Source organism: Canis lupus, chromosome 1 (genome assembly GCF_003254725.2).
Source record: "Canis lupus dingo isolate Sandy chromosome 1, ASM325472v2, whole genome shotgun sequence".
Classification (NCBI taxonomy): domain Eukaryota; kingdom Metazoa; phylum Chordata; class Mammalia; order Carnivora; family Canidae; genus Canis; species Canis lupus.
The window spans coordinates 68,821,658-68,965,836 of record NC_064243.1 but is presented as its reverse complement, the minus strand read 5'-3'; the positions used below and the strand labels follow the sequence as shown (position 1 = coordinate 68,965,836).

At 47.8% G+C, this 144,179-nt stretch overlaps 1 protein-coding gene and 1 long non-coding RNA gene across 3 annotated transcripts; both read right to left on the bottom strand.

The window, feature by feature from the left end:
- Positions 1 to 60,291: 60,291 nt before the first annotated feature.
- LOC125755243 (uncharacterized) lies at positions 60,292 to 61,241 on the bottom strand. Its single transcript, XR_007411148.1, has 2 exons — positions 61,132 to 61,241; positions 60,292 to 60,576 (listed from the first exon to the last, which is right to left on the bottom strand). It is a non-coding gene; the product is annotated as an uncharacterized LOC125755243 (long non-coding RNA).
- Positions 61,242 to 75,487: 14,246 nt separating this feature from the next.
- Positions 75,488 to 134,377, bottom strand: TMEM200A (transmembrane protein 200A). Of its 2 annotated transcripts, none has more exons than XM_025423015.3 (2): positions 134,258 to 134,377; positions 75,488 to 78,719 (listed from the first exon to the last, which is right to left on the bottom strand). In XM_025423015.3, the coding sequence occupies exon 2, from the start codon at positions 78,701 to 78,703 to the stop codon at positions 77,228 to 77,230; it is 1,476 nt and encodes a 491-aa protein (XP_025278800.1). In that variant the 5' UTR covers positions 78,704 to 78,719; positions 134,258 to 134,377; the 3' UTR covers positions 75,488 to 77,227. The 2 variants fall into 2 exon arrangements, with proteins under 2 accessions (XP_025278800.1, XP_025278801.1); XM_025423016.3 differs by having other exon boundaries at positions 75,488 to 78,714; positions 134,258 to 134,343.
- Between the last annotated feature and the right edge of the window lie 9,802 nt (positions 134,378 to 144,179).

Below are 144,179 nucleotides of genomic sequence, written 5' to 3'. Positions count from 1 at the left end.
TTGACGCATATTAATGGGGCCCGGACAGCGGTGGTGACGCTTCTAGGAAGTCACTCGTGTAAACATTAGCATCTGCAACTCTGAAAGTGCTCTACCGGGTGTAGGGGATGGATCCAGCAGCCGTCTCAGGCTAGGGTGAGGCCACTGTGTCCACGGTGCCGAGCTGCAGAGGGGCCTAGTCACAGTGAATTGGAATTGGATGGTAGTGCGGGGTCCGGCAGTGCCCCATCTGGGCGGCCCCCCACGGGGGTCCTGTGCTCTGTCCTCGATATGCTGGCTTCCTCAGGGCCAGGCCTGAGGACCAGGCCCTGCTTGGCCCTATCGGCCCCTACACGTGGCCTCTTCTTAAATCTGCATCATCTAGTGCCGTGGCCAACAGCTCTGGACATCGATCGGCCTTTGTCATGATGGGTGCTCTGCTTATTCACGGTAAAAGCACACGTGTGAAGTCGTGTCCTCATGTTTCCCAAGTCACCATGTGGATGATCACCCAGATGTGTGCAACCTTTCATTCTTACCGTTAAAATCCGCAGGGATACATTGGATGTATAGCCAATAATTGAGTTGCTAATACAATAATTATTTTATATCTTCTCTACTTTTAATCAATCCCAAAGCTTCTATCTCACCCTTGTATCATAGTCGTGCAAAACAAGGGCCGTACCCCGCGTGGTTAGCTCAGATTGTCAAGGTAGTGGTCAGAGAATCATGGCGGGGCCGCTTGGGGAGGGCTGCGCTCCTGGTTCCTGGGTAACCGCAAGCTCCCGTCGGTCTGGGGAGAGCCCCAGCTGGCAGATTGTATCTTTCCGGGGCCGTTGGCAAGTCCCATCTTAACGGGCAGATTGTTGCTGAGCATGTTCGGATGCTGCGAACTGAAGCATAAGTGACGGGAAACAGGCGCTTCATCACACAGGCACACGGTCGTCATAATGAACAGCCTGGACTTGAAGGCCAGGGGGTACCTGACGTTCTGAAAATTGTCCTCAGGACACTGATTTCAACCCCATGGATTTTCCTTCCTATTGTGAGTCATAGATGCTCAAAAAGTCCACTGGAGAAAATACTAAGAAGGTAAAGGAAGCCCAGGGAGCATGAGGCGACAGCGGCCGTCCAGGCTCCTTTACCACGAAGGCCACACGACTCACGTTGGGTGGGCTGACCTCTCGGACGGACGGACCGATGGACGGAGGCCCAGCGGTGCACCTGCCCGGCAGCCACCAACAGGACAGCCAAGTGGGGCGCCACGTGGCTCACACGTCCCTTGCACGTGGCGGAGGAAGGCCGAGCGGCACCCAGGCCTTCCTCTGAGAGCCCTGTCCAGGTCCCCGCATCCAGGACTGCGGGCTGGCAGTTCGGCAGAGCTTCTTGGGGTTGGCCCCTCGCAGATGGTGAGAGCCGGGCTGGCCAGGGAGCCACGGCCGTGGCGGGAGGCCCGGAAGCAGGCGGGTGCACCTGCTGGAGGCGGCCCAGCAAGGAGCCCGCTCAGCGCTCTCAGCCTCCCTCCTGGCTGAGGACGTGGGACTAGGCCAGCGGGCCCAGGCTCTGCTGCAGGGCAGCATGAGCAGACATTGGGGACATTCCTGGCAGGTGTGCGGATGTGGGCCACCAGCCCTCCCCTCCCTCCGGCTCCAGGCCCTTGGGTCCACGCAGGTGGCTGCTCTGAGCCGCTCCCCAGCCCCGCTGAATGAGGGATCGCACTCGTGGGCCGGGGCGGCAGTCCCAGCTGTTTTATGGTATCGATCTCTGGGGACACACTGCAGCTAATCGCTAAGATGGGACGGCGCTTTCATGTCTCACTGAATCCAAACACCCCGTGAAACAAATAAACAAGCCCCATTTTACAGATGGGAAGAGAGCTGTGGCTTATCCCCAAATCACGCGGCTTATAAATGATGCATTTGAGAGGCACACTTGGCCTCGCTGACGGCAAATCCTGGTTTGTTTAGCTGTGACTTACTGTTCAACGTTTAAGTGGTTTTTTGAACTACTTTTCTTTTTCTTTTTAAAAATATTTATTTATTCATGAGAGACACAGAGAGAGAGAGGGAGAGGCAGAGACACAGGCAGAGGGAGAAGCAGGCTCCATGCGGGGAGCCCGACGTGGGACTCGAACCCAGGACCCAGGGATCACGCCCTGGGCTGAAGGCGGCCCTAAACCCATGAGCCACTCAGGCATCCCCTGAACTACTTTTCAAATGATCTTCTTTTGAACAGATAAATCAATGTTTTACTATCACAGTAATAAAAACAAGTAAGATCTTTTTCCTATTTTTTTAAACTTTCTTTCAGATTGGAAAGTGGGGTGCACTAACACTCAGATTTTCCAAACTGAACCAAATGAGCTATTTTGTTTTAAACAGCTTTTCTATAATTTTACCAACTGTAAGATATAGCAAATTTCCAAAAATAAATATTTTTGCATTCCGTTGAGATTTCTCTCTAAATATAAAAGAGTGAGGTAAAAGGATAAGGTGACACAAAGAGCATGGGGCGCCTGGAGTGCTCATTCAGTTAAGGGTCTGGCTCTTGATTTTGGCTCAGCTCATGATCTCAGGGTCCTGGGATCCAGTCCCTCGTTGGGCTCCCTGCTCAGCGGGGACTCTGCTTGAGGACTCTCTCTTTCCCTCTCCCTCCACCCTTCCCCCTGTGCCCCCCCCTCTCTTTCTGAAATAAATAAATAAATCTTTTCTAAAAAAAGAAAAATGAATCGCTATCCATCTGTCAAGCATCTACCATATGCAACAAACCATGTGTGAAGGTTATATATCCTATTGCTAGTCCTTATCAGAATCCTGTAAGGCACGTTTTACTGACCTCATTTTACAGATGAGAAAACTAAAGTTCTGAGAGTGAACCAAGGAGAGCAGGGGTCCATGCTCCTCTTTTTACACTGTAATGAGCGTGAATTTAGATGAGGAAATATAACCTGGAATACTTGGAAACAGCGAGCACGAGGATGCTAGAAGTCAATGGGGAATGAGTCCCCTTCTCATGTAGGCCCCTTTCTAGCTGAGAGACAGCTGCTTTTTTCTGATGATAGGAGAAGAGGGGGGACACATTATTGGAGAACCGAGACCCAATTCTGGCAGGAAGATATGATCCTGTTCACCAGATAGACCTCAAAGCAATTAATTTCCACTTGAACAAGCATATGAAGTTAGGAGCCCCAGCAGCCAGCCGGGGAAAGTGTTTCTCCCCCCTCCTATGATACAAGAAAAATAGACAAGCCACCTGCAATATGCACATATCGGACATCTTTAAAGAAGAACAGGATAGTGAAATACAATAAATATTTAAAGATATAATTCAAGAGAATTTTCCTGAAATAAGATTTTTTAAAAACTTGTATATTAAAATGCTAAGTAGACAAAGTTGACCCAGTTCAGTCAACACAAAAGTACCTCTTAGTAAAGTAATTAGACTCTAAAGTGACAATAACTAGGGCACCTGGTGACTCAGTCTGTTAGGCACTGGACTCTTGATTTTGGCTCAGGTCATAATCTCAGGGTCCTGCGATCGAGCCCCACACTGGGAGTCTCCTTGTCCCTCTTCCTTCCCCTCTGACCCTGACTCCACTTGCACGTAGCCTCTCTCTCTCTCTCTTTAATCAATCAATCAATCAATCAATCAATCAAATCTTTAAAAAAAATAAAGTAACAACATGTACTGCAACCAGTCTTTGGTCAACCTTTGGTGAACCAGGTGAAGAACACCATCTTCTTTTTTTTTAAGGGTCATTTATTTATTTTAGTGAGGGCTAGGGGAGAGAATCTTGAAGCAGACTCCCTTCTGACCACGCAGCCCACTCAAGGCTCAATCTCATGACCCACGAGATCATGGGCAGCCTGAGCTGAGACCAAGAGGTCATCGCTTAACTGACTGTGCCACCCAGAAACCCCAAGACCATCTTTTCTTAAGAAGAAAAAGGAAATCAGCTGGCTTCCCCACAGCTACATTTAGTGTCAGAGGATAATAGAGCCATTTCTACAAAGTGTTCATCAAGGATTTTATCTTCTTTTTTTTTTTAAGATTTTATTTATTCATGAGATACATAGAGAGAGGGAGAGAAAGACAGAGGGAGAAGCAGGCTCCATGCTGGGAGCCTGACGTGGGACTCGATCCCAGGTCTCCAGGATCACACCCTGGGCCAAAGGCAGACGATCAACCGCTGAGCCACCCAGGGATCCCAGGATTTTATCTTTGAATGAAATGTCCTTCCAGTGTGAAGGTTACATAAAAATAGTTTTTTTAATGCCAGGGCTCAGGGATTATTGTTCCCATGAATGCTTTGTAAGGAATCTGCTTGGAAGAAATATCAACTAACCAAGAAATGCCTGGGAAAACCATAGTGAAATGTTTGGCAGTGAACGTTGAAAATATTCAACTGCAATACTTGGTTCAAGCAAATGTGAGAATCGGGGTCTCAGAACAGAATGTCAATATTATTTACAACGTAGAAATAAGATGAAGGGAAAGAGCAAAAGAAGAAGGCAGGTGAACAAAGTCTTATAGCAGGGATTCAAAGGTTATCTTTTTTTGAAACTTTATTTGGCAATGACTTCAAATTTATAAAAAGTTGCAAAAATAAAAATAGTGCAAAGTACACCTTTACGTAGATTTACCAGCTGTAAGTAAACATTTTACCCCACTTGCGTTATCATTAGTTCTCCTTTCCTGCACACATACACACACACACACACACACACACACACACACACACTCATTCCACAGTGGCCCTTTATCCTTAAATAAGTAAATGTATATTTTCTAAGAATAGGGATATTGTCTTGCATTACAGTACGGTTACCAACTACATAAACCTATATCGATGCAATTTATTACCTAATCTATCATCTATATCCAGGCTTTGTCAGCGAACCTAGGAAGATCATTACAGCATATTTTCCCCTCTAAAACAAGATGTGGGGCAGCCCCGGTGGCTCAGCGATTTGGTGCTGCCTTCAGCCCAGGGCGTGATCCTGGAGTCCCAGGATCGAGTCCCACGCCAGGCTCCCTGCATGGAGCCTGCTTGTCCTTTTGCCTGTGTCTGTGCCTCTCTCTCTCTCTCTCTCTCTCTATGTCATGAATGGATAAATAAAATCTTTAAAAAAAATAAAAATAAAACAAGATGTGGTGAAGGGTCAGGTTTTACAATTAACTGTCAGGCTCTTTAGGTTCCTTTAATCTGTAATATTCCACTGCCTTTGTCTTCTGTGACATTGACATTTTTGAAGAATGCAGCCACCCCCCCCACCATCACCCTTTCTTTCTTCTTTTTCTTTTTTTAGCAGAGCGTTCTTCACTTGTGTTTGCCTGATGTTTCTTCACCCTTGGATCTAGGCTATGCATTTCCAGCCAGAATGCTACCAAGGCAATGTTGTGTTTTCAGGACATCAGATCTGGAGGTGTGTGAAGCTCATCTGGCCCTCACATGTGACGGTAATTTTGATCATCTGGTCAAAATGTTCATTTTCTCCTCTTAAAATTCCTCTTTAAGAAGAAGTCCAATGGAACAATCCACAAAAACAGGGACTGAATAGGTATCATGATGACATATAATCACTGTTTTGCTTTGTTTATCCTCCCTTGCCACAAATAAGCAGTCTGTAGAGGGGATGCTTCAGGATTATGCAAATCATCTCATCCTCACCCAAAGTGTATCTTTTAAAATCATCAAATCAAGTAATAGAAGTGTGAGCATATTCAACAGTACAAAATTAAGCATTAAGAAAGATGATATAATTGACTAACATAGAGTGGAGGAAGGGCGACGGGAGAGAAAGGAAAAAGGAACTATTGCTGACAGTAGCAGAAAGTGTATAAAGCATAAAGTTAGTACATCAAATGATCATCATTAATGAAATCACTAGAAGCAAAACATGGCTTTCAATATATCAGAACTGCTTTTTGAAATTAAATCTAAGCTAAGCACATAATGAAATACTTTGTTAGGGTTGTATAAACAAACAAAAAATGGCAAAATGAAGACAATACATAGCTATCATGCCTCTATGTAAAAAAAAAAAAAAAAAAGCCTCTTTCACCTACGAAAAGACAGATTTTCAGAGGGAGCCACAAAACAATATCTAGCTTTCTGTTTTATGTAAGGGGTACTTAAGACACGTGGGAGATATTTAAAACAGGTTGATTCAGAAAATTGAATAATTTTAGAGGACAAATATATGTGAGGAAAATGCAAACCCAATAAAACCCAATAAATCCCATATCAAGGAACAGAAGTGTGAAGTATGTAACAGTACAAAGATAAATACTGAGCAAGGTAATATCAATGACTAAAATGGGGAGAGAAGAGGAGGAATGAGAGAAGAGAGGAGAAGAAGAAATATCAGGTCACAATCCTCGTATTGGACAGACTGGAATTCAGCCCAAAGACCTGAGCCGAAGGCAGACGCTTAATGAACTGAGCCACTCGGGTGCCCCTAGATAATCTTGAAAAAAATTGGTAATTTCAAAAACAAAAAACAAAAAAACCCCAAAACAGAAATAGCATTTTTCTAGCAGAATGCAATAAAATCAAATGAATGGCGAAAGCATTAAAAAGGACCTTTCAATTTGGAAAAGAAAAATTGCACAAATTACCTAGAAGAAATGATTATGAAAACACTAGAGGTATGTCAGGCCTAAGGAATATATTTAAATAAGGGATCAGAGGAATAAGTATTGGCTTGCATATTCATATTAATACAAGTGAAGGAACAGAAAGAAAGAAATCGAGCGTCTGACTAAAAGAATTGACAAACGCGGGATCCCTGGGTGGCGCAGCGGTTTGGCGCCTGCCTTTGGCCCAGGGCGCGATCCTGGAGACCCGGGATCGAGTCCCACGTCGGGCTCCCGGTGCATGGAGCCTGCTTCTCCCTCTGCCTGTGTCTCTGCCTCTCTCTCTCTGTAACTATCATAAATAAATAAAAAAATTAAAAAAAAAAAAGAAAAGAATTGACAAACGCAAAGCAAAGCAAGCTGAGCAAACCAGAAGGAAAGGATCCTTTTTTTTTCTTTTTTTTTTTTTAAAGAAGGAAAGAATTCTTAAAAGTAAAAGCAAAAATACAGGAGTTAGAAAACAGGAAAACAGTCGGACCAGCAAGCAAATCCAAAGCTGCTCCTTTGGGGGGGAAGAAAGTAAACATTAAGTCACATAAACTGCTGGCTAAGCCAGCTAAGAAGAGAAGGAGAGCGGCCAAGGCAGTGGATAAGGCAGGTTAGGAGGCTCTTGCTGAAGCCCTTGAGCCCGCACCTATGCGGGAGCAGCAATTTCCTGACTTCCTCCCTTTCTTTTATACGAATCATTGTGTTTGGGCTTTTTTGTTTCTGCTGTGGTTATCTTTGGCAAATAGAACATTTCTAGAGAATTACCCGCTGTACCAAGGTGTCCAGACTGATTCGTGTCAGTTTGAGGAAAGCAGCCTTCCAGGTCCTCTCGGTGGTGGAGGTTCGCGCCACATTGTCCGAAAGAAGGAGGGCAGCCCCAGAGCTTCCGGAAGCATCGACCGGCTGCCCGGTGGCTCTGGTCTGACCCTGTTTCATTGCCAGGTGCAGAGGGGAAGGCACAGTGGGCCCCGCATCAGCACCAGCCTGGCCTCGGCGTCAACAGGAATCTCCAGATACTTGGGGGGTCCTCGCTCGGGAGTCGTCAGCCTCAAGAGGGATGCAGGCTCTCCCCTGCGGTAGGAGAGGACGCCTCCCAGCAGCCACCCCGAACCCCGAGAAGGTGGCTTTAGCACAGGGCTGCGCTTGGCCCGCGGCACACAACCGGCATTTGACCTCGTGCTGCTCGGGCCTCTGTGCTCCCAGGATCAGGAGAAGGGAATGTCCCTCGCCGTGGGCAAACAGGGATGCACCGTGGGTGCGTGGGGATGCACCGTGAGCACCTGGGGATACACCGTGGCGTGAGGAGATGCACTGTGGGTGCACGGGGATGCACCGTGGGCACGTGGGGATGCACCATGGGTGTGCCGGGATGCACTGTGGGTGTGCAGGAATGCACCGTGGGTGCACGGGGATACACCGAGGGCACCCAGAGATGCACTGTGATCGCACAGTGATGCACCATGGGCATGCGGGGATGCACCGTGAGCATGCGGGGATGCGCCATGGGCGTGCGGGGATGCGCCATGGGCGCATGGGGATGCACCGTGGGCACACAGGAATGCACTGTGGGTGTGCAGGGATACACCGTGGGAGCGCAGGGATGCACCGTGGACACCGGGAGATGCACCGTGGTCGTGCAGGGATGCACTGTGGGTGCGCGGGGATGCACTTTGGGTGCATGGGGATGCACTGTGAGCACCTGGGGATGCACCGTGAGCGTGCAGGGATGCACCGTGGGTGCGTGGGGATGCACCGATGCACCGTGGGTGGGCAGAGATGCACCATGGGCACGCGGGGACACTGCAGGCAGCAGCCAGCCGCGGCCGTCTAGCCAAGAGCCTCTCAGGGTCGCAGGCCACCAGGGCCCAGGGGAGCTGCCCGGCAGGAAGGGGCAGGCCCTCTGTCGTGCCAGAGAGCAATGCAGAACCCGGCAGGACCGGATCACCGGCTCCTGGCGCAGCTCCTAGCAGAAGCTGGGGAGCGGCCACGCACCCCCTTCACTGCGGGTCCCCAGGCGGAGGCCGGCAGGGCCCGGCCTGCAGGTGCTGGATGTTAAGCTGCAGTGAGGTTTCAAATCTGCTGAACGAGTGGACCTTTTGTCTGAAAATGACAGAGAAGCTATGGCTCCAGGAGGACATGTCCGTAAGGGGCAAGAAGGGGAGCCGCCCGAAGCTGGTTTGGGTGCAGTGATGGGAAAGGAAAATAAAGCAAGGTTTTGGGGAACTCACCCGAGTTCAGGCTGTTTCAGGACGTGTGAGAACTAGGATCTAGAGGCCGTTCCTGTGCTCATGGACGCCCTCGGCCTCTTGCTCCTAGAGCCTGTTGGATTCAGTCTGACGGCTTCTGGCTTGGCATGAGCTAGTCTAGATGTTAACATCTTCAGGGAAGGGACATATTAATGGGATTAACCTAAAACATGGCTCCTTATGACATTCTTTCGCCTTGAAGTAGGTGGAATCCACAATCAGCAAATCCTCCTTGACCTAATCGACAAATGTCCCCCATCACTGTTTTGTAATGTATTTAGGACGAGCCGATGCGACATCTGAGGATCTCAAGACCATATTTTCTACGTATGAAGTTTTTTTTTTTCCTTTCAAATACAGGCTGCACGTTTGTCCTAGAAAGGAACTTAAAGCATCTGTCTCTCTATCTGCCGGTCGCGTGTTCCTGTAGCAATAGCTGTGGTGACACGTGAGTCGCACAGATGTGTCCCCGCTGGGCCGTCTCACTGGTGGGGGGGATCCCAGAACTGGACCCTGATAATCCATAACCTGAGCTCCCAGCGACCACTGCCTCTGCCATTACCCCAGGTGTAATCACTGCTTCCCCTCAAGAGAGAAGCTTTGGGCCCCGAGCTCACAGGCCCCGAGCAGGAACCTCCGCCCCCTCCTTGACGAACCCGCTTCAGGAGAGCCCACGGAAGCTGCTGTCTACCTGCTGGAGCTAAAACCAACGCGGCTGAGGTTACCCGTGACTCGAGCCTTCGAGGCACAGGTGAAGTAAGGCGGCCTTCGTGCGGGTGAGACGGGGGCGGCGGCCGCAGGTGTGGGGAGTGGTCCCCCCGGCCGGTGCCTGGTGCTCCTGCTGTGGGGGGCAGGTCACAGCCTCGGTAGGAGAAGCGGGACCCCAGCACCCACTGGGTGCGACCTGGAGCAGCCTTGCTGCCACTTCCCGGGGGCGGGGATACAGATGATGGGGGAGAGGAGGGATGTGGGGGAAGGATGGGGCGGGGCAGGAGCCCCAGGAGGCCCATCAGGAAGCCAGGAAGCCGTGTTCTACAGGAGGCCGGGAGCGGAGGGGCGGGGAGCCAGTGGTGGGGACAGATGATGGGGGGAGGAGGGATGGGGGGCAGGAAGGCCCCAGTAGGTATGAAGCCATGTTCTACAGGAGGTGGGGAGCAGACCGGGGAGCTAGCAGGGTGGGGGACTACTGCTGCCCCCCGACATCCGACGCCCGGCTTCCGTGTGGCTGCAGGGACCCAGCAGGCGGCGGTGAGAAGGAAGGAGCCGGGTGCCCAGTCTCACCCCGGATTCCGCGCCCTCGGGGGTGGGATCGAGCCCCAAGCGTGGACTCTGCTTCGTCCTCTGCCTCTCCCCCGCTCATGCTCTCTCTCTCTCTCTCTAAACAGAGACACAGAGATAAATGCAATCCTTTAAATAAAAAGGCAGGTGATGGGAGCGGAGCGGTGGGCAGTGGCCCCGTGGGCACCGATGGTGAGCCGAGGGAACGGAGCTTCACAGCAGCGCCGTGGGCCTCCTCCCAGGGCCTCCTCCCCGGGCCTCCTCCCCAGGCCTCCACGCTGGGTCTCCTTGCTGGGCCTCCTCATGGGGCCTCCCCTCCTCCTCCTTGTCCTTTAGGGAGACAGGACGGGGAAGCGGCCATGCAGCCTTTGCTGGCTTCTGCCTTCCAAAGTTTGGGTCTTCGGCAGAATGGGGACCGAGTGTTAGCAAACCCTGGGATTCGTGGGTAGGAGCTGAGGAGCAGGGAGCTGGACGGAGGCACCTGCCGCCCGTGCCTGCAGGCCGATCCCAGGGTCTGCACTTCCCGGGCGAGGGGCCTGCTGGCCTGCTCCGCGGTGCAGTCCCGGGTGGCAGCACTCAGCGCAGAGGCGGTGTCGCAGGTGAGTGGGGACTCCTTGAGCTCTCCCGTCCCCCCGCGGGGCTGACCTGTAGCCCAGGGACCGAGACCCCGAAGGGACAGGCAGGCGGACAGGGACAATCCTTCAGGAGCGACGAGCCCCTGGATTCGGGTGAAGAGCTTTTGAAGCGGAGGCCGCAGGGAGGGAGCCCGGGGGACTGCGCGGGTCACGTCAGGGTCACATGTCAGGGTGCTCATGAGCGATCCATTACTGGGGGCCCAGCTAGACGGCGGGATTTTTGGGGACACCCGTCCCCGCGGCCGGCAGCCTCTGCAGCCGGGCCCAGCGGGTCAGCCCCTCACACACCCTGTGGTTGCCTCGCTCGTAGGCCCACGGGCTCAGGGTGACAACTCTCGCTGTGTCGCTCCCATGGGCAGGTGTTCTCGGACTCAGGGGCCTGCCCATAAACCCCGTGTGGGGCCAGAGAACGGAGTCAGCACGGAGGACCCGGCATAGAGAAAACCAGGGCCCGGTGACACCGTTTGGACACTGGAGTCAGACGGTACCTGAAACCGGTTCTATCCCTGGGCTCCCCAGTCCTTCGGCCTCAACATTCCTTGGGTTAACAGTCTGTTCCTGTTGGGTTTTCTGCCGCTGGTACCCTGTCGAGTCCGACCCATGCGACTCACTGTTCCCCCCAGTGATTCACTGCCCCGTGTGACCGGGGTCAGTTACTCAAGCTCTGAGGATGAAACGAGGTAACCTGTGTAGCCCCTCAATTCTTGGGGTTCTAACAAACGCTAATTCCCTATAGAGGTATCGAGAAGACACCGGCTGCTCGGCCGTCTTGGGGTTTGAGCCGAGCCCGGGGCTCTAAGCCTCATCCCTTCACTCCCGAGCTGCGTGCTAGGGCAGGCCCTTGTCCTCTCTGGGCTGCAAGTGCCTCACGACCGCGGAAGAGCCCTGGTGTCTGCCTCAGGGGTCTGTCCTGGGGACTCAAGCAGTTCATTCTTGCTCAAGGCTATGAGGTGCCCGGTACACGTTCGGGACTCACAAGCATGTTGGCTCTGGCTGCACGTGGCAGCGAGGGGCCCCTGATGTGGCCGGCGCCCTCGAGGTCATTGCTGTGCCAACTGGTGAGAAGGTCCCGATACAGTGACTGTGGCACCAGAGTCGCGGTCGGAAAGTGGCTCTGGCCACCGCTCTGCCACTTCCCTTTTTAGGAGTCGTTTCAATGATCCGGACCTCAGAGATCCAAGCTGCTATTGCTCCTCCTATTTATTTATTTATTTATTTATTTATTTATTTAAAGATTTATTTATTTATTCATGAGAGACACAGACTGAGAGAGAGGCAGAGACACAGGCAGAGGGAGAAGCAGGCTCCATGCAGGGAGCTGACGCAGGACTCGATCCTGGATCCTGGGATCATGACCGAAGCCGAAGGCAGGTGTTCAACCGTTGAGCCCCCCGGGCGTCCCTGCTCCGCCCTTTTAATATGAGTTGTCTTCTTTGGAAAATTCAACTTTTTGTTTCTAGATCCGGATCCCAAGCTCTTGACAGACGAGTTATGAAATGGGCTCATTTTATAACTACCGATAAAGCAGCAGTGGCTGAACAGGCGGATCTTCAGAACCACAGGTGGAGCGTCTCTAACCGCAGATCCCGGGGTGCAGATCCCGGGGCGCAGGCCGCAGATGCTTGTTGAGTGGCAGGCAGTGGGCCGGGAGCCGAGGTTTAAAACAATCTCCCAGCTAACATTGATTACCATGTAGGGTTGGAGACGATCGTACAAAGGGGCTTGGTGATGGTGAGCCTGAGTTCATGAATGGCTCCTTAAATTAAAAATATTAATGTAAAAAAAATAAAATTAAAAAATTAAAAAAAATAAAAATATTAACGTAAAGAGAAGCACCTCAGATAAACGTTGTTAGCAAACATGGTAGCCGAGACCCCGCTGGCTCTGGAAGGAGGCGGAGACTAGGGAGTGTAGCCCATTTATGCACGAATCCTGTATCGTCCTCATGCCTGAAGTTTCCGGGTTTCGGAGGTTTGCCCAAAGCCCTACCTTCTGTAAAACAGCTGGAGCTAGGAACCGGGTCCTGACTCCCCTTCTCCCTTCCCCGCACCAACTCGTAACAGGACGTGCACGCGACGTGCACCTGCCTCAAGAAAGAAAAGGCAAGATTTCAAGCCCAGTTTGGGGAACGCTGTTCTCAGTTCCCTGGGTGCAGCGAAGTGGCAGAGAGGAGTGTCGCCTCTGTCTCCCGCCTATATTCTTCTCTAAGCTCACGTCTGAGCTGCTAGTCTGGGGCGGGAAGGGGGCCAAGATGTCCCGAATGCGGGTTCTCTCCTCTCGGATGTAACGTCTGTGGGTACAGACACCGCGGGCCCCTGAGCCCCTTAGAAAGATCCTGCTAGAACAGCCCAGAGGACATCGCTGAAGGTTCCTCTGCTGGTTATCAGCCTTCAGAAACTGCCTTGCACTATTTTCTCTCTTTTTTTTTTTTTTAAGATTTTATCCATCTATTCATGAGAGACACAGAAAGAGAGGCAGAGACCCAGGCAGAGGGAGAAGCAGGCTCCATGCAGGGAGCCCGATGCGGGACTCGATCCCAAGACCCCGGGGTCACTCCCCGGGCCGAAGGCAGATGCTCCACTGCTGAGTCACTGGGGCGCCCCATGCCAAGTGCTATTTTTGCACCCATTTCACTCTTCCTGGGGGCAGGAAATGGGTGGATAATCACTCTTCTGATGGGTCCGTAATCACTCTTCTAAAGTCCTCAGCCCTCACCTTATTAATTCAAATACCAAATTTGTTTTCCTAACAAAAAAATTGTATGTATTTTTAAAATTTTATTATTTTTATTATTTTTTATTTCATTTTATTACTTTATTTATTAAAATTTTTTATTTTGTTTATTTAATTTTTTTATTTTTTAATATTTATTTTTAAATTGTATTTAAATTTATTTTCAAATTGCATTTTTATTTAAAAATAACTTCATAAGGTCTTTTGGGAATGTACACACAGGATTCCTACGATACTCTCACTCACCAGTCATGACTCTAATGAGCCTATATTTAAGAATCATCCTCAAGCAAACCTGTTATTACTAAAAGCCTCCTGATATCTCATACAGGCTGTCTGAAAAAGCGGTCCATCTAGACACAGTGTATTTCATCTATGTCTTTGCATTTGGTTTTAGTCGTAATTATGAAAGCCGCCATCTGATTCCATATATTGTTTTTGTTTCTGCAATAAGGAAGCCGACTTCACTCGGAGAACAGTGGCAACGTTAATAATCTCTGCGGGAAATATTAATCAGCATAATGCACATATGAATCTAAATAAAATCGTTTGGTAATTTTCAAGGATAATTTGGTTTTATGAAAGGAATCCGAGAAGATTATGTGCCCACAGGGCATTCTTGTCTTGCACAAATAAAGGACTAAATGTAACGCTTTTGATACAACATTTTATGCAGACTTTTTCTTGAAACAGTAGAGTTGTGAAAAGAAAATGGAAGGGAGAAGAGCAAAGTTAATGTCCACTTATAACGAGCTGAGCTTTCTAAAACCAATTAACCTCTTTGGAACTCAGTTTCATCAGTGTTTTTTTTTTTTTTTTTTTAATAAGGGGAGAAATGATCATGCGTATCTTAATGCCAGTGTAAGGATTAAGTGGCATAATTGATGTGAAAGTCCTTGGTAAAACTGTACAAATGTTTACGATCATAATCGCTCTGTGGAGTTTCATGAGCCATTTTGGTCTGAGGGAAGTTAAGGGATTTCTCACCTTCCTGCAACAATCATTATTATCCCAATAATGATCTGATCCATTGCACTTTTTGCAATCCCAAAGTTGGTTCATGATACTTTCTTGATTGTACCTTTAGTTTGCTCATCTGTCTGATAGGGTGCATTTTACTTTTCCTTATTTTGTAAAAGAAGAGACAAAACGCAACATTTAGTTAAGCAACAGTTTTATCTTCTCCGTTAAAGGCCAAGCCAAGCCTTAGGCCTCGCCGTCCTGTGTTCTCTTGCGGAGATCTCCCATCTGGGGAGTGAGCAGGCCTTTGCTACCATCCTCCTCCATGCGGAATTAAGAAAAAAGGCAAAGTGAAGCTGACTCTTTGCTTTCTGGATGTGCAGAAATGTCTTAGGACATAGAGTAGACTGAGGCAGGAGGACAAGCTGGCAGTGCTCGGGGCTGCTGTCGCCTGCGCCCCATGAGTCTGAGGCATCACTGGAGTGGCCAGACCCGAGAGAGCCTGAAGTCTTCACTGCGTGGAGTTATTGTGCATACTTTTCTGAAGTAGTGATATAAGGCAGGTAAAAAGGAATTTGTAGCAGTACGCGATGTTGCTTCCTCCATCTGACTTGTGTGTCACGGGGTCACCAGTAGCAGCACACGGCTATTACTCACTTTGAGGGGCCCCCGGAAGCTGAGAGTTCTCAAGTAGCTTCTACCCCTGCTCAGGCGCAGGACCAAAGAAGATTCATGGACTTTGATCTTGGCTTTGGACGCTTCAGTCATGCTGCTGCAGAGTTAAAGAAAGGCAGAGGGTTAAGGGTAATGTCGCTAGAGGAAGAAGTGAGTATCTAGGTCAGCACTGAGTCCGGAAAGAGGCCAGAAGTCCCAGTATTTCTGAGGGAAGGGTTTTATGTTAATGTCCTTGAGAGAAACAAAACCAATCAGATACAGATGAGGAGACTTATGCGGGGGTGGCTCATTGGGTACGGAGGCTGAGGGGTCTCACGATCTGCCGTCTGCAAGCTGGAGAACCAGGGAAGCCAGTGGTGTAATTCAATCCCAATCCGAAGGGCCGAGAACCAGGTGTTCTGATGGCCAAGGGCAGGAAGAGGAGAGAGGAGAGGAGGAAGAGAGAAAGAAAGGAAGAGAGGAGAAAAAGAATGTGCCCTCTGCCCGGTCTTGGGTGTGTACCTCGAAACTGAAGAAGGCAATTGGGTTTTTAACCAAGTACTATGGCCGGGAGCTTCTGAAGCACATGGTAAAATTCATCCCGGAAGCTCCCCGCCGGGGAGCACGTCAATCCTTTCTACCACGTCACGCAGATGCAGTGTTTTCCTTCCCTGGATTGCAGAAAGAATGGCCTTGTCCTTGTCACTCTTCAACGGCGCTCTATTCCGTTGGATTTTCATGTGGCACACGGTTTGTCAGCTGTGTGGAGGACAATGGCTGATACCCCAGGGAAAGGCGGTCTCGAGGACCAGCTGCATATACGGAGGAATGTATAGACCTTTAATCCACCTTAATACGGTCTTCAAAACTTTTAGGCGTTCAGAGCTGTACCGCTGTTTCGTGTCAAGACTAAGTAGCTCCCAGCCATGGGAGACATTCTTTTTCTTTCTTAAGATTTTATTTATTTATTTGAGAGAGAAAGACTGTGAGAGAGTGAGCATGAGTGGAGGTAGGGAGGGGGAAGCAGGCTCCCCGCCAAGCAGGGAGCCCAATGTGAGGCTCCATCCCAGGACCCTGGGATCATGACCTGAGCCAAAGGCAGACACCCAACCCCGACTGAGCCCCCCAGATGCTCCATGAGACAGTCTCCTTCTTAATAAGCTGTAGACAAGACTCAGTGGTTCTCTGTAGATACTTTGGCCGTAACCTTCTAGGTCTACCCTTCCTGGAGGCCCATCCAGCCCCCTTTTAGCTACCTACACACAGATGTCCTCTGTGATTCATTAGTTCCTTTTTATATAAACAGCATTCTCTCTCTCTCTCTCTCTCTTTTTTTTATCATCCTTGCTGTCCTCATGTCTCAAAATAGCAACTCTTACTAACCAAAGATAAACCCACCTTAAAGATGAGGAAACTGGATCCTAGAGTGTGACTATTACACCTGCTTCTCATTGCTCATGACTCACCGTTCAGGGCTTTCTCCACCACCCATACTGACTGTCACGAGCTTCCCATCTCATGTGAGCTCTGACACTTTTCTGAAATCTTTGCCTGTGTTAGTCATTCTCTCTAAAGAGAGAAAGAAGTCAAAATCCATGGTAAAATCAGAAGTAAAATGTGACTAGCACTACCAGATATCAAGGGATTTATTAACTACAGAAATCATGACAGCATGGTATTAAATCGGAGATAAGCAAATAAACAAATGGAGTTGGTTATGTAAGGGACAGAATCATATAAATATGGCTTAAAGCAGTGAAAGAGCCCTGGAAACAACCCTGTAAAAATTAGATTCCATTTGAACAGAATGTAAACTTGGATTCCTATCCCTCAAACAAACACATTCAAAGCGGATTTAAAGATCTTAATGTGAAAAGTGAAAAATTTATTTTTTAAATTTTTAAAATTTTTTTAAAAGTGAAAAATTTATTTTTTAATTTTTATTTTTTAAAAGTGAAAAATTTATTTTTTCTAATTTTTATTTTTTAAAAGTGAAAAATTTATTTTTTTTTTAATTTTTAAAAATTTTTTAAAAGTGAAAATTTTAAATTGACAAGTGTTGGAGAGATCTCCGTGGCCTTAGGCTGGGGAAGTTTTTTTTAAAAATATACAAACATAAAGACTAATACAAATATTAAAATTTAAAACTTCTTTATCGCAAAGATGTGACACTGCTCCAAGATAAACCATAAAAGAGCAGAAGATGTTTCCACACATTGACCCCATAAAGGTTTAGTATCAGACTATATGTTTTTTTGAAACTCTTTAAAATGAATATGAAATTACACAAGCCAATAGAAAAAGGAGCCAAATACGTGAACGACCGATTCATAATAAAAGATGGCCAATGAGCCCATGAAAAGATAACCAATGACTCTTAATAAAGTGAGGAGGTAAGCGCACATTAAAACCACAGTAAGACAACATCTCCCACCCTTCAGAGGACTGGAAGCTTTAAAGCCCGACAGTCCCAAGAGGCGGCAGGGGTGTGGAGCCCCAGGATGAGAGTCTGAACCTGGATGCGGTCTCCAAGGAGCAGTTCGACAGTGTCCAGTTCAGCAGAAGATGCACACGGCCTCCACTCAACAACGCCCTCCGCTCCTTATCCCTGAGGCTGTGCCACGAAGAGACGCTTGCACGCGCACACAGGACAGGCACCATGTGGACAGCAGCACGATTTGTATGGCTAAGGTTGGAAATATCCTATAAAAAAGACTCTTAACAGAAGATCGGGTCTTCACAGACCGCCACAGTGTGGAGCAATGAAAACCAATTAGTAAAGTGGAGGTGATTCACATAATATAACAACAAACTCTCTCACTATCACGTTGAGCCAATAAAGGATAATTTACAAAATACGGAAGACGTTATACTATCTATATGGTTTAAAATATGTACGATAATGAGATACAATGCCTCTGAGATATGCATATATGGTCATAAAGAAGTGGTAAAATCATTAAAAATGCTGAAATATGAAATATCCAAATTAAAGATTACCTGGTGGAAGACAGGTGTTGCATGAAGGGATTTCAACAATGTTGGTAGCACTTTTTTCTTTGCTATGATTTATGAATATGTTGAAATATTTCATAATAACTTCTTTAGTCGGAGGGAAGAAACGTGAGTACAAATTAACTTTTCCCAGGTACGTCGTAAGTGCCAGGTAATGAGCTGTGATCACGGGTATCATTTCATTCCACTCTCACGGCACTTTTTCGCATAAACTCACGACTCTGTTTCCATTCTGAAACATGTTCCATGTTGCCAGCATAGGAATGAAATACCCAGGTCGTGGGCAGTAGTGTTGTGGGCTCCAGTCCCACCCTCGACACTGTCTACTCTGTGGCCTTAAGCAAGTTACTTCCCCTCTCTGGGCCTGTCTCCTCGTGAATAGGGAGTCAGCCTCCATGTATACTTAAGCCTCCCCTCCCCCACCCCAGAATTGCTTTGTGAATTAAGTAATTGATGTTAATAATCATGTTCTCTCCCAGAAATATTTTATTAAAACAAACCAAAGAGGAAAGGCTCTACAGAAAATGTTCAGGTCAGGGTAGTAACTTGCAAGGACCAGATGACTGGCCTGAGTCCTAGACTGAGCGCATAATCTGATAAAATGTGCCTATTGTAAAATACGTTTAAAAAAAGACTCTTAAATACAGAGTAGAAAACCTATTCCCACTCGGATTTTCATTAAGCAGATTTGGTGGTGGCAGATTCTTTTTACCGCACTCTGGTATTGGACAGGAGAACGGCATTAATTAGCACTATCATTCAAGAGCTTGTCACGATGGTTATCCTACCAGTTTTAAAGAGAAGCGGAATTTAAAAGAGCTTAATTCACGTGACCGCGTTGCCACAACACAGGCGACCTCTAGAATGTCCTGAAAAGCAGGCATCTGTCTGCCCGGCAAGTTCTGGCTCCTGACACGGTTGTGGGGCGTCGCCGACCTCGGCTCTCGGAGACGTCCCTGAGGGACAGAGCCGCAAGGTCTCACCTGCAGAGAAAAGCCAGCATCCTGGCCACCACGGGTGGCATGGGGCAGGACAGGCCGGGCGGGCAGGCCCTGGCTCGACGGCTCTGACTCCTGGGTCTCCAGGGCTCCCGGTCTCTGCAGACGGGGCTGTCCTAGCTCATTGCCCCAGGTGGGCCTGCGACATGGGTCGGCCAGCTCTGGCCAGCGTGCTTCTCGTGCAAACACCGTCCCCGGCGGGCTCTGGGAAGGGAGCCAGGCTAGTGTCCCTGGAGCTGGCGCCGTGCACGACGGAACACACGCTCCTAGTGTCCCGTGTGCAGCCCACTCCCCGCGGCTGGGAGGGAGCCCCAGAGCAGCTCAGGAGCCGGAGCCAATACCTACCATGAATCAGCAGAGGCTCTTACAATAAACGGAGGAGCGCTCGCAACAAATGAGGTCCGTGAAAACAAACGAGAATCGGAGGAGCGACCCTCGGTACCAGCCGGAGAGCGCAGAGCCCCCGAGCCCTGACGGCGCCACCCAAGGGCGCCGGGCTCCCGCGGCGAAGGTGGCAGGTGCACAGCCCAAGCTCCGGGAAGAGGGTCTCCTCGAAACAGTGGCACGGATCTAACCACCTCTTGCAGAATCTGACGACTCAGGTAGCCCAAGCCATGTCAGCTTTGGGAGAATTTGGATAAATTTACTCAAATGAACATAATCAGCACGAAGGTGTTTACAGCGTTTCGTGTCCTACAAGCAGGGCTGCAAGGTGCACCCGGGCCACGGCCACCACGTCAGTCACATACTGACCCAGAGAGAAAACCTCAGTGCGTTTAAGGCGGAGATTCTAGAAGAATGTTCCCTGATGGACTGTGGTGACACGATCAATCGGTCAATCAGCAAAATATAAAAGGAGAAATGTAAAATATGACAGAAATATAAGAACTAACTTCTGGGGAGAAAAATTAAAAAGATAATAATTTATCTTCTAGGATCCACTAACAGGATAAAAGTCTTATAAATCGGTGTCAAGAAGTGAAAACTCAAATTCCCTCGGGGGCCGTGCGGAGAGATGAGAGGTGAAGCTTGTGAGACGGTGGAGAAGAGACACCTGGCTCTAGGATGCAAACCTTCAAGGGAAAATAAGATAAGACATGAAAGTAAGAGGGAGGGAGGGAGGACGAGGAGGGGAAGGAGGAGAGAGAGATTGAGAGAAGGAAATGTGAACCAAACAAAATGTATTTGTGGTTAATTTTTAACACCTGTTCTATTAAATATAAATGAGAATAAAAATAAGAGACATCGTTTGAAGCATCGGGGTTCAGAGCTGAGGGCTGAGAGAATCCTCGAGATGTCTTTGATACAGAAAGGTGGTTTTGTCAAGGTAGGGGGGCGGGGGGGCAGGACAGGGGCAGGATGGGGGCAGAAAGGGGGAGCAAGCTGGGGGCAGGACAGGGGGCAAGATGGGGGAAGGATGGGGGGCAGAATGGGGGCAGGAAGGGGGAGCAAGCTGGGGAGGCAGGACGGGGGCAGGATTGGGGACAAGATAAGGGGGCAGGATGGGAGCAGGATTGGGGGGCAGACTGGGGGACAGGACAGGGCCAGGAAGGGGGGGTGGCAGGATGGGGGCAGGAAGGGGGGCAAGAGGGGAGCAGGATGGGGGCAGGAAGGGGGGGCAGGACGGGGGGCAAGACAGGGGAGGCAGGATGAGAGGGGCAGAATGGGGGTAGGACAGGGGGCAAGAGGGGGGCAGGATGGGGGCAGGCCAGGGGGCAAGAGGGGAGGCAGGATGGGGCCAGGACAGGAGGCAGGCTGGGGGCAGGCTGGTGAGCAAGACAGGGGCAGGATGGGGGCAAGATGGGGGCCAGGATGGGGGCCAGGACAGGGGCAGGCTGGGGTAGGGACTCTGAGTCTCTAAGGAGTTAGGGCACCAGGTTCCCAGGACCCCAAGGGGCCGGGCTGTGGCCAGTGGGGTCCCGGACTCATAGCGAGACCTCCATCATGAGACGGTGGGGGGACCCCGGGGTGATCGCCAGCGTCTACCTTGCGGGAGGAGGACAGGGAAGTGTCCAAAGTGGGTTTTCACGTTCCTGGAGACCGCCGGGTGGTGACAGGGAGCTGGGGACCCTGTGCCCCGGGCAGAGCAGCGGCGGCCTGCATGATGAAGGGCCGTGGACTCTTCCTTTGCCTTTGTTCCCACATCATAGAGAAAGTAGCGTGATACGCTCAGCAAATGTCGCCGGACTGGTTTGGGAGAAAATAAATCCGGGGCTCCACCTGACACTGCAAATAAAGTAATTTCCCTGGAATCAGCTGCACTTAGAATAAATTCATACAAGCAGCGAAAAAAGTGGCAGAATATCACCAGCCCAGGTCAGGTGCGACTCTCCATGGACTAAAAGGAAACATGTTGATAGGATTTTCTCTGTAGACATCTGCAGCTCCTTGTGGTAAAAGATTGAGTGGGAAAGAGCAAAATATAAAACTAAGTACAGAATAAAAAAGAAGACGATTTGGAAGAGGAATCGCAAATTAACAATCAGTGTATTACGAATGCTTTTGCCCAATTAGAAGTCAGGGAAACATAAATCTCAGAAATGCCACATGGTTCATGGGCCATCGGATCAGCAGAAAGGAAACGGACGGACGGCATGAGGCCCGGCCAGGGTGTCGGGACAGTGGGCCTTCTCTTTTGTGCTTAGTGAGATTGTTAATTTGTACAGAGCGTTTTTTGGAAAGTATGTCTCTTTTTGCTATGACAATCGGGGACTTAATAAACATTTTTGTACACACGTTACTATATATTCCTGCTTTATTTCCATCAGAAATCATCCCAGAAATGGCTCGGCCGTCACGCACATTCCAATTCTAACAGATCACGCAGGACTGCTTTCTTCCACTTTGGAGCCGGTGGAAAAGCTGGGCCCGGCGCGTGGACTGCGGCTGCCCCGGCTTCTCATTTCGGCATCTCTGGACTCTGCAGCTCGAGAGGCTAGATGCCCTCCTGCATCCTGGGCCTGCAGTTCCTCCTGGGGCTGGAGTCCTGTGGGCTGCGGTGTCCAGGATGCGCTCGTGTCCCGACCTATCCCAGAGTGCGGGGCGGCTTGGAGGAGGGGAGACAGGTGCTGCTTAGGGCCGCTGGGGCCTGGACAGCAGCAGGAGCCGGGCCTCAGGGCAGGACAGGAACCTGGGGGTGGCAAACGAGGACGTGATGTCCTAGGTGCTCCTCGGGGCTACCTGCGCTGTCACAGGCCCCAGCACCTGGAAAGCATCCCCTCTGCGCCCCCCCAGAGCAGTGCCAGGCCGCAAGGATCTGTGGGCCTCCTTGTCCCTAGAAAAGACCGGGGAGTCCTCAGTCTGCTTCTAGGAAAAGCTCCCTGTAAAGGGAAAATCCAAAGGAAGGAAGGGTGTGGCCCTGAGGCCGCCGGTGACTTGGCCGAGGGCAACTGCAGGTGACGCTGACGGCTCCAGGCTGGCGGGTGAGCAGCTTTTCCGGGGGGTTCCAGGGCCGAGGAGCCCTCCCGCGCTCCCACCAGGGAGGACCCGTGTCCCAGAGGCTCCAGGCTGGGCGCCGGGCTGGCCTCTGCCCTCGGGCGCGCGGCGGATGGACGCTCTGAGCTCAGTGCAGCTCCCTGAGCGCGGGCCATGAGCAGGGAGGCAACTATTTGAGAGTCTGCTCATTTCGTTTTATGAGAAGTTTTGGTCACGTCTGTGCTAGGAAGCTGTGAAATGGGGTCACAGTAATAGCGACCTGGGAGCGATCTGAGGGCCGTATGAAAGTCATCTACCACTGCAGTCTCTGGGACGCAGTAAATGCTCAATAAACACTAGTGACTATTTGTGTTATTTGTGTTTTACTAGCCTTTTTTTTTCTGTTTATAGAAGATAGTCTTAAGAAAAATACGAAAATCTTTAAAGAAGAAAATAAAACCCTATAATCAAAGGAAATCTGATTTTCTTCTCCTGTATTTACAAATACATGGATTGGAATTATTATATAGAGTTTTATCCCATTCTCTTAATTACATAACAAGCATATTCCTATATTTATTAAAAATTATATGAAAAAAGCCTTTAATATCTGTGTGATGTAATGATATTCATGTACAATAATCTATTAGCTATTCTCCTACTGATAGATTTTGGGGTTGTTTTCACTTTTTCATCATCATCATTGTTTTTTCAAAGTGTGAACATCTCTGTGTTTTGCCTCAATCTCTTATTTCCTCAGAAAAAAAAATTCCCGTAACTAGAATTACTGAGCCAAAGATGATCATCATTTTTAAGTCTGATACATTGCTTTTTAAGACAGTTCAGCTGCTGTCAATTTTTGATTTTCACAGCCAAGTTTCGTGAGAGATTTATGCTCTCACCGGGACTCATCTGACCCTACTTTCCCATATAATGGAGAACCGATTATATTTTTCTTTCTTCTTTTCAAGCATTACATAATGGTCACTCATTTTAATTGACATTTCTTTGATTTGTAGTGAATTTGAAACCTTTTCCTAGTCATTCCTAGTTTTTATGTAATAAATTACTTATTTGTGTCCTGGACTGATTTTCTACTTGGGATTTTAGTGGTACCTTGGAATACTTTGTATATTAAGGATGGCAGCTCATATCCTAATGCAACACAGACCTTTTTCCCTTTGGTACACACTTTTTTTTTTTTTTTTTTTTTTGCCTTTTAGGTTGATGACAGTTTTTGACATCAGGTTTTTAACTTTTAGGTAGATGAATCTATTGACCTTCTCTTCATGAATGTTTTAAATGTTCTACACATTGCAAAAGCAGATAAATATTCACTTAAATTTTCTTCGTTTTATGTTTTTTCTTTTTTAAATTCAACCCTTTTAAATCTTCTGGAATGTACTGAGGGCTTTGATAGGAATAAGGATCTGATGTGATGTTTTCTTCCAAATGGCCATTTTCTCCAAGATCGTCTATTGACTAAGGCAATTGCTCCTGATTGATTGACAATGTCTTTCTTTATTTTAAAGTTTTTCTAAATATTAGGACTTGTTTCTGTTTTATTTTATTCCATGGCTGAGATGTTTTTATATCTTGGTTCTGTCACAGGGCCTCCACGCTAGCTTTCCCAGTGCTGCTTCAGAACCTTATTAGCTAAACATGCATTTTGTCATCCAAGGAAAATGTCTAATAAGGCAAAACCACATGGCATAACATCAGAAACCTCACTGCAGTTGGACAGGAATCCGTTTATCCATGCTTTTTGGACAAAGGCCTTTCATCAGCTAAAAATTCCTTTGCTTCATGTGCTTCTCTGATTATAACAGCTTTGTTAAATACCCATTACTGACTGCATAAGTATGTATCGAGCCAGGCCCTGTGCCAAAATGAAAGCACCCTGTAAATAATGAGTTTCTCTCAAACAGCAATCTAAAAATTCTTACACAGCTGTCAAGTATTTGTGATAATTTATGCATATTATTATGACTTTCCTTTTAAAGGCCTATTTTCTGATTATAAATGGATATTAATAGTTAATATTTATTAGTTTATAGACATATGTGATATATAGGGAAATGTGAAAAAATAAAATTATAACCTCAGTACTTTGAGAGAGGAAAACAACTATTGGCAATATTTTGGTATATTTTCATTTCAGGCTTTTGTATATAAGTTATATACTTTTTTTAGTTATATACATTTTAAAATAATGTTCATTTTTCTGATTATGACAGTAGGACATGTTGTCTGTAGGAAATACTTAAAGCATAAAGAAAAAAAAAATCATCCCAAAACTCATGACGCAATTTTTTTCCTGCTTTTATTAATTAGCCATTCTAGTATGTACATTCGAATATTTTTCTACATTAAGAAAAAACTATAAATATCACACTGATATGTATTATATATTTAATAATCTCTCTGCTGTTAAACATTTAAGGTCTTCAAAGTTTCTAGTTTTAAAGAATGTACAATGAATATGTTTGAACATAGTGGGTTTTCATTAGTTTCTTTCAATTCATATTATTTCCTTAGGATAATTTCTTAGAAATGGATTGCTAGTATCATCCCCCCAAAAAACATGTTTATTGCTAAATTGCTTTCCAGAAACATCATATCCTTTCCTTTCTATAAGTTCATAAAATATCATTATTATATGTTTTTTGGAATGTACATTTCTTGGGAAACAGAGACACTCACCCATCTCTGAGCTTATGTATTCTTGAAAGATTTCACTTTTATTTATTCTTTTTCAAAGATTTTTTTAACTATTCATGAGAGACAGAGAAGCAGAGACACAGGCAGAGGGAGAAGCAGGCTCCATGCAGGAGCCCGATGTGGGACTCGATCCCGGGTCCCCAGGATCATGACCTGGGCTGAAGGCAGCGCTAAACCGCTGAGCCATGCGGGCTTCCCAAGATTTTACTTTTAAGCAACCACAGTTACAAGTTCTTTTATTTCATCAGTGTCTAAAGACTTCAACTGACTAATGGTTCTAAAAATAGGAATCACCTGGGGATCTTGTTAAAATGCAGATCCTAATTCAAGAAATCTAGGGCGGAGCCAAGAGTCTGTTTCTGAAAAGCTTCCAGGGGACATGCCGGGGTGATTGGTCTCTAGGTCACAGCAAAGAACCCAGATGCCTTGTTACTTTCTTATCAAATCTGGGGCTTCACTTCCTTCCTATGTTTATCTTACCTTTGAAGTTTGAAAATTATTCTTCTTGATGGAGACCTAAGCAAAAGAGAGGGTGGGCGGGGTGGGAGGAAGAGAGTGTGCGGAGCATGCTATTTTCTAGGTTAAAATTATGCCACGTGACCCAGGATGTCTCCTGTCCATGGTCTCAACACATCTTTATATCCTTAGTATCCTAGGACCGCAGCTCGTGTTAAGATTGGATCTCACTAACCTAATGACCATTTATCCCCTTTTGTTCTCATCCTTGTTTGAGAGATTGAGAGAAGGAAATGTTGTTGTTGTTTGTTTGTTTGTTTGTTTGCCATATTTCTGAGTGTGTCCATTACTGTGAGCAGTCGCTTGGGTTTCTAAAAGCCCTCACATCCCCTTCCTCATTGTGATCATTGCACCATCAGAATTTAGCTTTATAGACCCCCCCCCCACCAAAAAAAAAACACACACACAATGTCTTGAGTTACCTTATCGTTTCACGCTATGCATGTCCTCTCGCCTTCCAGTCTGCTCTGAGTTTTTGGAAATCCACTTTTTCAAGCTCCAGCAAAACAGGATTTTTTACCCACACTTCTCCTTCTTTGGCTACTGCAACCTGTAGGATGGGATAGCCACCTTCTCCCAAATGTCGGTCTCTTCCTCAGTTCTTCCCTATTGAGATTGGTCAAAATTGAGAAGAAACCTTGTGAATATGTATGTGAAGGAGATTGCCTTGCAAAATGTAACACCCTTGAGGCTTGTACCGTATCCTTCTCAGAGTGAGTCATTCCCCCGGTTCCTTCCTTAATCTTGGACTTCTCAGCAAAGCAAGTAAAAATTATTAGTCTGCTTATAACGGAAGAGACTTTCCTAAGCCAAGTAGTTGGAATCCCTTCCTGTGCAATGTCTCACGTCCACATCAGGTCTGTGGTCTGTGTTAGGAAGGCGTACATCTTTGCTCTATCACTTCTGTTTCTAACTTCATGCATGTGTCTCTCTACCTATAAAAAAAGATGTGAATTATTTTTTCACGGACAGTGCTAAATGTCCTTGTTAACAAGTCTGTTTATTTAGAAAGTCATAAAATTCTCTTGTCATATTTATGGAATGGACGCTAGCCAATGGGTCCATATTCAGATAGACTTACACTTTACTCCGTGTTGGTGTTTCTGGTTCACTGTGTTATCCACACATAGTGCACAGACTGTGCTTAAAGACTATTCCCACTGATTTCAGAAAATTACTTCAAAGCACTGGGTCAGAAACTGCAGAGACAATCTAAGGATGGCGATGTGCAAATTGCATTATGCCACATATCAGGATTTTTGAAAAGCAGCCTAAAAAAGTGATACACAAATTAAAAAAATAAATAAAAGTTAAAAAATAAAAAAGTGACACACAAGAACGGCATTCAGATTCATGTGAAAACCCCGGCAGTCAACCTGTTTTTGGAAACTAAACCCATCTCTTTTAAAGGGTCAAGAGAAACATCGTATACTTGAATTTTTCATTCCAGATCTAAAACATTTATGTGAGATGGTAGGTTTGTGAAGAATTATAGAGTTCTATTGAATCACTTGTGCATCAATTTACTAGCAATGCTGAGATTTTATATGCATCAAGATGCTCTTGAAGTGTAAACATCATAAGTAAACTGGTCACAAAATTCCTATTGCTTCCCTCAAAAACAGCATGGATAAAGTTCTGGTCATTAAGGAGATTGAGGTGTCAACCTAAATAAACTTGCTCTGTTTGGCCCCCCACAGACTTAAAGCTGGAGGAGCACAGAATTTGCTATCTTTGCTGATTGTTGAGTATTGTCCCCTTAATCAATCTCTGGGTAAACGGTAGCTTTCATGTTGTTGCCTGAGGATGCCTGAGGGTGGACTGAGAACACAGACCAGACCAGCTGGTGACTATCTCAGAAGATTAATTCATAACATTTGTAAAATAGGAAACAAATAGTTGAGTTACAGGGGCGGGATCTGCATAGATGGATTCTAAGGTCATATCCGTAACTGAAGAGTCAGAAGGTGAAAAACATCAGTATCCCCCCAAATGTAAAGTTTACGTAATGGTTTTTAATCATGTGTGGGGACGCTTTTGCAGTGTCTAGAGACATTTCTGGTCATCCTAACTAACTTGGAGGGCAGTATTGCTCCTGGCGTGGAGCAAGCAGAGGCCAGGGATGCTGCTAAACATTGTACAGTGCACGAGACGGAATTATCTGGCCCAAAATATCGATGGTGCTGATACTGAGAGACCATGATCAACAAGGTATTTTTTCAAAGGAGCTTTATGTCTTAATTCTTGTGTTTTTATTGATTTGGTCATAGAGATAAAGCCAGTAGGAAAAAGGAGGATTATTATTATTGTTATTATTTGTTAAACTTGTTTATCATTGTAGATGATGTGGAGCCCATGTCATAGAAAAATGTGCTCTGTTTCTGGCCCTGCTTTTTTTTTTTTTTTTTTTTTTAATTGAATGGTGCTTACTTCATGCTGTGGCAAACTAATCAGGTAGAAATAAATGTATATAGAATAATAAAACATTACGAGTGCCTCAATATCACACAGGACAAAATGGAATCTGGCCATGATGTAGTGAATGTGATTAATATGGAAAATAAGCAAGATGGTTCAGGGCCCCAGGGGAACATTTGTCCTGAATTATCTGGGTTGACTGTCCCCTCTTTTTATGAGAACTGAAAAAATCGCCGAGTCTTCTCTCCATGCAAGGCAGGCATGAGCTAGATGATGCAGTGTGCCAGGGTGTAGGCAGGGGAGATAATTAGTTAGAGGTATTGTTGTTCTTGGCTAAGGATGTAACTGGAAATAAAAGAACTGAGCAGGGAAACATGACAACACTCCATGTATTACTGTGGCTGACCGATGACACTTTGCACAACTAGCAGTTCACTTCCCCCAATTCTCCTCCTGCACAATTCCTTTTAATGTGGAAGAGGGATGCAATACAGAGAGCTCAAAGGTATGTTAGCCCTTTGCTGCTGGGGTCTGACTACCTTGGATGCCTTGTTTACGTGATAAAGGATGGGCTTGTTTTCACGGCTGCTTTCTCTTTTTTTCCTTTTGAGTGTTTATCAACTTGAGTTGGTAGTAATTTATTATTTGTCTCTGGGTAGGAGAAATGAAATATTTTATTTATACTTGGCATATAGCTCTGAGTGGTTTTGATAAATATTGATTTCATACCTTACAACATTTTTAACTTGTTAAAAATGAGAGTGCCCCGGGGCACCTGGCTGGCTCAGTAGGTAGAACATGTGACTCCTGATCTTGGGGTTGCAATTTCAAGTCCCACATTGGGAGTAGAGGTTACTTAAAAAAAAAAGTAAAATCTTAAAAAAGAATGTGAGTGCCCCTAGAAAACTCAGTAACACAGAAAGTTTTAATAAATACAATGAATTAAAACATTTGGCATCTTTAGCTGGTGATGATATGATATAGTCCCTTTTTTGTAGCTATTTTTCTTCAATTCATTAAGGTCTATTTACCAACTCACGTTAAATAAAAATGCAGGTAAAAAGCAAATTCCTATGGCTGAGCGTCAGAGCAAGAGAGTAGAGTTTATACACTGAACTTATGTCCAAACTTACAGTAATGATAGATAAAATAGAAAACCAAAAATGTATGTCTAGGCTCAGAAATAAGATGGAGATCTCCGTGAAACAGGAACTGCCCAGGAACGAACACAAAAATGGGGCTGAAACCATTGGCATTTTAGAATCTGGTTCCAAAAGCCAGAAGTGGTGGCCAGGAGTTTCATTCCTGCCAGGGAAAGGGAGCCAAACTTTGCGAGATGAGGGATTGGAGAGAGGCTTGCTGTGTGAAGCCATGGGCTCGGGTATGGCTCTCTGACCCACAAAATGAGAATAAATAAATGTTTCTGAACCACCTCCTGGCTCTTCAGCTTCATGGGAAGCTGAGGACCTAGGGAAGTGGTGCAAGCAAACCATCACCTCACCACCCAAAGCTAAACCAGTCCATGTGCCGGGTCAGTGCCTGCATCTCAGTGTCCCCAATACTGCCATAGCACAGCAGTCCCCAAACATCCTTACAAGTCCTTGCCTTGGATTAGAAGCCCAAATGCTGAGTGGAAGCAATAAAAAACTTCTAAGTAGGGATGAGTGAACTCAGATTTGTGTGTGTTGAGAGGAAGGGCAACTAACTGTTAGTGAGGAGAGTTGAAGAGAAAATTGAGAAGAGTGGAAAACTGGGGAAAAGGGTAAGGGGAGGAGAGAGAGGAAATCACCAATCTTTCACTTCAAATAAGCATTTAAAAAAACATCCCAAATATGTGAAGAAATAAAATAAGGAGCACTAACAATAAAAGGAATAATCAGAATGTGAATTCACTACAAGTAGTATTAAATGCGCTTAGAATATATTTTTTTAAGTGATAAAGAATATACAACATCTGCTCTTGAATGAAATCTTTTGTTTGGGGATGATGGTAGACTCACACTCAGTTTTAGAAACGAATCAAAATCCCATGTGCCCTTCACCCGGTGTCCCCCAGTGGTGACATCTTGTAAAAATAATAATACAATATTACAATTATGATATTGCCATTGATATAGGCAAACACATAAGATTTTCACCACCTCAAGGACTCCTTTTGTTGCCCTCTTATGGCAACATCCAATTCCCTTCCAAGATCCGCGCTCCTATTCTTAACCCCTAGCAACCATTCATCTCTTCTGCATTTCTGTAGTCTATAACCGTCATTTCAAGAATGTTACATAAATGAAACTGTCCAGTATGTAACCTTTGGAAGGGACTGGTTTTTATTACTCCACATAATTCTCTGGAGATCCATCTCGGGTGCTGATTTTATGAATAGTCTGTTCTTGTTTGTTGCTAAATAGTATTCCACTGGATGGATTGGCACATTTTAACCCTTAACCTAGGAAAGGATATCTGGTGGTTTTTAGTTTGTAACTATTTCAAATAAAGCTGCTATAGACATTCATGTATATGTTTGCGTGTATACAAGAGTTTTTGTTTCTCTAGAGTAAATGCCCAGGAATACAATTCCAAATCATATGGTAATTGTTTGTTTAGTTTTTAAGAAACTACCAACAGTTTCCAGGATGGCTGTGCCATTTTATATTCCCACCAATGATGTATGAGTGATTCAGTTTCTCTACATCTTTACCCTCATTTAGTGTTGTTACTACTTTTTTTTTTTGCCATTTTGATAGGTATTTAGTGATATTGTGATTTTAATTTACTCTCATGGCTTTTTATGTTCTTATTACTGTCTGTATATCCTGTGTACTGACATCTCTGCCCATACTCCTTGCCCAATTTCTAATGAAATTGTCTGCTTTTTGATTATTGAATTTTGAAGGTCCCCTATATGCTCTAGATGGTAGTCCTTTGTCAGATATGTGTTTTGCAAAATATTCTTCCAGGGTTTAATTTGACTTTTTATCCTCCACACATGGTTTTTCATAGATGAAAAAATTTTGATTTTGATAGAGTCTTGTTTGTCATTTTCCCTTTTATGGATCATGCTTTTGGTGTTGTGAGGAAGAGGTGTGTGGCCTGCTGAGTGGTGGTAAAAAACCTTTACCCTCCGCTGGACTCCTCCAATACCACCGCAGGGGAGAGGGGTAGGAACACCTCCTTACTGCCAGGTGGCCACTGAAGTCCAGGCTTCCTACGTGGTCTCCATGGACACTGCAAGGGACAGACGTCATTACCACCCAGTGAGAATGAGCCTTATTTCCCTGATATATTGGAGGTAAAAAGAAAACAGAGGAACTCACTACATTGTTGTTCCTTGCATTTCAAGGTCTCTAGCCAATCTGCTTATTCTCTCCTTCTTCTAGAATTGTATTACCTTGCTTTTTTATATAACATCTAGGGACTTTAGTGGTGCTTAGCAGCAGGAACAGGGAAAATTGTGTCAACTCTATCTTCCTGGAAACAGAAGTCTTTAACTTCTATTTTAATATAAGAGAGTTTAAATCAAAATCATCAGGAATAAAACAAGTCCTGGTACATCTGAAAAAGAGCAGATTATAACTATTGGAAATAAAAGGATAGTCATAATCACATTTAGTTTCTTTTTAGATACAGAGAGCAGAAAGAGACATTGCTCCTACCATTATATATCACAGTAACAACATCACTAACAACAAGCTGAACGAACTGTAAGTTTATGACTTTTCTTGAAACTCTCAGAGAGCCAAGGTCACTGGGCAACTAAAAAACGATGTTGACTTCCAGCTAAAAGACAATGTTGACTTGTCAAGTGCTTTTTCTAGATCTATTGAGATGATCCTAATGTGTGACATCTTTGGTCTGCCAATATGGTAAAGTATGCTGATTTTTCAAATTTGAAATCAGCTCTGTTTTCCCAGGGTATGAATGGCTGTGAAGTATTATCCTTTCTATGTGTCACTGGATTTGATTTGCTGACAATTTGTTGAGGATTTTGTGTATATATGCATGAAGGATTCTGCTCTATAGTTTTCTTTACAATACCTTTGGTTTTGCTGTCATGGTTTTATGATCCTGCTATCATGTCTGGGCTCTTTTTTTCTTCATGTCTGGACTCTTAAAATGAGTTGAGAAGTATTGCATTCTCTTCTGTTTAATGGAGAAAATTGTATAGAATTGATATATGTTTATATCTTAAACATTGGATAAAATTTACTAATGAACAGTTAAAAAACCAAGATTTAGTAACATGTTGTCATTCAAGGAACAATTAAAGCAAATGTGTAAAAAATTTGAAAATTGAAGACTAAAAAGTGAGATAACAGCAAAAGAAAATTGGAGTATATATGTTGGTGTCTGACATATATGAAGGACAATGTATAGTCATATGCTGTGAAGAATGAAAAAGAATAAGCACAATAGAATAAGAAGCTACTATTACCATAAATAAATATGTACATAACAATAGAACCAGATACTCAGAAAAGTAATAGGTGTCAGAATGTCAGGGAGAAATAGAGTAACCACCAATTTTAGTTAGCAACTTTTTTCCTGCTCTCCTCCATCAAAGAGATACAAAGATCTGAATATATGAATAATTCGGTTACTAACAAGCTAAAAAAAAATAGCTGTATAATAGAACACTATATAATAGAACGTTGGAAACATACTAAAGTATATCCAACAAATGAACAAGTGATACTTTTTTCGAGCACTTACAGAAAATTTGGAAAATTTCTCCATGTAACTAGGCAGCAAAGGAAGGAGCAATAAATTCCAAAATAATATGGATTATTATGACATATTATGACACATAATTATGTGTTATGTTATATTATGATTATTACGACACATAATAATATGTCAGAACATCTCTGACAATAATTTAAATAAAATTAGAAAATAAGTGGATCGTTTAGAAAACTCTCAATTGTTGTCCTTATAAGATATACTACTGCTCTACAGCTCTCCTATGAAAGGAATTCATAAGGGCTATTGCAAATATCCTTAGAATTGAATGGTGATAAAAACATGTTTATCATCAACTGGGAGGCACAGATAAAGCAATATAAAAGAAATTAATTCTTTATACATATTTGTCAGGATAAATAAATTGTATAAATATGTATAAATAATTCTTTATACATATTTGTCAGGATAAATAATAGAATAATCTTTTTAAAATGACCTAAGCATTCAATTAATACAATCAGGAAAAAAGAGTAGAGCAACATCAAAGAAATAAGAAAAAAAGAAATAAGGATAGGTATAAGGGAAATAAAAAATTGAAGAGAATAATGAAAACAGTTCTTTGAAAAGATTGACTAAATCCAGAGACCTTGGGCCAGAACTTCTTACTGAAAAAAAAAAAAAAAAGTTAAAATAGATAAATTACAGAATAAGTGGAAACAACCACAGAAAAAAAAGCTTAAAATAATTTTCAAAAGTAAATTGCAGTGTGCCAAAAAACCCCTGAAAATCATCATGAAACATACATACTTACGAAGAAAAATAAATGCTAGAAATCAGCACAAAAAGGAATAGAAAAGTTGAGCAAATGAGTGTTAAAGAAACAGAAAGTGTTGTTGAAACTGACCTTTGGGCGTCAGAGCCAAAATAGAGCAGAAGACAGAGTTTGGGATAAAAAGGAACAATGGATTTATGGCTTTGCTGGATTAAGGAGTCTGCAGCAGGCAACGGCCTTCAAAACCTGCAAGCCCTCTGGGAGGAAGAGGGGGGTGCCTTACAGGGAAATACAGCAGCTAGCTGATTTTGACAGGAATTCTGTGCAGGCACCGGCCTCCTTTGTTCTGTCTTTAGGGTGGGACTGGGTCCCTGAAAAGAAAGGCTAAAAAGGGAGTAGGGGAGGTTGTGGAAGGGAGGAAAAAAAATTCCTTTAAAAATCGAGCTTCCCTGAGGCATTAGTGCAGCCATTTTGATTTTTGCTCACCTTTGTGCTTTTAAGGGGTTTCAAAGTGGCTGTTTTAACTTTAAAAATTCCATCTTAAAAAACTACAAGCTATTTTGAGATTCTACCAAATTCAAGGAATAAATAGTTAAACTGTTACTCATTTTTGTGGAAAATAGAGAAAGGGCACATTCTGGTTTGTTTCGTGATTATGGTATAACTTGATTTCAAAATCAGAGAAGGGCAACACAAGAAAAGAAACCAGGGGCTCATTTTGTTGATGAATACAGATGTACAAGTTCCAAATAAAATATCAGCCAATTGAAACAAAGTGATAGCACAATGGTATTTGTGAAATACCATAGCATGAAGAACGGGGTTTGTCACAGAAATGTAAGGATGGTTGAATATGAGTAAAGTCATCAATGTAATTCTTCCCTTTAGTCAACTAGAGAAGATATAATACGGTTTTCTTACTAAAAGTGAAAAAATTATTTCATAAAGTCCAACATCTAGTTATGATTACATCTTATCAAACTAGGAATAGAAGCCAATTTCTCCAAGTTAGGATTATGAACCAAGTGTCTATGGCAAACCTTATAGCAAATGTCACAGAATCCAAGTCAGACATCAGTTGTATGGCTCGGCATTATTTTATGAAATTACATGCTGTCTAAGGCTGCTTTCTCGCCACACAGCAATAGGGACCTACGTGGTACACATCTAAAATATTTGCTTTATCTGGCTGGCCCTTTAAAGAAAAAGTTTGATAACTGCTGATCTAGACCATAAAGAAACTTACACAAATCAGTAAAATTACGCCAAGGGCCTAACTAGAAAAATGAGCATCTGCTAAGTCACATAATAGGTACATTTCAAAGAGGCAAAAAGCAATTGTAGAGATGCTCCAATTTATCAGTAATTGAGAAAATAAATTGAAACCAGAAAAAGAAATTACTTTACACTTGTCAAATTGATAAAGCCTAAGGTCTTTTTTTCCCCCCAAAGATTTTATTAATTTGTTTGAGAGAGAGAGCACCCATGTTGGTGTGAGGCACAGAGACAGAAGGACAAGCAGACTCTGTGCAGAATGTGAAGCCTGACGCAGGTCTTGATCTCTGACTTTGAGATCATGACATGAGTCAAAATCAAGAGTTGGACGCTTGACCGACTAAGCTATCCAGGCACCTCTAAAGCCATTATTATAAACAGAATTTGAGGGGGGATTAGTTATTCTACTAATTTGATTCAGATACTAATTTGGCTAGGTTTTGCTTTATAATATACTTTGTCTAAAATTCATGTAAGAATATTAATATGGAAAGAGAAAAGCAGAAGATGACCTTTGTTGCAATTATCAATTTAAGAATTAAGGAAGCCCTGCAAAATCCAAATTCTAAGAGCACACTTCTTATCAGATTAACATAACTCCTAGTGATTTGTAAATATGTCAGAATTGATTTGCAAACCTAAATAGCTAAATGAACCTTGAGATGACAAAGTTCTACTTGAATTCATGTCAACAAAACACCAGATAAATGCTTTGGTAAAGAATCAACTTGCATGTATTTTCAGAGATGATAGTCTTTTAATTACAGACTTAACCCACCTGCTAAAACTTTTTATAAGAATGTCCTTACCCACCTCCACGTAGCCCTCCCCACCATCACCCACTCACACCATATTGCTCTACTCTGTCACAGGCAGGAAATGTTTTTATTCAATCTGAGTATGATGAAGTTGCTATTGTCCTTATGTTCTTATATAATCTTTGTGAACAGTAAGTAAATGTATAGTGCAAGGCAAAACCCTGTACTATTCATTCATGCATCATACCACATGCATTTAGCTTGTGCCAGTGTGATGCCAGATACTCAACATATAAAAATAGTTTCTGCCCTCCAAAAAATTTTGTCTAGTTAGGCAACAGTTACAGTACAGTCTGGAAGTACTCAAAGAGGAGAGTGAACAGGGCCTTACGAAAGCACAGAAGAAAAGTGTCTGGTCCAGCCAGATGTTGAGAAGGTAGAGCACCAAGGGCTTGTCCTAGACAAAGGGCTGCTTTAGTTGAGGTCCGAAGTGCGTGGGATTGTCCCTGCAACAAGGCTCTAGGAAGTAGGAAGATGAGTCGGAGATGGTGGGAGGTAAGTAAATAAATTCAATTAATGAATATTTGGCTAAATGCGTATATCACTCATGTTAACTTTTTTACGGGCGCCAGGTACTGGTTAGTACATATAGCATATGGTATCGAAAGTGACAGCAGGAGGACAAATGCCTGTCACTGGTGCAAGGCACCCAATCACCTTACACATGAAGCACCCCCACCCCACCGAAGGAGGCTCTTTCCAAACCTCAGGGAGCCCATTTCAAGTCTTAGCTGTTGTTATTCAGGATGCTTTTTCTAACCCCAAATTTCATACACAAAGGAAAAGAGAAAGGACAAGCATAACGCAGATGCCTTAGACCCTTCTGATGTGTTGAGAGTTCATTTTAACCCATATTGGAAACTTTGGGGGATCATGGACTACTTGGGCAAAGGTCATGGGTAAGTGAAAAATATCTATAAGGGGATCCCTGGGTGGCTCAGCGGTTTAGCACCTGCCTTTGGCCCAGGGTGTGATGCTGGAGTCCCGGGATTGAGTCCCACGTCGGGCTCCCTGCATGGAGCCTGCTTCTCCCTCTGCCTGTGTCTCTGCCTCTCTCTCTCTCTCTCTCTCTCTATCATAAATAAATAAATAAATCTTTAAAAAATATATCTATAATTTGGGTCCTATGAAGGTTAATTCTAACAGAAGTCTTAATCACATTTATTGAATTGGTTGGTTTTCCTTTTGGGATGGCTCTCTAATAAATGCAGATGTGCAGTCATATTGGTATTTATAAACAAATGGGGAAACGCCGAGGCTTTCATATTTCAGTGGCTGATATTCATCTTGCTTTGAACTGGTTTGACAACTCAGACAGTGAGCCATTCATCATGTCCTTCCCATCCCTTTCCTATTTCAGGAGATAGTACCTCTCCCCACCTACTTGTCCCAACCAAAAAAATGGAAGTGATTCCTGATTTTTTTTGTCTTTTCCTCCGTCCCCTATACCCTCACCCCAATGGCTCAAGCCCACAAACAGCAACATACATATTTACACATGCAGCCAATGCATGAGCGTGTGCAGGTGTTTCTATGATGAAAATAAACCTCCGTTCTAACTACTTCTTGATCAGTACCGTCTCCTCTCACGTGGGCTATTATGATAACCGTCTTCTGGTTTTACTGTTTGAATTTCTTCTCCTCCTACTCTAGCCTCCAGACTCTAGGTTGTGACTTTTAAAACTATAAATGTTCTTATCTTACTCCTTGGGCCAACTCTTTCGGGGGTTTTCTGTTGCGTTGATAGTAAAATCCAGCCATCTTACCCTGATCTAAAGGCCCTGCATAATCGGATGCCTGCTTACTTTTGCAATTGCTTTCCACTTGTTCACTATAGTCCATTGACTATGCCTCCTTTCAGCCACTTGAATTGCCAAGTGTTTCTGGCCTTAATGTATGCACTTCCCTTCGCCTGGAAAGTTCTTGCCCCTGTCTACATGGCTGGCTTCTTCTAATTATTTCTGTCTCCACCTCCATGTCACCTCCTGAGTCCTTACTGACACCTCTACCAGAGAATCTGCCCCCGCCCCCCCGCCCTGGGGCCTGCTACTCTCCATTACAAGGCCTATTGTTTCCCTCATAACCTATCACATTTTATAATTATTCATTTCTTTGTTGATATGTTAACTGATGTGATCCTCTAAAATCCACGAGGGCAGAGCTGTATTTGTTTAACTCACCCCTGCATACCATAGTAATGGACTCAGCACAAGTGTGCTGGGTGAATAAAGGGGTGAATCAGTTGATGAATGAACCTGTGTTCTTTACTTGGTGTGCACTGATAATGAAAACTATCGAACGGAAATGTCACTCAGTTAATCTATCATGCACACCTGTGTGGGCGAAAAAGGCTGCAGAGCAACAAATGTGTTGAATAAGGGAAAGTTCTCAACAACTTTAGTGCTATTCCCTAGGAGGCCTGGATTTTATTTTTAGCATTGAAATTTTAAGTAAAAAACTAAAAGCATGAAGACTTGAGCTGAAGAGAAGTAAAATGCTATGCTCTTCTTTCGATTATATAAACCAAATACTTTAATTTGGAACAAAGAGCTGAACTGGAATTGGCAGACATGTTCCAGAGAGCCTAGCTATCAAATGGATTGTCTAGAAAATTTAAAATTCTCCCTGTGGATGGTGACAGTGCCTACATCTTTTTAATTTTAGTTGTCATATTCGCTGCCTTCAGGCTTGAAAAATAATTACATCAAGATGCCTATTATTTAGGAGGGGGAGGAGAGTTGTAACACAATGGATACTAAAGAAGATATCACATATTTGAAGCTCAGGCTATGGGAACAGTGTGTAGCCAAATAAAAGCAGTGGGCTGAGCTGCAAGTTTTCAGAAGAGAAGTTGGTATGACTAGAAGTTAAACACCCATGTGGGATAATTGCTCCTTCTTGGGCCATTGAACTCCTTAATGAAACAAAAGTGATGACCCCAGGAAAAACTGCCACAACATTAAAGCTCAGAGACCTATTTAGGTTTATTACAACCTATTTGGGTTTCTGAGGAATATGCAAAGAGAAGACAAAAGAGATACTGTCAATACCAACGGCCTTCAGTTCTTCGCTCTTGAACAAAAACTTGTCTAGTTTTGGAGAATTTATGCCTAGTAATTTAAAGTGATTGGTCTCAGCTTGAGTCCTCACTCATCTTTACTGTCTTTGCTGATTTTTTAGCACTAAAACATGTCTAAGGTTTTCTGAGATGAGTGTTCTAGTTAACAATCTAGAATACAGGAAAGATGTGAAAATTAACATTTTCAAAATTCTACTTCTGGCCAAGGCTCAGCAACAAAAACAGGACTTAACCTCCTGCCATGAAAATGTAAAATTGCCAAATATACAGGCAACAGCTGTCTTCAGGCTTTAATTATATTGGTGTCAGAGACCTGTGATCTCTGAGAGAAGGAAACAAGGTGAGACATCCTGTGAGTGGGCTCTTTTCTCTTTATAACCAACGGTAAGACTATAAAAAGTAGAGAACATAGCCCAGAGGTCCCAATGAGAAATTAGGATTCAAGGAGGTCGCAGGGTCTGCTGATGGTGGAAAACAGAGCCCTGAAAGAGAGGAAATAACATAGATAAAGAGCTCAGAACTCTAAGGGAAGTCCTCTTGAGTTTTTGCCGAGCAATAGGCTGCAGATGCTTAGGAGCGAAACTCCACAGGACGAGGCAAACAATTTCCAGGGCTCACACAGGGTGGGGAAATGCTCAAGCATTTGGAGTGGAGACTCCAAAACGATCATATTAGTAACAGAAATTAACTGTTTTTGGAGTAAATGATACTATAGACCCAACCCAGGCCTTAAAGAGATCAAACTGATCCCCAAGTAACTTAACCACCTGCAAAAACAAAGCTTAGCACTAGGTCAAGAAAACATAATCCAGACACTCAGTAACATAATTCTTACTATTTTGGGTATCAAAAAAAAAAAAAAATTGTCAGACATGTCTAGAAGCCAGAAAGTGTGACCTTTGCCATAAGAAAAGTCAGTCAAAGGAATCGATGCCATACATGATGGACTTAGCAGCGACGAATATCAAGGCAAGTTGTAACCATGGTCAAGGATTTAAAGGAAACATAAACATGATGAGGAGAGATGTGCAAGACATAAAAAAGAACCAAGTGACACAATAGAAATGTACTTAACTGTACATGTAAAAATAGTGAAAATGGTAAACTTTATGTCATGTATATTTTCCTACAACAAAAAAAGAAAACCAAAATGACTTTTAAGAAACGAAACATATAGTGTCCGAGATGAAAATTTCATTGGGCAGAATTAACAGATGAATATATATTGCAAACAGCAACAACACTTGTTTTGAAGATATTGCAATAGAATCTACCCAAAATAAATTATGGGGAGAAAAAAGGAAGAGAGAGAGAAGGAAGGAAGGAAGGAAGGAAGGAAGGAAGGAAGGAAGGAAGGAAGGAAGGAAGGGAGGGAGAGAGAATATGAGAGGCAAAAGGAAACAGAAAGCATATTTAAAGAATACTGGCTAAACTGTTTTCAAATTTGGGATCCCTGGGTGGCGCAGCGGTTTGGCGCCTGCCTTTGGCCCAGGGCGCGATCCTGGAGACCCGGGATCGAATCCCACGTCGGGCTCCCGGTGCATGGAGCCTGCTTCTCCCTCTGCCTGTGTCTCTGCCTCTCTCTCTCTCTCTCTCTCTGTGACTATCATAAATAAATAAAAATTAAAAAAATTAAAAAAAAATAAACTGTTTTCAAATTTGACAAAAACTATAAACCCACAGTACAAAAAAACCTCTAATACTCCAAATTTAAAACTATCTACCTCCCAATGATAAAATCTTAAGGAGTCAAAAGAAAAGAGACACATGGTATACACAGGAACAAGAATGATTTCAGACACAATCAGGCATCACGCAAGTTAGAAGGTGATGGGCTAATATCTTTGAAATTGAACACCAATAAAAAATAAATTTATTAAAAAAATTAAAAAAAATAAAGTGCTGAAAGAAGTAAAGAAGGCCAGCTTAAATTTCTGTAGCCAGTGCAAATATCCTGCAAAAACACAGCCCTAATTTAAGACGTTTTAAATAAACAGAAGCTGATAAAATTCACTGGTCGCAGAACTTCTCTCCAATACATATTAGAGGAAGTTCTTCAGGTGAAATAGAAAATGATCCAAATGGAAACTTAGAGCTACACACAGAAATGGAGAGTGCCACGCGGGGCCTGGCTTTCCTCGCCCAGCGTGATGTCCTGGGCACTCGTTCGCGGGCTCGTATGTCAGCAGCGGCTCCTTTGCATCGCTGAGTAGTGCTCCATCGTGCGGGCCCACTACAATTGGTTTTTCCAGTTACCCTGTGTCGTAAAATCCACAATAAATTGTCATTTTTATTTTCAATGTTTTAATTATCTTTCAAAGTGATTTTTAAATGAAAAAAGAAAAAAGCTGCCTAGTATCTTCACACACAGAGTCACTATTTATGGCACTCTCCATCGTGTCTAAAAAAATTTAACTTATAGTAACGGAAATCAAAGAAGTGGTTATCTGGGGCTGAAAAGGTGAGAAGCTGGGGGAGGTTTTTTTATTTTTTATTTTTTTTCAAAATATGCATGTAAGAAATTTGCTGGTGTGTGCCTGTGAAAATATTGTATGTTGTGACTGTAGTGCTGGTTCTTGTAAATCTTGTGGGACTGTAGACTTAAAACAGGTATGCTGTACTAACATCGATTATATCTCAGCCAGCTTGTTTTTTTTTTTTTAAAGTTTAGTCTGTATAATTGTTAGGATGTCTTGGGAGTTAGTGGGCTAAGTGGTTCACTGAGGTTCGAATCAAGAAGTGCACCTGCTGTCCAATCATATGTGATTAAAAAGAGAATTTATTTATGTGCATATTTGCTTGACACTTTAATATTTGTCCATATTAGTATTATATATCTACAACACAAGCAATTAGGATATAGAGAGAATATACATGTTTAGTTAGGTTTAAGATTAGTATGGTTGGGACGCCCGGGGGGCTCAGCGGTTGAGCACCGCCCTCAGCCCAGGGCATGATCCTGGGGTCCCGGGATTGAGTCCCACGTCGGGCGCCCTGCATGAAGCCTGCTTCTCCCTCTGCCTGTGTCTCTGCTTCTCTCTCTCATGAATAAATAAAAATCTTAAAAAATATAAGATTAGTATGGTGAATAAAGACCTAAAATCGTTCAATTATGATCAATGATACACCAACTTTTTTCTCCCGTAGATAAATTACACACTCAGAGGGTTTTTTTTTTTTTTTAAATTGCTTTAAGCTGAAGCAGTGTGTCTTTTTTTTTTAAAGTTTTTATTTATTTTTTAAATGTTTATTTATTTATGATAGTCACACAGAGAGAGAGAGAGGCCGAGACACAGGCAGAGGGAGAAGCAGGCTCCATGCACCGGGAGCCCGATGTGGGATTCGATCCTGGGTCTCCAGGATCGCGCCCTGGGCCAAAGGCAGGCGCCAAACCGCTGCGCCACCCAGGGATCCCTCAGAGGGTTTTATCCATATTCAGGCTCAACTCAAACATCCTAAATTTCCTAAAACTTTTATAATTTTGTCACTCGACAGATTTCAGCAATATTACTTGGAGTTTTCAAAGCTAATCTCCATAATTGTATTTCTCTATATACAAACCGTTTTCTCTCCCACTCAGATAAATATGAAAAATCAAAGTTGCCGCATAAAAAGAAGACATTTTGGTCCACTAGATATATCAAAAAGTAGAGTGAAATGTATTTGTGTACAGTCACGTGATGGAGCTCCCACGGCAGCGGCTTTCAGGTCCTCTGGGGCCGTGTGTGGACAAAAGGAGAAGCCCTGGGAGATACGCGGGGCTGGGGTCGGGGCCACATAGTAGATGCCACCCGGGGACCAGCCTCCAGTACAGTGGCAGGTCCAGGTGCAGCTCCATACGCACTGTGACGGCTTAGTGTATGTGTTACCTTGACCCGGCCGTAGGATGCCCAAATAGCCAAACATTGCTTTTTTTTTTTTTTTTTTAGATTTAAAAAAACATACTTATTTCACAGAGAGAGCGAGTGAGCACAAGCTGGAGGAGCAGCAGGGAGAGGGAGAAGCAGGCTGCCCACTGAGCAGGCAGCCCGACCCACCGAGCCCCCCGCCCGGGCCCCTATACATTATTTTTGCCAATGTCTGTAAGCGAGTTTCTGAAGAGATTAGCTTTCGAGTGGATGGGCTGAGTGACCAGGTGGGTGGGCACCATCCACCCCACAGAGCAAGGGAGGGGAGCTTGCATTCAGTCTACTGGACGCGTTCAGGTGGGAGCCGCTGTCTCCCGCCCTCGGTGCTCTGGGTTCTCCTCCAGACTGGAGTCTGTGCCACTGGTTTTCCAGCCCGTAGCCTTCGGACTGGCTTTCCCAGGTCCTTCCAGTTGTGGGATTCCTCGACCTTGTGACTGTGAGAGCCAACTCGCTGCTACTGAATCTCATTTTCTGTGTCTCCGTATCTCTATGGACTCTGCTTTCCTGGAGACCCTGGACGAGGGCAGGTGCTGGACCCTAAGATCCACACAGGCTTAGGGCAGAGACTTTCTGGATCTACCTGCTGCTCGGAGTAGGACGTCTAGAGGGCTGCTGGGAGGTCAAGGGGGGCCTTTCAGTACCGGACACCTGAGGTCAGGCAAGCTCTGCACGAACATCTAGGACGCCCAATTTGGGAAATAGTGGCAATTCATCCCGGACATTTGCAGCCTTTTCTGGAGACATCTTGGTAGGCAGCCTCATTTTGGGGTCAGCAAGTGGTAGCCTGACTGGTCTTTCCACTTTGCAGGGAAAAAGGAAAAAAAAAAATAATAACCCCAACTGCGTGTGTGAGGAGCCATCTCTAGGCACTTTGCCTGCATCTCATCTCATCCCCACCTACTGTCCACATTTTCATAAAAGGAAATCATGCAGCTCAGCAAAACGATCGCCTGCTTTGGCACGACACTACATCATTAGAGTTAAGAATTCAACTCCCATCTGTCTCCCTCCAAAAACTGTTCTTTCTACAACTTTGCAAGGCTAAGAGGCCATTTTTGTCAGAACACCAAAAATTAAGATTTTCACCGACCGCTCATACTAATCAAATTTATAAGAGACTGATTCCTTTAGAAAGGTGTAACTTATGGGGCGCCTGGGTGGCTCAGTCAGCTAAGCATCTGCCTCTGGCTCAAGTCAGGACCTCAGGGTCCTGGGATCAGCTGAGTCGAGCCCCCCGTGGAGCCCCGCATGGAGCCGCAGGTCAGGGCCTGCATCGTGCGCAGCGGGCGGTCTGCTTCTCCCTCGGCCCCTCCCTGCCACTCGTGCGTGCTCTCTCTCAAATAAATAAAATCTAAAAAACAATAAGAAACAAAATTTATTCGTAAATATGCCTTGAGCACTAAAACGGAGAAGGAAGACTGGAGTGTGTCAGTCAGAGGGTTAGTGCATCCTCTCAGCAAATTGAAGACTGACCTGGGAAGCAAATCATATTCTGAATATTGCTTGGTGGGTGCAAATGGGAAACCCAGGGCCGACGAGCTTGAGGACGAGGCTCTGCCGTTAAGGGAGCCACAGGCGTCCTCTTCCTGAGGAGCAGGCCGCCGTCGGGGCTCGGGGCTCCGTCTGCAGCGAGCACAGCTGAGGCCACGGCACCGCCCTGGATCCTTACTGTGCACACCGCACGAGGACATTTCTCTGTTTCGATCCGGTGCGCTGGGCAGCCCGGGTGGCTCAGCGGTTTAGGGCCGCCTTCGGCCCAGGTTGTGACCCTGGGATCCCAGGATCGAGTCCCTCGTCGGGCTCCCTGCATGGAGCCTGCTTCTCCCTCTGCCTGGGTCTCTGCCTCTCTCTCTGTATCTCTCATGAATAAATGAATAAAATCTTAAAAAAAAAAAAAAAAAGAATCCTGTGCATTCATTCAGTTCATACATATCGTGCGTCTCTAAAGGCCAGACGGTTCTCGGCTCTAAGCGATACAACAGTAAATAAAAATCAAGTCCCTGCTTTTGATGGAAGGAGTGTGAAAAAATATCTACACTGTCAGAATCAAGGAAGGTAAAACACGGACTTCACTGCAGCTGGAGATCTGCAAATACGATTGCTTTTACAAATTGATCTTCTGTTACGCTCTTCTCCACCAGTTACTTCTTTCAAAGGTCCCGGGGTCACTAGCTCTATCCTTGTGTGTCACCTATGGAAGGTGAGCGAGTGGCTGGGGGACACGGTGCTTCCAGTGGAAGTGGGGCTTGGGGACGTGTCAGGGCCTGCATCTGGGAGGCTCCTGTGGCTCCTGAGTGCTGGGATCCAAGATTCCTGCCCTCCCCCCCAGGAGCCTGCAATCGCGCAGCCCCATGTCCTCGCGGCGCCACCACTGCCACCCTGGGCTCGGCTGCGCTGGGTGTGAGGCCTGCCTGGGCCAGGCCTCAGGGCCGTGGGGACTGTGGGGACGCCTCCAGGGTTCACAGCAGGTGGCCGGGCTCGCGGGGTGTGGTTACCCCTCTGCAGCCGAGGCGCTCGGTGGCCTGGACTCAGCCATATCGACTTCTCCTCTAGGATGGTGTGGCCCACACTAGCAGGAGAAAGGAGGGGCCGGTGGCTGGCGCCGAAACTCTTAGGATGACTAGGAATTCTTCTCACGATGCCACCGCCAAGGAGTCTATCCAGAGGAGGAGGGCAGCCTTCGCTCTCTGCTCCTCAGTCACCGGCAAAATAGAATCCAAGAACAAAACAAACCCCTATCTTCAATACAGTAGAAGGTTCTGGCTTCTACTCACCACTGGGCAGGTTCCAGAGTCCCAGTGGCTTCCCCCTGGAGCCCCAGCCTCCGGGGACGGCCGGCCCTGGCCCTCTGCTCCTCGCCTGCGGGAGGCAGATCCCGGGACACAGGAGGGACCGGGCGAGCCACGTAACCTCATGCATGGGGGTGGGTTGGTCTTGCTTTTCTTTCTTTCTTTCTTTCTTTCTTTCTTTCTTTCTTTCTTTCTTTCTTTCTTTCTTTCTTTCTTCTTCTTTCTTTCTTTCTTTTTTTTTGTAAATGAGGATAAAATGTACTTGATTCTATGAAAAACGACTTTCTTCACAAGCTGATTGAAAGGATCCACTGTGATAGTTACAGGAGAATAGCGTGAGACTGTAGAGCGGTGCAGATCTTGGTCGGCTGTGGGGCGGTCCTTATCCTCTCCACCTTGCATTTGCATAACTAGGGACTTCTGCGCCCCTGCCCACAAAGGGTGAGCACTGGGGACACCCCCTTTGGGAAGCAGAACGGCCAGGTTTTTGGTGGGTAGGGCACCATGCTCAGGCCTGGCGGGCCCTTTCGCTCTCAGGCATCCGACAAGGTGCATGCTCATCCTCCCCGCCCTCGCCTTAGCCTCCCACTCCTCTGTCACCGTGGGCACATCTACCTCCTCGCCCACCCCCGCATGCCTGGGCCTGTCCTGTCCGCGCCTGGGGACACGAGGCCACCCAGCCAAGCTTGCAGCTGGCTGGAATACACGAAGGCACTTGGTGTCTGCCCTACAGGTACAGCTGTCCTCGCAGCCAGTTCCCAAGACTCAGAGGGAAGAAGTTCACATTAGTCTAACCACAACTCACAGTTTGCAGATGCCTAGGAGTGAGCAGTAATGAAGGAAGCTAATGAAGGTGTGTGAGCTCATTCTGTTTGATTGGAGAAAGGAAGAGGAGTGTTTCCTCACCGGCCCACTAGACCCCTTAACCTATAGCAGGGTCTTTAACAGGGGAATCTATGCTGTCCTCGAATAGTTGTCACTTTTATTCTTTGCTGATACTAAATCTTCAAAGAGGAAAAGTTAACTTGGAAAGATGAATCTATAATCATTTTCCCTTTGACAATAAAATGAAAGAGAGAAAAAAATCTGTTTAGAGAGCTAGATGCAAAAACCTTTAACAAGAACCAGAGTCTATCTGCATCGAACTATATTTAGATGGAAAGCCAGCTGGCCGCACTCCAACTGCATCCCCATGTTTTGTTCAGAACTCAGCAAACTCTGTCCAACCAAATACACCGTGTGCGGCCAACGTTGCTTATTTAATACGGGTCTTGACTACTGGCAACAACAGTTCTAAAAATAATCACCCAGAATACATCACGGATTATCTGCAGGGCAAGAAAGGTGTTTAAAACACTTGTTAACAGACAGACTGAAAGCAGCACACGGCCCGCTATCCCTAATCCGAAGGACCGCTGTCTCGTTAGTGGTTTCGGTTCACAATGTTTGCTACAATGGTTACATGTTCCAGTAGGTTTGTACTTAATTCCAATTTAGCTAAGATGACACTGTCCTTTCCAGGACCCCCTTCTTGGAAGAGTTTCACGTTAGCGGGGCCGTTGGAGACGTTTTGCGGTATTATCACCTATGTGCTGGCTCCCCTTGTTGGGGTAGGGTAGGCAGCACTAGCCACGCGGCCCTTCCAGCTCCTGCCAGAAACTCCTTTAACTCCCCAGACGCCTGAGCCACGCGCATGCTTAGTCCCTCTAGGACACTCTGCAAACTTGGAAGCGCTGAGCCGGAGCCAGAGACTAACAGCTTCTATTCCATCTTAAGGGGTCCGGGTTGGCGTCTCACCTCTTATCGTCACATAATCTTCCCTTCTCGGTGGTCTCAAACTCTAGCAACAGATGTAAAGGCAACCACCTCACCTTGACTGTTTAACAAATTCCTACACATGTGTAAGATCAGATTTTTAAATAAATCCTAATGGTTCTGTTTCTCTGATTGAATCTTGGCTAATACACGTCTTGGTGCTGGAAGGGTTTCCCCAGAACAGAACCTGAAGGGTGGGTCCTCTACCTACCCTTAAGGTTGCACACTATCTGGAATTGACTCTCTGATATGATTAGGCTTGGAGTCATTGATGACCCTGTTCCCAGTGATAATGGCTAATGAAGCACAGCAATGAGCCTGGGCTCATGGAGTTTGCTGGTGTGATTACATTCTTTCTCACCCTGAAGCAGCTGGCCTAATACAATGGGGGAGTGGCTTTTTGAAGACTCAGTGATGGATGGCAACACCAGGGCTAGGCCAATATCCTCATTTTTTCAATAGCCTTTCCCCTCAAGCTAGGATTCACAAGTCTAGGAATCAAAGGGCTAGAAATGGGATAGCTCTTCTTATGAAAGGTCAGCTAGTAGAATTTTTGCTTTCTGTACTCATGACTTAGGACTCTGGTCATCTTAGACATTCTGGTTTCCATGTAATGATGTTTCCTCCAGAAGACCCAGCGATGATCCACAAAACTGAAAGCTGAGCTTGCTACCCACCTCGTTAGGCAACTTGTGCCAGCAAATCATCAGGCAAAGAATGGGGTTATGAAAAAAAAAAAAAGAATGGGGTTATGGTATTGGCTGAGATGCTTGACCCTGATTATGAGGGGGAATTGAAATGCTCCCACACCCTGGGAGTAGTAAGGAGGAGTATGTCTGTGATTTAAGAGCTCCCACGGGGCACCGTTTAGCACTTCCATGCTCTGTGACTAATTCAGCAGAAAGCTAACCAGCTCTATCTAGGCAGCACTGCTACAGACTCAGACCCTTCAGGGATGGTCTGAGTTACCCCGCTGAGCAAGGAACCACAGCTCTCTGAAGTGCTGGCTGAGGGCAAATGGAATTGGGTAGAGGAAAATGGTAGTTTTATCACCAACTATGCCTACATGACCAGTTACAGAAACAAAGAATGTAATAGTTTAAGCATTTCATTCTGAAATATATATATATGTAGAAATATATATATGTAGATACATATATTTCTTGATATATTCGTCTTCCTCTGTCCCATTCTTCTAGTATCTAACATAACATTAGTAGGAGCTAACTTTTTTATGTCAGTTTGTAAGTTACAGGACACCCATGGGAGAGCATGACTCATCTAGAAGACGAATGAACATCCCTTAAAGATGGGTAAATAGATTCAGTGTCTTCTTTGCTGGAGAAGGTTACCATGTGTTCAGTGTATGAGGAGATTGTTGCATTTTGCTAAACAGAAGCATGATCTTGCCTGTATTTGTACTTTAAGTATGGTTAGTATGGTTAAAGGAGGTGGATATAGATGGCAAGTTAACAAGGGGTAGAATGTAGCGGCTCTACATGGTGTCAGCCTAGCTAAATTGAGGCTACGTCTCCCAGAATTCCTTTCCCTGCATGAGTTCTAAAAGAAATGTTGTGCGAGACAAGAAGATAGAAGAGGCAACCATATTCCTTCAATTCTCAGAAAACAGGTGCAGAGACCCCAGGCGCTGTTGTGGGGTCTACAAGCTTCTCTACTGGCCTCACCTGGTTGGCCTGGGGTAACAACCGCCATGCTCCTGCTCCAGCTCTCACTATGTCCTCCTTCACCTGCTCTGACTCCTGGGCCAGGAGAATGTTTAGCTTGGTGATAAGAGAACACTTCCTCATCAGTTTGGAGACTTGAGGGTGGTGAGCTCTCATACAGGCCCCAGCATATTATGAACTCCGGTTTGTACTTCTGGGTTCCAGTTTGCCTTCTCTCTCCCCCTGGCTCATATTCCTGTTCCCTTCCCAACTGTTTGTCCTACTGGCTTCAAATTCAGCATAGATGCAAGAAGTTTTACTTAGATTGCTTATCCAGTTCTGATAATTATGCAAAGTAAAAAATATCTACATAATCACCAGGTATGTACATGTATGTGTGCATATATATGAACATACACATACAGAAATATATAAACAAAGGCAGATATGGCACACACACATAGATAAAACCACCTGCATCTAGCGTAGCACTCGACCATAGGCACTCAAAACACATATGTTGAACTGAGGCAGTAAAGTGAATAGAATTGAAAGATGCTCTGTGCGAACTTACATGATGTTTGAAGACCATACAGGTTTACCATGTCATAGTTCTGTAGGTCATTAGTCTGGTGGGTTTGGCTGATGTCTGTGCTCAAGTTTCCACAAGGCTGAAATTAAGGCACAGCCAGGCTGGGTGACGAAGGAGAATCTGGAGGTGACGAAGGAGAGCATGCTTCCAGGCTCCTTCAGGTTGTTGGTAGAATTCAGTTTTGCCTGAGGTCCCTGTTTCCTTGCTGGCTACAGCCTGGGGGTTGTCCTTAGCCTAATTCCCTGCTTCATGGCCTCTGCATCTTCAAAGCCAGCATCCGTATGTTGAATCCTTCTCATGCTTCCAATCCTCTACTTCATCTTCCCTGCCTCCAACTAGAGAAAGTTCTGTACCTATACGATTAGATGAGGCCCAGCTGGGTAGTCCAGGATACTCTCCCTATCTTGAGGTCAGCTGACTAGTAACCTTAATTATATCTGCAGAGCCCCTTCACAGCATTACCTGGATTAGTGTTTGGCTGAATAACTAGATGATGGGAATGTTGGAGGGGATATATTTGTAATTCACCCACCATAATGCTCAGTCACATGTGATCCTAATCCTTGAGTTTAAAGCACAGCATGGGGCAGTGCTCTTTCTCTCTTTCTCTCTCTCTCTCTGTGTGTCTCTCATGAATAAATAAATAAAATCTTTTTTTAAAAAATAAAGCACAGCATGGAGTCTAGAGAGGAAGATGAAGATGAGTCATGGACAGACTCCTATGCTATGCTATGGCATAGAAACCTTAATTTGCAAACAATTGAATGGGTTTTAGTAGAGAGTTCAGGTTTGTGTTTTAGTTGGACTTTGGACTGCAAAAAAGAAGGCTGGAGAGAGTTGTTAAAGGTCAAGGACAAAGGTGAGCCTGAATTGTGAGGATGATAGTAGGAATTTAAAAAAACTAATGCATTCCAGAAGTATCTAGAGAGTAAAATTGCTGAGGAGTTGGATGCTGAGAGGAAGGAATAAGGAAAAGGAGAGCTCTCAGATCATTTCCGAGCTTCTGGCTGGAGGAAGGTTACCAAGAGCATGGTGGTGGTACCGAGACATGAAACACAGGGAAGCAAGCAGGTCTTGGAGGGACTAGGAGGGGAATGAAAGCTTCCATTCTGGATCTACTGTCCATGAGATTTATGGCAGAAATACAAATCTGTGTGTATGTGTGTCAAGATTTGTGTGTGTGTGTGTGTGTGTGTGTGTGTTTAACATGGCCATGGGGTAACAGCAAAGAGGAAGGGAGTAGATCATAGTAGCTCTTAAAAACTACAGCTATTTGGGAATAAACACACAAACAAAAAGCCAATCCCCCCTAAAATTAATATGTACAAATTTCATATGGATTATTGGCTCACCCTTAATCAGTGGGTGGGTTTCAGAGACGTAGGCATGCGCATTTTCTCTGATGATAATATCAAACTCTGTTCAGGTGTGTTTGGCTTTCTGACATTCTTGAAGAATGTTTAGCTGCTTACAACTTAAATACACAGGTCGTGGAAGTCAGAGGGAAGAAGAGGAGGTTACTCGTAAATACAGAAATGGGGCCACGATCCACTCTCTACGCCATATCCACTCTACCTTCTGGACCCTCACTTTTTGCTTTTCTGCCTTCAAGGGTATTACAGAAACAAAGAAACCTAACAAGGAAATTTAGAGACAAGCAACACAGCTTGAGTCCCAGGTAGAAGAACTAGAAAATTAAAAAGCAGGTATAAAACCTTGCTGCCATGACCGTCAGAGATGTCCTCTCAAGCAGAAAGTTAATGGCAATGGTCAAACCCAACCTTTTCCAAACCAGCCGCTACCCATGTTGATAATTGAGTCTATAAAGCATGACATGTTTAACACATTTTTAGAAATTAGAATGGAAAGTGAAAGTACCTTGGTTAAAAACATAATTGGAATATGAGTTAATCGTGTTACAGGTACTGGACTTTCCTGCTGTTCTGGGCCTGGTCAAAAGCTTCAATTTTCCTGCATTTGCATCCTGCAAAATGCAATTTTGTGCTTTCTGGTAACCCAAAATCAATTACGCTATCTCAGCAAAGGAGCAATCTTATAAGAACCATCTCCTCTTAAGTATATATTTTTTTTTCAGAAAGTTAAAGATAGCACAGCTCTTTGTTATAAATGGCACACGCGGTCACACACGTGAACCATTTCAAAGGCTTCTATGTCCACAGTATCCACTTAACCTTGAACTTCACACACGGCTCGTTCTCTTAATCCTTGGAGGAATGAACTAAGCACTTCTTAGTACTTTCTCTAATCTGAATTCTTCTTTTTTGTGTGTGACTCTTGGAAAGATTTCAATTACTTCCATTAAAAGTAAGCACCGAAGAAGAGTTTTGCCTTGGACCAAAAGTAGGGAGTCATCAGCCAAATTAAACATAAAATCACAAGGTGTCTGCACAGCTTGGGAGAACAATTCATGTCATTTGCCCAGTAATTGAAGGGCCGATGACGTGCAGTGACGAGGGTCCTCAGCCGTATGTGGGCTCATTTTTTTACCAGCTCCTCATTATCACTGCCACCACTCCGGCTTCCGCCCTCATTATCTCTCACCTGGGCTCTTGAAATAACCTTCTACTGGCTTCTTCCAAATCAGTACCCTCCTGAACCTCTGCTTTCAAAATATCCCTGCAAGATTCACTTTCTTTAAGTGCTGTGCAATTATGTCACAGCTCTGCTGGGAAGCTCTAATGTACCTCGTCCCCTGTGGAGCAGGTTTACCCAAGCTCCTCAGTGGCCCCTGCACGACCCTAATTTAGAGCACTGTCCCACCTCCTCCCAGTTTTCTTTTGCTTTTTCATCACCTTTACAGTAAACATCGACTAGCCTCCACCTACTTTCCCTCCACTGAACCTCGCATCCCTTCGTTGCCTCCATGACTAGGCTGTTTCCTCACATCAATGGCCAATGATGTGGCCTCTTGACATAGGCCAATGTTCATGCCATGTTTGTCAAAAAAGTGCCACCAGTCTGGCAAAGCATCTCTCAACTATGACCTCTTTCACTATGACTTTTTTCAACCCATTTACTTCCCCTTCTTGAGCTGGATAAGACCTGTTCATGCATCTTTCATGGCACTTATCTTATACTGCTTTATATTGTAGTTATTTGTTCTTTCAAAATAATTTATCAATTTCTTTAATCTGTGTTCCCTTTGGGAGAAAAATCCAATACTCTTCATTTTAATATTTTTGGGATATCAAACGATATGAATTATCATGACTAATAAAGAAATCAAAGTAATTATAGTATTTACTGTGCTTTTAAAAACTATCGTGGCCCCAACAGAATGTCTTCATCAGTTGATAATTATAACTCAATCAGTGGATTACACTGAAAATGTATATAGAAGCTAAGCACAGTACCAGTATCCTAGGAAATGCCCCATAAAAGTTGGCTATTTTTATGAGTATAATGAGCTCCTTGAGAGTAGGATTGTCAACTGTTGGTTGCAATATTCACAACTGGCTGATCCCTTAAATGATATGATTTTTCCTTCATGGCAAATTTAAGATCGTATCGTCTAAATAATGATAATCAGTAGTAATACTCCATTCCACATGTGTTGTGACTTGGCTAATGGGGTAAAGAACAAATGAAGTGGTGGCCCAAAGGGGACAATGTAAGTTGGTGCAGTGTGGATAGCAAAGGATGGGTAAGTTGATTCTGGGTATTTCTGGACGTCACTGTGAGTTCAGAGTCAGATTATTTTCACACTGAAAGAGAGATACAAGTTACCCTGATTGGTAGTGCAGCAAGCCAGGCAAATATCCATTCCAGAACTTTAAATTGTTCAATAATAATTACCAACCTGTCATCTCAGGGCTTGAATAGAAAATCCGTCATATGATTCAAATAACTTGTTGAATCCACATTAAGAGAAAAAAAAAACATCTCTAGGTTTTTGGACTCAGTGATCATATGACTCAGTGGGGGTCATATGACAAAAGGACAAGTCGATGATGTCACACACCCATTTTAACTTAGTAAAAACTCATCTATGGTTAAATATTTATGAGCTTGAAATCACCCCAAACAGAACTTTTCTGAAGTTTTCAGTTATAATTATTAGAAAAGAGGGCTTAGAAATTGAGCCAATATCGAAAAATATCGTTTAAAAGATTAAACCCAATCACCTCTGTTAAAGAAAGAAAACTATCAGCATTTTCTCGTCAGATGACTTAGAAAGATATTGTCCAGAAAAGTATGGTTACACCCGAGTACATCGTTAAATGCCAATGAAAATTACCTCAAACGTTCCAGAAAGCATTTCATTGTACCTTAAAGTCAATTTTATTATTTGTTATTAAAAACACAAACTGTATTCTTCAAGAAATCAGGCAAACCATCCATACGTACCTTTTACATCACTGTGGACGCTACAGGGCCGTGGCTCTGGCTAAAGCGTTAGGCGCCCAAGGGAACACATTCACTTGTTTTGAATCTTATCAAAAAATTGAGTTTGTTACTCTACACCATTTGTTACTCCCTTATCTTTAAATTAAAAAGTAGCACAGCAAATAGTTTTCATTGACTTAATGGGGGCTTTGAGGCCAACCCCTAAGCCGGCTGCCAGGAATTCCGCGGGGTCGTCGGGATTCAGGCCCCGGGAGGCGGCCGAGGCCTTTGCGACACGGGAGCCTCCATCCCCTTGTCCGCTGCTACGGGAAACCTTCGCATGGACTGTGGGTGAAGTTCGGGTGGGGACACCTCGTCCGGAGGGCAGGGCCAAGGAGGCTTCCCTGGACGGCAGCTGCGAGCGGGGAGCTCCAGGATAGCGGGGCGGGCCGGGGAGGCAGCGAGGAAGCTCCGTCCAGGGGCGGCGGGAGCAGAAGAGGCTGGAAGGAAGTGGCGGGGCCAAGGAGGGACGGAGCCTCACCCTGAGCCAGTGTTACCAGGCCCGGCGCCTTCTGCACTCGGTCCCCACCCTGCCCCTGGTCACCGGCCGCAGTCCCGGCCCAGCCCAGCGAAGGCCTGCCAGGTGGGCCTGGAGAGAACCTGAGGCGCAGGTGTGCGCGCAGCAGGAGCCCGCTGGGCCCAGGCAGCAGGGAGCGCCCGCCTGCACCTCTCCTCTCAGGCCCTTGCCATCGCCCCAGCTCCCTGTTGCTGGGCCCGCCGGCCCTCGTCCTCGCCCTGGTGGCACTGGAGCCCCATCTCTGTGTCCCGGCAAGGGTCCCGCCGAAGGCTTCCTCGCCATCTCAACAAGGCTTACAGGGCTCACAGGGCTTGGGAGCCAGGTGCCGGGGAGCCGCAATGAGGCCGCAGGACGTAGGCTTCCAGGCCGGGCCAAGCCGCTCCCCCGAGGCTGCCAGTAGCAAGCTGGAACTCAGATGACCGCTGTGTCCCTGCCTGTCCCCCTGCACCCACCCGCTGGCCGGCCAGCGCCCGAGCGCCAAGTCGGGCAGGACTCTCAACTTCCCTCCTCATGTCTCATTCATTTTCTATTTGTTTCTTTTCCTCGTTCCTTCCTCTCACCCTATAAACGCTTCTTGCTCTCCGCCTCGCTTTACAATTCTCTGGACCAGTGGGAACGAGGCCACCCACTGCAGAGCGTGACAGTGTCACCCAAGGTGCCGTCTTCAATAGCTTTTAGCAGGTGGAAGAAGCAGAGGGTAAAGGAGTTGGGGAGGCGGACGGAGCGGGCAGGCAGGGGCTCCTGGGCCGCAGGAAAGATGTGGTCTCTATGAAACAAGAGCATAAAGGCCCTGAGCAGTTTAAAGACACACGGGGGTGTGGTCAGATGTGCATTTTCAAAAGATCATGTGGGCCTTTGACGAAGAAGAACGGCCCCAGTTTGAGATCTCTGGACAACAGGGGACGTGTCGGGACATGCCGGGGAAGAGAGCTCATCGGTGCCCGGGTGAAGGGGCAATGAGGAGGCCATGTCGCTGCAGGGATTGGAAATCTTGGGCAGCTCCTCCCAGCTGAGTGCTCCTCAAGCCCACAGTCCCCCACCTGGTCCACCTGCAGCGACAAGCTGCGAGCCCCACGGGCCATGGCTGGTGCGCTGGGGATATGGCTGGGGGACATCGGCTGTCACCCCAGCAGCCCTCCCGAGAGTGGTACGGGGCTCTGGGGGACAGTGCTTGCTGGCAGCACAACTTATTTTCTTTATTTTTATAAAAATTATTTATTTGAGAGACAGTGAGAGAGTGTGTGCAAGCCTATAGGTGTAGGGGTGAGGGGCAGCGGCCCCTCAAGCCGGGCTCCCTCACTGAGCAAGGAGCCCAACTCAGGGCTTGGGTCCACGACCCCAAGAGCATGACCTGAGCCGAAACCGAGAGTCACACCCATGGGCTCAACCACCCGTGCCACCCCAGGGCCCACTGGCGGCACGATCTGTATCCCCGGGGCTTACTTTAAGAGATGATGACATTAAGATGATGTTTGGAGTATGTTCTTATGGAGCTGTAAGCTGTGCCCCTGGTGCTACAGGGGTGAGTGTGATGACGCAGGGGGACCCGGAGGCCAGTAGGACCGGAGGCAGGATGGACCCGCGGAGGTTACCGAGTAGGGCAGTGGTCGCAAAACACAGAACAGGGAGGCAAGGCCCTCGTGCTGTGCCTGTGAAGCCAGGAGGGCAGGAGGTGAGGTGAGGCCAGCAGGTGTCCAGGCCTTGACCGCGATGCCAGTGGGGAAGGAAGCCAGGGTCCCAAGGCACAGGGGAGACAGTGTGGCATGGCTTCTGTTACCTGTCGCCGGGGGATGGCCTGGTCTTAGTCCATCCCGGCTTGGCTCGGGCCTTCACTGGCTTTGCTGGGCCGCGAGAGCCGCCCTGGCTGCACGGCTCCCTGCACTCTCCAGAGCTGCACCCTCCAGGGCGCCTGGACTTTGCACCCCTCCTGCTGAATCGGGCCACCTGCTTGGGGCTTGGGGTTCCTCCTGGGTCCTGGGGCGCAGCTCCTCCACGCGCGGAGGCAGGGACGTGTCTAGAAGTAAGCGGGCGTCTGGAGCGGGGCCTTTGGCTCCGTGGGCCCGTCTGGATCCACCCCAGTCACGGTCGTTGTGGTCCACGAGGCCGGGAGGGCGGCGGCTGGACAAGTGGGCACCGGGGCGCGAGCCAGGATGCTGTTCAGGAGTGACCCGTGGTGCAGGCAGCGCGTCCCTGTGTGACCCTGTGTCACCTGGCCGGGGTGACCGTGCTGCAGGGGCGGGGAGGGGCGGGTGAGTGGGAGGGGCGGGGAGGGGCTGCCCGCCAGGCCAGCGCGCGGGAAGAAGCCGGGGCATCACCTTGGGGCCAGCGGCGGGGGCAGCACCCATGGGCGCGGCTGCTGCCAGGGCAGGTGGCTCTCCGCCGGGGTGGGAAGCTCGGCGCAGTTTGAGCCTTGGAGAGAAGCCCGGCCCCTGGTACCTGGCGTTGCTGTCGCTGGAGGTCGGGGACACGCCCGGGCTTCTGGTTCAGAGGCTCTGGCTCCGCTTCCAGCCACCCCGCAGCCACACAGGTCAGGAGGCGCACGCCCTCGAGCCCCTGGTGCTGTTGGTGCTGCAGAATCACCTGCACAGCGGAGCTGCCCCTCACAGGTCCGGGACGTCGCGACAGTGCCTCGGGCTCCCGGAGACCCAGCGGCTCCTCGGGGACCCTCGGGTGTCCCCCCACCCCCGCCCTGCGCGGGTGCACGGAGGTGACCACTTCTGACCCTGCCCCTAGCCCCCGAAGGCAGCGGGCCGGGAGCCTCTGCCAACAGCACCCCTGCAGCCCAAGCCACCCACACCCACCCCCTCGCCCCCCGCCCCATCGTGGCTCAACCTCACCCGCCACACTGGGCCCTCTGTGTGGGAGCACGACGGCCTGGGGCGAAGTGCACCCCAGGGGGATGCCACCCTCCCGTGTGGTCTGTGCCCCTCCCGCGGGCACACGCGCACACGTCTCCCCGCCCCGGGCTCACCAGGGCAGCCAGCACCTGGAGGACGTCAGGTGGATACTTAGGGACCGCGTCGCCCGTGTGCTGGGCCAGGGAAGGACCCACGGTCGCACATCTGTCCCGGGAGGGGAGCCCTAACCCAGGTGTGTCCTGGTGTCTGCTTCCTGGGGCTCCTGGAACAATCGCGACCGCCTCGGCTTCTTGGGGGGGCCCAGCTCCTCCGCCCATGACCCCCTCCTCCTTGGCCTCTTCCTGACCTTGACCCCCTTGTCTCCTGGGCTGACACTGGGCTCCCCGACGATGTCTGCAGGCAGTGGTCCAGCCCGGCATCCCTCGCCGGGCACCGCAGCACACCTGCAGCTTGCTGTTCCAAGTAGGTGGGCTCCGAGGCCGGCAGTGTGGACATCTCTGGGTAAGGGTGAGAAGTGCTAGGAATCCAGGCTTCCCCGTGGGCCGAGTCACCACGCTGCAGGCCGCGGGGCCCCGGAGATACCGGTGCTGTTGGGACTCTAAACCTGCACTTGCTTTTAACCGACAAATTCAAAAGCACGTGCTCCTCCCGCGTTCCTGCTCTTTTCACCTGCTGAGTGTGTGGCCTGCGTGCTCGTGGCTGCACCTTACACGCTCCCCACGGCACCTGCTCCGGCCTCGCTGTGTCCCTGCAGCTGCGGCCTCGAGATCCTCACGTGTTCGTCCACTTTGCCCACTTGGCAGCCAGGCCAGCGAGGGCCCGGTTCCAACGCGGTTCACGTGCAACTATGTTGGGCCACAGCAATGGATGGTCACAGCCTGAGCGCATCAGGACCTTGTTTTCCCCACGCGCAGGCTCCGGCCTGTTACGGTGGCCAGGAGCTCTGAGATGCCGCCGGGCCCCGACTCCTTGGCCGCTGCCCCTTCTTTACTATAGCCTTGGCCGCACGCTGGCCTGGGCGCTCCTGCACCCCTGGGCACTGAGTCCACGGTGCCAGGGAAGGGACGCGAGCCGAACGACAGATGAGAACCCAGCCTGCTCCGGGTCCCCTCCCCCCCCCTTTTTTTTTAAGATTTTATTTATTTGAGACAGAACAAGACAAAGAGAGAGAAAAAAGAGAGAGCATGAGCAGGGCGAAGGAGAAGCAGGCGCCCCATGAGCTCACCGTGGGCGGCCCAGACCTTCCCAGGACTTCGCCTTGGGAGTCGCCCTCCAGGGACCCGGGTTCACAGGCTTCTGGGATCCAGCAGTTAATGTGCTCTCCGGAAAGGGCTTGGGGGGCCAGGGGCTCAGCTGGGAATCATCCGGCCCTTGATCTGGGCCCAGGTCAACCTCCGCGCAGAAGAGGGTCTGCTTCTCCCTCCCCCTCCACTATGCATGCTCAACCCCCCCAAAAAACATAAATCTTAAAAAAAAAAAAAAAAAGAAAGAAAGAAAAGACAAGGACATGGCTCTGAGTAGGTGCAGCACGTGGGTTCGTGGCCACAGCAGCGAGGCATGTGCCCGCCCACAGGTGGCGGAGTTGATGAGCAGACTGTCCCAGGGGCGCAGGACAGGGAGTGCAGTGCGGTGGACAGGGTGCCCAGGGGCGGGACAGGGCGCACTTGTCCCGGGGCCTTCGTGCAAGCCTGTTCCTCCCTCTGCCCCACGGCCACCTGCGCCCTCCGTCCCTGCTGTGGGGTGCACCTGTGTCCCTGCCCTTGTTGCACTTGCGTCCCTGCCCTCGTTGCACCTGCGTCCCTGCCCTCGGGTGCACCTGCGTCCCTGCCCTCAGGTGCACCTGTGCCCACCCACGCCAGCATGCACGGGATGGGGGAGAACGACGTCAACACCCCCGTCCACGGCCGTGGGAGCACGAGGCCTGAGCGCGCAGAGGCCCCGGGAGGGTGGGCAGCGCCGTGCGGGACGCGGGTGGGCAGAGAAGGCGACCATGGTGGTTCCCATGCTGTCCCCGGGCTTCTCACTGGCACGGCGCCTCGGGGGTGGACCTCAGGCCATGACAGCGGGGCCCCTGCGGCACCAGCCCTGTGCTACCTGCCATCTGCAGCTCAGGTCCCCGGGGTCCCGCGGACACATCCCCCAGGAGGCCGGGTGGTCCTTGGAGCCGTTGGCCTGCACTGGCCGCGCCAGTGCTCATGCGGGCCACCTGCTGCTTCCTTCTGCTCCACCCGCGACGCACCCGCCCACCCGAGGCACTGCGATGCTGGGCTGGATGCGGGGCTGGATGCCGGGCTGGGTGCAGGGCTGGATGCGGGGCCGATGCGGGGCTGAATGCGGGGCTGGATGTGGGGCTGGATGCAGGGCTGGATGAAGGGCCGATGCGGGGCCGGATGCGGAGCCGGATGCAGAGCTGGATGCGGGGCTGGATGTGGGGTCGATGCGGGGCTGGATGCAGGGCTGGATGCGGGGCTGGATGCGGGGCCGATGTGGGGCTGGATGCGGGGCCAATGCAGAGCTGGATGCGGGGCCGATGCAGGGCTGGATGCGGGGCTGGATGTGGGGCTGGATGCAGGGCCGATGCAGGGCTGGATGCGGGGCCAATGCGGGGCTCAATGTGGGGCTCAATGCGGGGCCGATGCGGGGCTCCTGGGCACCCACACCAGGGCCTCGCTGCCCAGGGCACTGCTGTCCCTACGCGTGCCCACTCCACCCCTCTCACCCCGCTCCCAGCCCGGGGACCGAGGGGCAGCTTGCTAGGCGGGCAGCACGTCCTGACCCGCAGCGGGGAGGCCGGGGAGCCAGCTTCGGGGCGGGATGAAGAGCCTACGTGCCCGCCTAGCACATGATTGTCTTACACGTCCCAGAGAGCAAGGGTTTTAAGATGGATTGACCCAATAGGTTGATTGGATATTTTATTTTATTTTATTTTATTTTATTTTATTTTATTTTATTTTATTTTATTATTTTATTTTAAGATTTTATATATTTATCCATGAGACACAGAGAGAGAGGCAGAGACCCAGGCCGAGGGAGAAGCAGGCTTCCTGTGGGGACCCGATGCGGGACTCGATCCCAGGACCCGGGGTCGCGCCCTGGGCTGCAGGCAGGTGCTCACCCGCTGGACCCCCCGGGCTGCCTGGTTGCCTGGATATTTTAGAAGACACGCAGGATGGAAAGTACTTGAAGACACGTGACAGGGATACAGACACTAATAATTCAAAATACCAAGAATTTGTGATTTTGCCTCAGGCCATATTTCAGAGAAAGCTTCCTTCCACATTCAAATGTACCAAGACAGAAACCCGCTCCCCTCCATTGTTCGGGAGCCTGTCTAGGAAAATCTTACATCTGGTACAATATTCATTGCTCTGAATGAAGACAGGAAATATCTGAGACCTCTCCTCATTTGCAATTCACCCTTGAATACACTTAATTTTAATGAAATTCAGAAACTTTAATTCATTGTCAGCCGGTCTCGATTGAGATCTCTGTTTTGGAGAATACATAAAGTCATATTTAATATTTATTTTCTTTTTCCTTGAAGGAATTATAGCTAGACCTCCTCAGTCTATTTGCATATAAATATGGTAATATGTTATGTATGTTTAAAATTATCATGAAAATTTGGACGCAAACACCAGGAGCTCCTTTACTCAGTAAAAACCCTTTGGGCCTTCAAGCCTGGTAACTGGGAACCAACGGACAGGATATGCTCAGGACACCCTTGTACTTGAATTGCCTGAATACAGATTAATATTAATACCTGGAAGTGATGAGCCAGTTTTCTAACATCAGCAATGAGAAATTGATGACTGAGACTGAACATTTCAGGATGACTCTGCCCTCCCAACCATTAGAGCCCAACCAGTGCTGTAATGCAAAAATAAATATTACAGTTGCCATGGAAACTGAATCACCTTGGAGATGATTAATACCAGGAGGGCTAACAGGAGAGGTTGCAATCTCATCATTTCTGGCCAAATTAATCATGATCAAACAAAGAGCAGCAAACACTTTTATAAAGGCATATGAGCCCCAAACCTTGATTTTTGTTTTTTTTTCTAGACCATTTAATAATTATTAACAAGTTACAGGGGTGGTTCAGTCCGTTGAGTGAATCAACCCTTGTGATCTCAGGGTCGTGAGATCGAGCCCCACAGCAGGCTCTGTGCTGAGTGGGAGTAGGCTGGAGGTTCTCTCCCTCCCCCCACCCCCTACCCACACTCCCCTCTGCTCTCTCTCTCTCTCTCAAATATTTTTTTTTTTTTTAAGAATTACTATCAAGTTTTGTTCTCTGTGTGTCAGGAAGTTTCCTAGTGAATCATTACATTTTCATATATGGAGCAACTTTTTACTAGCTCAGCTGTAGGGGGTGTTGAATGACTCTTCCAGCACAGGCAGGAAGGTTTCATGATGAAAGTCCTCCTCTCCAGCATTTTTTCCTATTTTTCCCCCCTTTGGCTGTGATTCTTCATCTTTTGAGAGTCTGGTGACTCTAGATTATTACAATCTTTGGGGTTTTGATTGTGGCTTTGACAAAAATTGCTTTGCTTGTGAAAGCCTTGCCAAAACATCGGCACATGATGATGTTATCAAGAAGTGTATTATTGAACAGGAAGAAATTTTATTGTTTAAATAAAAGAGTTCTTAATGGAATGTAGAGACAATAAAAAAAAATGTTACCTGGTATGGCTGGTTAGTGATTAGGCTGTTCTAGTTTCAAAAGACAATGAAATCGTTATCAACAAACAGACTGTTCCAGTCACATATTTCTCTCAGAGATTTTAGCATCAGAGGGAGAAATAAGAATAGAAATAGTTATTTTTTCTCTCTGTGTCTCTCATGAATATATAAATAAAATCTTTAAAAAAAATCAAAAGAAATAGTTATTCTTTTTTCAGGTGAAGGGGGTTACATTATAAAAATATTACTGAAAATTGTTGGTTCAAAAATGATGTTCTTGATGCCTGTAATTAGTTTATAATACTTCCTCCTAGGCAAAGTGATGTTACTATCAGTGTCTTAGTAACGTTGAATAACGTGGCTTCTGTAGCAGAAAAGCCCAGAAGTCTCAGAGGTTTAATTCAATGAAGATTATTTTTCAAAACCAGCACAAATTTAACAGCCCACTTATCATGGAAAGGGTTCACGGGTCTCACGTGCCTCCTAAGAGGACCCAATGAGAAGTACCCAATACCATCTACAAAATCCGCTTGCCAAAAAGCTTCACTAACCAAATGATCCATTTACAGGACAGATGGGGCAGAGAAACTTCTCAAATAACACCAGACGCATGTGGTCTCCTAAATCCAGAATATGGAGAATGAAAGGGGACAAATGGCCTGGTTTCTTCAATAAAGAAATCAGGAGGCTTGGGGGTGGGAGGGGAATCTAAAGATTGAAAGAAACTTAGAGATATTAACCAATTGTAATGTCTATACCTTATTTAGATCCTAATATGAAGAAACGAAGAGAAGGAAAATATGAAATGATTAGGGAAGTTTTAATACCAAGTGAATATTTGATAATATTAAAGAATTAATGTTAATTTTCTTTGCTGTGACAACAGTATCGTAATTAGGCTAAGACGAAAGAAGACTGTTGGGGATAAATGCTGAAACGTTTATCGATGAAATGGCATGTCTGGGATCTGCTCCAAAATAATTCAGCGGAAGTGGTAGTAGAGGTGAGACCTTCACCTTTTTGTTTTTTTAATGTCTCAGCAACAACTAGAAAATTTGCTCATTAGTATAATGACATGAGAAAGGAGACTTCATTGTTAAAATCAGCGGCTTTCTAAAAGCAACAAGGATGTGAGAGATGGGCTTCCACCTGTGGTATCTGCAGTGTCTGAGATAAGAGGATTTGCTCCGGTGTTTTGGGGTCGTCCCCACATGCATATAAACAGATTTAATTGAAAAGTCCTGGCGTCCCTATTATTTCCTTCTTTATCTTTCACTCTCAAGGATGGTGTGGGAGGTTTCATGCCTACATTGTTCTATATGCAGATATTGGTTCAGAGGGTTCTAGTTGCATTTGTTCATTTTTGAGTAACTGAGTCCTGACTCTAGATTAGCGACGCTAAAAGTATATAGCTGGGACCTCCAGGGGCCCCCAAGACTTGAAACAGGTCTGCAAGGTAGACTTATATTCCTGACAATAAGGTTCCTTATGCTTTTTCACTCTGATTCTCTTAGGAGTGTGCAGTGGAGTTTCCCGGAGCCTACGTGATACATGAAAACATCACTGCTCTGAAAGCTAATGGGATGTGCGTTTTAATTTTTTAAAGTTCTCAGTTTTTTTTTAAGATTTTAAAAATTTATTTATTCATGAGAGGGAGAGAGAGAGAGAGGCAGAGACACAGGCAGAGGAAGAAGCAGGCTCCATGCAGGGAGCCCGACATGGGACTCGATCCCAGGTCTCTAGGATCACACCCTGGGATGAAGGCAGTGCTAAACCGCTGAGCCACCTGGGCTGCCCAAGTTCTCAGTTTTATTTTCCAATACAGCGAGCACCTAGATACATAAAACATTAACGCAAAATCTCCTTGGAGTCTTCAATAAATTTTAAGAGGATAAAAGGTTCTTGAGCCCAAAAAGTTTGGGAACCCCTACTTTAGATTGTTAGTACATCTGTCTTGAGTAAAACCACCATGCAAGGTGTTGATGGGGTTCAGGACACACTACCCCAAAATATTGCATCGTGGCATATTGAGTATTTTAAGCTAAGGGAGACTAAGGAAACAGCAGAAGCAGGAAGGTCACTCTGATCTCCTTTCCACAGTTGCTTTTCTTCCCTGAAAACAGGGGATAAATCTCCCTGTATCAGGAGGAAGACATTCTTATCACAAGAGAAAAGGATTTAGGGCTGAGAAAGCCATATGAGCAAATCTTGTTACTTTTTCACCATTTACTACCCAGAGCCCAAACCCCTTTGTCTTGTCAATTCTTCACAAATTTATTGTTTCTTTGTCTAAAAGGTATACAGGTTTCTTACTTCGGCCACTTCTCCAGGTCTTTATTCTCTTATGAAGTTTCGTATAGACATGTAACATTTTCATACAATTTGTATTCTTTTCTCCTGTTAATCTGTCTTTGTCAGCTTCATTTTCAGACCCAATCAGGACTCTAAGAGGGTCAAGGAAAACTTTTAACTCCTCTGCAGTGTCGTAGAAGCTTATAAATTTTTGGAGAAGTAGGACTTGATCGAGCTTGCAGAACAAGCGGTTTTACTCCCACTTGCTAATAACTGTCTGCATCGTCACAAGACCTGGTAGAGACTTGCCTTCATTATAACGTCGCAGCAAGGTAAGAGAGCAGCCACGCCTATCTGTAACTATTGGCGAGCATTGTAAGCAACCAGAAAGAACTTTTTAAAAGATCTTTAAAATTTATTTATTCATGAGAGACACAGAGAGAGGCAGAGACCCAGGCAGAGGGAGAAGCAGGCTCCCTGAAGGAGCCGGATGCGGGACTCGATCCTGGGACCCGGGGTCACGCCCTGAGCCGAAGGCAGATGCTCAACCACTGAGCCCCCCCCCCCCGCAGGCACCCTACAACCAAAAAGAACTTAATGGAGATTTGTACCCCCATTGGCTTAGGTCATTTTGTACCAGTAATGAAAACCATAAAGCATATGCTCAGGAGACTTGGAGTAGATGGTTGGGAAGTTGGAAGAAGAATAAAGCCAAGAGATGAGCACATAGACTGGAAGCCAAATTCACTTAGAGAAGAGAGTAGAAGGTTTCTGAGGGGGGCGTCCAGTATGGAGGGAATGTAGAGGTTCTAGCTGTAGAGGTTCCAGGTCGTGGAAAAAGCTATGATACGGGTCTTAGGCTCCTCCATTCCCAGCAGTTCCTGTATTACAGAAACCATTACAGGAATGGTTCCCTCCCTGGCAGCTAAGCCAGCTCTAGTTTTCCCTTCTGGAGAAAGGAGTTTCCAAAAACCTGTAGAAGTATAATTTCTCCCTGCCCTACCTGCTTGCAGACAGGGATGATCTACTGGAGAACAAAGATATTTGTTCCACAGTTAGAGGAAAAAAGCTAAACATCAAAATGTAATCAATTAGGCAATTGAATTGCCGATGGACATACCCTGAAAATTCCCCGGGCTCTCCTCCGGCCTGGGTCCAGTACACCTGTTTGCCTGGTGCTCTTTCAAGGGTAGCTAAGAATATATGCCAATCTGTTTCTCAAGGTTTGAGAAGACTTTGCTCTAGCCAATGGGGCATATGTTTCTTATTTTTTAAAATAATTTTAGTTCACAGATCTGTCACTGACAAAATAAAAAGCTTAGAATGTATGCAAATGCATTCGATGACAGGTTAAATGACTTAATAATTTGTGTCTGGATCATCTGAGAAATAGTCTTTTCAAAACCATTTGCCCTTAATTTTCCTGGCCTCGTCCAGCCCCTTCATTCTCAGGCCACAGGCTCCACCTCCCGACCCCCCCACTGTGGGCAGGGGCTTCTGCGCAGGCCGGGACAGGTCAGAGAGGCGGGAAGGTGGCCCCGGCTGGAGGGGATGGTTGACGCCAGGGCAGGGTGTGAGCTCTGGCGCTGTGGAGGAGGATTTGGCCATTTGAACTTTGCAGGCTTTATTTATTTATTTATTTATTTATTTATTTATTTATTTATTTATAATACATTTATTTTTTATTGGTGTTCAATTTGCCAACATACAGAGTAACACCCAGTGGTCATCCCGTCAAGTGCCCCCTCAGTGCCCGTCACCCATTCACCCCCACCCCTTGCCCACCTCCCCTTCCACCACCCCTAGTTCGTTTCCCAGAGTTTGGAGTCTTCATGTTCTGTCTCCCTTTCTGATATTTCCTACCCATTTCTTCTCCCTTCCCTTCTATTCCCTTTCACTATTATTTATATTCCCCAAATGAACGAGAACATATAATGTTTGTCCTTCTCCAATTGACTTATTTCACTCAGCATCATACCCTCCAGTTCCTTAAAGGACAAACAATGGCTCATCTGGTGGTGTTTTCACGTCACTTAATACCATGCCTGGTACACAATGGGGTTTCAAAAAATGATTGTTGCATTGGCCATCTAAGGGTGGCATCTTGAGGGACATTTAATTTTCTAAACTATGCAGTTCCATTTTGTTGGGATGTGGAATTTTTTTTTAACAGTGACCACACTATTTCCATAACCAGTAATATCACACAAATACTTCTAAACACCTGAATAATGGTTGAAGAAAGTCCTGCAAGCAAAGGGGAAGTAATAGCTTGGGTTGTCAAATCCAAAGGAAAAACATAGACGTGGTCGAGAGACGAAAGAGACTGGGGACACTAACAGCAGGAAGAGCAAGAGAGGAGGATAGAGATGACATGGTCTGGTACGAGCCAGTGTCCGTTGTCCACAAGGGGCGGGACACAGGGGTAGGTTCAAGCCAAGCCTTGGGGAATTGGGGAGCAGAGAGGATGAGGTCAGAGTGAACCAGCGACGTCTCTCAGTGTTTGGGGCGTCTCACCCCTGCCCTGGGGCCTAGCTCCCCGGCCCGGCTTCTTAAAGTTCCCGCTAATCTGAACTTCCGGTTCCCTTCCCGTTCCTCTTCTGTTCCTCTTCTGTTCCTCTCTAACTCCAACTCCCACTCCGGGAAGGCCGGATGTCCTGCAGGCTCTACTCTCTCAGTTTCCGGGGCTTAACTCGAGCGGCAATTTCTCTCTAAAAAGACTGTCCTTGAAATAGTTCCTTGATTCATACAAATCCTTCAAAATCTAGTTCAAGCTGTTTCACTTCAGAGAGCATGACTTTCTTTTTGATATTCTCTCAGGGTGTAAAGGACAGTGCAGGACTCACCAAGGGTTCCCAACGCCACAAACGGACGTCACAGGGGTGTGCGTGCGACGCTTAAGAGTCCTTTAAAGAATCTCTTTCTTTACCTTATTTAATAATAAAATAAATAACGGCAGGATTTTTTTCTTACTTACCCTGGAAGAGTGAATGTTTGCATCTTCAGTTTCTATTTTCCCACTCTTCTGGTATCTGCTGTTAGCACATAGGCATCAAATTTCGTTACGCGCAAGTTTCTATTTCAGGGTTACATCTAGGAAATAAAGGTAATTTGCATGCTCAGGTAATGTTGGGGTTCCTGGGAGACATGGGCCTGGGGGAGACGTGCTGTACCGATCACACGGCCTTGGTAAATGAACTGAACGGGCAACTCTAAAGAAACACTGAATGAAGATGGTCATTTCGGCCTAAAATTCATGCAATTGAAGTAGTATGTAGGCCTTGGTAATTGTTCCATTGCTGAAATGAATTTTCAAGAGGGCTTGGGCCTTAAAGACTAAAGCAAGTAGATGGGACAAAAACATAATACAAAGTTAATGTTTCCAAAAGGCCACTGACCAACCATAAGTACTGAATTCTTTTTGCAGTTCAGATATAGCTTTTCTGTTTTCTATGCTTTTACAAGATATACACAGCTTTTGAAATTACTTTCTTGTTTTATTTATTTTTTTAAGATTTTATTTATTTATTCATGAGAGACAGAGAGAGAGGGAGAGAGAGAGAGGCAGAGACACCCCAGAGGGAGAAGCAGGCTTCTACAAGGATCCTGATGTGGGACTTGATCCTGGGACTCCGGGATCACACCCTGAGTCAAAGGCAGACGCTCAACAACTGAGCCACCCTGGCGCCCCTGAAATTACTTTCTTATTCTTTCTAGGATCAAATGACTAAGAGTTACCCCAGATTAATTCTTCCTTTCCCTTCCTGCAGCTGGTTGATAGCCCAGTCCATGCCTTCCACTTTTTTTTTTTAAGATTTTATTTATTAATGAGAGACACACACACACACAGAGAGAGAGAGAGAGAGAGAGAGAGAGGCAGAGACACAGGCAGAGGAAGAAGCAGGCTCCATGCAGGGAGCCCAACCTGGGACTCGATCCCAGGTCTCCAGAATCAGGCCCTGTGATGAAGGCAGCGCTAAACTGCTGAGCCACCCAGGCTGCCCTAACCTTCCACTTTTATAACCAGCCACATATGTTCTCCCTTTCTTATCGTAGAGGTTTTTGCACACCGACCCATCTGACCCGTGAGTATAGGACAATGAAATACAGTCTGTATTTTCCACCATGAACTGAAGAGTAAATTCTACCAACATCCATTAGGAGCCTGATATGTACCAACGTTTACAAGACTCTTGATGAATAGAGTCTGACGTCTATAAATAGAAATATTGAAAAGAGGGCCCGCAACAAATAAGTTAAAATCAATTCCTAAATTTCCTGGACTTTGCAGTACACACACCCGTTTCAAGACATAATACCCAAGCTGACAATAACCTCCATTCTAACCAAAAGTCAACTCTGGGTTGACTGTGGCAACAGGAGCAAGACAACAGAAATCACACACATAAAGCAAACTTAGAAATACTCAATATCACACCTTTTCAGATATCCTCCCTTTCCTTCCATTGCGAGCCCATGGCAGCCTCACCATTATGCCGCAGAGGGCCAATACCCACTTTCTAGTTCTCCTTTAGCCAGAGAACACAGCCATAAGATTATGCCAACAAAGTCAATAATGAAATATATAAATTAAAAAAAGAATTTAAAAGAGAAGAGTTTAAAGGATCTGCAGATGAAATACTATACATTTAAATACTTGATTGCAGGCCGTACTTTCGGGACCAGACTTCTTTGGTGTAAGTTTATAAACATACAGTAATTTTGCATCAATATTTCTTAGTGCACATCATTGCCAGAACTCCAGCATAAGAAAACTATGGCTTCTACTAAATTTGCTTTGTAAGCTGCTAAATATCTTGCAGGCCAATATAAAATATGGTGCAGGGTTCACATGCTAGAGTATATTTTATTTTTCACTTTGATTACTTTGTAAGACATTTTTTTTTCCTGTGAATTGGTAATGAGTATACTGAACTCTAGGGGATAACCAATCATAACCTATATTGAATATGATCCAGGTTCTAAATGCCCTTCATATTTTTGCTCATCTGTATTTTATTTGACCCTGAAACAGTAATAGACTATAATAACAAACATAAAATGCAAGAGCCTTTGAACGATAGTTCCTTAACTCTTCAATTAACTGGCTGGAAAGTTCATTTGACTTCTCAGGTTATTAACACAGTATAACTGGTGACACAAGGTAACACAGTGGAAATTGGAAGTGCTTAGAGAAAAAAACTATACCTAATGAATACAGAACATGTGAGTGTAGAAAAAAAAGTGATTTCATTTTTAAAAATAATAATCTCTGAACAGCTCTGAGCTATTGATTCGTTAGTCGACAACCTCAAATTAATGATTAATTCATGAACCCTTAGGGTGATTGACAGAAATAAGCTGGAAAATAAACACTGATAATACCTATTAAGATGTATTTTTAAATCAAGTAAGAATATTTTCTCACTGTTTCCATGATTAAAAATTATAAGCTTGGTTTTATTCCAAAACAAAGTGTAAATGGAATGCCATTTGCTATGCATGGGTTTTCAATAAGCATTAAAAACATATGGGAGTCCCTGCTCTCTATCCCTCAAATCCCACACTCTTCCTTGCCTCCCCCTTGCCTTCCTGCCTTCCTTCATGTACATGTGGTTCATTGAATATGGATGCAAATGACTCACTTTAGTTCCATAAATCTTGTTCATATTAAAGATAATATAATGGCTCAGGCAGGAAAAATGGTAGAGTTACATAGGTAATATATTAAAATGCAGGAAATCATGGGTAAGATAAATAGCAAAAATTCCCATTTCAAACTCTGTGCCTTATCTAATGTCTGTCCCAAGTATATCACCCCCTGCACACCCCACACAAACCTCTAAGATGGGATGAAAGTTTCAACACTGTATTTTCTGCCTGAAATTTTAGATACTTTTTCTTTACCAGTCCTAATGAACTCAAAATCTATCCATCAGAGTTTGAACATATATATTTTTTAAAACCCTTGAAAAGAAAAAGAACCACCTGGCTTGATTTTAATTGATGTAGATCCTGGGAGTCAACAGTTCTGGGTTCGAGTCCTGGTACTGCCACTAACGTGTGTCCCACTGGGTGTCAGCTCTAATGTCCTATTGCTTCTAAAGTCCAGACTTTTATGTTTTCATTTGCAAGTATTCAATCTTTACACCACAAATACCATGGCCTTATTATCTAGATTATAAATAATTGCACCACAAACAAAATCTCTAAATTTAATTTACAGAGTACACGTGCTCCTGGAGACACAACCCATACTATTTGGTGATGAGAAAACTAGAAAATCATTCAAAATCTCAAAGTATTAAATGGTGAATGAGTAGGGAGGAGTAAAAATAAAAGTGAATTTCTCAATAATTTCTGTAATAAAATAACTCCTGAACCAACCAGGAGTGAAAGGAAGCAGTAAGAAGAGAATATTCAAAGTGTATAGTGAAGACCTACTTGATGCATGAGAATGACAAGATCCTGTGTGTGGAGTTTCCTGTGTCCTCTTTATTATTTATTTTCTCTTTTCCTACAATCCCCATAGGAATTGACCTGCTGACATTTAAAGGTTGAGTGACCTAATTCTGTCGCTTTAATAACCCTGCTCTTGGGCAGGCCTGATTTTTAAATTCTATCTCAAGATGGCATCAATGAGTAAAAAGCACTTCAATGAAGTTGGCCTTTCCCCTCTTACGCCATCATCCTGAAAGAAACAGCAGACAGAAAGAAACCAACTTTAGTATATGTGCCGCCAAAACAAGCACAATGAGTGGGGGAAAATCAGAGAGGAAGACAAACCATGAGAGACTCCTGACTCTGGGAAATACATAAAGGGTTGCTGGAGGGGTGGGGGGTGAAGGGATGGGCTGGTGGGGCGACGGGCCCTGAGGCGGGCACGCGATGGGATGAGCACCCGGTGTTGGACTATGTGTTGGCAAATTGAATTCAAATTAAAAAAGAAAGAAAGAAACCAACTGAATTACTTCAGTTTGAATTCGGATCACAAGGGACTTAAATGAGGATCTGATCCCATATCAACGTTATTATTATTATTGATACAAGACCTGAGATGGGATTACATGTAGCATGGGAGAAGGGTAACAGAGCAATTCTTTGGAAGTAAAAGACAGGATAGTGCATGTAGGGCCACTGCTTCTTAGTGAATAATGCTTAAGATCTTTTTTTTTTTTTTTTTTTTTTAATGCTTAAGATCTTTAACAATCGAAAACACCACAGCAGTTGGATGTACATCATTGGGCAGGCCAAGATTTTCATCTTTAAAATACAGTAGGTAAGCTTTGGTAAATCGATGGATTAAAAAAAAAATTACTTCCTTTAGTCATTCATCGTGTGTTTCCATAAATTAAAAAGGGTTAAATTTGAACTGCTAAAACAAGTAACTAAAACTTTACCTTTAGTAAATTGTTAATTGCTAGTACAATATCCATTTTGATACAAACGTTGCTAAAAATGTTTCCACTTTTCTTTTAAAATTATATAAACAGAAACACTAATTTGACTCTGAAAACTTTTACAATTGATAGCTGCTCTTAAGCCCAGTTTAAGATATGCCCTTATCCAAATATGGGAATATAAATATACATATATATGAATAATAATAATAAATATATAAGAATATATATATTTTCCCCTCTTAAGATTTACACCTCTTAATCCCCTCCACCTATTTTGCCCATCCCTACATTCCCCTCCCCTCTGGAAACCACCAGTCTGTTCTCTTTATTTATGAGTCTGTTTCTGGTTTTGTTTGCTTGCTTGTTTGTTCATTGGTTTTGATTTTTTAGATTCTACATATAAATTAAATAATTTATTATTTGTCTTTTTCGGTCCAACTTATTTCACCCAGGATAATGCCATCTAGATCCACCCTTGTTCTCACAAATGGCAAGATCTCATACTCTTTCATTGCTGAGTAATATTCCATTGTGTATATATGTCACATCCCCTTTATCCATTCATCTATCGATGGACGCCTCGGTTGTTTCCATATCTTGGTGATTGTAAATAAAGCTGCAATAAACATAGAGGCACATACATCTTTTTGAATTAGTGTCCTCATTTTCCTCAGGTAAAAGCACAGAAGTAGAATTACTAGATTATATGAAACTTCCATTTTTAGCTTTCTGAGGCATTTCCATGCTGCTCTCCACTGTGGCTACATTCCCAGTGCACAAGGGTTCTCTTTTCTCCACATCCTCACCAACATTTGTTATATTTTGTCTTTTAGATACTAGCCAATCTTACAGGTGGAAGGTGCTATCACATTGTGGTTTTGATTTTGATAATTCCCTGATAATTAGTTATGTTGAGCATTTTTTCGTGTGTCTGTTGGCAATTTATTTATTATCCACCAAAGTCAATATTTGCTGCTTCAAAGAATCTCTACCTCTTTTGTCTAAATAACTTACATTATCAATGTTGATCCTACATCAACACTGGGCCACCTGCCATCACCTGGGATGGATGCATTCACCCTGCTTGTTAGTCTGCAGACAACCCGCTCGCTTGTCTGAAAAAGCTCCTTTGGTTTTGGAGAATGTATTAGCTCCCCATGGCTGCTGTAACAAAACACACAGGTTTAGTGGATTAAAATAACATATACTTAATTCACTTCTGGAGGCCAAAAGTCCAAAATCAGTTTCGTTGGGCTAAAATCAAGGTATCAGCAGGGCTGGTTCCTGCGAAGGCTCTGAGGTAAGAGTCTATTTCCCTGCCTTTTCCAGTGTCGAGAGCTTTGTTCCTGTCATTTCTTGGCCTGTGGCTCCTCTCTCCATCTTCAAAGCAAGGATCCGAGCATCTTCTATTTTCCCTCTGGTTTGAACACATCATCTCTGTAGTCAAATCTTTCTCGGCCTCCTTCTCATGAGGACACATCTGAATAATCCTGGATAATCTCCCCCAACTCAAGATCCTTCATTTAGTTGGAGTTAGACGTTCATTTTGCCATATAAGGTAGCATTCATAGGTTCCGGGGAGTGGGACATGAACATTTTTAGGAGGCCTCAATCCATCCTGCATCTGGGGGTGGGATGTGGTTGGGGTGAAGAAGGTGAGAACGCACTCAGCTGACACTGTCAGATAGTAATAGTGATGCTGAGTGTTCACCATGTGCCCCCCTAGGCACCACCCTGGATCCTCTATGAGCTCCAACCGATTAAATCTATACTAGCCTGGAGTGGGGCTGGCACTCAGTTGGTACTTGTTGGTGGTCTTGCCGCAGCAGGGGGAGAAGCCCAAAAGTGACAGAGCCGGGTGCAAATCCTGATGCTCTGGCTCCGACATCCATGAGTCAAACCACTCTGCTCTACTATGGTTCCTGCCCCTCATTATTTGAGAAGCAAACAGAGATGGTGACAAACACTGGGTCTTCATCCCAGGGCATCAAGAACCCAGAGCCTCTAGAGTTTAGGCTTTATCATTTATGTTCTTGCTCATTTCACTTCCCAGTTGAGGAATCTAAGGCTCGAAATTAAGAAATTAATAAAAATGGAGTTAAGTGAAATTGAGAGATTGATTCACTCCAGGCTAGACAGCTGGGGTAGTAAAGCCATTAGGGGGTATACTGTGGTTTCCTTACCTGCTCTAGGCTAAGAACACTCACTCAGCTGCCCCACTTCTCCAGGCACACCTCGTGTTAGAGCCAGATTTGTGTTCCCCTCCAAATTCATGAAGTCCTAACCCCCTGCACCTCAGAATGACATCATATTTGGAGATAGGCAGAACCTTTAAAAAGGTGATGAAGGTGAAATGAGGACAGGATAAAGCCCTAATCCAACAGGACTAGTGTGCTTCTAAGAAAAGAGACTCGGAGACGTGCATTCCAAGGAAAGGTTGTGTGAGGACATAGGGAAAAGATGGCCTTCTGGAGGCCATGAAGACAGGCCTCGGAGAAACCAAACATCCTGATCTTGGACTTCTTGCTTCCAGGTCTAAGAGAAAATAAATTTCTTTTGCGTAAGTCATCCAGTTTGTGGTATTTGTTATGGCAGCCCCAGCAAGCTAATACATCCCAGGTAGATCACAGGCCTTAGATCTCTTTGGCCTAGAGGCAGTTAGCCCACAGTCCAGATACCTGATGTTTCCCAAGGGAAGAAATAAGAGTTTCTAAATAATTTTCAGGATTTATTAAAGCCTAAAGGGAAATGTACAAAACACACTCCGACTAAAATTCCAAGTTTCATTGCTTTTGGGTAGAATTGTATCAAGTCAACATGGTGGCGTCCGCTGTCTCAAATTCATCTGAAGCTTTAATTAGCAACACGTGTCTGATTAATTTAAAATAAAGTTAATCATTTCATAAAGTTGGCTTGTTTGGGAAATAAAAAAAACCTCAGGCTTTTTGATGAAGAGAAGAGTGAGCAGGAATCACTGCTTTGGGCCCCAATTCCTTTCTTTGGATCCTCCAAGCCCCATGCTGTTTAATCCTCTTCAAGCTGCTACAGCTCTTTCAGGGGTGAACTGAGCAAATTACATGGCTCCAGTCCCCTGTCATATCAGGGGTGCTTAGAGTCACTGTTTTCAAACTTGGGATTATCAGTGACATTTGCTAGGTGCTATGTATCTGGTTGTTTTCCTGAAAACCAATGAAACTTTAAGTGAAAATGATCCCAAGTCAGGGTTCCCCAGAAAAACTGAACCTTTAGGAGATAGACAGATAAATAGATTGATAGGTAGACAGATATAGAGAGATTTACTATGAAGCACTCGCTCACATAATTGTGGAGGCCAGGAAATCCCACCACCTGCCATCTGCAAACTAGAGGGGCAGAGGAAAGGTGGCAGTGTCGTTCCAGTCCAAACCCGAAGGCCCAGGAACCAAGGGAGCCGATGGTATAAACCTCAGTCCAAGTCCAAAGGCCCAAGAAGCAGGAGTACTGATGTCTGGGGGCAGGGAGACAGATGTCCCAGCTCAAGCACAGGGAACAGATGTGCCCTTCCTCTGTGTTTTTGTTCTATTCAATCCCTCAACAGGTGAGATGATGTCGACCTGCACTGGTGATCAGTTGATAGATTCACATACGAATCTCTTCTGTAAATACCGTCATAAACACCTAGAAATCTGGATGTCCCTTAGTCCAGTCAAGTTGACACAGAAAATTAATCACCACACAAAGAGAACAAATATGAAAATAGCCTATTTTCAATAAGTGGAGAGACCCAGCTCTTTAATAGAAGCAAAATAAGAAAGCCACAAAACCCAATACACATTCTAGAGGATCAAGTGCCTCCAGGAGACTACATCTTGAAAGTTTGAACAACAGTACTTTAAACAGAATTGTACATTTTATTTAAAAATAATAGCAAATGTAGGCAGAACACAAATTTCTATTAAGAACAGAAGTTTATTCAATGCTTTATAGCAAAATATTGAGCTCACTCTATAACGATACACAAGCTTGGTGTTCTAACAAGTAACACTGACTCAATTCAGGGAAGCTCGGATGCCAACACAAGGTGGGATTGTGGGGAGCTACGGACAGAGATGTATTTTCCTTCTCCTTTTCCACAAGAGCTGCAATGATACCAATGCTGATGCCGCTCAGAAACATTTAGGCATTGGGAAGAATCTGTAAAATTTCCTGAGTATTCCATTAAACAGTTCTTACAATTAAATGTTACCTTAATGGAAAACATGAACATTTTCTGATGGAAACATTCATTTTCGTGTTTATTATCTTCGGTGACTGACAGCCACAATTCCAAAAATGTATTACACCCTAAGAAAGTCTTTGGGGTCTTCATAAGGCTTTCCAGCACAAGGTAAATTTCAAGTCCATTTGTCAAGGATTAAATTTTCTTGAATCACCAAGCTAGTGATACACAAAGATAAAAAGAAATGTCAAGGTTAGCTGATTATTTCCCAAAGAACAGGATCTAAAAAATGTTGAGGGGAAAGAAGGATGTGGGAATGCATGGATGCTGGATGACAAAAGAGATGGCGAGGAGGGATACTGAGCCTAGTTACTGTTAACTAACCCATAGTGTATTTTTGTGACTAGTCAACATTTTCTTCATGTATATAATTATTTCAAGATAGCATTCCTACAAACTAAATTGGCTCATTCCTTTTCCGAGTTAGTTGCAAAGAAATTCTGATTTTGAATATCTAAAGTTATAGCTAATAGCATTTTGATATTTATCCCTAAAAATACCTGGCATTCTCAGCCATGGTTCTCGAATACATGTTTGTTTTTTTTAATAAAATATCCCTAAAATAGAACTAACATTGAAAAAAGATATACCTACCCAGAGCTCAGGGAACTAGTCACAACCAACTTAATTCCTATCAATTAGCTCACATAAAGCTAAACCAATTTCACCAATTCACATTATTTCGCTCACACAGAAACTAGATCTTTTTCCTTTTAAATAATTTATCTGATTTTGTAAAAAAAAAAAATGCTTTTAAAAAAGCAATCATTTAGAAAATCCACCTATGGTTTGTACTCATGTGCATCTATAAGTTTATTTTGAGTCTTGGGCCTAAATTTGGTACTGTGGGTCCACACATTGGCACCCTGCCCTTTCCGAACCGGACACTTCATTCTATGCAGATGACCATCAACGTGAGAACTTGAAAGTAAAGAAAAGGGAGCTGTAGTTCAGATGGGAGTCTGGTGTGTTCATATCAATAAAAGAGATAATGCTTCCAAAGGAAGGGAAAACACTAAACCATGTGCGATTGTAGAAAGAACTGCAACCATGAGCAACCCAAACATAAGCAGCCATCTCCCACACAGAATTAAACAGCCAGGTCTAACCCACTACAAACCATTTGATTAATAAAAAGGCTTATAACCTATACTTTAACAAGGAAACACTGGTGAAAATAGTTTTAAAATATATAGCCTTGTAAAATGATATATTTTTGAACATTAAAACCTGGTTTCAGAAGTTCCCCGCTTCAGGTTGTTACTCAAAAACTCATCATGTTCAAAACTCAAATTATTATGCGATCTGGAAATCATGAGGAGCTTCTCCTTGTTGGTAAAGTCTTTTTTGATCGTAGCCTGGGGCACAAGCAGCCTCTCCATGGGGTCCTCTTTATTCTCTAGTCTCATGTAGCCTTTGCTGTTGCTTCGGTCCAACCGAGGCCAACTTGGGTGTTTCCGTTGCTCCGCCTGAACAGTTAGGGTAGAAGGACCCCGGTCTAAGTCTAAGGATTTTGAGTGTGACGAGAGCAAATGTAAAGATGTGTTGGACCCGAACTGTCTTCTCGCGGCCCCAGGAGACAAGAACTGTCCGGCCCCAGGTCCGAGGGCCACAGAGGACTTGTACTGGCTCGACAGCGACTCGCCAACAGAATGATTCCTCGGGAAGGCCGTGCCGACCGGCTGGAAGGGTTCCCCAGCGTTGGGTGGAGGGAGCACCAGGGAGTCCATGGACAAGTTCCTCGCCCTGCTCTTGAGGTTGTCCGCAGCCTCAGTGATGTGGTCTATACTGGGCTCGTCAATGACGCAGTTGTTAAGCTTGATCACAGGCAAGGTAAAAGCGCTGATGGACGACGACACGATTGATTTGGTTCCACACTTCTTGGGGCCACCTGTCTTGTCCTCTGTCGTCTTGGACGCAGGTGGGTAGAGGCCAAAGACGGAGACAGAGCTGTCAGAAAGCAAAGGTGGCATGAGATGCCCCAAACTCTTATTTTCATTCAGTGCAAGCTCATCCTCCTCGACGGAGCTGTCCATCCGAAAACTGCTCCTAAAGCCGGAGAAAGATGCGATGGTGTTTGCTGCTAGTCTCGAGGTGCAGGAGCTCCCATTCTGTTTAACCTCTGAGTCTCCCATCGCACCCGTGTAGAGGCCATTCATATGCTTCTGCTCCTTGACCCTCAGCGTGTGGATGTCGATGACCGTGGAATAGATGTCCCTCATGTGTATGATTTTTGTTTCTTTGTCACGGTTCTCGTGAAGAATGGCATTGGCACAGATGAAAATGAAAATGCCAATCCCCATGGTGAAAGGGCCGAGCATTTTCATCTTATCAGAATGTAAATGCTGCTCAAAGAAGCGGACCACCACGCCACCCTGGTTCCGAATGACCTGGGTCTCGTTGGTTGACAGTGTTGTCTCGGCATCGATGAAATGTTCTTTTTGGGGCCAGTATCCAAGGACTGCCATTGCAATTCCTACAATGGAGATGAGCACTCCTAAAATGAGGAAAAACCCAGATGGGGAATAAAGCCGGATTTTGCCCCGCACTACTACGACGTCGGCCTGAGGCCGACGCCGGGCCGGTTTCTTGTCTTGGGCAGCAGGCGCCGGGCTGAGGCTGACGTGGTGCTGAGATCTCGCCGAGTCTTGCCTTTTCAAGGCGGCCAGGCCCGTTATCACTCCCCCGGTTGCTATCATAGCTCAGCCCTCTGTTCTGAAAAGAAAGAGAAAAGATGATCATCTTAGCTGTTCTGGGACATGCTCACCAGTTCAGCAATTGTTTATATGTTTTTATTGTTTGCTGTTTCATATAATGAAAAAGGGCAGTGGAGTATCTCTTTACCTGATATAGTTTGGGTAGAAGTTTTGTCTATTGAATAACGTAAAATTCTGGAGATTTCCTTTATCGGCTGAATTAATGTCTGGGTTGTTAATGAAACATGAGCTCAAGGTATAGTTTATTCAAACAATCTCATCATTTATATAAAACAGTCCCTGATCACAAGGAACCCCCCCCACACACACACACGCATGCCGTCTTTCATTATCTGTGTCATCTCAAAGAAATGGGAAAATCCAGAACACTTAATAGACCCCAAACCATCAAACCCTAGACTTACAAAGAGAACACATTCCAACAAATCACAGTTTAACATCCACTCTTGTGGAAGTCACCAGTGAGCTCTTGCCTATCACACTTCGTTTCTCCCGATCTGTTCTCAGCCTCCTTATTTCTCTGTGTCCATGAACACTCGGACCCCTGCTTCCTTGAAACTCGCTCTTTTCCAGTCTCCTATGATCCTAAGTCGGGCTCTTCCCTGCCCTCACTGACTACTTCCATCGTGGCTCATCTTCCCTCCCCTACAACTAGACCGCCTGCCCCCGCGAGGCCGACCTTTGGCCATTTTATATCCCCCCTTGGCCTTCATACCCGCTCCTACTCCTGCCGCCATCACTTCTGTGCTAACGCATCCCAAGCCCGTACTGCAGGCCGTAGCCGGGGTTCCCAGGGCAGCGCGTGTATGTCCACGCACCGCTCGCACAGCTGAGCTCACCCTCCCTCCGTACGGCTTGACTTGTCTCACTTCCCTCACGGTGTCGCTTCTTCTGGTTGACGCTTCATAATTATCTTTAACTCCTTCCTTTCTCTTTTCTCTCATCTGCTGATCAGGCTCTAAATCTGAGAAATGTTCACTCCCTGACGTTTCTCCTTTCTACCGCCCACTCCAATCCTACCCCGCCCAGCCCAGGCCGCTCTCGGTACCTGTCACTAGACCATTGTAATAACCTCCCAGCCGGCCTTCCAAACTCCAATTCTCTTTCTCTTCCACAGTCAAGCTTATAAGCTGAGGACAGATTAATTATGTGATTCATTATCCTCAAACACAACTCTGAAATTGTTTAAAGAGTGGAATAATAGATAAAACATTCCCCATTACCTACCAGCATTAAATGCGGGATTTCAGACCCAGGGGATTTAGCTTTATCTCTAACTGTTCTCTTTCATTTACATAAAACTAAAACCTAACAAAGTGCCCTGTACTTCATACTGTACTATTTTTGAGACTTTGTTAATAAGGTTTCGTTCGTCTAGATGCCCCTTCCTCACCCTCCATGCCCCATTTCACATATTAGCACAGGCTGGTCATCGAAGCTCGTGTCCCACTTCCCTTAAAAGCCTTCTTTGACTCACTCAGCCAATCCCACCCGAGCCCTCATTTCTCAGTGCATTTTAGCAAGTTTTCCACGGCACTGGCTGTATTATAACGTCTCAGTTCTTTCAATTCTTGTGGTCAAACATCAAGTTCAATTCATATTTTCATCACCAAAAACATTCAATATAATAGCTTGCGCGGAGCCACTGTTCAAGAAACACACACTAAAACGTTCAAAATGAGAGTAATTCTTTTCCTGGGATTTGTTGGATGACCATCATGTCACACCACACTGACTTCCCCAGTCAAAAATATGAACAAATGAAATTAATACCAAAACAGAAAGCAACATGTTGTGAGTTGGTAAAATATTTGTCATTATTTGTAAGAATAGTTCTCCAGCTGCCAGTGCTGGCTGGGAGGAAACGGAGGATATTTTAGGACTCACGGGGTCTCTAGCAAATTTTTGAGAGGGTTTCAGATCTCAGCTTGTGAAATCAAGCTCTCCTTTTGAATTGCTATTTATGATTTCTGAGTTCTGTTTAAATAAGCGGGGTCGTGGAAGGCATCCACACGTTGAGCTAGCTGAACAAGCTGCTGAGTAAATCCAGCCTTGGCCGCAACTATAACTAGGAGGAAAAGAGTTTAATGTCGAAAGGACCAACTATCCTGTAACACACAGCAGGAGCCTAGGAAAGTCAGCTAGGCCTCCTACTGCGGTTCAGAACCTCTCCCGGACCTTGGCTACCTCGGAGCTTAGTCAACCTAGGTTGTCTCGATCCCCAAACAGTTCTGAATGTTTGAATAAAATAATTTGATCAGATAGAAGCCATCTAACTCCGTTATTTCCGTGTAGCAGGACGAGGATTTAGTTTGCCATCCTTCTAAACAGAATGAAGACAAAGGCACGGACTTTTCCATCAGGGGTTGAAAGCTCCATGGTGGATCACATTCCACGGAGCCCACGCCCACCTCCAGTGGTTAAGACATTCCCGCTATCTCGCCCTCTCCATTCCCGAGGCCCACGGAGGAGAGGCGGCTGGAAGAGAAAACCACATTTGAGAAAGACGGATGAAGATTGGAAGGCAGGACAGAGCGACGGGGAGTGGGCCTTGAGAGCAAGCACACAGGGCTAGTCGACGTGTGAAAACGCAACTGGAAGGGGGAGAGTCCGGGCCGAGGTCAGAAATAAAGAATGGGGAGGGGGGGAGATGAAAGGACCCCCTGGCTTCTTCAACCTGCTCTGGCCAGACCCCGAGGGGGCACGCGGCTCCGGGCGGGTGCCCGTGTCTTCCTTTGTGAGCCGCCGTGGTGACTGGGCCCAGACTGACTCCGACAGGAAGGCAAAGGTGCTTAAACGCAGTCACTGCTTCAAAGAACTTGAACCTCCACTGTAAAGAGCTAGTCTATCTCCATAAAACAGAATTAACGCCCCTAGAACCAAAGGTTTATTGTGGAGGACCTTTGCAGCAGCTTCCGGCAGGTGGAAGCTTTCTGACTCTCATCACAGTGAGAAGCCAAATGAATAGTATTTGGGACAAGGAAGGTCAAGGGAAAGCGAGGCTGGAGAAGAGAGCCCTGGTCTGTGCGGAGCACCCCTGAGCACCCGGCTCAGCGTGGAGGGAGGGAGCCAGGCCATGTGCGAGGAGAAAGGGAAGGCCCGGGTCTTGGAAGGTAGCAAGGGTCCCTCCCAGGTGCTTGACTATCCCATTCACACGTGACGGGGCTGGAGGAAGACACAAATACTGCTGTCATAGCTTAGGAGGATCGACTTCAACTCGTAGGCTGACGCCATAATGAGGGACCGACACTGTGGCCCCCATGAAGATTCTGGCGGAACTGCAACTCCGGGGGCGGGCGTCTGGGCCTGGGCCCCTGCACCCCCGCCCCGCAACGTCAGCCTGGTCTATGGTGTTCGGTCCATGTGAAAGCAGCCTAAATCTATTTTTTTTTAATGTATGCTAAAAAGCCACATCCTCTCCATCCTACACTTTTATCACTGTATGTGTGCTCCCTACCATCCCAGGGCAGGGATAGGACTTATTTCCTTAACCATCCAAGTAAAGAATTTTGCTACTACGCTGAATTTTGTTCTGCTAATTTGGGCACAGAGTCTGTGCTTCCCAATCTCTCTGGATCCACAGCTTTCCCTAAACCTTTGGAAAATGGAGGACGTGCTGGAATACTCCAGTAGGGGCCTCCTCCTAAGGGGGAGTGTTAGTCTGTGTAGATATTCACTCATGTAACGGTAAACACTGACACCTGGGCTTGCACGTCTAGTGGAAGACTCAACATCAGTTTTCTGGCCAGAAGAATATAATGATCAGCAACTGTTTTTTTGAGGAGGCCTTTCGACGAGTTATACCTCAACCTAGCTAGAGGGTCAGCCACAGTCTCCTTCCATGTTCTCCAGAGAGGAATCATGATGTCGTCAAGACATGCATGAAAATAAGCATCTGTTGACAGCCAAAAAAATTTTTTTTAAATCAGTTTGGGTTAACTTTTGGCTGCATATCAGTCAGCCTATCTGCCATTCCCAGTGCTCATGAATCAGCCACGCGCTGCTAGCTGCCCCTGCCCCAATTAGCAGCTTGCGACCCACACTCGCCCTTCTTCTCCCCCGTCAAGCAGATTCGTGCTGGGCTGTGTCTGGCCTGCGCCTTCTTACCTGCTCATGAGGCACGTCAGCGTCATCAACGGGGACTCAGGCCCCGTAGCTACCTTTCCACCATAGGTGCAGCCTCTTGCGCTCGCTTGCATGCCCCATTCTTGTCCACTTGCCTACCTGGGGCACCTCTGCCCTCTGGGCCGTGCTCACCCGACACCTCGGGCTTGGCTGTAAGCGCTTGCTCCGGCCTGAGCAGATCTCTGCCTTGCATATCGTGTCAGTACACACCACTGGCCTCACCATCAGGCCTCACCTCCATACTCTTGCTCAGCCAATCGTTTTCGAAGTTGCTGCTGTGGCCCGTCACTCCCATCACGAGCTTATGCACCCCGTGGACCCGGCTCTCCACGGCGTTCACCCGCATGTGGGGCTGCCACCCTCACGGAAGCCCATTCCTGTACCCTGTATCCTCTTGCGACCACGTGACCTCCTGCCCTGACCACGCCGTGAGTCTCCCGCTCAGCAGATGCGGTTCCAGATGCATTCGCACACTCCCCTCGGACATGGTAAGTACGCGCACTTGCAGAGTCGAGAGATGTCAGAAGTCTTTGAATCAGACATTCCTTTTAAGCAACTGAGGACCAGGAATGTTGTCCCAGATCCAACAACGGAGAAGCAGAAAGAATAGGACTGGATTTCAAGTTTTCAGACTAGCAGGCCAGCGTTCATTCTTGGTTACATATTCCTCTTCCTGTTGTTTTTCCTGCTACCCCTGGGCCTCACATGGTGCCGGGAATGAGACAGATGCCCAACAAGTTGATCTGTTGACTATGACTTGATGTGAGGGATGCGAGGGCATGACTGGCATGCGCTGGGGGCCAGGGGCACGGCTCACAGCTCGTCCTGACTTCCAGGAGCATGGAGTCCGGTCGAGAGCAGGAAAGTACCTAAAACGAAATCACCTACTTGCTGTGATGATGGACTTGAGGACGCTCTTCCCCACTATCTGGAGTAACCCGGAGGCTTCCGAGAGGCAGCAGCAGCAGGGCAGTGGAGACACAGCTGTAGGAGTTTGCCAAGAAGCAGATTCTAACTCACTGCTGTTCCTCACTCTTTCACAAAGGCCCTCGCACCAGGATTTCTCTCTATCCGCTCAACCGCAGTATGCTTATTATCCTAAATATATTTGATATTGTCTTACTTCTCTGTTTGAATTTATATTCTTATCTCAAGGCTTAAAAATGCACCAGAATGTGAGGCTATCTGCCAAAAGGAAGTGAAAGTTAATCTGTGCCTTCAGGACCAAACAAAAACATTATATAAAAACCCCATGTGGTATCCACAAATGTGACAGATAGAAATATTTTCTGTTCAAGCTAGAACAGTTTTAGGACTTTCTTCCCAGGAGAGACATTTTAAATTTTCAGACTGGGATTTTTAATCTACATCTTTACCAGAGTTGGAAGAGAAAATGCCTATGGGTGACTAATAAGTTCAATCATATTAAAGTTTAAAAAATAGGAATAGGTAGAAATCATTACTTAGCACATAGCATAATGGATTTGCACACTGTCTCTGGAATCACAGAAACCTGATAGCCAGGCAGCCTTGGACAATTTTTTTTTAAGATTTATATATTTATTTATTATTATTTTTTAAAGATTTATTTATTTATTCATGATAGACATAGAGAGAGAGAGAGGCAGAGATACAGGCAGAGGGAGAAGCAGGCTCCATGCAGGGAGCCCAACGTGGGACTCAATTCCGGGACCCGGGGTCACGCCCTGGGCCTAAGGCAGGTGCCAAACCACTGAGCCACCCAGGGATCCCCAAGATTCATATATTTTGTTAAAGAAAGACAGAGCACTGGTGCACGAGCAGGGGGAGGGACAGAGAAAGGGGGAGCGTCTCCAGCAGACTCCCGCTGAGCGCAGAGCCCGACACAGGGCTGCATCTCATGACCCTGCGATCACGACCTGAGCCAACATCAGGAGTCAGCCGCCCAACCTACTGAGCCACCCAGGGGCCCCTTGGACAAGGTGTTTTAAATTCCTATCTCAGTTCCTCCGTCAGTCAAATGGCAAAAACCTTCCTTAATACTCAGTATGTAGAGCACTGGCCCTGTTAAGGATAAAATGAAGAAATATCTATGAAAAGTTCACTGTAGTGTTGACTATAGTAAATCCTCAAAAAACAGCAGCTATTTTTATTAGCTCTTCATTGCTCAGTGCCATCCACTCTTTCGTTGCTCTGCTAGGCAAACCAACACACACTCCAATACGCGAAGCGAAATAATTAACGACGGCTCACTGTATGTGGAGAGGGAATTATGACTGCAGGTTTGCACGGGGTTTAGAGTCAAAAGCTATCTGAATGGAAACTGTATTTTAGTGGCAGGAGCATTAATAATTTGGTAGTTACTAGGAAGAGCTGTGTTTATATAAGAGAGAGGCAAGTGGGGGATTATAGAAAGAATATAAAGCATGCCCTCCTCCTAGTTCTAGTTCTTCAGATTCAGAGACCTGTCGTACGACCAAAAAAATACAAGCAATTACAAGAATTAAGTTCATCTGATGTTTTGATCTATCTTAATGATGCAGGTGAACCAAAGGCAGCGGGATCTGATCAATTCTGCAAGCACCATTCTGCTTCCATTGGGACCCTCGGGCATAACACAGACTGAAAATGAAGAGGAATATGGGGCTTGGGGATATGGGGACTAGAGAATTTGCCATAAGGGTGATATAAAGCGAACATTGCAAAATGTTAATTTTGTGACAATAGGTTAAGCTGCGATTTTATGCACACGTGATGACCTGTGCTGGTCTGCCTTGGAGAAGGGCATCCTAATATTCAGCATAATTCTACATCTGCATGAGGGCTGGAACTACAGGGAAATAGAGAATTCTTTAAAATTAGCAGAATGATACTCAAATCATTAGATAGAAAACACCACGTTACGGTCAAGGACATCCTACGCATGCAGAAAACACTAGGAACAGAGGATGCGCTGGGAAATCCTACGTGTTCTTTGTTACTGAGGCCTTCAAAACCCGCCAGCCTGACAAACTGTACAATTAGGGTCCAAACCAATTACAGACTGTGTAACAATGACAAGGAACAACTGCTCTCCCAGGACTAAGAGCCACGAAGCTCGCAGAACGCAAAAGTCTTCAGGAGGCCAAATAACAGATCCGTAATGAGCTGTTGGAAAAAAACCCTGCTGAGACCCAGTGGGAGACATTTTCCGCAGGAACAGAAGAAATTAGAAGCCTATTTCCCCCAAAGTAGAAATAATGCTTCCTGCCTTGTACCCTCATTCTTCAAGTCAGGACAAGCTCTCACAACGTAGCCACCCTTCCTGCTCACTGCGTTTCCGGGCAGGAAGCCGACTTGAAATCGATGCACAGAAGCTACCGTTAAAGAAGTCACAGGTTACCAAAATGCAGATTAGCTGAGATGAAGAGCTGAAACACTGAAAACCATGGGCTAGACTTGGTATACAGACCTCTCCCCTGCAGAGAAACACCGGCGGTCACGTCACTTAAGGGTACAGTGACAAGGCTTCTGGAAACAACACTGGTAAGTGAGGCTCCAGTAATCACACCCTTTACAGTGACTTAAAAACCCCAAGAAGCCCCAAACACTCTGGTGACCATCCTATAGGACAAGGGGGAAGGCCGAAACCCGGTAGCAAGTCTCAGTTCTCCTTGGCCCCACTTTCTAGCAAACGTCCTATGTCAGCCCGCCAGGGGTGCGTGCAGTGCCACTGGGCCAGTACTGTGACGGGGCCCGAACATCCCACTTTCTTCTCTGCTGCAAATTAGGGATCATTTCCCACCAGAGCAAAAGCACCATCTAAATTAGCAAACAGCTGCGCCATCTTTTAATCCACAGTAACACACCATCCATCGAATTTCTCATAAAGTCTTCCAAACCACGGTAGCTCGAGGCTGCCATGAAGCATTTACATTAGGCAATAAGTCAGACCTCATCGTTTCCACTGGGGAATTTCTTTTCCCCCAGAAGTGCGACCTGAGTAGGATCGCCCTTCAGGCAAGGGGGGAAGGGGTGGCCTCGCGGGAGAGGCCAAGGCCAAAGCCTTCACCAGTCACAGAAAAGAATGAAACACACACAAAAAATAAATAAATAAATAAAAATAAAAATAAATAAAAAAATAAAAAAGAACGAAACACACGAGTCCTTCAGCATAAGGAACATAGTCTTTAGAGAAACTCTGGCAGAGGAGGCAGTGGGGACACATGTGACTATTTCTATTTTTGTTTGCCTCGTCTTTTTTCCTCCTTGCACAGCTTAGGGGCAGCAAGGTGAATCAAGGAAATAGATTTTTACAGTTCCAATTTAAAACCAGTGTTGGGGGTAACTGGGGTGACGGGCACTGAGGGGGGCACTTGATGGGATGAGCAGTGGGCATTATTCTATATGTTGGCAAATTGAACACCAATAAAAAATAAATTGACAAAAAAATAAATAAAAAATAAGAATTTGCATCCATGTATCAAAAAATAAAAAAATGAAAAAATAAAACCAGTGTTGGTCAGCCCGTCTGTCTTTCTCACCTCCCTTCCCCTCGCCTCCCCTCCCCTCCTCTTCTCTCCCCTCTCTGTGCAAGGGAAAAATCCAGCAATAGAGTAAGTGAAGCTGGTTTCCCAAACCAGTAAGGGAAACTGGTTTCCCTAGTTTCCCCCTCCTAGAGGTCAGCCGAGTGTTGTGTTTTTTGCAGCTCTTTGAGAAGTGGGAAGGAGGTTTTCTCACTTGGTGTCTTAGAATTATCTATGAGAACTCTTTGCATATGAAAGAAATCAGCTCTCTGGTAGTGATATGCCTGGCACACATATTTATGTTTTGGCTTCCGTTTTTATTGTATCCTTTATCGAACAGAAAATTTCAATTCTATGTGGCCAGCCTTATGTTGGTTGATGGCTTCCCAGAATCATTAGAAAGCTCTTCTTCATTGGAAAGTCATGCTAAAAGTTCTTCCATGTGGGGGCACCTGGGTGGCACAGTGGGTTGGGCATCCGACTCTGGGTTTTGGCTCAGGTCGTGGTCTCGGGTTGTAGGATTGGGCCTTCTAGTGGGGTTCATGCCCAGTGCAGGATCTGCTTAGGAGTCTCTCTGCCTCTCCCTCTGCCCTTCCCCCTTGAGATTGCATGTGTGTGCGTGCCCTCTCTCTCTCTCTCAGATAAATAAAGAAATCTTGAAAAAAAATTCCCTCATTTTCCCCCCAATAATTTCATGTTCTAATTATCTTACATTTTCATTTTCTTGTGTATCTGGATGTGTGTGTGTGTGTAAGAATATAGGTAGGGCTCTAACGTGTTCATAGGAAACCTCTCCTCCTTTGCTTCGAAATACTTTCATTGTATATTAATTTCTTATAGTCGTACTATGTACCAAATCTCATACCCATTTTGGTCAATATTAAGATTGCCCATTCTGTTCCATTAATCTACTAATTTGCCTGAACGAAACTAATATGATAATTCATATTTGGACACCTGATAAGATTAGTTTATTCTCATTCTCCTGCGTCAAAAATTTCTTGCTATGCTTACACATTTTATGTTGCCTGTGAACTTCAGAATTTGAGTTTTAAAAACCTGGCAATTTTATTGCAATCGCACCAGATCTCTACATACATATGAGGAGGACGGACACTGTTGTACCATGGTAGCATTTCACTAAAAGCTTTATGCCATAGTTTCTTTCTTTTCTTTCTTTGTTTCTTTCTATGTTTCTTTCTTTGTTTCTTTCTTTCTTTCTTTCTCTTTTTTTCAACATAGATGTTTCTCACTTCTTCTTACTCTTTCTTGGGTCACTGCGTTTTGATGTAAAGCAGAGTTTTCTGTCCCTATCATTTACATCTTCAAGTGGTTGTCATTTGGCTGTAGGAAGGCTATTGACTTTTGTGCATTAATTTACTAAGCTGCCTTAACTGAGCTTGTTGACTGTTAAAAAAATAAATTTTTAGTTCATTCTCTTACGTGTCCTAGAAGGACAATGATATCATCCAGATATATCTTTGCCTCCTCTTTCCCAATCTTTAAAAATATTTTATTTATTTATTCATGAGAGACCCAGAGAGAGAGAGGCAGAGACACAGGCAGAGGGAGAAGCAGGCTCCCTGCGGGGAGCCTGATGTGGGATTCGATCCCAGGGCCCCGGAGTCAGGCCCTGAGCCAAAGGCAGATGCTTGAGCCCTAAGCCACCCAGGTGCCCCCCTTTCCCAATTTCAAACCCACAACCGACATTTTCTAACTGTACCACCGAGGACCTGGAGGAGGTAGGTAAACCAGGACAAAGTGGGGGGTGTGTGTGGCCCTCCCTGCCTGGCTCCTGGTTTTAAAGGGAGCACCCCCCGGTCCCACCACCGAATTACCTGTCCATACTGCTTCAGGTAGAGTTTTTAACCTAGATTCCGGGGGAGAAAATTAATTATGTCAGAGCTGCTGCTAGATGGGGACACGGAGGACATGGAGGGAAGGGGGAAGGTCAAAAGATAGAAAAGAAGGAAGAAGGAAAATGAGTTCAGTGGAGGAAGAGAAGGTGAACCATGTTCCGGGGCAGAAAATTATGGAATACTAACGCGACACAAACTATCAGAAACCATGAATCAGTTCTGTTTTCTTAAAAATGCTTCCTTCTTTCCAGAACTTCTTTAAAAAAAAAAAAAAAAAAAAGGTCATACAAGGTCAGGAATCCTCCGGCTGGGCCTGCCAGGCTTACCAGGTCGTCCGCACACTCTGGTTGAATATATTGGCCGAGAGGGGAAAATCGAGAATAATGGTAAACTGCCCACGATCTCAGGCATCGAAGACCAAACTGGAAAGAGCACAGGACATGACTTCGAGGGAGGCTTAACCTAACAACAGCGACGGAGGGAAGCGCGTTTCTAAACACACCACACACGCACATGTCCGCTTTCCACGGGTGGGGTGTGTGGGGGCCCCGCCTGGGACAGCTTCAGCCTCAGCTGTCTGTGACCCCAGATCGCAGCCTGCCTCACTGCTAACTTCCACGGGAGACAGCAATCCGAGGGGAAAAGGGACAAAAGAGATTCCTCATCCAGCCACAGAAGAAAAAAAAATACAAATGTCCAGGGAGCAGAGTCAAAGAGCAACCCGACAGGAAAGGGAGACACGTGGCCTGACGCAATTTCGAAAGAAAAGCTGCGCCTTCGTTCACTCGTTGACGGAAAAGAAAAAGAAGGGTTGACTATGTGCATTCCTGGGGGTGACTTGCAAAGTCACCCTCCTCCTGCCCCACTTCACTTCCACGACCACAGCCTTGAGAAAGCCTCGCAGGGGTCCGGGGGGTGGGCGCGCGGGGACAGGGGAGCCAAGCAGTCCACGTGGGCGTGAGTCGTTGGCCAGGCAAGGCTCTGCTCTGGCCGCGGCCTGGCGGGCGGGTGGCAGGGACTGGCGCCTTGTGCCCAAGGGCCTCTGTGCGTGCCCCCCGGTTCATCTGAATGGAGACAAACACAGTCACGAGGAACTTTCTTTCAGGCACTGGCATCCCATCCCGGGGCTTATGGAAGTTGAGTTTAGGCCAAGGTTGAGCCAGCCTCTAAACTGTGCGTGGGGATCCCTGGGGGGGCTCAGCGGTTTGGCACCTGCCTTTGGCCCAGGGCATGACCCCAGGCCCCAGGATCGAGTCCCACGTCGGGCTCCCTGCATGGAGCCTGCTTCTCCCTCTGCCTGGGTCTCTGCCTCTCTCTCTATGTCTATCATGAATGAATAAATAAAATCTTAAAAAAAATAAAAATGAACTCACGTGCGACTTCAATCTGAGTTTTAAAAATGCCTTCGATCTCGATGCTTATCATCAAAATGAAAGACTAATGGGATTATAAGGACGAGTTTTTGATGTGTATGCTTTTTAAACAAATACGCAGCATTGGTTCAGGTTTTTGATTGTCAATGACATCCAGCCCAGGGACAAACAAAACTTCCTTTAAAATTCTAAGTATTAAAAAAAATAAATAAATAAATAAATAAAATTCTAAGTATTTCTTAGGTTTGCCACAGCTGCCTGCCAAACCACGGATTTTACCCGTAGCCTTTTGAAGGTGAATCAGACGTTTGCTGGCTTATTCACACGTTGGCCCATGAGAGCCTCACAGCCGTGGGGAGCAGGCTGTAGCACCACGGCCCGACACACAGCTGCGTAGCAGCCCCCTCCCGGCAATGGGCCAAGAGTCCAAGACGATACATCGGTCGTGTGTAGGGCAGTGCTCTGCAGCTCTGCAGCTCTGCCGAAGCAAGCTCCGACCCTACAACCCCTGGGGCCACCTGATTACCTCCGAACTGGCTGATCTCCAAAAGGAAAATTACGTAGAGGGTTGAAGCAATGGCTGGGCTTGTTCAGGCTTCAGCATCCTTCGCTTCCAACCACCTATTTAGAGGGCATCTGGGCTATTTTTTTTTATTGCTTTTGAAAAGATGACGAGGATTCTTCTTTGTTCCTAAATCCACGTAAGATAACGAAGCCAAGTAATTAAACAAATCAAAGCACAGTCCTAATTCTTCCAGAACGATGTTGATCATTTATTCAAATTCCTCGTTCACTCTGGGAAGCAGGGAATCTCGCATTTCTATTTAGCACTGCTTGGGCTGCTTTTCTTTTCTTTTTTTTTTTCTTTTTTTTTTTTTGAGGGGGGGGCTGCTTTTCATTCTGATCACCACTTACAATGATTTCAAGCTTCTACGCCCTTTGATCTGAGGAGCCGTGCTTGTGATGTTTATTTATTTCTGCACTTGGTGCAGACTCGTTGAGCACCAACTATGCTCCAAAGCTCAGCGGTGAGTGTGCCATCCCCTGTGCTGTCATTGGGCTGACAAGCAGGTGCTGAGACGCAGTCTAGGCGCGGCGACGGGAATGTTGGTGGACACACAAGGCCCAGAGGAGACAGTGACCTCGGAGTGTGCGGGTCAGGACAGTGAACGGGCAGGAGAGGTTTCATGACCAAGGGAGGAAGAGGAGCAGAGAGGAACTCCCAGCAGAGGAAATAGAGGGAAGGCGGCCACTAGGACGGCATGGATGGACCTGCAGGAATTCAGGCTGGTTGGGGGTTTAGACCTAAGAAGCATAGCTTCTGATAGCTTCCTATCAGCAATCCCCAAGCAGCACACGGAAGTCGGTGGTGAACTCCCCGAGACTTACTCTACCACAAGTCGTCATCACCATCATGATCACAGCCCAGCCCAGACCCGCCTAACCTCATAAAGCAGCGGAAGACCCTGTGCTGCGTAAAAGGTCATTGTAGGATTCACTCCGATTGGAAAGGGCTGGAGTTGACTCGCCGAAGCTCTGCAACCTTACTGAGACCAAAGTAAATATTAGGTAAATGGGAAATAAGTCAATCGGAGAAGGACAAACATTATATGTTCTCATTCATTTGGGGAATATAGATAATAGTGAAAGGGAATAGAAGGGAAGGGAGAAGAAATGGGTGGAAATATCAGGGAGGGAGACAGAACATAAAGACTCCTAACTGGGAAACGAACTAGGGGTGGTGGAAGGGGAGGAGGGCGGGGGGTGGGGGTGACTGCGTGATGGGCACTGAGGGGGGCACTTGACGGGATGAGCACTGGGTGTTATTCTATATGTTGGCAAATTGAACACCAATAAAAAATAAATTTATTATTATTTAAAAAATGCTGACTTTTTGAAGATGATGGCAAGGCTCTCACAAGCAAAGCGATTTTTGTCAAAGCCACAATCAAAACCTCAAAGATCGTAATACTCTAGAGTCACCAGACTCTCAGAAGATGAAGAATCACAGCAAAAGGGGGAAAAATAGGGAAAAAATGCCGGAGAGGAGGACTTTCATCTTTTCCAGAGGGAAAGAAAAAAGTTTGACTCTTTTCCAAGAGAACAGTCAAGAAGCTCAACTTATTCATCTGGAGGCTTTGGGGGGAAAAGGATGAAAATCGTGAAGGAAGAATGAAAAATCAGAAATAAGAGAGGAGGTAATGTTTACCGAGCTGTGATGTCTCATTAGGAACTAAATACACACCGTTGTCCTTGATTTTCAGAAAAATTCGGTGAGGGAGGAAAACCGCTTCACTGAGACTCAGAGAGGGTAAGTAATTTGCTTCATGTCACGCAGCCAGGAAATGGGAGAGAGAGCAGGGCTTCACATCCAGACCCGCTCAGCTCCAAGAACGTGATTTTTATCCCAAATCACATCGCGCAGTAATAGGATAAGGGGGAGGGGGAGGCGTGACCGCAAGTGTCGAGAGAAAACAAGGAGATGAGGGGAAGAGGGAAGAATTTGTGCTTATGAATGTAGAATGCAGAGAGGAAATAATACGTTATTTAAAGCAACAACAAAGTCTGTCATTTAAAGGAAAAAAAATGTCATTTAAAGAAGGAGATCGTACGCATCTCTGAATTGCACAGCGCAGTGCCACGTCCTCAGCACCGCGCCATCGCTGGTGATGACACAGTGAGTTCCGTTTCTGACCTTTGTAGGAACCCATTTCTGTAAAAATCGTCGAAGTTGTATATGAGAAATAAACAAATGCCTAAAAAAAAACACACACACAGAAAAACCCCAAAACCACCCAAAACTATAGTACTGGATGCAGAAATAAAATAGAGATCGATTATCCCAAAAAGCAAGCGACGGTGGTGTCACTCTATCTATTTAGTTGCCTTCGCATCCTGCCACATTGACGCGTACTCATCGCCATGCCGCTACGCAGTTGACCCAAACTAAGGAAAGGCACTTAAGAAGGACCTGGCACCCTAATCAGATTGGAGAATATTTTAGACCCAACTGGCTTCAAGATTTTATTTTTTCCCCTAAAGCGTCATCAGTACAAACTAAGGAAATGCCAGCAAAAGGTTTTTTATTAGTTAGCAATGTTTATATGGAGGGGTTTTCTCTCTTTTTAGGGGGTAATTCAGCAGCATGTACCTTCTTCTCCTCTCGACTGTATTAACACAGCGACCCGACCCACCAGTTATGGCGCCCTCATGGCGACGGACACTGGCGGTCATCCCCAAAATGTAGACAGACATTTTTTTTTTAAGATTTTATTTATTCATGAGAGAGACACAGAGGCAGAGACACAGGCAGAGGGAGAAGCAGGCTCCATGCCCGGAGCCCGATGCAGGACTCAATCCCAGGACCCCAGGATCACGCCCTGGGCCAAAGGCAGGGGCTGAACCGCTGAGCCATCCGGGGATCCCCGTAGACAGACATTTAATGACAGGAAGACATGTTCAGTAAGTATATCAAACCAATATCAAAAACCCAGTGTGATAAGCAATCTCATTTATTTGAAAAATCTATTTCACATGCCTCCGTGTGGGCACAGCTGGAGAGCGGCAGCCAGGTGAGGCACAGCCGCCAACCGTCCACTGTTCGGGCCGCAGAAATGCCCCTGCGTAGCCAGAGGCACACTGAAAAAAATGCACACATGGGGAAAATACCCAGAAAAGCCATATGGAAAAGAGTTCACCCTACGGTCTAAGCACAGTCCCCAGTTGGCTCGTCTAACAACAAATATCCCCAATAGAAGATCACGCAGCATCTAGACTTTGATTTCTTCTGGCTCGTGCAGCACAGCTCGGTAAACACTGCTTTTTCACTCAAAAGTCATATTACTCTGTTGTTACATCAAGATCAGTTTGAGAGCTACAGCTATGAATTTAAAACTTGGCTCAGTCAACTACGTGATAGAGCTCCTTGTGCAAAATCATGGCCCGTGGATTTTATATTTCACCCCTAGAGCCGAAGTGACTTCGTGATTTCAAAAAGGCCGACTGGCTAACTAGCTGGACGCCAGGCGCACGATGCAAACTCTTGCGAATTTGGGAAACAGCCGATGAAAGGGTCCAACTGTGTTTTGCGACAGGAAGCCATGCCTTTCCCCTCCTGACCGAGTGCAGTCTTCAGGCAGGTCCCTGGACTCCCCCCACCCCCGGACGGTCTTCTGGGACCAGAGGTTCCAGTGCTTTAGCAATTCATAATCCGTGACAATCAAAACAACACTGGGGCCGCACACAGAAGACAACACGGGGATTCTAAGAGCAGGAGAAAAGTCATTAGGGTCATTCCCATGGTTCAGAAGCAACATGGAACAGTTATGTAAACCCAGTGCCTGAGCAGAGAGGTCCCCGGGAAGCCTGGAGGCTCGGGGGGCAGGCCTCAGGAGGGAGGAGGCCTGGGGGAGGCCCGGGGGAGGGGGCGGTGGGAGGACAGGGGAGGCCTGGGTGGGAGGCCTAGGGGGTAGGAGGCCTGGGGGGAGGCCCGGGGAGGGGATGGTGGAGGGAGGGGGAAGGCCTGGGGGAGGAGACCTGGGGAGAGAGGTCTGCGGGAGAGGGGGGAGGCCTGGGCACCTGCCGCGGGTGCCACGTCCATGCAGCACACCCAGGCACGTCCAGCGCGCCGCTCAGGGCTCAGCCGGGTTCACAGACACGGGCTTCATTTCAGCACCGCCCCCCCCCCCCCCCCATGAGGAGCATGCACCCACAAGCGCAGGAGGCTGCAGGCCTGCGTGCTGGGGAAGCCTGCAGCCGATGCCAGGCTGACAATCCAGGCGGCTGGGTCGTCGCGGGGCACCGAGCAGCTTCCGCCCAGACGGTGCTGATGGGCCAGGTGCTCCTGAGGGTGCTTCTCCACATTCCAACCCCCCCCCCCCCCACCAGGTCCACAGACCCCTTCCTGCCTTGCATCTTCCCGACCCCATGAACCAGGCAGGGGAAGTGACCTGCCTTGTCCCTGAAAGGTGAGCGGACAGGTGTGTGTCCCTTCGGGGGACAAGGCATGTGTGATTCGCTAGGACCCCTTCCCGTGGCTGGGACCCTCCAGATGGGTCCACACCTCAGGTTCTCATACGAGGATGACGGGAAGGGCTGCGGGCCAACCCACATGGACCTGAATAAGAAAGACGTCCTGGCTGTTTTAAAGCACTGAGATGTGGGGTTGTCTGCTCTGAACACCCTGCCTGATGGATACAGCTAAGTACTGCTGTCTTTCCAGTGCCTTCTAAAGAAACCAGAGCCAGGGAGGCTAAAAAGCGACTTGAATGCAAAAGGGTATTGTCACCGGATTAATGTTTTGTTTCATGCCTGACCCTCTAGCTTCAGGAGCTAAAGGAAACCCTTAGCGGATTTCTCAGGGATTCCCTCTGGTGGCTCCAGGTCATTTTTCACCCAACTGATACATGATGACATCCCATGACTAATAATTGCTCAGAGGTTGCCCCCATCTACGGAGATGAAGCAAATTGCTCACTGCGATTCAGCTGGTATGTGACCAACGGAAGGATCCAAACCTAGATCTTTAGGACCCTAAAAGCTGTGATTTTATCACACTGCTACATTGCTTTTATGGCCCAGTATAACCTGAAAAGACTAGAAGTTTGTATCCTTAATAAACTGTAATTTTAAGGTAATAATTCAGGTTCCCGCTGCAGGTTTTTATTTGCAAAATCAGAATATTGGCGCTCCCATCCTTAATAGGTTGCTCTGAGTCAGGTTGAGTTTAAAGGGTTTGCAAACTATACATTGATAAAATCAGAACTGGTGCATAGTGACACTTCGGGTTTGGGACACTCCCTGGTTTCTGAGGAGCTCTAAAAAAATAGAAGTAGCAGGTTTGTATTCACCTCTCTGTACTTTCATTATGGGGAATAAAATATTTCTTCTAAATAAATAAATAAATAAATAATTATATTTATAATAAAATATAACACTTCAAAAAAAATAATGCAATAACAGTACTTCATTCCAGGTTCCTCAAGCAATATTAACCATAATTTAATTTTCCCTTGATGCTTCCGAGTTGTTTCGCTCCGTTTGGAATCTGAGTATCCGCCACGACCCGCTCCCGCGTGCCGCCCGGAGGGCTCTGTGAGAAGCCAAGGCCTTTCTTTGAGATGTTTAAGATCGAGAATGGGAAGGAACTTTTTAAAAGCAGACTGGAGTCGCGAGGTGCATGCGGTCAGCGCTGTGACGCGGGTGACAGTCCCCAGGGTGCGGAGTGGGTGAGGGGAAGGTGCCGTGGCTGACCCGCCGCTGCCATAGGCTTCCCCGTCCCCGGGCTACACGGGGCGCCATCCTCGGGAATGAGGGGCCCAGCAATGTGCCGACGGCGCGTTAAGGCAACGCGGGCAGAGCCAGAGTGAAGGCTCGGGGTACACTCCGCTCTGGGCTTGGTGGCATCTATTTAACCTGTTGTTTGACTTGGGTGTGTGTCTACCCTGGTTTTGCTGTCCCTAATAGGTCTGCAGATTCCCGGGGAAGGTAAAGTCCTTACGTCGCTGGATCAGCCTCTACCCGTCAGGGGCTGTTTAGACAGGTTGTAGCCGGAGTACGAGAAAGCCAGTATTTTCTAGACGTTACATTCTGTATCTGTTCTCATGAAGGATGCTTCCCACTTGTGGAGGGCTTACCCATATATTTAAATTTCTTCACCTGCAGGATTCTCTGCGTTCCTACACACTGCCAAGCCAATTTGAACCCGAGTATATGAGAATGTCCATAATACTTTCAAACGAATTTTTTAAGAGTACCACCAGTCTGTGCCCAAATTTTCATTATTTCTTTTCTAACTGATTCTAATTATTATCGTAATAATTCAATACCAAACTAAGTATCTGAGGGACATTCACATTGGTCTGTCATTCATTCACTCATTCATTTCATTTATTCATTTTCATTCATTCAACAAATATTTGCTGAGCGTTCATTATGTGCCAAGCACTCTGTTGGGAGCCTGGAGAAAGGACCTAACTGTTGAGTGTTGAAGAGAGACATTGGACAAATCATTGCGAGCGTTACATGCGGTAGGAGGGGCGAACGTAGGGTGGCACGGAAGTGAACACCAAGGTGACCCCTTTCGACTAAAGGAGTGTGAGGAGGTGACTTTAAAGTAGAGCAGGGGGGATCCCTGGGTGGCTCAGGGGTTTGGCGTCTGCCTTTGGTCCGTCCAGGGCATGATCCTGGAGACCCGGGATCGAGTCCCATTTCGGGCTCCCTGCGTGGAGCCTGCTTCTCCCTCTGCCTGTGTCTCTGCCTCTCTCTCTTTGTGTCTCTCGTGAATAAATAAATAAATAAATCTTAAAAAAAAAAAAAAAGTAGAGCAGGGAGGGAAGAACAGCATGGGCCAAGACTGACATGGTAGGAGGGGCAAGGTCACAGGAGATTTCACAGATCATATTAAGGGCCTTAAGCTTTATCTTGGGAGACACTATGAGCAGGCTCTAAGCAGAGCTAGATCAGGATCAGATTTGCATGATTATAAGATTCCTGGCGTCAGAGGGAAAGGAAGCAAAAATGGATGTAGGAAGACCAGGTAAGGAGCCCTACAGCAATCTAGATAGGAGGCGACAGTAGCTGGAACAGGGTGGTGGCTATGGGGTTAACAGGGTGGACAGAACTGTGGAGGGAGGACCAAGATCTTGGTGTGGGGGAGGGGAAGTTGTCAGGATGACACCCACCGGATGCTGGCTTGAGCACCTGGATGAAGACAAGGAACAAATGAAAAGCTGTTTAAGGGAAAAGTTTAGTTTTGAATCGGTCAGTGGTCCTCATATTCCTACAGACTTACAGTTAATTAACTATGTGTACACACACAAAGACAGCAATCCTATAAGGAAAAGTGGAAAATCTAATCCACTGATAAAATAAGCATGAGGCTTAATGACCATGAATCATCATGTTGTTTTTCTCAGTGAAACAGATCCTCTGAATCTTCACGCTAGACTCAAATACTCCATAATGAACGTGATTTTGGAGCTAATTTCTGTTCTACAGTATTGCTTATTTTGTAACCTGGAGAAGAATCCCAGCAGCAATTGGCACGGAATAACTGTCAAACTTAATTTACTGTTAAAAACAACAGCATCAACAACAACGACAAAAATCTTCCTCCCTAAGTAAACGTCTTAATGAAAATCAATGTAATTATGACATTTAAAATGTAAAAAGGAAAAAAAAAACAGGAATTTCTATAAAATATTCAGTATACAAAACACTTTCAAACCCTGGAAGAGATGGGAATTCAAAGTATTATTATTACCAAATCATCTCTAGTTTAATTTCCAGATGACTTGTTTTAGTAAAGATGATGGATCTTTGCTAATGATGCTTATAAATACTCTAATAATTCCTTACACATACATAGCACAGTAGCTCATTTACATATCAGATTGGAGTTTTCGTTCGGATAAGGGTACAACCTCAGACGCCCTCCCAGAATGGTCTCGTGGGTGCCTGTAAGTGGAGGAAAGGGGTCTGTAGGGCAGAGGAGGGTCGTAGGTTTACCATCAATTTAGTAAACTGTCCAAGCGGGGCTCAAGGGAGTCCCAATGTCCCTTCACAACTGAGGGATCCATCATCTTCTGGAGTCTTTGGCTCTCCTTTTTTCTGGCATATAGTTTTTTGGAAATTATAAGGAGCTGATTCCGTCACCAAGGAATAATGTGACTCATTAATAATGAAGCTTGCTGTTGGCAAGCCAGGCACGCAGAATTAAGGAGAACATACTAAATCGTTCATGAATCCATGTTCCATTTTTATCTCTTAGTCTCTACAGGATGCGTGGGGAATTGGGGGTGAAGAGGTTTCCTTACCCATCTGCTCATCTCCGTAGCTTGGTACCTTACCAGGCCCTCAAATGAAGAAGATACATCCTTTTGGGCCAAACCTCTATTCTCTCCATCCTCTATAGTCTCTAACTCTCTGATTCTCTTCCATTTCTTTTTGCTTCCTCCGAGGCTCGATCTGCTAATACCTGCATTCCACTGGGTTCTATTCTGGATGGGGTGGAAGGGGTGAGCTTTCAGCTTTCAGTCCCCATGGATACAGTATTTACAAAACAATAAAATTTTACAATGCCTCAAGTAATCTGCCTCCTATGAGTTCACATGAACCAAGAGTCTCTGACCCTTCCTTCCTTCTCCCTGTATGTCATATCTAAAGGTTGGTTTGGATGTTCAGTATGTTCCTGGCTCCAGAAATACAGTGTGTATGAGCAAGGGGAAATATCCCTCCAAGCACATAAATGTATTTGCTGGTTCACTTGTTTATTATGTTTGTCCTCTAGGAGATCATGAGCACACTTTGTTCCTAAGTTCCTAGCACAGTGCTTGATGCGGAGTACTCTCAAACAATATTTACTTAATGACATGATGCTAATAAGTCACTTCTCTGATCTCATGAGGTTGGAAATTCAAGAGAGACAATGCATGCACACATTCTTGTACTCTGGGCTGTTCCATGTACCTGTAAGAAATTATTACAGCACTTACAGACACCGCTAATAAAAATCCGCCGTCTTTACTGAAGCGACTCATGTGAAAATTGAGCTAGACATCCTTTGGTGACACTAATACTTTGAATTCCCCCTTATTTCCCCAGGATTTCAAAGTGTTTCATATACTGAATATTTTATAGAAACTGTGGCTTATTCTCCTTTTTATCTTTTCAGTGTCATAATTACATGGATTCTTATTAAGACTTTTACTTTGGAAGTGGTTGGAAGCAGACTCTTCTTGTTGTTTTCTTAATAGTAAATTAAGTTTAACAGTTATTTCGTATTAATTGCCACTGAGATTCTCCTTCAAGTACAAAATAAATAATACTGAAGGAGAACAGAAACTAGTCCCCAAATCACACTTATCAGTAAGCATTTGGCTCTGGTGGAAAGACTCAAACGTCCTTTTTGGAATAGGGACATTAATGATATTCTTAGGCAGAGGATGTTCAAGAGCTCTAAAGTCGCAAATAAGTCTGATCCGTTCCAAGACAGAAAGAGGGCCAGGCGCTCAGGGCTTAGGGGGTAGAGGGGGTGAGCCGCACAAGATGAGCGTGGAGAGAGGGACGGGCTGGTCACGCAACTGTACGTAAGAATCGTGGGGCTTGCTGAGTGTGGTTAAGCAGGTTAGGGAAGTGATCTGAGATGCAGACCTCGCTTCGGCAGCTGTGAGGATAAGGAATGAGGATAAGAAGTAAATGAGAGGAGAAATACTGGGGTTTTTTCTTTCCCTCTTTTTGAAGGAAGAATGAAGGTCACCTGCCCACTGGGCTCCTCCATGTAGCCCATGGAAGCTTCCTGTTCTCCAGCCCACAGCTATTTTCTTACTCCCCAGGAGGTTCTGGTAGGCTCTTCATTCTCAACTCTACCCCATTTTCATTTGTGATGAAGAACTTTGGCCCTCCGTGTATCCATTTCTATCTTTTCGCTCTTTTTCCAAAGCACGACCCCCCTGGGAGCCACTCAGAGCCAGTGTCTCAGAGCAACGCGCTCTGCTTTAAACCGAGGGCTTGAAATAAATAAATAAATAAATAAATAAATAAATAAATAAATAAATAAACAAACAAACAAACAAACCGAGGGCTTGGGCAGAAACCTTGTGACTCCGTCATGAGTCGGGCCACAGGGCCCTCGTAATTTGCCTCTGGGAACTCTGTTGACAACGGGCGGCCTAGGGCATTCGATGGTGCCAGGTGGGACCTGTTTGTGTGTAGGCAGGGCCCAAGGTTTTGGAAGGGAGCCGTCCTCACTTCAAGGTCAGGGTAGAATGAAGTTAGACATCTCATTCCCAGCTTTATCCCAATCCCATTCCCATTCCAACTCGAGTTGAGACAAGAGGTCCCAAAAAGAACAGAACAGACCACAAACCACAGAATGCATTAAACTGTCCTACATAGGGATAAAGGAGCATCAAGAACATTTCCAGATCTCTCACTTGGGGCATGGCCACGCCAGGTGTCGGGAGCGGGGAGACTGGGAAGGAGATGTGCACTGCGCAGGGTGGTGTTAGTAATCAAGAGTTCGGGTGTGGACACGCTGAAGTGGAGATGCCTGTGAAATACCAAAGGAGCACAAACGCGTCTCCATCTCGGTGTCCCACAGGCATGTCAATGACAAAGTTTTAGTACAATTGACACAAAGAACAGTCTAATGTAGAGTGGTATGAAGGCAGCTCCAGGGCCAATATCTGTGCTGGAAATACAAATTTGGGGTCTCCAGTATATACTGCGCGTGCAGGGTGGGCAGTACCTTAGACCTTTGCCTGATATGAAAGAGCATAGATCTGATGGAATGTCAATGAGAAACTGCTGGCACTTGATTCTGAAGGTTTCATCACAGATTACTTTGGACACAAAATCCTCTGAAGACTACCTACTCCTAAGTAATTAATGCCTCTGTCTATTTTGGAGAAGATATGCTATACATGTGTGTTCATTTCCTACTGAGCGTAGAAGAAATTAAACATCAAAGCTCTGCTATATTAAAATATGCATCCTCACATTATAAAATAAATCTTAAAAAAATGAATTGATATGAGGATACTTCAGGAATCATTTCTCCTTAATAGTATGTTCCAGAATCTTGGCTAAAAATATGACCACAGATCTTCTGAGCCCAGCAAATTATTAGGTTGCTTCTATATCAACATTTAAAAATGGCATTGAGCCCTATTCTCCTTTATGAACAATTCATTCCTAAAGCCATTTGGTGGGGAAGGAGCAATACTATGGCACAGCACACCAGCTCAGGGAATCCGAGCAGGACCAGGAGGAGGGCATCCCCCTGGGGTGGGGCGGGGACAGCAGTGATGACTATCTACTGAGAGGGTCTATAAGCAGCAACAATGCCCTAATAATGAGCACACCTATCACCCAAATTTTGGTTTCTAAATATTGTTCTCCACTGAAAGGAACAAGACCTTTTGGAAGAAGGATAATTTCAGAACTAGGGTAGGAGAAGTGTAACATGACCTCAAAATAACATGGGCCCCCAAAAGCAAGGAAATGCTCAATGACAGTGATCTGTCAAGAGGACACAGAGGTCAGCTTGCACGAGCTCCCACCAGCCAAATGTGGAAGAACAGAGCATCAAAATAAATAATGGTAGCCACAGATTACAACCCACTAAGCCATGAGACCATGATAATATAAACAAGCAAATGCATAAATTTGAAGTTTAAGAAAATATATTTACACAAATTCAAAGTGCCCCCTCACAAAACACTTATTAATTATAAATGGAAAACACTGTGAAACTTTGATGGACTAAGGAGTGGCAAAAACCAGAACAAAGTGAACATCATTATCATGAGGCGAACTGAAATCATGCACTAATTGACCCAACAGGGAAAAAGCGCCATGAAAGGATCCAGAATAAGCCACTGTGGCATAAAAATTATTTTAAGATAAAGGTATTTTGAGTTCCTGAAATCCCTTATCTGCCTAAAAGCAGAGGCTCCCAAAACAGCTTAAAAAAAAAAAATTCAATGGTCATAAATCCCCATCTCTGGGAACAACTCCAATCTTCTCTTTCAGAGAGAGAAGCTGGCACCACACCCGAACTGATTGTATCTCCCATCTATTTTCCTGAGGGCCCATTTATCATTCCAGAGAGTCATTTGTTTTTCCATAAGTGCCCTTTCCCTGCACTTCCTTTCTAAAAAGTCCTGTGTCCTCCTCGAAGTGCCCATCTGGCCCTCTCTGTTCCTGATTAGGATGCCATAGGAGTCTCAAATCTTTACTACTTCTCTGCGTTACCATTGTGACCTCCCGTGCATATGTGATTGATTAAATCTGATTTTCTTTCCTCCTTACTAACCTGCCTGTGTCGGTTTAATTTGCAGGCCCCCATACCCTGAACTGGAGAGGTTAGAGGAAGAGTTACTTTCCCCCTCAACAACCACTTCTGTGATACCCATGCCAAAACTGAACCTGAGAACAAGGAAGCATCATCAAACAAACCCACGCTGAGAGACTTCCTACAAAACTGGCCTTTCACGATTATGAACGTCTGGGGCCGACTAAAGAAAAATTCCAGATTGAAGGCGATGAAGAGACGTGACCGCTGAATCCAACCCATGATTCTGGACCGGATCCTTTTGTTAGAAAAGACAAGACTGGGGCACCCGGCAAAACAGGAATAGGGTCTGAGGATTAGAAGGCAGTAAAGCATCAGTGTTAAGGTTTGGGATTTGATGGTTGTATTATAGTTATGTAGAGAACGTCCTTGTAAAAAACGCACACTAATCTACTTGCCCGCTAACTCGTGCCAACAGGTTATTTTCAAGTGGTTTAGGGAAAAAAAAAAAAAGTTCTTTGTGCTGTATTTGCAAAGTTTTTGTAAGCATGAGGTTCAGGAAAGACAAACACTTCGAAAAATGGCGTTGCCTCGCCTCAGCACCCCGTCCGTTCATGTCCATCAAACACAGTCAACTGCTGGCTTGAAACAAATCTCAAATGTCGAAGGGAAAGGCCATACTGTGTTCCCAAACTTCCATTTGACCCAGAGAGCCTCCCTGCAGAGGCCCCTCCGCGCACTCTGTGGCTTCCCTGCAACAACTCTGGCGACACAGAAAGCTCATTATTAAGTTAAATAAGAAGGTCACGCACACGCCCAAATTCAATCTCACCCAAATTAAGACGTAAGCACATTAACGTTTCACTCGGGCTTTTAAAGTAATGATTCCTGTCACGTTCGCGGATCCTCATTTTTGTCTTCGTTTAAACGGCAGATCTGCCACGCTGAACAGAGGCAGCGTCTCACGTGTCACGGGTTCCAAACACTGCAAAGTCATGATGTCGCATGCGATCCTTTCACCAAATAGACTTCCCAGCACATTAAGCAATGTCACAGAAACACGAGGTTTTTCTTTACATGATTCTTTTCATGTTTCAGCAACATATGTGTTCTTTTTAAATGAAAATGTAGGGGATCCCTGGGTGGCTCAGCAGTTTGGCGCCTGCCTTCGGCCCAGGGTGTGACCCCGGGGTCCCAGGATCGAGTCCAGCATCGGGCTCCCTGCATGGAGCCTGCTTCTCCCTCTGCCTTGGTCTCTGCCTCTGTGTGTGTGTGTGTGTCTCTCATGAATAAATAAATATTTTTTAAAAAAATGAAAATGTACTAGAAAATGTGCACAATTACAATTAGGTTATTTGGACTTTAAAAAATGTGTTGTTTTTTTTTAATGGGAAAGTTAAAGGCATTTAACATCTTATCACTCCAGATTTTGAATCCATCTGAGGTTTTATCGGCCGTCTTCTAGCCGCCTCCTACGGAAGAGATTCTAACATGGAAGGATGAGAACAAAGTGGGGCAGCAAGGCCATGCGGTTGGTCCTCAGCCCCTCCCTAAGTCCTGGACCACACAGAGGATGCCTCCCACTCACGAGCACCTGCAAAGCAGGTGTGATCACAGCCACACCTGAAGGCCGGCCCAGGAGGTCAGATAGGGCCCAGTTCCACAAGGTAACTCAAACACCTCCCTTTTGGTTTAAAAAAAACCTTGTAGTTTTTTGAAAACTATGTAGTCCATCGACAGCTCTTTACCTTAAATAAACGAAGTATAGCGTTCTGCTGTTGGCCGTGCCCCACGACCTCCGATAACCAGGACAGGCCTCCGAAACGCTAAAAATTAACTTCCATACTTTTCTGAGAGCTTACTCCAAGGACATGATTCATCTAAATATGATTCATCGGAAGTTTATTAAAAAGGAAGAGCGGGGAGGTGCCTCCCCACAGAAGGCAGAGTATTCCAGGGAGGGCACCTGCCTCAGAGGTCAGCAGGCAGCTCGCCCCGTTAGCCCCGTCCCCCCAGACGCTGGCCACTGGATGTTCAGATGCCGAATCGGCTCCTTTGACGTGGCTGCCTGCTGGTCTGGAGCCCTTGAAGCGCTCTAGAGGAGAGCCAGGCAAGGACGCCCAACCGACGGAAGCGATTCATGTCCACGACGTCTCTGACCCGCGCCCAGGGGGCGGCCGGCGGTGGGGGGGGACACCCCAGGGAGAAGCCGGCCGGGCAGGCGGCCGCCCGCTGACCTTGTGCGGGTCAGAGTGCTGGGGTCACCGGGGTCTGCGGGGCATCGCTGGGGTCGCGGCTTGCTTCGGGCCACACCTGGCTTCACACAAGCAAGGATGCGAGCCAGGGACTGGGCGCAGCCGCTCCCAGACCTACGTGGGCACCTGCCGCGGCCTCTGGAGCGACGGGTCTCAGGTCACGTCCTAGGGAAGCAGGTGGCCACGTGATCAAGCCCATAAGAGGGTGCTGGGGGCCGGTGATGCAGGGCGGGCGCGGGTGAGGTGGGGCGCCCTGCCAGGGGGCAGGAGGATGCATGCGGCTGCGAGTCCGTGCGGTTGGCACCCCAGGCCCAGGTCACCCAGCGAGGCGCCTGGCGTTGGGCAGAGTGGTCAGGCAGTACTGTGGGCGGGGAAGATGCCGCAGGTGGGCCAGGTGGGAGGACCTGTGGCAGGTGGGCCAGGTGGGGGACTGCGGCAGGTGGGCCAGGTGGGGGGGCTGCGGTGGATGGGCCAGGTGGAGGGCCTGTGGCGGGTGGGCCAGGTGGGACCCTGCAGGCCACTTGGCCGTGACCCCAAGGGGACCCAGGAGCATATGCCTCGCTCCAGTGGGAAGTGACCCAGCGACGTGGCACATCGTAGGGTCCACACCCCCGGCGGAGCACACAGGTTCCTTCACCGTCCAGATGCTGCCCTTGTGCCCCCCCATGTCGCACCTGTTCCCCGGAAGCGGCCGACCATGCTCAGGCCCCCACAGGCCTCGGGCTGCCGCCGCATCCCCAACAGTTCTCAGGTCCTTCCTGTCCTTCCGCATCTGGTTGCCCAGCGCAGGGTGAGCCCCACACCTCCCAGAGTGTTCTGGGCGCTGGGCCACGCGGAGTCAGAGGCAGGGTGGAGAGCAGACCAGGACCCGAGGCTGGGGCTGCAGCCGGCGGTCGAGCGGGGACAGCTGACTGCGTGTCCGGGGAGCTTGGTCACAGCCCTGCTCCGGTGCCAGGCGCAGCGAGGAACCCGTGCAAGTGCCCGCTGGGCAGAGGCCCAAGAGGTGCTCCCCGTGTCCTGCGGTAACTCCGTCAGGCAGCCCCCAATGAGCCCCTGGGTCGGAATCCAGGCCACCAGCCACAGCTGCCAGTCGGGGTCCACACCGCCCTGGCCCAGTGCGTGCACAACAGCGCCCGAGCACCGGGGACGGGGTCCCGACCTGCCCCCTCGTCTCTGAGCCCCTCAGCCACGTCCCACCTCCCCCGGGTCCACACTCGGGGTGCACTCAGGCGGGCCGTCGCACCTGCCACGGACGCTGGGGCTCAGTTATGCACAGGCCCCACGGCAGCAGGCCGGCCTGTAGGATCAGGGGCGAGGGCCAGCGTGGGAGACCACGTGGATGCAGACTCAGCAGCGTCATGCAGGGACCCGAGGAGAAAGGGCCAACGACGGGGCGGGGAGCAAAGGGGAAAGGTAGATAAGGACGCGGAGGTGGACACTCGTGGAGGACACGGCCCGGTTTCCTGTCGAAGGCGGAAGAGCTTTGCTTCGGCAACAAGGCCGGCCTCGTGAAACGAAGTAAGCCGCTTCCAGGGAATAACAACCGGGAAGATAAGTTACTCCGTCCGGGATTTAGGACATTGTGCGTCAGGTGCAGCATCTACGAGGCACACCTGCAGACGGGGAACCAGACGACAGGCACCTGAATGTCACCTACATCAGCCCCACAACGTAGCTGTTTTGTTTTTTTTGTTTGTTTGTTTTTTGTTTTTTGTTTTTTACAATGTAGCTGTGGACGGCGGCTACAGGTGGCACGGACATGGGGCAGGGGGACAGAAGGACGAGGGAGCCCGCGGCAGGCTGAACAGAGGCCACTGCTGGTACCGCAGGGGGAAGACAGGTCAGCCATAGGCGACTCCCTAGGGATTGATCTAATAAGCCACAATTATGACCCAGAAATCATTCTCTGAAACACAGCAGGTCATCAATACACGTCGACTGAAAAGCAAACCCAAAAGTTAAGTTCCGTCAAAGTTGAACGACTCTCATTAAGTGTAATAAAAAGTTCCTCTGTGGATCTTATCCAATTAACAATAAATCTCGAGTACTATGTGAATAGAACAGCTGACTGTGGGTTTCATATTTCTTTCATTTAGATTTACTTAGTCTCTTCATGTTTTTTCCCATTTTTTTATGCAACCGTGTCCTATTTTCCACAAACAGTGTTGTAGTCTCGTCGCTGGAGGCACAGTGTCTGAATTTCCATTACTTGAAAATTTGCTTGTTGGGTTTCACTTTAAAGTTTTGTTATTAAAAAAATAAAATAAAAAATAAAGTTTTGTTATTTTTATTGTTTTAAGTGTGTAAGTTTTCCCCCTATTTATTCCGGGAAATGTTATTTTTACATAATGTTCCATTTGCTCATTATATGAATTACTCATGACAAGTTAGAATTTTTTTCTGATGAGAGCACTTCACCAATTCCTTCTTTAGAGTATTTTAGTCAGTGTAAGAAAGCCAAAAGTCATTGTTTTTTTTTTAAAGAGGAGCTATGAATATATAAACTTTAAAATTCTTTTTTTTAATAATAAATTTATTTTTTATTGGTGTTCAATTAAACTTTAAAATTCTTATATTGCAAAGCCACTACAGTCAATTTTAGAACAAAAACTGCAAAGTTGCAACATATACAACAGGCAATTGTATATGCCTGTTCCTATTATATAAAGAGTTCTTAGAAATCAATGGTTAGAGCAACCTGGATGACTTGATGGTTGAGTGTCTCCCTTTGGCTCAGGGCGTGACCCCGGGGTCCTGGGATCGAGTCCTGCATCGGGCTCCCTGCATGGAGCCTGCCTCTCCCTCTGCCTGTGTCTCTGCCTCTCTGGGTCTCTCATGAATAAATAAAATCCTAAAAAAAAAATCAATGGTTAGGGGGTTCCTGGCTGGCTCAGTAAAGCACGTGACTCTCAATCTCAGGGTCACGAGTTCAAGCTACTCATTGGGCATGAAGACTACTTAAAAAAAAGGGGGGGGAAGAAATCAATGATTAAAAAAACAACACTGCATTGGAAAAATAGAACATAAACAGGCAATTTACAAAAAAACTGAAAAAGGTCATTAATAAACGAAAAAAATGCCCAACCTTATTAAGAAAAAATGCCAAGTAAAGCAATTACATATCCTTTTATACATATTAAATTTACACAGTTAAAAACAACTGGAAAGATCTGGTGACGGTGAAGCATGGGGTAAGCATAGACCCGGGAGGGTAACAATCTCGTAATACCTGCATAATTTTATTTATTTATTTATTTATTTTTATTTATTTATGATAGTCACACAGAGAGAGAGAGGCAGAGACACAGGCAGAGGGAGAAGCAGGCTCCATGCACCGGAGCCCGACGTGGGATTCGATCCCGGGTCTCCAGGATCGCGCCCTGGGCCAAAGGCAGGCACTAACCCGCTGCGCCACCCAGGGATCCCAATACCTGCGTAATTTTAAATATGTGTGCACCCTTCGACCCAATGATTTCCTTTCTGGTCTCCTACTCCATAAGGTTGGGCACGTGGGACAGGAAGACACTTGTATAAATGTTAAGATCCATGATCCAATGGTCTCAGTAATCAAACATCAACAGCAAAAGTACAAGAACGGGGACGCGAGGCTTTACGAGGGACCAGTCACTTCCAAGGAGCGAGGGCAGAGTATGGGACGTGGTAGAAGGGAGCTGCCAGTGGCACCCCAGGCACTTTCCTCCCTTTTTTTCCAACTTTTAAAGAAAATATATTTATTTATTTATTTATTTATTTATTTATTTATTTATTGAGAGAGAGAGAGGCAGAGACGCAGGCAGAGGGAGAAGCAGGCTCCATGCAGGGAGCACAACGCAGGACTCGATCCCGGGACCCCGGGGTCACACCCCAGGCCAAAGGCGGGCGTTGAACCGCTGCGCCCCCTCGGGCATCCCGGCCTCTGTGTTTTCCCTGCCGTCACGTGTGGCATTTGCTTTAGCTTCGAAGTTGGACGCGGCGTGAGTTTCCTTCTTGACCACACGACACCATCGTCGCCAGCAAAATCGCCTGCACCCAAGCGGCGATTTCAGAAGCAATTGTCGCGAACAGAAATGCATTTTCACTGACCCCTTATTTAAAAAGAAAAAAAAAAAAGAAATCACCACATCCTATCAGGTTTAGCAAGAGCTTTTTAAAATTGAAGCATTCAAGGTTCTCACGCAGAGCCTGGAACATTCTCTGAGCTACTTGTACTCAAATTGGTTGTTTGTATAATCCTTCCCTGCAAAGAGAGGCTTTGCGGCCCCGCTCTTCCCGCGTGTGCCTTCACCGACCCGCTAGGGACGCTTCACAGAGCCCAACGGAACAGAGCGTCTGGGGCTGGCGATGCAACTGCTTTTCCAATTTCTCTAAAATTACAGATTGACATTGATGCGCTCCAGCTGGCTGGTGTTTCAACCAAGGTTCCAAGCACTCGGGAGCGGGGAAGGCTAGCAAAGTGACCCCTTTTCCAGGCAACTCAATCCAGCTGCAAGGACGACAGCCAGTCCACCCGGGGCGGCGACACAGCCAGTCAGCACTGTTCGGGAGGGGAAATGGGGAGCCCTTGCTTCGCTGCGTCCTACACGCAAGATGAACCACGGAGGCAGATGACCCGATGCGTCTCCCACGTCGCTGAGGCCCTACTACCTGCGAAACACGACGGGAGAGTGAAAATAACACAGAACAAAGCGAGGAGCCCGGAGCTCGAGCTCGGGGTCCAGCGCGAGCCAGCGGGGTGAGCGCGGGCACATCACTGAGCGGTGTCTTGCCGCAACTTCCTCTGCTGGCAAGAGCTCACGCTAAGTCCCAGACCCTTGCCTGCCTTCTGGTTCAGGACCTCGCGGCTCGACGTTCAGTAAGGGGTCCTCTGACCTTTGCAAGCGGGCGAGTGAGTCAGGCCGCGGTCCTCCGCTTACCCAGAGCCGCGACCTCTCTCCCAGGGAGGCCGCTGCCCACGTCGCAGACCCGCCAGAAGCTCCGGGATGTGAATTCGGCCCCCTTCACGCCCAGACTTCGTGCAGACCTTGCGACATCTTAACAAATGCGTAAAAGACGCCAAAAAAACAAATTAGCAAGGGCTCTGTCAGCCAGACACGAAGAAATGAGGATAATGTGCCAGGAAATGTCCTCCCACGTGTACAGCAGCCGGTAATTGGAAGTAAGAGGGATCCCCGCCTCCCGGAGCAGACTGTGCAGAGGCGGGGGGGCGCCCCTGCCGACACCCAGGTCTTTGCCAGAGCAGCGGCAGCGGTGGCGGCGTGGGGGGCACAGGGCCCTACCGCCCCCGCCGCCCTGGGTGTTTACAGGGACGGGGTCCCGCTGCGGCAGGGCCTGTGGCCGGGGCTGTGCCCTTCTGCAGGGACGGTCGGTGCTCCCCACCTGATCGCTGTGAGGTGGCTGGGGATCTGCAGCTCTGGGGATGGGCCCCGCTGGCGTTCGGGGTCTCGGATCCTGCGGACCCTGCTAGGCAGGAGGATGCTGGCTCCCCCGGTGCGGGAGAGCCGGGAGCCAGGCCTCCAGGGCTGGTACGAGGCCGTGGGAAATGGGCAGCCCTGACATCATGGCCCGACAACCACCCAGAGGGGCTCGGTTCACTGAAGCCCTGAAGGCCCCCAGGGCTGTGATCATGCTGCCCCCGCACCTGCCCAGCACCGCACAAATGCCAGGGCCAGAGAGTCGCCGTCACCCTAATGAAGCGTGGTGGGCGCTGCTCCACCAGGAAGGTCGGGGGACGAGGACGGACCCTCCACACAGGGCGACGCGGGCGTCGGCGGCAAAGCTCAGCTACGGCCTCCCCAGCTGTGGCTTCCAGAGGCAGCCCCGTGGGCAGCGAGCCCACGCCTTCCTTGCCACCACCCCACAGTGCGGTTCCTTTGGAGACAGCGTGGGTCAAAGGGCCCGTCACCCAGCGCTGCTCTGGTCACCGCCTGGGACGGCCAGTGCGCGTCTGCCCGTGTGGGGCAGCCTTGCTGCAGGCAAGGGCTCCCGGGACCGTGGCCCTGAGCAGCGAGCTGGCCTGGGAATGCTCGGGTGCAGGACGACCACCGCGGGCACCGTGTGCGGGCAGAGGCCGGCGATCTGAGGACGCCCGGATGGGAGCCTCCCTCCGGGGCGCCAGCCGGTCATTTCTGGGCCGCAGGCGACGACACGACTCCACCGTGGAGAAGTTATTTCATCTCTGTCGTCCCCACACGGGCACATGCCCTGTGAAGAGCACTCTCACAAGAGCGCGCGGTCCCGGGGGCTGGTGACCAGGGGTAGCTTCGAGGATGAGGACACGACGGCCCTTTGCCTTAAAGAGGAGATGTCAGTTCAGTGAAAAAGAGGAAGGGAAACAGGGCGAGGAGAAGCCGGCTCCGAGGGCGGAGGTGCAGGGGCCACAGGCATGAGCCGGGCTGCGGTCGGGCCACCGAGGGCCACTGCGTCCTGCTTGAGGTCGGCCTCCGTTATGGAGGCGATGGCAGGCGCTAGGCCGTCCGTGTGTCCAGGGACCAGGAGACCAGCAGAGGTCTGAGGCCTGAACCTGAGGGCAGGAGGCTGCGTAAGCGTGGTCCTCACCCATCACGGCCTCTACTGAGCGGAGCAGGCGTTTTGGGTCCCCTCGCTGCTTTACATACTGTTTCATTGAAGTGATTTGCATGTATTACCCACTGTTGTCTTCACAGCAGCCCTAGGAGATCGGAATCCATCTGACAGATGAAGAAAACGAGGCGACAAGAGGAGAAGGTCACCGAGTCCTCAGGTGGCAAAGGAAGATCCCGACTCCCGACCCCCGCACCAGGCCTGGTTCCTGGGCTAACACGTCGCGGGGAAGCTGAGAAGGGGCACGGAAGGGACCAGGTGAGTCTACAGTCCTTGCACACCAGGCTGCCGGTTTGCGAGCTCGGGAAATGGCAAGAGGAGCTCCCCGGGGCCAGGAAACGGGAGTCCGACTTAGTAGGGAGGCTCTATGCCGGAGACACACGCTTGGGGTCTTCAGGAAATAGGTGGTTGGAGCCTGGCTGTTCCAGGGAGGTGTTCCGGGGTGGGGGTGGGGGTGGGGGGAGACAGGGAGACAGGGAGAGGGAGATGGAGGAGGAGGGAGGGAGGGGGGAGGGGGAGGGGGAAAGAGAGGAAGAGGGAGGGGGAGAGGGAGGAAGAGGGGAGGGGGGAGAGGGGGAAGGAGAGAGAGGGGGGAGGAGGGAGAGGCTTTTCACCTCTGTCCCGACTTTGAAGCCTAAAGCCCCAGGGTTCAGCCTGGGATGACCCGCACTTTGAGTGGACGCCCAGCGTGACGGCGTCCTCGGTCGGGCCATGGGAGAGGAAGACCTGAAGGAGACTGGACAGCAGCGGTTAGACCAAAGGAGACCTCAGGTACCGGCGAGTCCTTGCCCTTTTCACACCCCTGCCCCCCCAAATCCGCTACAGGTCCCAGACCAACCCAAGGATCCTAGCGGCTTCTGCTGGCCGGCGGCTCCTCCTCCCTCCCCCCCCCCCCCCCCCCCCCGCCCAGCTGTTGCGCCTCCACCCGCGGCAACGGAGGCTCAGGGAAGGCCCGGGGCCCCCGAGGGGCTGCTGGCTTAGCCGACGAGCCAGTCACGGTGAAGTGTGGAGGGCTGCACGCCGTGTAGACGGCCGGCCCGGCGGGCGGCTCTGCACCCAGAGCTCGGGCCACCACGCGCCCACGGCTCAGGGTTATAGGCCACCAGCAACGGAAACGCCAGGGGTGTTAGCGGCGTCGGTGGGAAGAGGCCGGGCCTCCTCTCCTGCCGCAAAGAACCGCCCGGCCCTGTGGTCACTAGCGTGGGGGCCAGGGAGCGGGGAGCCAGGGGCAGACGGCACCCAATGCCGGGCTGCCGGGGGAGCGCAGCAAGCCCACCCACACTGGAGCTGCCCCCGAAGATGTGCGAGCACACATGTGCTCCTTACTGGGCACTGTTTCCCCACAGTCCCGATCCATGTGCCAGCATCCAGTAAGCACCTACTGTATGCGATGCATCTCTCCAGCTCTCTGGGGGAGAGACTCATGAGGAAGGTGGGGTTCATCCCTTGAGTCCGGAGGACACTAATTCCTGCCCAGCTTCCCCAGACACTTCACTGTGTAAACCTCACGTCGACCCTACGACGGAGCTGAACGGGCCTTGCTCCCTACCATCGGATGCCACTTGTTGAGACCCCAGACAGACCTCAGCCCACAGGGGCAGTGGCAGGGCTGCTCGGCCGCCTCTCTCGTGCTGCCCTGCACCCTGCGGGACAGCACCCCATGGGCGGCACCCCGCACCCCGGGTAATCTACGCCAGTCAGTTCACCAAAGTGTGACACCTTCACGTTGGCTCTCCGGCTGCCGAGCCTCCCGAGGAAAGTTAGACACCTGCGAGGTTTCATAATATATCATTTCTCCAGACCAGACAACGCAGATAAAATAAATAGAACAGTATGATTTATAATCGTGTCTATCAGGACATGAGGGGTTTTTTTTTTTTTTTTTTTGAGTTTTTTGTTTGTTTGTTTGTTTTTTAATCAAAGAAAGATTATAGTCAGAAATCGCCCGGGAGCTTGTTGCACATTTCGTTTGTTATCCTTTTCGGAAAGTTGGTAAAGCATTCGGAGCAGCTCTTAGTGGACTACAACATCCCCAAAACCCAAACGCTTATTTCTGGCCACTCTCGACAACTGCTTAAAATGCACTCGGCAGCAGAAAAACGTTTATCGGTAACCCTGACGTGTCGAGATGAGCCATTTTTATAAGGCGATTTTTACGCTTCTGAAGTAGTCGGCATTAACAGAAGACTGGGGGAGACCCCGTAGCTCCGTCCTAACGGCAGGAGCCCGTGGGAGGAAATCTGCCCCGGGGAGTATCGACCTTTCGTCCTTTACTTAGTACAACTGACCTGGAAGTTCTACTCAGAAATTTTCAGATTTGGGGGGAATCTGAAAATCAGTGAATCATCAGAACCAATTGATAGTATCAGAACCTGGCTTGCCACATTCTGTGTCTAAAATCAAGGGTCTCTTAAAACTCTAAAGGGCTGCATCATCGCGTTCCCCTAGGGGTCAAAAACCTTTGGTCGGGCGCTAAACCCCGACGGTACCAACGCTGAGCCATCTGTCCTCCTCTCCATATCCCCGTCACGGGCCCTTCTCAAAATCCGCAGTTGGCTTTCTGGACGGTGCACGACCGCGGAACGTGCCCTGGGCCCCCACCCCAATGTGTGGCTCCCGCTTCTCCAAGCCTCGCTGCGTGATTGCCGGGCAACCGTCGATCTTTGTTTCCTCATCTGTAAAATCAGAGGACTATGCAAGTCCAGCAATCTATAATGCCGACCTACAATTTATTTATTCTAAAGGCCTAATTTCCTGAGAGGCGATGAAAATGTCATTGATTTACCTAATTACCTAACTGGAAGATGGTCTTGTTTTCATATGATATCTATATTTTTTTATAAGTTTATTTTTTATTGGTGTTCGATTTGCCAACGTATAGAATAACCCCCAGTGCTCATCCTGTCAAGTGCCCCCCTCCGTGCCCGTCACCCACTCACCCCTACCCCCACCCACCTCTCCTTCCCCCACCCCTAGTTCGTTTCCCAGAGTTAGGAGTCTCTCATGTGCTGTCTCCCTCTCTGATATATCATATGATATCTACATTATTTTTATAGAAAACATGCTTTGTTTTAAATTAATTCACCTTTATCAGATGAATCATGGATTTTACCAAAAAAAAGTCTGCTTGTTTTCTCCTTAAACATAATGATTAGCATTAGAATGACTGCCATTTACTATTATTTATATAAATAATAGTGAAAGGGAATAGAAGGGAAGGGAGAAAAAATGGGTAGGAAATATCAGAAAGGGAGACAGAACATGAAGACTCCTAAGTCTGGGAAACGAACTAGGGGTGGTGGAAGGGGAGGAGGGTAGGGGGTGGGGGTGACTCGGTGACGGGCACTGAGGTGGGCATTGACAGGATGAGCACTAGGTGTTATTCTATATGTTAGCAAATTGAACACCAATAAAAAATAAATTTATTATTAAAAAAAAATTACTGCCATTTAGGGGCACCTGGCTGGCTCAGCTGGTGGAACACGCGACTCTTGAGCTCAGAGCTGTGGGTTTGAGCTGGGTTTGAGCCCCACGTGGGGTGTGGAGATTACTTAAAATAAAATCTTTAAAAACAAAATTATTGCCATGTAGTGATACCCTGAACGCCATGGGGTAAGTGGTTTTATAAGCACCCATACCTGCAGGGGTTGATATGGTAAAAAAAAAAAAAAAAAAAGCCTCAATAAATGCGTTTTTAGTAAGGACACTCAAATGCTTACTCTTTTTAGTCTCGGTAATTTCAGTGTGTGTAATGGGGTGATGCGTGTATTTTTTAAGTATTAGAATTATTTTAAGAATCAGCTATCTACTCGCAAACGTAAAAATTAATTGTCATCGTTTCTGGGGACAAGATGGGGAAAGCGTGATGACCTAGTTAGGACAGGCACCAAAAGGATCCATCATCTTCTCAGAAATTGGAGAAAGAAGGACGCGTGAATTTGGATTCTAAGACACTGTTCCTGGATGAAGACCCCCTAAGCCAGAGGACACACATCAATCACAGCCACAGAAGCAGAACTCAGCTACGCAGCCAGTTGTCCTACCCGGAGGACGGGTCCCATCTTCTCCCAGGACACATATGCCACCTCTCTTGACACTTCATTCCGGGCCTGACTGACCCAGCTGGGGAGCACCTACACGTAGGTCACCTCCTGGCGCTGCAGCGTGAGCACATTTCCTTTTTAAACTATTTCCATCCTCAGGAGGAAGATACGTGATTCTCACCCCTCTGGAAACCATCAATATAAGCCTTTTCGTCTCCAGAATCCTTTCACGCTTCCCAGCTTCTTAATCAGGCCTCGTTGCTCATCTGCAGCTTCACCCCTCTCCCTTCCCGCCCGACAGGTGGCTGGCTGAGGCGGGCCCAGCTCCGGAGGTCTCCGCCGGACAGCGCAACGGAGTCGCGGCACCGTAGGCCTTGGCTTCCCCCTTCCCCGACGCCTGCTTTCATTCTCCCTTTCACTCCCAGACTGTTCATTACGAAAACTCGTGCCCCAGGCAGCAGAGACCGACCGCCAACCCCCAACGCCCCGGGACGCTCATTGCCTCCCATTTTCGTTGTCCTTCCCACCTTCGCCAAAGGACTTCCCAAAGGGAAAAAACAAAGACAGAAATGGGACCTGCTCTGCAGTCTGGTCATAGAGTCCAGCTGTCTCGTGGACGGCAGTTCCAGGGAAAGACACTTACGGGTAAGGAAACCGCGTCGTGATTTCTCTAGAACTCCCTCTGGAGACCTGGGCCCCCGACTCAACCGTCGCCAAGGAACCCGAGGAGCCGTGGGGACTGCGCCCGAACCGAAAAGATACAGCTTCCCGGCTCTTTCCGATGCTGTCCCAGCAAGAGCATCTGTTCCGCTACGGATGGACAGACGGACGACGGGTGTCCCCCAAAGGGCTTTCATGTCGCTCTTTAATGCTAATCACCTAGAGGAGCTTTTCAAAAGCCAAGGTTTGCTTTTTGCCCTGGGAGGCTGGTGTTTGCAGGGGGCAGAGGGGCCGGCACACGAGGCAAGGAGGGTCCAGAAAGGCCCCCAACCGTGTCCCGGGACCCCCGGGACCGTCTGAGAGACCACCCAGTTCCCCTGCACCGGGCTTCATGGCCCGCAGTGACCGGCTGCCTTCCTGGCTCTGAGAGGAAGCCGCAGAAGGGCCACCGAGCCACAGAAGGGCCACCCTGAGCAGCGTCGTCCTGTCGCCAGCACACTGCGGCTCTTGTCCGCAGAGATCGTGCAACCACCAGGGCTGCCGCACGAGGTGTGTCCTCTGTCCCCCCCTCCCTGGGCCGGCCTCGAGCTTCGAGGGACTGGGCCCTGCTCAGCCTCCTCGTTGTCAGACATCCCTTCCCTGCCAGGGACGGGGCTGGGATGAGCCACGAGCATGGGAACCAGAAAGCTCTTCCACTATGTCCCGTTCCTTCCAACCGCTGCACGTCAGTTGCATAAACCCAGACGCAGACACGGAAGGGACACAAAGAACACGGGGAATGCTAGCTAGTCCACGTCTAGGAGCTCTCCCCTTGTTATACACAACTTCCCCCCAAACATCCATAAGATTTCAGGGAAAAAGGGGGGAGTTTCTTCCTCGATTGAAGAATGATTTCCTCAACTGTGCATTTTGCCCGTCGAGGCACGGCCAAAGGGCACAAGGTAGCCCCTAAAAAACTCACCTGGACATTCTCCTCATAGTTTATTTATAATAACGGGGGCTCACGTAGCTAGGAGTTGGCTGAGGCTCAGACTCCAAGAAAAGTGTTTTCAAAAAGAAAAAAGAAAATGGTGTGAAGAACCACTGGTCGCAAGGTCATCAACCTTCCTTTACTCCAACTGGCACATCATGTGACTTTAAAATTAAAGAAGTGCAAAGAAATTCTTTTTTTTTTTTTTTCAGACAATGAGCTTCTACTTGGCATCTTTTTTCTTTTTCTTTTTTTTTTTAGATTTTATTTATTCACGAGAGACACAGAGAGAGAGAGAGAGAGAGAGGCAGAGACACAGGCAGAGGGAAAAGCAGGCTCCATGCGGGGAGCCCGATGCGGGACTCGATCCCAGGACCCCGGGGTCACGCACTGGGCCAAAGGCAGATGCTAAACCGCGGAGCCACCCGGGCCACCCCTACTTGGCATCTTCTTTGGGGGACTTTGGTGGAGATGAAAGAACCGGTGGCACCGGAAGCAATCCTGTGAGACGACTTCCTCTACAAAAGGATCTACAAACTTATTTTTACGGTGAGTGTTCAGCCAGGGTAGCAACCCACCTTTATTTTGCATTAAAATTATTTATTGGGGATCCCTGGGTGGCGCAGCGGTTTGGCGCCTGCCTTTGGCCCAGGGCGCGATCCTGGAGACCCGGGATCGATTCCCACATCAGGCTCCCGGTGCATGGAGCCTGCTTCTCTCTCTGCCTGTGTCTCTGCCTCTCTTTCTCTCTCTGTGACTATCATAAATAAATAAAAATTAAAAAAAATAAATAAATAAAATAAAATTATTTATTGGAGGAGCTTCGATTTGGCAAAATAAGGCAACTGCTCTACGTAATACGGTTAACAGGAGGAACGGCCTGACAAATCCCCAACAATAAACTCTGTTTAGAATGTAAACAGACTCTTGGATCCCTGGAAGAACAAATAGATCATAAAGATGGCCATAAAAAGCTGCCGAGCGGGCCAGGCTGTTCCCACTCACCTCCGGGACACGGCCCAGCGGGAGCCCAGCCCTTCCTCCTTCCTTGAGGCGGCTCTAGGAGCCGAAAAATCACAGTTTTATTACTGTGACCACTGCGACGCATAACGCCCCAAAAGCACGTGCACGGAGCACCGTGTTAACAACGCAAATCCCCTTGCTAGATAAAGACCGCTTTTTTTTTACTGCTTTCTTCTATATTTCTATTCCAAAGATTCTATTTAAAAAAATGACTGGTTTTGGGGACCTCTGGGTGACTCAGCAGTTGAGCGTCTGCCTTCAGCTCAGGGCATGACCCCAGGGTCCTGGGATCGAGTCCCGCGTCGGGATCCCTGCACGGAGCCTGCTTCTCCCTCCGCCTGTGTCTCCGCCTCTCTCTGTGTGTCTCTCATGAATAAATACATAAAATCGTAAAAATAAGTAAGTAAAAATGATGTTTTTCTCATGTTTCTCTCTAACCCTGGATGAGATGCTGTGATAGAGAGAAATCTTTCTGCAAAAAGACAGTAAGTAAAGATACTCCAAATATAAACATTTGTGATATGAGAGAAAAAGCAAAAATAATCCCAAAGTGTCTGACACTCCAAAGCTTCTAAGAAGAAGAACAGAAAAAGATTCCATCGGAAACTTCAAGGGAAAAGGGGACGAGCTCACTTCAGTGTGATTTGGTCGTCACTTCAAGTTGTTAAGCTTGATAGAAAAATGCCAAAATATCCAATGATACGTCTGGGAACCCTTCCTTCCTTCCTTCCTTCCTTCCTTCCTTCCTTCCTTCCTTCCTTCCTTCCTTCCTTCCTTCCTTCCTTCCTCCCCTTCCTCCCCTTCCTTTTCTTTCTTTCTTTCTTTCTTTCTTTCTTTCTTTCTTTCTTTCTTTCTTTTTTTTTCATGCTTTTCTTTCTTGAATCAAGGAAATGGCAAAGGAAAACTTCACCTCTCACAAGAATCAATGTCTCCTTTTTTATTAATTAAAAACTAATTTAAAAACGTAGGTACCGGGGGCGCTTGGCTGGCTCACCCAGTGGAGCATGCGACTCTCGATCTCCTGGCATAGAGATGACTCAAAAAATAAAACCTTAAGAAAAAATAAATGCATAAATGAAACATAGGTAACGGAACATCGTGCAGCCTTTAGAAAAATATGTTTACCAAAACTTCAGTAACACGATTACTAATAAACTAAAAGAAGTATGTTCTGAAAGGCTCACTGGCAAAAACAACTAATAATGTTCAGAAAATACTTAAGCAATTCCTGTGGGGTTTTTTTTTTTTTCAGATTATTTGAATAAATTATTCCTACATACTACCTTGGGTCCATTGGCCCTGCAAGTTTTAACATTTATCATAATTTCTCAGAAAAGTTTAGAAAGGAAAGAATAATCATTTGTGCTCATAATACAGATGGCATTCGCGGCTTCTTGACCCTCCTCCTTATCTGGGTGCCAACCGCGTGGGGGGCGGCACGGGGACCCCAAGGCCTCCGGGGTCTGGAGCATGCACGGTGGCCCTGCACTGCCACTGCCAATTTCACTGGGGGCCTCGTGGATGTTTCCAGACCTCCAAATGGGCACGGCCAGGAGAAGCCGGGTCTGCTGCCCCAAGCCCCCAGGGACCCCCCCACCCCCCAGGTGTCCCCTGCCCCCCTCAAGCCCCCTGGGACCCCCAGACCCACTGGCCTGTCCCTGGACCGCTGCCCCAGGCCCCCTGGGACCCCCAGACCCCCCAGACCACTGCCCTGCTTGGGCTTAGGTGGACCCCGTAAGTTCGGGGAGACCCCTGAGCTCCCGGGGACACCAGGCAGCCCTGACGGGGTCCCACAGCAACTCAAGTGGGGGCCACGCCTGTGTGGGGTCCCCAGGCCCAGCCAACACAGCAGTGGCACCTGCTCACCCACCCGCCGCGCAGCGGGAAGCTCCCCGTGCCTCAGGGGTCTGCCCAGGGGTCATCCGGCTGCACAGTGAGGTGGTGGGGGGAGGCACTGCCTGGGGGCGGGTGCTACCTGGGGGGGTGCTACCTGGGGGGCCTGCTTGGGGGGGAGTGAGGCCTTGGGTGGGACGCTGCAGCCTCCTCCACACGCTGGCCCCCGTGGCTGGAGCTGGAGCGAGCCCTGCAACTGCCCTTGCTCATCCCCTGGATCCTGTGCCCCGTCCTGACAGCCATCGGCCAGTTGTTACCAGCCAGGCCTCCGGGTGGGCAGAGGGGGGACCTCGCCAACGGCTGGCGCGAGCAGGGCACCTGAACCTGCTGCACGAGGCCCGAGACTCTCCCCAGACAGGCTCGCCCCCCCCCCCCCCCAGGACTTCACGGCCACGCAGACCTAAGAGCATGTGTGCAAAGTAAGGTCATCTGAGTGGGAGCGACCGGAGGGAAAGAACCACACCGGGCGAGGCCACCCAGCGTCCCACGATCCATGGGATCCTTTATCTACAGGACCTCTGCGGGTGGGCGACCCCTCCAAGGAGGTCCTGCCCCGGCCGCAGCTGAGCAGCGTGGGCTTGGGCAGGGGGACGTCGCCTGACCCGGGCCACACGGTGCTTAGGTGGCTGAGGTGAACGTCTCCATGGCTTCTCCAATAACCCCTGGCAACGGGACTCTTTTTCTAAACACAATGTCCCTTAAATCACAGAGAGCTCCGATAATCAAAAGTGGACCGTGTATTTTAAAAACCCGTCGGAAGGAGAGCTGCTTGGCCAGGCGCCGGCATTGGCCTCCGGAGTGGAGGGCAGGCTCAGGCCCCGCGGCCCCGGGGAGCAGGCCGGCGGCGAGGCAGCTCCCACTGCTGACCGTGGGTCCGCGGTTCCCCAAATCCTATCAGACGAACTACAGAAAACTCAGAAACCGAAACCGCATCCACGTCTCTGGTCCCTGGACGTGGACTCCAGGGGGCCGCTCGGAGCCCCTCCACCAGCTGCCTCCCAGCGCTCCCCCGCCCCGGGAGCGGGGACGTCCCCCCCACCCCGGGTGTCACCCGTGGGCCACTGCGGCCGGGAGCTCACGGAGCCCCAGCGTCGGGCCAGGGAGCGCGGTCCCTCATAGATCCAAGGTCAGGCCGACCCCCCAGCACCCCACCTCCTCTCCTCAAGGGCCAGCCTCAGAGGGAGTTCCCCGAAAGGCACATTTTTTTTCAATTATTTTTTTCTTTTGTTGAGGACAAGCGAGAAGATGGGTGAGCAGACACAGCACGCCGCGCCCGGCACTGCTCCCCGGACACACTGCTGACGGCCCCACGGCCGGACAGAGACACTGGCCGCCCCACGGAGCATGCAGGCGGGAGGAGGAAGGAGCTCCTGGGCTGCCGGCCGGGCCCCCCATCAGGTCCCCGCTGGGATCTCAGGGGGCTTCCCGAGCACGCTCCTCTCCGGCAGCCTGCTTTCCGCGCGTGGGCCCTGCTCACGGCAACGCAGGGGCTACTGGGGCCCGTCTCCTCACCGCCGCAGGCGTCCCCCACACACTGGTCCCTGTGGCCGGAGCTGGAGCACCCTGCAATTGCCCTGGCTCGTCCCCTGGATCCTGTCCTGTCCTGACAACTGTCGGCCTCCAGGCTCCTGCTAGACGTCGTCGGGCGAGGGCAGCAACCCAGGCGCTTGGGAAACAGGTGAGCATGTAGGAGCAGAGGAGCCAACGAGCAACACTCCCGGAGGCCAGGCGGCAGCGGCGCTGAGGGTCTCGGGCCTCGAGCCGCTGTGTCTCTGAAAGGCAGGGGCAGTGGTGCAACGAGCAGTCGAGGCAGAGCCTAGGTTGCTGGGCCCCAAGGCAAGGGAGCCAAGAGACAGCCTCCCATTTGCACACTCCAGCTCGTGCCGCCCCCACCGCCACCCGCAGGCCGCTGGGGAGAGGTTCTGTTCACGGGGTGGCAGGCGGGGCTGGGGCCCGGGGCCCTGCCACCCCGTGGGTCTCCTGCCAAGCAGCGGTGAGCTGCTGACCCCGGGGCCGGAGGACACGAACTCCCCGGGGCAGGAACGGTGGAAACGGGGTTAGGATGCGGCGGCCTTGCGACCTGGAGGGGGATGCGGCCACCTTTTCACTTGTGTCCTCTTTTGTAAATTGTCTTTTAAAAATCACTTAACCAGGGGCACGCAGGGGGCTCAATGGTCGAGCGTTGGCCCTCGGCTCAGGGCGTGACCCCGGAGTCCCAGGATCAAGTCCCGCATTGGCCTCCCTGCAGGGAGCCTGCTTCTCCCTCTGCCTGTGTCTTTGCCCCTCTCTGTGTCTCATGAATAAATAAATAAAATCTTTAAAAAATATATCGTTTAATCAAATTCTGAATTTAAGGCTTCTGTGAGCTAGTCCACATTTTCACTCACGACCACCCCTTTCCCCAAGCGTGGGCTCAGGGAGGCCGTGCATCATCTCTCAAGGCTGTGAATCCTCTCCTGCCCCCTAGACTCCAAGTCCCTCCGGAGGAGCTGCGGGGCTCCCAGCACCGACCACAGAGGCCGGCTCTCGGCATGCTCTTCACAAACACCCGAAGACGCGGTGCGGAGATATTGAACGCGATCTCCCCAAAGACACCGAGCTAAACATTCACAAGCAAACATCACTAATTACGTGCTACTATTGTCTTCTCTTCAACTATGCAGGTGTTGGACAGAGTTAGTCCTGCATAGAGAGCAGTGCAAGGACTGGAAGACTTAGAGAATAAATAAGGGATTTCCACATGTGTCATAAGGTGTGATAAGACCACCGTGTGCATTTCCAGAAATTTCTACCTCTACAGCACAGGGGCAGGGGAGTGGGGTTGGGGAGGAGAAGAAGTATGTAAGGAAGATGATTATATCTGCATATTACATTTTTGTTTTCAAGATTTCATTTTTCGGGATCCCTGGGTGGCGCAGCGGTTTAGCGCCTGCCTTTGGCCCAGGGCGCGATCCTGGAGACCCAGGATCGAATCCCACGTCGGGCTCCCGGTGCATGGAGCCTGCTTCTCCCTCTGCCTGTGTCTCTGCCTCTCTCTCTCTCTCTCTCTCTCTCTCTGTGACTATCATAAATAAATAAAAAAATTTAAAAAAAAAAAAGATTTCATTTTTCAACACTTTGAAAATATTTTTAATTTTTAAATATTTTAATATTTTAAAAATATTCTTTAAATATTATTTTTAAATAATCATTAATTTAATTTTAAATTATTTTTAAATAATCATTAATTTATTCTTAATTATTTTTAAATAATCATTAATTTATTTTTAATTAATTTTAATCATTGATTTTATTTTTAATTAATTTTAAATAATCATTGATTTTATTTTTAATTATTTTAAATAATTATTTATTTTATTTTTAATTATTTTAAGTATTATTAATTTTCAGAGGCACCTAGGTGGCTCAGTCAATTAAGCGTCTGACACTTGATTTCAACTCAGGTCATGATTTCAGGGTCATGGGATTGGGCCCCCAGTCGGCTTGAGGTTCACTCCCTCCCCCCAAATAAATAAATAAATCCTTTAAAATATATGTTTAATATTCACGATAATATTAACACTTTATCTAAATATTTTCAGAAAAAAATGATGCCCTGTTTTCCTAAAAATTCCGTGTTCTATACCTTACAGTGATTTTTCTCCTCCCTGACATCACAGAAGATCAAATATACTCGATTCAGCAAACACTGACTGAATGCAGACAACATGCAAGGCCCACAGTTAAAATAAATAAGCTTCACACAACAACAAAAAAGTGAGGTGGACTGACTGAGCTGTTCATATTCTACCAAGAGAACTATATTGATCTTAGTATTGAATATTTTATTTATGTCATTTATTTTATTTATATTAAGTATTTTATTGTATTTACATTCAGCGCTCTTTGAAGGTGGATATACTATGTATAGTATGTCTGCAGCCACGTGATGATGTTCAGCACGTCTTGAGTCTCTAACGTGAGGGGCACTTTTGCTCCCAATCCCCTGTTTTTAATAAATGGCCTTACTTACACACCACGCTCTAAATGAAAAACCTTCTAGTAGCCCCCACGTGCACTGAGAATAGAACCTTCCTTCCCGCAGTGTGCAAGGCTGGGCTCTCATGATGGTGCAGGCGTGAGCCCAACCGCGCCAGACACACGGAGTTGGCCCTGACCCTCCGATCTGCAAAAGCCCAGGCACCTGTCGCAGCAGAGTCCTTTGCCTTCCGTGAGTGAACCCACGGTGGGTGTCTCCCCATCTGGAAGGCGCCCTCGCCACAACCTGGGCTGTGACCCTGCCCTATCCTCAGCTCTTTACTAATGAACATCCTAGAGACCTTGAACTGACTACCCTAACTACTGTCCTTGGCCTTCACCACTATCACGTACGTGACGTGCTTCACATTCAACCAAACGGGTCATGAGTACGACCTTGCGGCGACTCCTGAGCGAAGCTCCCTAAATCATGATTTGGCAAATAAATGAGTGAGAATGATTATGTTCAAGGTTGACTGAGATCCATACACGAAAACGGCGTCCTAACGCTCTAATGTTCTCCCTCAACTGTTAGAAGAAAACCAAAACCGTTTATTTGAGTTGCATGTTAGTTTTGTAGAAAAATAGCAGTTGTGAAAAGATGGAAAATGGTATGCAAAACCCACATCAAACGGGCTGCTATGGTAGCTTTAATCGTTTCCTTGTAGTCTCAAGCGGTGTTTTCGGACAAGAAAAAACCCTACAGAGGTTTACCTAAGATGCAAGTTCCTCCTCCCTAGGGAAAGTCAAGGGTCCTCACTCTGAAAGCCAGCGACTATGATGCGGCTGGCTTTTTTTCTGGAAAGGGGAGCAAAATCTGAAGGTTCAAAATTCAGGTTCTTTGGCTTATTTGGGGGGAATGGGTCAGTTAAGAGAGCCAACGTGCTTGAGGGGGAAAACCTCAAGCATTTTCATATTCTATCTGGGACCTCACAGCCTGCCTGTCAGCTCACCGCGGCCCAGTAGCCCCGGCGGGGACGCAGCCGCCCGTCAAGCAGGCACAGGGCCGCCATGGCAGAGGGGTCACGAGCACAAGGTCACAGCATCCCACGCGCCACTGACGCCCAGCGGGACAGGTTCACTCTACAGAGTGCGGCTCTGGCCCCACAGGTTCTCCGCAGCATGAAGACGCTCCCACGGGACGTGCATCTTATGGATTTTAAAGAATTACTCACAAGCTAACCTGCTCTCTGTCTTGTGTCACCATCTGCATCATCAGGAACATGTGCAAATAAATTTTTAAAATTTGAATGGTTTATCAGAGCATTTTAATGGTCTGCATTCTGAAAGGTGTTTTTTTTTAATAACAAAGAAACAAAGTAAAAAGTTAAAAGCTGTTACTCATTTTGAAACAGTAGCTTTTCTTAATTTAAAAATAAATACATAAAACCCTAGTGCAGGCATGATGAGGGGTATTTCCATGCACTGTCAGTACACAGTCACCTATCCTGAAAATGAGTTTTGCACGAAGTATCTTGACACATCCACACCCCCCGACCCAGGAATCAGCCTCTTCCACGGATCCTGCTTAGAGAAGTAATCTGAAATCGGAACAAAGATTCCATCAAAATGCCACTTATAATGCCAGATATTTGGAAACCTTCTAAAGGTCCAATTTTAACAGAAGATGGTGCATCCACACCATCAACTCTCATACAGACATTAACAGAGCTTGCCTGGGAGTCGGGAAATCTTTAGGACACAAGGTTAAACAGACAGCGCAGGGTGTAACATGTTACTGACTATGGAAAAAATGCATTAAAAATGAGTGAAGAAAATCTCAAAATGTGACGGGTGCTTTCGGGTCATGGGATTGCAGGCAAATTGTCTCCCCGATTTGTTATACTTCACGTGTTTTCCAAAGTTCTGACGGGGAGCATGTAGCGTGTTTATGGCTGGAGGTGGTGACGTGTCCTCTGCAGGCGGTGGCCACCGCACGCCGGGTCCACGCTTGCGGCCGATGGCGGGGCCCATCGGGTAAGCGGTGAGTCGCGTGGGTGCAGATCTGGGCCTCAGCCCTGCCCACGGCGGCACAGACAGAGGCCGAGATTCCTTGGATTCACCTTGCGTTTTGGCCCGAAGATGTTAATGCGCAAAAAGGAAAATCCCCCTCAGCAGCGGCCAACCCGTCAGCCCCTCTGGGACGAGCCCGCCGTTTGCAAGGCGGCTCCTCCTCAGCATGGCTCGTCCTGGCCAGGCGGGCGTTACCTTACCCGCACCCCTGCTCAGCGCTGGGGCGGCGGGCTGCGGGCACCGGCCAATGTCTGGCTCCCCCACATCGTGAACTTCTTGAGGTCCCTGTCACCCCAACATCCGCAGAGTTTAGCCCAGTGCCTAGCAGACGGTGGCATCTAACAAATGCTGTGAAATAGATTCGTGCCGCGACACCTCAGTGACACCCAAGAGCAATATGCACAAGCGGGCACCTCCTGCAACGGAACCGGGAGGAGCCCCAGATGGAACCTCCAGCTCGCGAGCAGCGGAGCCACCCGAACCCCAAACTGGCCTGGCGCTCGCCCCCCGCCCCAGCATTCTCCCACACGAGGCCACTCTGTGCCCACGGTGGCTCAGGACAGAAGCAGAGCTTCGGGAGTCACACCCGCCCACAGCAGATTTCCCCCAAATGTGCTTCTGTGCCAGCTGCAGCCTTGTCTCCATCAGACACGCTGATGAGGACAAAGTCACGGGATTGCTCCTGCTCCTGTGACCTTCCCCCAAGTCGCGGAACACGAGCCCCGACTTCGAGATCCTGTGCTAAGTGCCTTCTCACACCCCTTGGCGACACCCCATGACTCCGGACGGCCAACCTCCTCCGCTGCTCCCCGCGGGTGCTTCCCGGGCCTCTGGCCGCAGGGCAGGCAAGAAGTTCATAATCCTACATGCTCCCCTGTCGTCTCTCTGCTCGTGCAGGGCCTTCAGAACCCTCTTCCTCCTGAGCGCCTTCCTGGCTTGGCCGCTCAGGTTTTGGGCGGGCCTGCTCTTGCTCGTCTCCGTCCGCTCCACCGCTACCGTTCAGCGTGGACTTCAGGACAGTCACCGACGCTGGGATCTGCGCTGCTCTCTGAAAAATCCTTTGAACCCTAAACATGTATTATACTTTTTTTTTTCCCCTAAAGATTTTATTCATTTATTCATGAGAGGCCGAGAGAGAGAGAAGCCGAGACACAAGCAGAGGGAGAAGCAGGCTCCATGCAGGGAGCCCGACGTGGGACTTGATCCCGGGTCCCCAGGATCACGCCCTGGGCTGCAGGCGGCACTAACCACTTAGCCACCCGCGCTGCCCAACACATATTATTCTACTGGGTTGCTTTAATAGTTCCCTGCGTGGTTATTTCCCCTCCCCCAAGGTGACGGCTCTGAGTTCTCACAAATAGGCCTAAAATATATACTTTTATCTACCTTCACATCCGCTTTCCACTTACTGTACACACACACACACACAGTCCAATGCACATGACGACACGTATGGTCACGTGTCTGAGCAGATGACTGTGATTGCGTGGGCTGGGAGTGACACGATGTGGCTCATATTCCATGGGTCAGCAGGTTCATCCATTAAGCAGCATCGTCAAGTGCCGGCCCCTTATGGCCACAGCGTGACCCACGTTCCTCCTCCATTCAGCCTGTGCGAGCGCCTCCCTCCTGCCCGCCCACCCTCCTTCCCTCCCCCTCCCTCCATACCTGTTCATCATATTTCAGGGCAGAGTGTCTGTCCGCACAAAGGTAAACTCAGGCCACGGCAGCCAGCAGAGGTCCCTCCTCTGCAACAGGAATCAGGGCCTAAAATGAAGCCCCCCAAACACCTGACTTGCTGACGTCTGTGTCCTGCATAGGGACAGATCCCCGCGGAGGGGAAACCCCGCTGGGTGGTTGCATCCCCGGCTCCGGATCCATCGTGCTGCACGAGTCCTTCCCACCCTGGCGACACACGCGAGCTCCCAGGCTCCCTGCACAGCCACACGCCCCGCTGACTCCCCACGGCCTTGGCCCCATGGACAGCTCCCCGAAGGCCCAGAACCAGGTCTGGATGCAGGCACAACGGGGCTCCGTGACGGCGCCTTGTCTCCAGTCTGGCTCCAGGGTCATCTGGCCCTTCTGAGCCTCGAGTTCCCGGCTGAAAACAGGGAGAAAAGCCGTAATATTCCCCGTAATGAGGACTTGGTGCAGATCTCGTCCCCGAGGCACAGAGCGGCCGCTCTTCACTGTGTCCTGACAACGCCTGACAGCCAGCAGGACCCGGTCTCCCCGGAGGAGCGGCCTCCCAGGGAGGAGGGGGGCTGAGGCAAGGCGGTGGGCCCTGTTCTGAGCTGCCCCCGGTCCCTCACCCACACCCCTTGGACAGCTTCCTTGCTCCCCGCAGACCCCACCCCAGGGACCCGCGGCCGCCAGCCCCGCCACTGAGCACCCAAGCCCCCCAGTCCATCCCCCCGGAGCTCCCGTTGCTTTGGGTGTCGAGTAGAAAGCGGCCCCTCTGCACACCTCCCCCACCGGTGGCGGCCCACAGACCTGGAGCCGCGTGCCCCTAACCCCCAGGGTCCTCGCCCCACACGGCCTCCACGAGGACCAGCGGACGAGGGAGGTCCTGGCGAGGGTCGGCGCCCATGATAACCTGTCAGCCCCAGGTGATAACGCCGCGTGGGCCTCCCCTGGCTGCCTCCCACAGACCCAGGGAAGCGCCCGCCCGTTGGCGTTGTGTGCGCCTCTTCTCTCTCCCACTCAAGCCCTGGCTACAGCTGTAGTGCCCGAAGTAGGGGGTCTCCAGCCTCATGATCCCTAGACGCCCCGGGCTTCTGAGGGTGAGCTCACTAGGCTGCAGATAAAGCAGGGCGATACTTAGTGGAAGTGTGTGGATATAGATAAATGGAGATAGGCCGCAAGCACGAGTCTTTCAGTGAAGTCTAGGCATGAAGGGTGTTCCTTCATCACCGGGCTTTGCCTTGGTTGGGAAGAGGGTCGCACTTTTGGAATCTGCACGGTCACGGGCGCCTGAGCTGCCTTCATGTGCAGACTCCACATCACTGTTCAGGGGGGGTCTGTCCCGAAACAGGAAGGGACAATTCTTCTCCACAACAGACATGTCGTTTTTGGTCATCGGCATCATCAGCTTCGGAGAACCACACCTCTCTGTGATCTCGACAAAGAGCGTCCATCGTGGTGTCCCCACCAGCCTCTAGGTCCTCACCCCACCACCAGCACCATGCACACAGCGGGAGGCCCCCCAGCTAGACGGCCCCCATCATACTCTCTGACGGACGCGGGTGGATTCAACGGCCACCAAGGCAGGGCCAATCAGAGCCCTTCCAAGAAATTTCTAGAAGAGAAATTCTAGAAAGAAGACAAGACCTCTTTTCTATGGAAAAGACAAGACCTCTTTTCTATGGCTCAAAAGCCCAAGAATTCAGGCTGCAAACTGCTTGAAAGTCAGCTTTCTCAGCACATGGGATGAAGCTGACCCAGACAGAAAAGAGCTAGAAACGAGGAGAGAGAGAGAGAAAGAACCCCGACAAAGCCTCGTGAGTCTCTGGGTTCTCGCCATGACTCAAGCGAGGTCTACCGTTGGACCTTCCAGTCACATGAGCCAATAAGTCCTTTTTTGCTTAACATAGTTAAGTAGAGGTTCCTCATACAGACAATCAGGTGAGTCCTGACCAATTCGCTTGGCCAGGAACACGGGGTGGGGTGGGGCGGGAGGGAACTCGTCCACCCTTGGTGCTTCGGGCAGAGAGGAGGGTAGAGCGGGAGGGGATGTAGACATCCTCATCCTCACACCTTGCTCACATTCCCACAACTCCTGTGTAATTTCACCCCAGCACAACTTGCTGCTACAACAGATCCCATTAGCAGTAGCACAGCCCCCAAACCCCACCTTTATAGGAGAATTTCCTTTCCCAGCTGCACTCAAAGCCCTTGTGAGCATCAAAGCTCGCAATGACGCAGTCATAGTCAAACCTCTAGAATTCCTGCTGGGGAAGGGGAGGGGGTGAGGCGGGGAGGGAGCACACAGAAATAATCAGACTAAACATCAATGATACGAATCACAACATTCCGGGAGGTCTCCATCTCCTCACTGGAGACTTACCTTCCAGAACACAACCTAAATGTTTTATGCAGAAATGTGAACCTGCACCAAAATCGGACACCAGCCTTATCTCTCGGACCCATGAACACAGGGTTTCCTTTTTTTATTTTTTTTTAAATTTATTTATGATAGTCACACACACAGAGAGAGAGAGGCAGAGACATAGGCAGAGGGAGAAGCAGGCTCCATGCACCAGGAGCCCGATGTGGGATTCGATCCCAGGTCTCCAGGATCGCGCCCTGGGCCAAAGGCAGGCACTAAACCGCTGCGCCACCCAGAGATCCCAACACAGGGTTTCCTAAGTACGTTCTAGCTTCTCCTATTCTCTACAATTCTGCAGAAAGGCAACGGGGCGTAGAGCAGAACAGTGTTCCTTGGCCTTAATGGGCTCCTGGTGCGAGCGTGCCAGCTTCATCGCCGTTCTGCCCTAATTAACTCTTAGCGATGTGAAAAATCAATCGCCGTCATTTGTTAAAATTCACCAAAAACCATTCAGGACTAAGCAAGAGTTGTATTTTATTCATGAGCTCAGATAATCAATGATGGGCCAGGCCTCCTTTGCCTCGCGTCAGCACCATTACCCTTTCCCCAGGTCCGGCATGGCCTCCAGCCTGTCTTCCCCTGACCCCAACTCTACTAACCGCACCATTCCCAAACCACGTTCTGACTCCTCCCTCTCGATTCCACCAGAACGCATCATGAAGCACTTTGAAAAGAGAGACCATGGACCAAAGCTCTCGACCTGTCCATGAGGGGATGAGGGGGCACAGAGGCCACTCAGTCAGCGGCTTGGTCAGATGACAACGTGGGTTTTCCAAGCCTCCCTCCAAAGTCCTTTGCAACCCACCAGGCCCCTAATGCTCAAAGAGCATCCCAGGTATGGAAGGATCTGTGCACACTTTCCAGCACCACCCCCAGCCTCTAGGTTCCTATAGGAGCAGCGACCTCGCAGTCCCCCCGCTAGCAGGGCACCCCACATGTGCTCACTGTGTTCTCCGAGAGCCGGAGCACATCTATATCAGCAGACAAAACCTCTTAAGCTCTGAAACGGATGTACTTAGGAAAATTGCAGGTCATATATCCCTTCATAACACAAAGGGTCCATCTCACTGCAGATTCATTTTCTTGGTCTCCACACAAGCTTCTTTTTTTGTTCTGTTTTTTTTTTTTGTTGTTGTTGTTGTTTTTGTTTTTTTTCCAAATGCTCTTTGCTTAAGGAAGAGGTCCCATGCGGTCTCCTACTTAGGGAGAGAGATAATAAAGAAATTTAAGACCGCTTTCCCTTTTTAGGCTATATATTCTGTTTAATAAGTGCATTATTATGAGGACTTATTAATTCATCCTCTACTAATTCTGCTTAAGAAATGTAAAAGGTGACATCTGCTTTTATCCTCCTTCTCCTCTATTTTCCTGAGCTGAGTATGCATTTCTTTGCCTTTAGGCTGAGAATCTTCAGGGGAATGAACAGTTAAACAATCAGCTCAGATTCGCTCCCCGTACGTGTCGGTAGTTATCTTCCTCTGCCGAGTGAGCCGTTGTCAAAATTCTGAAAGCACACACATCCGACTATAGCAATGTAGCTCTTGGAGCTTTCTTTTTTTTTTTTTGCTCTTGGAGCTTTCAAAAGCTTCCCTAAAAATTCTTGTAAGTTAAAATAAGTGCAGCCATCCTTCCTCACAACGGTCCTTCCTGAAGAATCCCTTCCGATTACGGGTGCTGCCTTTGGGAGACCACATGGCACTTACCTGGACCCAACTCAGATGCAACAGGGAAATCCTCTCCGCACCGACGGCCTGGAAGCCACACACAAAGACTTCCCACGCGACAACTCCCTCTTTCACTGAAGGCTTTCCCAGCCTAGCATACAAAGCTAATTGTCACAGGGGTTACACATTATAGCTAAATCATCCCGTAATTACGAGCTCTCTAGTGGGACTTGGTGAGAGAGGATCAGTCCTAACACATATATTTTTAAGAGTAAAAAAAAAAAAAAAAATTCCGCAACGTTAAATCGCTAAAACATTTAACCATTGTTTCCGCTTAATGAAAACATTATTCTCTGTTCAGGACTCCTATTCTTCACCTAGGCCTTTTGGAAAGGCTGACACCGCATGCAGATACGCTTCTGTACCAATGAACAGCAGTGGGAAAACCAAAGTTTCAAAATGCAGCCCCTTTTTCACCAAATGGTAATATGTTCTAGCATCAGCAGCCCCAACACGAACGGAAGGTCATTTGATAACAAGTGTTTCTACGATGCAAGGCCTGCCCAACCAGCTACGCCAACAGCTGTTACAGGGGCTGCTAGTGTTCTCGCCCGAAGCCCTCCGGCCGCGCGTGGGAACTTGGCTGGACCGCAAAGCCTCGAGGGCGGCCGCGCTCACGGCCAAGGGCAGCTGTCCACTCCACTCCTGCAAGGTCCTCGGTCGTCCACAGCGGCCCCCGAGCCTCTCCAGAGGAAACCACGAGGTCAAGGGGCGCTTTAACGCAACGGGGCTGAAGCGGCCGACGAGGGGCCCTGGGGTGCACACGGCGGACGAACTGCAGGCGGGACGCGCCACCGCCTCCCGGGCCGAGGCCGAGGGGCCCGTGACCACGCGCATCTCACGCGCGCACCCGGCTCGTCCCCAGGCCCGGCCGTAGGACGACACAGGGGGGCGCAGAGCTGAGCCCGCCCGCGTAGGTGTCAGCGGCGCGGCTCCGGGCAGCGGGCTCCAGGGGCCGCGCTCCGGGCACAGCGCTCTGGGCACCGCGCTCCGGGGGCCGCGCTCCAGGGGCCACGCTCCGGGCACCGCGCTCTGGGGGTCGCGTCCTGGGGGCCGCGCTCAGGGCTCCGCGCTCAGGGCACCGCGCTCCGGGCTCCGCGCTCTGGGGGCCGCGCTCAGGGCACCGCGCTCCGGGCACCGCGCTCCGAGCACCGCGCTCCGGGGGCCGCGCTCCGGGCACCGCGCTCCGAGCACCGCGCTCTGGGGGCCGCGCTCCGGGCACCGCGCTCCGGGCACCGCGCTCCGAGCACCGCGCTCTGGGGGCCGCGCTCCGGGCACCGCGCTCCGGGCTCCGCGCTCAGGGCTCCGCGCTCCGGGGACCGCACTGCCCGCAGCCGCCGGGCTCCGCCGGGGACGAGGCCGCGGACGCCCTCGCGGAGCGCGCCGACCCGGGGCCGAGACAAAGGAGGGTGTAGTCGGGGCCGCGGCGGGCTCCGGGCTCCCCCACCCCCCCGTGGGCCGGGGTCCCACGCCAGCGGCGGACCCGCTTTGCGCCCCAAACTTCGGGCGACCGCGCTCACCCCAGCTCCGGCGGCCGCGGCGGGGGCGCGGGAAGGAGCGGCCCCCCTACCCGCCCGCCCGCCTCCCCCCAGCCCTGCCCTGCCCTGCCCTCACCTGTGCGGGGCGCGCGGCCGCGGGGCTCCGGCGGGCTCCCTCCCGGGACGGTCAGCGCGGGAGCAGTCGGGGCGTCGGGCGCCTCGGGAGGCGGGCGGGGGCGGGGCGGGGCGGGGGGGGGCGTCCGCGGGAATCTCGGAGCCGCCGGCTCCCTCCCGCCCCGGCGCGGCCACCGCGGCCCGATGAGTCAGGCGAGGGGGCGGGCGGCGGGGGCGGCGGGGACGGGGGGGAGGGGAAGGGGGCCGGGGGGCGGGGTCCAGGGGGGAGGGCGTCCAGGTCCGGGGTCCGGGGTCCGGAGGGGGAGGGGGTCCCGGGTCCGGGATCGGGGCGGGGGCGGGGGTCCGGATCCGGGGTCCGGGTCCGGGGTCGGCGGGGGTCCGGGGTCCGGGCTCGGGGTCCGGGGGCGGTGACCCGGGCGCCCTACCTGGGCGGGGTGGGGGGGTGGGGGTGCGCCACGGAGCGCTGGGAGCGCGGGCGCCTGTGCCCTGGAGGTCAGCGGCCGCGGGGTCGTCGCCGCCCGCGAGGAAGACAAAAGGGCCCCGGGGGCTGCGGGGAAAAGTTTTCAGCGCGGCTCCAGCCGGACCCGGGGAAGCACCCGCCCGAGCGCCGGCGAGGCGGGGGCGGGGGCGGGGGGCGGGGGGCGGGCTTCCAGGAGCGTCACCGCGCGCTGGGGACCCGGGTCCGGCCGGTGTCGCCGCCGCGCGGCCCCCGCCGCCGCACCCCTGCCCCCCCCGCCCCGGGGCGCCCCTTCCCCGCCCCCTCCCCGCCCCTCCCGGGCCCCGCAGCCTCCCCCCGTCCCCCGTTCCACTCGCGGCTCCGGGACGGCCGCGTGCAGAGCCTGGCGGTGGGGACGGAGGAGCCGCGCGGAAGCGCCTCTCGGGGCCGGAGGCCGCGCGACACGGACACACCCACCCGAGGGGCGCGCCGCCGCCTGCCCCGGGCCGGGGTCCCGAGCCGAGGAGCTGCAGGGCGCCCCCGCGATCCCCGCCTCCCGGGAGCCGGCGCCGGGCCCACGCCCCTCGGACCCGCCTCGGCCGCCGCGTAGGGGAGGGGAGGGAAGGGGAGGGGAGGGGGCGAGGGGGAGGGAGAAGGGGCGGGGAGCGGAGGGGAGAGGCGGGGAGGGGAAGGGATGGGACGAGGAGGGAGGGTACGGGGGAGCGGGCGAGAGGGGGAGAGGGCGGGGAGCGGAGGGGAGGGGCGAAGAGGGGAGGGGCGAAGAGGGGAGGGGAGATGTGGAGAGGGGAGGCGATGGGACGAGGAGTGGAGGGTACAGGAAAGGGAGGGGGCGGGAGGGGAGGGAGAAGGGGCGTGGAGGGGAGGGGCAGGGAGAGAAGGGGGTAGGGGGCGGAGACGGGAGGGGAGGGGCGGGGGCGGGGAAGAAGGGGAGGGGGCGGGAGGGGAGGGGCGGGGAAGGAGGGGAGGGAGAGGGAGGGTACAGGGAGGGGAGGGGGCAGGAGGAGGGGAGAAGGGGCGGGGAGCGGAGGGGAGGAGCGAAGAAGGGAGGAGATGGGACAAGGAGTGGAGGGTACAGGAAAGGGAGGGGGAGGGGGCGTGGAGGGGAGGGGAGGGGTGGGGAGAGAAGGGTACCGACGGGGGCGGAGACGGAAGGGGAGGGGCGGGGAAGGAGGAGGGGGGCGGGGAAGGGGGGCGGGGAAGGGGGAGGGGCGGGGAAGGGAAGGAGGGGCAGGAAGGGGGGGCGGGGCGGGGAAGGAGGGGCGGGGGCCCCCTGGCGGGCTGCGCGGGCGCTGCGGAGGCCGAGCAGAGCCCGGTCTACACCGCGGGAGCCGGCAGTGGGGGTCCACCCGGAAGGAGCCCCGAGAGAGGGCGTGGGGGCGGGGGCGGGGGGTCGCGGGGAACCCGGGCGGCAGCCACGTGCGGTCGCGCGGCAGAGGCGGGCTGTGGCCTGACCACGTGGGGCCACCGCAATGATAAATAAAGTCTCGTCTACACCCGCGGATTCCCAGTCCGGCCGCGAGGCCGACGCGTGGCGACTGCATCAGGCCCGCGAAGAGGGGGCTACACCCGCGGGCCTCCCGAGTGTACCTGGGGTGATGGGCGCTCGGGTGACAGGTGCTCGTGTTCTAGGGACAGGAAGGCGGGGGCGGGGGGGGGGGGGATGCCGTGCAAGGCCGCACATTGTGGAATTCGGACACGACCCGGCAATGAGGACACACCGTGGAAATGGGTTTCCTGGGGCTCAGTCCTCCTGCCTTAACTAGGAGAATTTGGAGATTCGACATTTTTAGTAAAAAAAAAAAAAAAAATCTCACCATCAAAATGTTAAAAAAAATACTAAACTAAAAAAAGGCGGGGAGGTAGGTGAAGAAATAAGTCACACTAATACACCATCTGTGGTCCTATTTTTACCTCCCCTGTATCTAGTACTGGTTAGGCCACGCCACTTGCCTAGTTCTCTTGGTTTCCGGACACTCCACTGAGGACTGTGATTCCACTGGGACTTTCCTCTAGTTGTAGCTCTCTATATTTATAAAACAACATTTTTCTGTAAAACTCCTGAGAGGAGCCATTGTCTGGTCATGTTCACTAGGTTTCCAGAGAATAACAGGTTCTCACTGTCCATAGAGATCATCAGATGTGACATTGCCTCTAATACAAGTGGGGAGACATTTAAAACCGCCATCTCACCACCCTACAGGTCAGATGAGTGAGCCTTTCTCAAAGAGGATGTGACAAGGGCCATGAAAGAACAAATAATCCCATTCTATGTTGATGGTCCCTCATTTCTAAAGTTAGATTTCAGTGATTCCAGCAACAAGGAGCAGCAGCAGAAAGGGACCACGTGAGACCACCCAAAGGGAATTATTTACATTTCCTTTAAAAATACTTACTATTTTTAAAGCTGAACTTAAAAAAAATAAAAAAAATAAAAATACTTACTATTTGTCTCAGAAAAGACCAAGGTAAGATGTCCTATAAATAGAGGACTGTCTGCAATCCAGTAGACCAAGCAACTCCCAGGATATTCGTCATAAATTCTTTCCTGGCATTGAGTGCTCAAGGCAAGCCCGGGTTAATTATTTAATCTTTGCTAATGGCCAGTGTCTGTCCATCTGAAAAAAGCCCAGTGAGGATAACACCACTGGTAATGGATTTTGAATTTAGCTCCAAATCTGCTTTTGAAGTAGCGGTTGGGGCCTCTCACCGCCAGCCTGCACTGCACTTCACACACACCATCCTTGCCGCGTCCTTACGAGATTGGTGAATTGGCACTAGAACAAGCCCATCTTATGAGAGCATCCTGAGAAGACAGCACGCATCTCTGTGGTTCAAGCTCACCTACCTACAAACATTACTGGCAGAGGAACTTTGAACCTCATTTCATTCCTTAAGTAGGAACAAAGGACCTATTTCAAAGTGTTTCTGTGCAAATCGAATGGGACGACACATAAGATATTTCTCCCTCATGACATAGATTGGCAATACATATTGAAACACGCACACACCCCAAACTTGCTTTAAAGTAAAAAAAAAAAAAAAAAAAAAAAAGAAAGAAAAGAAAAGAAAAAAAAGATTCTTCCTTTAGAATCAAGAAATAACTTGAGAAAAAAATTTGAAATATGAAGATCTAAATTTTCGCTCCTGGTATCTATAAATGTAAGCCCAATGGGTGGCAACACATTTTTAGCAAATTCGCTTTGGAAATACACATTGGAATAAAAAGAATAAGTATGTTAAGTAGATCATGTAACAAGGCTAAGGGAAGGCCTGTCACAAAGTAAGTTTCTGTGTGATTACGCCCATGTTCATTTGCCATAAATGTAGCCCATAGCATCTCCAGACCTGAGAAGAGGTCGTCAACCAAAAACTAAAAAAATATCTTCAATGGAAAACAAATGCAATTGCTTGCTAGATTTTTATCTGAATTGTTTTGCTCCAGCTGTGAAATAGAGTGATAGTCTTAAGGCTATCAATGTCTCTGCTGGAAGCCATGATTGCTGTTTCAAAATAAGGCATAAAAAAGGACAAAGTCAATTAAAGAAAATGATTTATGTGATTTTATCTTTAAAATTTGAAATGAGGTAGGGACGCCCGGGTGGCTTAGGGGTTGAGCGGCTGCCTTTGGCTCAGGGCGTGACCCCGGGGTCCTGGGATCGAGTCCCACATCCGGCTCCCTGCATGGAGCCTGCTTCTCCCTCTGCCTGTGTCTCTGCCTCTCTCTCTGTGTGTGTCTCTCATGAATTAATACATAAATAAATAAATCTTAAAAACATGAACCTCAAATAATTTTTAAAGAGTAAAATAAAATTTGGGACTAGGTAGAAGGAATACAGGGAAAAGGAAAATAGAAATACATTTATAAGTAAATTTGTAATGTCATTTTATTTCCCTGTGATTCTGAATAGCATTCAGCCATATTTTTAATATTTCTTTCTCATTATGTGAAATTGACTAATAGTCCACTATATTTAGCAGCAGAAAGATGTTGCTAATTTCCTTTCATTAGACATGCAAGTGAGAGTACTACTAACCCTTCTCAAATAGAGGTTTTATAACTTTGCAGCTGATACTACTACCTAAATATTTTATAAATTCTGTATTAACCTCCTTATTTGATGAGACACCTGATGATTAGATTACTTTTACCCGAGGAGCACTAGCAGTATACCTTCTAAAAATACAAAGCGGGGGGGTACCTGGTTTTCTTCTAACGCCCCAATTCTTTCCTCTGAACAGCTTCGTACTTATAGGTGCGGAGGATCGCTTCATGGCCACTGGCAGTCCAGGAAGTACTTTCTCAGAAAGTTCCTGACTGTTTTGTTACCAGAATCTACCCACAAAAGATAATTAGGCATTTGACCCAAGTAGTGGAGAAGGGGGTGACGGAGGCACCTGCTCCACTGTCCGTGGTACTGAACCGGAGGGCGGCCGGGCCTGGCTGCTCCAAGCGTGGTCCGGGGACGGAAACCTTCCACGGCCATGTTGTTGGAAGAGCAGGATCTCAGGCTTCAGCCCCAACCCACGGGGTCAGACTCTGCAGTTACAACATCCTCGAGTGATTACTCGGCGTGTTACAATTTGAGAAGTTGTCCTGCCCAAGGACACCGTTTACTTGCTTTTATCCCAGCTCGTTTCAGTCTCTCCCGGAGGCGCATCCTCATGCCGCAGCGCGGCTGCTTTACTTAGTGATGGTAGTGCGGTGTTAGAGGGATAGCAAGGCTCTCGAATCAGACAACTGGTTTCCACATTTCAAACTGGTTTTCACATCTCCTCGCCCATAAAGTGTCAATGGTTGCGATATGTCCCTATAATGCCGTTTCAAGGATCCAATGAGAATAAACAGCATTTGCAAAGCTCTTAGCCTGGCATGTATCCAATGTTCAACAAGCACCTCAACCACCTTGTGAGTGCTACATCCTTTACCAAAGAGGGGGTGCCCTTTCGGCGTCACGCTCTTGGGCACGGTGAATATATATTGTAAAACAGTTTAGTCTTTAATTTCTGCTCATTTGGGGCACCTGGGCGGCTCAGTTGGGTAAGCAATCAACTCTTGATTTTTGGCCCAGGTCATGATCTCAGAGAGTTGTGAGATCAAGCCCTGCGTCCGGCTCCACACTGGGCATGGAATCTGCTTAAGATTCTCTTTCCCTCTCCCTCTGTCCTTTCTCTCTCTCTTTTCCTAATAAATAAATAATAATAATTTCCGCTCAATCAAATCGCATTAAAATTAGTTAATAAAATAAGATTTTAATACCCTCCAAATCTTCTTCCAGCATGCTGTTTCTCCACCCATAATTATGCTCTAGAGCAAAGAAGATTAAGTTCTTCCTTGACAATTTTATGAGATCTGTTTTTATTAAATTAGAGTAAGAAGATTTGGTATTTTGAATTCTAATATGTTTACAAATATTTAGATGCCTTAATTTTACTACCAACAAAAATCTGTACACATGTAAGGCTGATTTGGTAAATAGTAACCATTTGCACTTATGTATATAGTCTCTCATAAAGCCACAATGTTGGTAAAATAGAATGTGGTTTAAATCGTGCTATTTAGGAGCCCTGGGAATACCTTTTCACATGCTTATTTCAAAACATGAGGAAATGTTGACATATTCATTTTTCAAAAGAAATGTCAAGCCTGATCATCTGTTCTATTACAATAGTCATTTAATGAGTTTTGACACTTGGGACCATTGCTTACTGTGCCGCTTCTAATCTGGAAACACCTGTTTCTAAGCGGGAATGAGCTATAATGAATGTAAGCAGGCCAAATTCTCTTGAAGACACTGTATTCATTTTTTAAAAAATTATTGGAAAAATAACCTTTGAGTTCTTTAAATACCAGTCCTTTCAGCTCATGTTTCCATCTATGAACACAGGTTCAGTGCCTATCTCAGGGTCGTGCAACTAGACAGCAGCAGAGGCATGACGAGAACCCGTGTCTTTTTATCCCTCGTTCAGGGCTTATTCAACATTCACTCACATGATTCATGTTAAGCTGCTTTGAAGTCCCAGGTGGTTATTTGAGAGATTTTAGCCTATCCCCAAAAGTAGATGCATTTCCCCCAGCCCTACCACACCTCCACATCTAAGGAAACAGGCTTGTAATAAAATATGAGTAGAAATTCAGTTTTAGATTGTTCTTTTTTTTTTTAATTCAGAAAGCACTCACATAATGCCTTGGACATTATATTCAGTTAGGGCCACACAAAAAGGATATATTTTCTGTGGTCTGGTGTGTTTGGGCACTTTCATAAGCATATGATCACAATATGAAAACTGCCCTAACGGGTACAAAATGATGATATAAAGTAGGGGTTGTCAGAAATCCTTTGGGGAGCTATAGTTCAAAGGAGGTTTCAAAGACATGGGGATACAAGATTTGGGTCTGAAGAGATGAGGAGGCTTCAAAGGGCGGACACGGGGGACTGAATTCAAAGAGGTAGAACTGTGTGTGCAATTTCCACAGGAGAAAACACGGTGGCACATTCAGAGGAGTGTAGGTAAGGCCAGCATGGGAGGGGCGTGGAAATAAGCCAGAGCTGTAAAGGGGAATTTGGACAGATAGACAGGGACCAGCTCACAGAGGGGCTTCCACTCCAGGTTAAGGAGTTTAGGTTTAGTCCTGGAGAAATTAGGGAACATCGGAATATCCCTTCGACAGAAGGGGTAGAGGTTTTGTGGAAGGGGTGAGAAACTCAGAAGCAGGCAGGCAAAAATGGTATAATGTTTATAATAGCCCAGGTAAGGGGGGATGGTGGACTGCACCAGGACGTTGGGAGTAACGATGATTTGGAGAAATTCAGAAAAATATGTATTTCTGTTCACTGGTATTCAGTGAGGGGAGCATTGCACTGCCTTTTCTATTTATTTTTCTGCTAAATAAGAAATGAAGACTAAGGGTTCATTGTCTATTTTCACTACAGTCTAATTCTGTGTCCTCAAAAACATCTGATTTATTTAAGTTTTATTTATTTATTTATTTAAGAGTTAAAAATCAGATATATACATAAAAGCAACGGATTGCGGTCTTGTCCATAGGAACAGAAGTATCACAGCAAACCTTCAGAGAGTACTTAGGAGGTAGGCACAATTCTAAGCATTTTATATGTGTTAATTCTTCACGAGAATCTTCGAGAGTGAGTACTAAATTCCCACCCCGTCCCCCATATGCTGAATTACCTGAGAGCCACGGAGGCTCCGCAGCTCACACGAGTGAGTGAGGAGAGGAACCGGCTAGAGCCACGCAGGCTGCTGCGGGAGGCTGCGTTCTCAGGAACTGTTAGCCGTGGACCCCCTGGGGGGCTCCGTGGTGGAGCGCCTGCCTTCAGCCCTGGGCGTGACCCTGGAGACCCGGGATTGAGTCCCACGTCGGGCTCCCTGCATGGAGCCTGCTTCTCCCTCTGTCTCTCTCTCTCTCTCTCTCTCTCTCTCTCTCTCATGAATAAATACATAAAATCTTAAAAAAAAAAAAAAAAAGAACTCTTAGCCGCCTCCCAGCGAAACCAGGAGAGCATCTCTGTGCTCCTCCATGGGAGACCAGTCAGGTCACCGTATGCTCATGCAGTAGAAAATCACGGAGCCTTAAACAGAAAAGGCCCATCCCTAGGGATATGCGTGGACGCCAGAGAGGTACTAGCAAGTGCGAAAAGCAGGTGTATAAGGTCTTGTACAGAGTGACCCCATCTGTGTTAAAGCGTGAGCACCGGTGCGTATAGGGTGGGAGGCACAGAGGGACGCGTACGACTACCAACGGAGACCACCAGTGGGCATGAGGCTGAATCATTCCAATTTTTATTTTATACAAACAATTCTGTTCTTCCATTTTTTTTCTCACCACTGTGTATTAATTTTATAATAATATTCTTAAAATAACGATATCATTAAGAATGCGGACCTGGCAACAGACAGATCCTACTGATAAATGGTCGATTTAGGAAGCTCCTGTGCATATTTTCAGACTTTTCTTCGAACCTGGCATATACACGCACAACAACAAATTTAAACACCAGGTTTCACCTTATAATTCATTAACTAAAATACAGAATTTTTGGAATCCTTACTGGATATGTGGAATCTGAATTAAAACCTTCCTGAAAGAAAGTTCTATGGAATCTTCTGGCAAGGGCAACCAATCTGCCGTTTCATTGTCTTTCCATCTTTTCAGTGTATGAAAGGATAATTCACTTCAAAATGAGGGAAAAGGCAAGGACATATTGGCTTGATTCTTTGAGACCTTGCTAGCAGGAGCATTATCTGATTAAACTCTTCTGCCTCTATGGGAGAGCGCAACTTTTTTCTATAAATGGATTTGATTAGAGACTTTCAGATGATGTAAAAAATAAAAAGTGACACGTTGTTGCCATTAGAGAAATTAGCCTTGTTAACTAGCTTGGAGTCCAACATAGCATTCCTTTTTCCGACTGACAAAATAAGTCCTCATTCCTCAAATACATGTCAAATCAAGCTTTTTTCTTTTCCTGCCAGCTTCCTCATTAACTATTTTAGACAAAAGTTGACATGTGCCAACCAAAAAAATCCGAGAGCAACGCGTTTACGATGTTTACCCAACTGCACTCATGAACGATGCTCTTCTACGACGTCTTATCAAGTGTGCGGTGCTCCTGTAGATTCTTGCTCACGGACCAATCCGTCGCCCGCTAGAGGGTTCGAGGTTACTTTTTCAACCTTGAGAGAAAAGATAGACGCCGGAGTGTTGGCGCTCAAAGAGTCTAACTTGCCCAGGACCTGACAACCCACCCGCGTTGGGGCCGGGACGAGGCCACAGGTCTCCCGTCTGGCTCCTCAGCCCTCTCCTGTGCGAGAATACGGTCTTCTGGGAAGTGGTTATGGGGGGAGAGACGGATCAGTGTGCAAGGGGCTCCTGCAAACCCAGAGGCTAACGAAGGCGGGCTTACCGGATCTGCAATTTTGCTGGGCAGCAGAGGAAAGATTTTTTTTTTTATTGAAATGTAAAGAGGACCCATGAGAAAATTTTTTAAAATCACAGGGACTTGTAAAGACAAAACACAGTCCAGCAAAGAAGTCATGAATCTCCATCTAATGATCTGACGTAGGCTCCTGGCTCATGGCACAGTAGGTATAAAGGTAAAAATCCACTTTCCTCAGCCAAGCGAATATTTTGATGAAATTGTTTGTGAATCCCTTGCAAAATTAGAGGCTCAGCAACCTTGGGATGAGTCGCTCGGGTTTGAGAGCATATGAAATATGAATTTTTAGGGCAAACCAGTGAGTATTTGATCGTCCGCTTAGTTCCTCCCTGCAGTTCCACGGGCAAGGGAACCTCCCAGAGCCAGCAGAGCGCTTTGTGATGAACTCCACCCTCAGGAGAATAAAAGAAGAAAACCAAGAAGGCTGGCGGGGCCTCTGGTGCCATCGGTGGGAAGGTCAGAAACTATAAACTGTGGTAACAGGGGTTTGATCTTTTATTCGGCATATT

Bases quoted from the DNA above. Each gene is read 5' to 3' on its own strand.
- TMEM200A (XM_025423015.3), bottom strand. From the start codon at position 78,703: ATGATAGCAACCGGGGGAGTGATAACGGGCCTGGCCGCCTTGAAAAGG.